Genomic DNA, 144179 nt, shown 5'->3' with positions numbered 1-144179 from the left:
TAGCAAGACTTTTAATGCTCCTTGGTTGGGGTCTGAGCAGATTATTTGTTGCGATTGCAAACGCAATAAAATGGTGGTCCGATAATCCAGGATTATGAGGAAAAACATTAAGATCCACAACATTTATTCCATGGGACAAAACTAGGTCCAGAGTATGACTGTGGCAGTGAGTAGGTCCAGAGACATGTTGGACAAAACCCACTGAGTCGATGATGGCTCCGAAAGCCTTTTGGAGTGGGTCTGTGGACTTTTCCATGTGAATGTTAAAGTCACCAAAAATTAGAATATTATCTGCTATGACTACAAGATCCGATCGGAATTCAGGGAACTCAGTGAGGAACACTGCATATGGCCCAGGAGGCCTGTAAACAGTAGCTATAAAAAGTGAGTGAGTAGGCTGCATAGATTTCATGACTAGAAGCTCAAAAGACGAAAACGTCATTGTTTTTTTTTTTGTAAATTGAAATTTGCTATCGTAAATGTTAGCAACACCTCCGCCTTTGCCAGATGCACGGGGGGTATGGTCACTAGTGTAACCAGGGGGTGAGGCCTCATTTAACACAGTAAATTCATCAGGCTTAAGCCATGTTTCAGTCAGGCCAATCACATCAAGATTATGATCAGTGATTAGTTCATTGACTATAACTGCCTTGGAAGTGAGGGATCTAACATTAAGTAACCCAATTTAGAGATGTGAGGTATCACAATCTCTTTCAATAATGGCAGGAATGGAGGAGGTCTTTATACTAGTGAGATTGCTAAAGCGAACACCGCCATTTTTAATTTTGCCCAACCTTGATCGAGGCACAGACACAGTCTCAATGGGGAAAGCTGAGCTGACTACGCTGACTGTGCTAGTGGCAGACTCCACTAAGCTGGCAGGCTGGCTAACAGCCTGTTGCCTGGCCTGCACCCTATTTCATTGTGGAGCTAGAGGAGTTAGAGCCCTGTCTATGTTCGTAGATAAGATGAGAGCACCCCTCCAGCTAGGATGGAGTCCGTCACTCCTCAACAGGCCAGGCTTGGTCCTGTTTGTGGGTGAGTCCCAGAAAGAGGGCCAATTATCTACAAATTCTATCTTTTGGGAGGGGCAGAAAACAGTTTTCAACCAGCGATTGAGTTGTGAGACTCTGCTGTAGAGCTCATCACTCCCCCTAACTGGGAGGGGGCCAGAGACAATTAATCGATGCCGACACATCTTTCTAGCTGATTTACACGCTGAAGCTATGTTGCGCTTGGTGACCTCTGACTGTTTCATCCTAACATCGTTGGTGCCGACGTGGATAACAATATCTCTATACTCTCTACACTCGCCAGTTTTAGCTTTAGCCAGCACCGTCTTTAGATTAGCCTTAACGTCGGTAGCCCTGCCCCCTAGTAAACAGTGTATGATCGCTGGATGATTAGTTTTAAGTCTAATACTGCAGGTAATGGAGTCGCCAATGACTAGGGTTTTCAATTTGTCAGAGCTAATGGTGGGAGCCGTCGACGTCTCAGACCCCACAACGGGAGGAGTAGAGACCATAGAAGTCTCGGCCTCCGACTCCGACTCGCTTAATGGGGAGAACCGGTTGAAAGTTTCTGTCGGCTGAATAAGCGACACCGGTTGAGCATTCCTACAGCGTTTCCCTCCAGAAGCCATGAGAAAGTTGTCCGGCTGCGGGGACCGTGCGAGGGGGTTTATACTAACGTTACTATCTGTACTTACTGGTGGCACAGACGCTGTTTCATCCTTTCCTACACTGAAATTGCCCTTGCCTAACGATTGCGTCTGAAGCTGGGCTTGCAGCACAGCTATCCTTGCCGTAAGGCGATCGTTCTCCTGTATATTATAAGTACAACGACTGCAATTAGAAGGCATCATGTTAATGTTACTTAGCTTCGGCTGTTTGAAGTCCTGACGAACCATGTCCAGATAAAACCTCCGGGGTGAAAAAGTTGAATGAAAAAAGTTGAGTGAGAGAAAAAGTAAAAATATACGGTAATGAAAAAGTAAAAACCGTCAGGTAGCAAAGTGAGATCGGCAACAAAACGCACAGCAGCGTAAACAAGTCTGCAAGTTGTGACCGGAAAAAGGAAACCGGAAACTTTCATCCTTGTTTCATCCTTTCATCCCTGTTCTTTCATCCTTCTGTAAACAAAGCTAACCGTTACACTGTCATGAAATATGATTATATATTGACTATGAAACAAATAGGACATGGCCTGCTTATGAGTTGCCATGAAAGAAAGTTAGATGAATTCAACTGAAAATGGCGAGAACAGGCGTTCGTAGCTAAATGCTTTTGGTTAGCTTGAGAATAATAATTGCATGATTTATCATTCTATTGAGGAACTCCCAGCGCTGCTTACCTGAGATGCCATCATCACACAGTCCTTCTTCGTAGGGGTCCGCTATGACTTCCTTTGTGTCGGAAAAAAGTTGCTTTCAGAACAATTATTTTTGATTGGAACTAAAAAGTTTTGCTCTCGACAAAAAGACAAATGTACCTCCATAGCATATAACAATTTGCCTGTGTATAACCACACCTTCATACAAACATTCATACAAATGTATGCAGAATTCTTGACGCATAACCGAAGATGCTGCCATATCCTGCCAGCACGCCCACAAGCGAGCCACTCAGGTGCAGAATGATGACACGTGGAAGAGGGAAAGGAACGAGATGGGAACAACAAGAATTTGTTGCAAGTTGGGGAGGGGGGCTAATAGCTGAACAATAGACTATTCAACCTTTACTAAAGAATAGTCTAATAACCGAGCTAGGTGTGAAAACTTCCCCTCCTATCACAGACCAGATTTGCCCTAACAACCAAAGGGTAGCTTACTACTCATTGTAATAAAGTAATGACTTTTCAAATAAGTTACCTTACACGTTATATTGGCTGACAATTTGTTAGCTACGCTGTCCTTACGAACCACATAGCATATCATTACAGCAGTATGTACCGGGATGTTAGCTAACTACCTAACGTTAGTAGTTATACATCAAACTTGCCAGTATATTAACTATAGGTTATCTAACTACCCAACGTTTAATGACTTGATTATTCCCGTCATTCTTAGCTTAGCAAAATGGTATAGTCGTTGTGCATTCTCAATGGACATTCCGGTGCTTTCCAGCAGCACAGTTAGTCACCAACTTTCTGGTTAACATGAAAACTGCTTTACCAGCTCTGCTAGGGCGAGTAAAATGGTCAGAGTAGTCTCATTTGTGTCTGGAAGTAGCTTGCCAGCTAGCCAACGTTAGCTTGGGTGCTTGACTGCCGTTGCAAGGCCAGAATGCTCAAATCAACCCTACTCCTTGGCCCAAACATCCAGTGTGAGCTCCAAGAGCGAAACGGTCAGAATTTACAAACTGACAACGTTCTGAATATATGAGCGTCACGTTGTACAGCGCCATATTTTCTTTTCCATCCTAACGGAAACCCAGAGGGTTTTTCATTTTTCATGGAATTGAAACACCATAATATTAATCAAATTAATTAAGAAAGTACCTGTCAAAAGTTTGGACACACCTACTCATTCCAGGATTTTTCTTTATTTTTACTATTTTCTACATTGTAGAATAATAGTGAAGACATCACAACTATGAAATCACACCGGTCTCCCGCGTGCCCTGCATTCTGTAGTACAGACATGGCCTGCTCTCCCTTATGTAAGTAATTAGGCACTTTCCCATGTTTCCTGCAGTATGTATTGTAGACTGCACAGTAGCCTAATAAACAAAATCACATTTCATTAATAAAATAATTATAAGAAATACTCTTTCAAAATGCAGATGTTGATTTAGTTATGGATCCATAACGAATTACTATGGGAATAAATATCACTAATTTCCATAAATATTGGAACAAAGTTGTCTAATGAAGGCAACTAATTTAGAATCCTCCAATCCTGTAAACTGCTCCCGACTGTCTCGTTGTACAGCGCCATTTTTTCCATTCCATCCTAACGGAAACTGAGGGTTTCGTTTTTCTCTGAATAGAAACACCATAATATTAATCAAATTAATTAAGACAAATTTCTTAAAATCAATCCCATATGCTATGTTATTAGAAAAAAGGTTTTAAATTATCTGGTAATGCCAATTCAGAATAGTATCAAATGCTTCTCAACAATGCCCTCTGATGGTCAAACTAGCTCTAACTTGCATTAGCATAAATGGCTGACTTTGGCAGCAGCTAATGGGGATCCATAATAAATACAAATAGGCAAGACTAGCAACCTTAGGCTTGAAATGCCAGCAACAAATGCTGACACTACACATCCAAGTATAACTGATCAAACTATGAAAGACAGGCATTGTAATTTTGAATTCCATAATTGTGAGTGTGAAAGAGGTGAGAATTATTGTTGTCTATCAACAATGACAAGCCACCAGGATCTGACAACTGCGAATAATAGCGGATGATATTGCCACTCCTATTTGCCATATCTTCAATATAAGCCTACTAGAAAGTGTGTGCCCTTAGGACTGGAGGGAAGCAAAAGTAATTCCGCTACCCAAAAACAGTAAAGCCCTCTTTACTGACTCAAATAGTCGACCAATCAGCCTGTTACCAACCCTTAGTAAACTTTTAGAAAAAATTGTGTTTGACCGGATACAGTGCTATACAACAGACTTTCAACACACTTATAGGGAAGGACATTCAACAAGGATGGCACTTACACAAATTACTGATTGGCTGAGAGAAATTGTGGGAGCTGTTTTGTTAAACTTCAGTGCGGCTTTCGACATTATCGATCATAGTCTGTTGCTAGAAAAACGTATGTGTTATGGCTTTACATCCCATGTATATTGGAGATAAGAGTTACCTGTCTAACAGAACACAGAGGGCGTTCTTTAATGGAAGCCTCTCCAACATAATCTAGGTAGAATCAGGAATTCCCCAGGGCAGTTGTCTATGCCTTTTATTTTTCTCAGTCATTACTAATTTTACCAATTACTTTACAATTTTTTCCCCACAATCTTGTTCTCCAGAGTGCCGCAGCGGTCTAAGAAACTAAATCTCAGTGTTAGAGGTGTCACTGCAGACCCTGGTTTGATTCCAGGCTGTATCACAACCGGCCGTGATTGGGAGTCCCATAGAGCGGCGCACAATTGGCCTAGCGTCATCCGGGTTAAGGTTTGGCCTGGGTAGGCCATCATTGTAAATAAGGATTTGTTCTTCACTGACTTGCCTAGTTAAATAAAGGTTAAATAAAATAAATAATGTGTAAGCGTGTATCTGTGCGTCTCTTCACAGTCCCCTCTGTTCCATAGTGTATTTTTATCTGCTTTTGAAATCTGATTCTGCTTGATGTGAAATAGAGTTCCATGTAGTTTTATAAAATGTAATGTAGTATGAAATGTAATGTAATATCATGTAATATTTTAAATTGTATATAGCTGCCTTAATGTTGCTGGACCCCAGGAAGAGTGGGGGATCCTTAATAAATACAAATACTATCTCTGGGGTGCCAATCATTTTGTAAATTCCATTTGTCTTTCATTTCTAAAAATGTTTTTGGAAACTTAAGTTTACAAAAATAAAATTGGTTCTGATATGTCGAAAATCTAATCAGGTGTGGAGACAGTTTTTTTTTTAATTTCTACTTTTTTATTTACGAAAAGTACACAGGTGTCAATATATTTGGCCGCAACTTTACCTGTTGAGACTAAGGGTGCAGGCCACAGCAAGCGAGAACTGAAATAGTAGCGCCTAAATAATTGTTGAGCATGTCAAAAATGTAAGTGATTTTTGCATTAGCATGACCATGTAAAGCGATCTTACTCACACACAGATCAACCTGTGTGTGAGAAATAATGATGATAAGATTGGCCTTACATGGGGTAGGGGAGAAGGGTGTGTATTGTACACTGTACATCAAGTAATAGTGGAGGCAATTTCAAGTTGACTAATTGCAGACAAACCTTATAGCTTGGAGAAAAAAAATATTGGGTGTGTGCGTTTGTGGGACGGTGTCATCTATTGTTGCACTTTGTATTGCTACCCTCTCACAAGGACAAGCCCTTTGAAATCTACACCTGTACAAAAACGCTTCCTTTATAGGAGTGCCTGAATCTGTATAGGCTAGAACTCAGTAGTCCCCCTTGTCATGAGGCATCTCATAAGAGCACATAGACATCTTGGTGTATTTTCTCTCCAGTAGTATTTGAGGGGGGTTGTGTGTTGCGTGAATGTTAGTATATAAGCACCAGCCCCTTTCCATAAACCTATGTTGTTCTCCCTCTCCAGACCCCGGGATGCAGGAGAGCTCCGTCCCACTTTAGTTACACTCCTGAATAATGCAGTTGTCTGCCCACTTCCTGTTGACAGAACTGCAGATAAGGTCCCTTTCCTGTGGTGAAATATTTAAAGGGTGCTTGTTTTGACCTGGAGCATCACCCCAAATGCACTCCCAAGGATGCCCTGTCAGTCACACCTACTGTTTGGAGTTTTTCATGTTTTTGAGACACAAAACAAAGGGGGAGGCTTACTCGGTCGAGTAAGTTGTTGGCTTGGGTTCTAACTATGTTGTCTCTGTCCGGTGAGGTGAAACGGGGTGGAGTTGTTTGGTTTGAGGGGAGAAACTCCTCCTCCTTTACACCTCCCCCTCTTACCCACTCCACCTGTCCCCCCCCCCCCCCCCCTCCATTTCTGGCCTGTCACCACACTGCCGCCTGGTTAACCCTGGAGTAGTGAGGATCAGAACCAGCGGGGCAGTAAGCCTCTTAAGGGGCTCATTGCCTGCTTGTCAGTCAGTGTCCAAATAAAGAAAGGCTTTATGGGATTTAGAGGGGAAGCACTTGTTCACTCCTTGACCTCCCGCTGTGACTAGGAGATCTGTGGCAAGTGTGGGAATTGTCATTTTATGGTCTACCCTGTTGGCCTTTGGGGAACAGAGAGAACATTGAGGGTGGAGTTTGGCTCCAGGGGGTGGAGTTGGCTCGATGTGCTAATCAGAATACCTCCCCCAGTCATGGTGACTTGGACTGGAGCCTCATGGAAAGGATACTTAGGGTTCCAACTTGGCCAAACTCAATTTGAGGGTGTTATGAAGTTATTGTTGACCTGTCAGTGATTAGATTAGTTTGGGTATTCAGAACCCCCCCCCCCCACAAATAGCATTAATGCCCAAGTGTTGGCAACCGGATACATGTTTATACACTTCTTGTCTTACCCAAAATAGTTGTGTTGTCCAAGAATCACAATGTAATTTTACATGGTAATTCATTAAATAAAGTTGAATACAGGTCTGTTAATCCTCTTTTAGCGTTGTCGATTCCCAAACAAAGAATGGTGCCACACCCCTCTACCTGGCCTGCCAGGAGGGTCACCTGGAGGTCGTCCAATACCTGGTGAAGGACTGCGGGGCGGAGCCAAGCATCAGAGCCAATGACGGGATGACACCTCTGCATGCTGCCGCCCAAATGGGCCATAACACTGTCATTGTCTGGCTGGTAGGTCATTGTCCTGATTCATACTGTCTGCTTTTGTCATTTCTTCTACTGTATTTGTTGTACTATTGTATTGTGTATTTGGGTCCTAGACAAGCACTAAATAAATCCACTGTGGGTGTACATAGGGCTGCTGCGGTGACCGTATTACCGCCACAACGGCAGTCATGAGTCACGACCACAGTCAAAATCCACGTGACCGTTGAGTCATGGTAATCTCCTTTTATGCACTCTGAACATACGCTGGTAGTCCCAAACTTTCTAAATACCATCAGGTCCTAATGGCCTGGTACTCAGGGCTCTACTGTCCCTCCATCAGGTCCTAATGGCCTGGTACTCAGGATTCTATTGTCCCTCCATCAGGTCCTAATGGCCTGGTACACAGGGCTCTATTGTCCCTCCATCAGGTCCTAATGGCCTGGTATTCGGGCTCTATTGTCCCTTTATCAGGTCCTAATGGCCTGGTACTCAGGGCTCTATTGTTCCTCTAACCACTGACATCAATGCAAATGCAATAGAAAATTACATCAAACACATCAAAACAGTATGTGCTTTTAAAACTCACCTCACTGTGATGATCAATTTGAAGATGTTCAACAACAGGTTGAAACTGAGTGGTTAACATTGTGGATGTTGTTTCAAAGCTTAACACAAAGAAATGGACAGCGCCTTCTAAAGTGGTGATTAATTCAAAACACCCTTATGCATGTTAGAGCTAATGCCTACACACAGGCCTATGTATGAGCTGAAGAAGGTGAATTAAAATAATAATTGTGCAGTTCTACAATACATATCCTATTCATGGCAGAAAAACATTACATTATATTTTAAGATATCTTTGGTACATAATTGGTCTAGCCTATATTCTAAAATGAACACATTTTAGTAATCACATTAGAGTGTGGACTGTGTTATTATGCATACTGGATGGACTGGTTACATTATGCTATGCTCCAAACTTTCTATTCATGAGTCTGGGAGAGATCCTATAGATAGTCCTATACTGGATGGACTGCTTACATTATGCTATGCTCCAAACTTTCTATTCATGAGTCTGGGAGAGGTCCTATAGATAGTCCTATACTGGATGGACTGGTTACATTATGCTCTGCTCCAAACTTTCTATTCATGAGTCTGGGAGAGGTCCTATAGATAGTCCTATACTGGATGGACTGGTTACATTATGCTCTGCTCCAAACTTTCTATTCATGAGTCTACTTCGGTTGTTTCACTCCATGCATCAAGCACTGTTTGAGGAGCATGCAGCCTCTGCCGACGTGACAGGTGATATTCCTCCCAAACTCATGGTCGTGAGGTATGATGTAGATCTCTCCTATAGGCCTAGGCAATGCTGTTGGTTCGTTGATTGTGCAGGGTGGCTTACAGAGTTAGCCTACCATTATAGTGAATGTGATTTTAAAAAACCTAGTAAAAGGGCTTTTTTTATATTTTCATAATTTATAGGCCGACACGTTTACCTTTTAGCTACATCATACCTCACGACCATGAGTTTGGGAGGAATATCACCTGTCACGTCGGCAGAGGCTGCATGCTCCTCAAACAGTGCTTGATGCATGGAGTGAAACAACCGAAGTAGACTATCCAACATGATCGAAAAATGAATTGGTAGGAAAGCGGCCTCCATTCGCTATTGACTGCATACAGATGACATGTCCTTTTGCCCCTGACCCTTTGATAATGGGCCATTCTAAATCGCAACTCATTTTATATATTAGTAAAGACAACATTTAAATTGAGAATAGTCTGATGGGTGAAGGTATGATCACTTGATGAAAGAGCATGTGCAGCCTGAGGAAAGCATTTTCTGCAACTTTCTCAAATCATCAATAGCTTATATTTGCATCATGCAGCCCATAAGTCTTTTGATTTCTAAGGCATTTTAAGGTTTGTATCATTCACAATTAAAGTTTCCAAATAGGATCTATATGTTAGATTTAGAGTTGTTTTAAATTATCACTTTTACGCTCAACATAGCCACTTCATATGCGCACTCACTCCAGAACGGGAAAAAATGTCCTTTTCTATTTTATTCAGTTCAATTATATTATTTTTACTATAAAATAATGGCACAGGACTGGTTGCATATCTTGTCTGCTAATTGAATAAGCCTACAGCCTATGGCCCATAGCCAGATAACATAGAGTTGGCCTGCTCATATTCTGTTCTTCAGAAATACATTTATGTCATGTTTCTTTAGACCTGCCTAAAATAATGGGTTTATTGTAATGGTGTATGAAATAGATTTTTTTATACTTTTTATTTTTTTAATGTAGATGTTACAAAGGCACATCAGCGGCTTGTATGAGTGGAGGCTTGGAGATGCTAAACATGTTTATGTTAATTAAGTGTCAATTACCGTGAGATTAGCAGTTTTTTGCATGACAATAACCAGCTGACAAATTGTCATGACGCCACAGACCTACATGTACTTTAGTATCCATTTAACCATAAAGTGCTTCAGAAAGTATTCAGACCCCTTGACTTTTTACACATTACATAACAGCCTATTGTCTACTTATTAGTCAAATTAAAGAGATACAGTGCCTTCAGAAAGTATTCAGACCCCTTGACTTTTTACACATTTTGTTACGTTACAGCCTTATTCTAAAATGGATTAAATTGTTTTTTTCCCCCTCAGCAACCTACACACAATACCCCATAATGACATCACAATACCCCATAATGACAGCACAATATCCCATAATGACAGAGCAGCTCCCAGATCACTGCACCTGTACATAGCCCATCTATAATATAGCCCAAAATACTACCTCTTCCCCTACTGTATTTATTTATTTTATTTATTTTGCTCCTTTGCACCATATTATTTATATTTTAACTTTGAACTTTCTTCAAATAACAAATCTACCATTCCAGTGTTTTACTTGCTATACTTTATTTACTTTGCCACCATGGCCTTTTTTGCCTTTACCTCCCTTATCTCATATCATTTGCTCACATTGTATATAGTCTTATTTTTTTCTACTGTATCATTGATTGTATGTTGTTTTACTCCATGTGTAACTCTGTGTTTTTGTATGTTGTCGAACTGCTTTGCTTTATCTTGTCCAGGTCGCAATTGTAAATGAGAACTTGTTCTCAACTTGCCTACCTGGTTAAATAAAGGTGAAATAAAAAAATTAAATAAAAAAATGACAAGGCAAAAACACTTTTTTAGAAATTGTTTCTAATTAAAAAATAAATAACATAAAAACTGATCACATTTACATAAGTATTCAGACCCTTTACTCAGTACTTTGTTGAAGCACATTTGGCAGCAATTACAGCCTCGAGTCTTCTTGGGTAGGATGCTACAAGCTTGGCATACTTGTATTTGGTGAGTTCCTTAACCTCTCTGGGGTAGGGGATAGTATTTTCAATTCCGGATGAAAAGCGTGCCCAAAGTAAACTGCCTGCTACTCAGGCCCAGAAGCTAGGGTATGCATATAATTGGTAGTATTGGATAGAAAACACTTTAAAATAATATCTGTGAGTATAACAGAACTGATATGGCAGGCGAAAACCTGAGAAAAAATCCATCCAGGAAGTGGAATTATTTTCATCTGGCTGTACTTCAAAATCAATGCCTATAGAGATTCCAATGGGTTAGGAATCAGATTGCAGTACCTATGGCTTCCACTAGATGTCAACAGTCTTTAGACATGATTTCAGGCTTTTATCTTGAAAAACGACGATTAAAAAGCCATTTTAGTCAGAGGACCACGGAAGTATACAGTGCTGGTTTCGCTCGATCTCACGAGCGCGCCGCTCGTTGTTTTTCCTTTCTATTGAAGACGCTTTTGTCCGGTTGAAATATTATTGATTATTTAGAGAAAAGACATACTGAGGATTGATTATAAACATCGTTTGACATGTTTTGACGAACTCTACCTGTACTTTTCGGATTTTTCGTCTGCCTATTGTGACTGCCTCTGAGCCTGTGGATTACTGAACAAAACGCGCCAACAAAACTGAGGTTTTTGGATATAAAGAGGGACTTTATCGAACAAAACAAACATTTATTGAGTAAATGGGAGTCTCCTGAGTGCAACTATATGAAGATCATCAAAGGTAAGTGATTAATTTTATCGCTATTTCTGACTTGTGTAACTCCTGTGCTTGGCTGGTAACTGTTTGTAATGATTTGTCTGCTGGGCGCTGTTCTCAGATAATCGCATGGTATGCTTTCGCCGTAAAGCCTTTTTGAAATCTGACACAGATTTCTGGATTAACAAGAAGTTCATCTTTAAGCCGATGTAAACACTTGTACACTGCGTGCACAATTATTAGGCAAGTGAGTATTCTGATCTTATCATTGTTTCTATCCACATTTTCGAACTCCAAACCATATAAACTTGAATGCTTATTGGATTTAATCATTTTCAGGTTATATATATTTGTGTAATGAGGGAGGGTGTGGCAAAAGTGAATAACACCTTATATCATAATTATTAGGCAGCCTCATTACCTCAGGTAAAATGGGCCAAAAAATAAATTTAACTGACACTAAAAAAACAAAAATGTAAAATGCCTTTCAGACGGATGCGACACTCTTTAAATAGCTAAACTATTGAGGTGTGCCCACCGGACATTCAAACGTTTTCTTGCAAATAGTCAACTGGGGCGCAAAAAACGCATGGGGAAGAAAAGGCGCAAATTAACTGCAAAAGACTTGAGAAGAATTAAATGTCAAACTACCAGGAACCCATTATCCTCCAGTGCCAACGTATTAGAGAACTGCAACCTACCTGGAGTGTTCAGAAAGTACAAGGTGTCAAGTGCTCAGAGACATGGCCAAGGTCAAGAAGACTGAAACAAGACCACCACTGAATAAGATTAACAAGTTGAAGCGTCAAGATTGGGCAAAGAAATACCTGAAGACAGATTTTTCAAAGGTTTTATGGACAGATGAAATGAAAGTGACTCTTGATGGACCAAATGGATGGGCCCGTGGCTGGATCAGTAATGGACACAGGGCACCACTTTGAGTCAGGTGCCAGCAAGGTGAAGGAGGGGTACTGGTATGGGCTGCTATCATTGAGGATGAGGTAGTTGGACCTTTTCGGGTTGAAGATGGACTGAAACTCAACTCTCAAACCTACTGCCAGTTTCTGGAAGATTCTTTCGTCAAACAGTGGTACAGGAAGAAGTCCTCAGCATTCTAGAAGGCCATGATCTTTATGCAGGACAATGCTCCATCACATGCATCCAAGTACTCCACTGCTTGGCTAGCCAGCAAGGGCCTCAAAGATGCCTGTATAATGACCTGGCCCCCTTCCTCACCTGACTTAAATCCTATTGAGAATTTGTGGGCCCTTCTCAAACGTGAGATTTACAGTGATGGAAGACAATACACTTTTTTGAACAGCATTTGGGAGGCTGTGGTTGCTGCTTCAGTGAAAATTGATCGTGAACAGATCAAGAAACTGACAGACTCCATGGATGGAAGGCTCATGGCAGTTATTGAAAATAAGGGTGGCTATATTGGTCCCTGAATATTTTTGAAAGGCCAAAAATGTTATATAATTGTCATTTTGTGTTACTTATCTGTTACACTTACTCTAAAAATAGAGAATTAACAAGTGAGTTGAGAGAAATTATTTTTGTAATTTAGTTGCCTAATAATTGTGCACACTAATAGTTGCCTAATAATTGTGCACACTTATATATTTCCCTGAGAAAGACTTTCACTTTTCCTTTGGTAAACATTCAGGTTTGAGGTTCAATAACATTTTGGATTGACTGAGAGCATTGTGTTTGTTCAACAATAAAATGAATCCCGAGGAATACAATTGACCTAATAATTGTGCACGCAGTGTACATTTTATGAATGTTTATTATGAGTATTTCTGTTTTTGAATTTGGCGCTCTGCAATTTCACTGGATGTTGGCCAGTTGGGACGCTAGCCCCGCGCCCAGGAAAGAATTGCACTCGGCTTTCATTTTGACTCAAAGTGATCTCGACTAACAAAAGGTTGGTGACCATTCAGAAAGTATTCAGACCCCTCAACTTTTTCCACATTTTGTTACATTACAGCCTTATTCTAAAAATGATAAAATATTTCTCATCAATCTACACACAACACCCCATAATGACAAAGCAAAAACAGGTTTGTATACATTTTTGCAAATGTATATAAAGAAACAGAAATACCTTATTTACATAAGTATGCAGACCATTTGCTATGAGACTCGAAATTGAGCTCAGGTGCATCCTGTTTCCATTGATCATCCTTGAGATGTTTCTACAACTAGATTGTAGTCCACCTGTGGTAAATTCAATTGATTGAACATGATTTGGAAAGGCACACACCTGTATATACAGTTGAAGTCGGAAGTTTGCATGCACTTAGGTTGGAGTCATTAAAACTAGTTTTTCAACCACTCCACAGGTTTCTTGTTAACAAACTATAGTTTTGGCAAGTCGGTTATGACAAGTCGGTGCATGACACAAGTAATTTTTCCAACAATTGTTTACAGATTATTTCACTTATAATTCACTGTATCACAATTCCAGTGAGTCACAAGTTTACATACACTAAGTTGACTGTGCTTTTAAACAGCTTGGAAAATTGAAGAAAATTCCAGAACATCCACAGCTTAAGAAGCTTCTGATAGGCTAATTGACATCATTTGAGTCAATTGGAGGTGTACCTGTGGATGTATTTCAAGGCCTACCTTCAAACTCAGTGCCTCTTTGCTTGACATCATGGGAAAATCAAAAGAAATCAGCCAAGACCTCCAAAAAGAAATTGTAGACCTCCACAAGTCTGATTCATCCTTGGGAGCAATTTCCAAACGCCTGAAGGTACCACATTCATCTGTACAAACAATAGTACACAAGTATAAACACTATGGGACAACGCAGCCGTCATACCGCTCAGGATGGAGATGCGTTCTGTCTCCTAGAGATTAACGTTAGCATCGACTAGCCCCTGCGATATGCAACTACACAGGCAGTTAGGAAAGCAAAGGCTAGCTTTTTCAAACAGATTTTTGCATCCTGCAGCACAAACTCCAAAATGTTCTGGGACACTAAAGTCCATGGAGAATAAGAGCACTTCCTCCCAGCTGCCCACTGCACTGAGGCTAGGAAACACTGTCACCACCGATAAATCCACAATAATTGAGAATTTCAATAAGCATTTTTCTACAGCTGGCCATGCTTTCCAAATGGCCACCCCTACCCTGGTCAACAGCCCTGCACACCCCACAGCAACTTGCCCAAGCCTCCCAGACAATCTGGAGCCTCTCTTTATAAAATGATCAGCTGAAATTGTTGCAACCCCTATTACTAGCATGTTCAACCTCTCTTTCGTATCGTCTGAGATCCCCAAAGTTTGGAAAGCTGCCTCAGACATCCTCCTCTTCAAAGGGGTAGACACACTCTTGACCCAAACTGCTACAGACCAATATCTATCCTACCCTGCCTTTCTAAGGTCTTCGAAAGCCAAGTTAACAAACAGATCGCGGACCATTTCGAATCCAACCGTACCTTCTCCACTATGCAATCTGGTTTCCGAGCTGGTCATGGGTGCACCTCAGCCATGCTCAAGGTCCTAAACGATATCATAACCGCCATCGATGAGAGACAATACTGTGCAGCTGTATTCAGCGACCTGGCCAAGGCTTTCGACTCTGTCAATCACCACATTCTTATCGGCAGACTTAACAGCCTTGGTTTCTCAAATGATTGCCTCGCCTGGTTCACCAACTGCTTCTCAGACAGATTTCAGTGTGTCAAATCGGAGGGCCTGTTGTCCGGACCTCTGGCAGTCTCTATGGGGGTGCCACAGGGTTCAATTCTCGGGCCAACTCTTTTCTCTGTATACATCAATGATGTCGCTCTTGCTGCTGTTGAGTCTCTGATCCACCTCTACGCAGACGACACCATTCTGTATACTTCTGGCACTTCTTTGGACACTGTGTTAACTAACCTCCAGACAAGCTTCAATGCCATACAACTCTCCTTCCATGGCCTCCAACTGCTCTTAAATGCAAGTAAAACTAAATGTCTGCTCTTCAAACGATCGCTGCCCGAACCTGCCCGCCCGTCCAGCATCACTACTCCGGACGGTTATGACTTAGAATATGTGGACAACTTCAAATACCTAGGTGTCTGGTTAGACTGTAAACTCTCCTTCCAGACTCACATTAAGCATCTCCAATCCAAAATTAAGTCTAGAATCGGTTTCCTATTTTGCAACAAAGCATCCTTCACTCTACTGCCAAACATACCCTTGTAAAACTGACAGTCCTGCCGATCCTTGACTTGGCGATAGCAGCACCATAGCAGCACACACCCGTAGCACGTGCTCCAGCAGGAATATTTCACAGGTCACCCCCAAAGCCAATTCCTCCTTTGGCTGCCTTTCCTTCCAGTTCTCTGCTGCCAATGACTGGAACGAATTGCAAAAATCACTGAAGCTGGAGACTCATATCTCCCTCACTAACTTTAAGTACCAGCTGTCAGAGCAGCTCACAGATCACTGCACCTGTACATAGCCCATCTGTAAATAGCCAATCCAACAACCTCATCCCATTTATCTTCTGTACATCTATCACTCCAGTGTTTAATTGCTAAATTGTAATTATTTCGCCACTATGGCCTATTTATTGCCTTACCTCCCTTATCTTACCTAATTTGCACGCACTGTATATAAACTTTTTTTTCTATTGTGTTATTGACTGTACGTTTGTTTACCCCATGTGTAACTCTGTAATGTTGTTTGTGTCGCACTGCTTTGCTTTAACTTGGCCAGGTCACAGTTGTAAATGAGAACTTGTTCTCAACTAGCCTACCTGGTTAAATAAAGGTGAAATATATATTTTTAATTAAAATGTACTTTGGTGCAAATGTGCAAATCAATCCGAAGCATGGAGGCCTACAAACCTGACTCAGTTACACCAGCTCTGTCAGGAGGAATGGCCAAAATTCACCTAACAGCCTGTGGAAGGCTACCCAAAACGTTTGACCCAAGTTAAACAATTTAAAGGCAATGCTACCAAATACTAATTGAGTGTATGTAAACTTCACCACTGGGAATGTGATGAAAGAAATAAAACCTGAAATAAATCTCTACTATTATTCTGATATTTCACATTCTTAAAATAAAGTGGTGATCCCAACTGACCTAAGACAGGGAATTTTTACTAGGATTAAATGTCAGGAATTGTTAAAAACTGAGTTTAAATGTATTTGGCTAAGGTGTATGTAAACTTCTGACTCCAACTGTATAAAGGTCCCACAGTTAACAGTGCATGTCAGAGGAAAAACCAAGCCATGAGGTTGAAGGAATTGTCCGTAGAGTTCCGAGACAGGATTGTGTCTAAGCACAGATCTGGGGAAGGGCACCAGCACATTTCTGCATTGTTGAAGGTCCCCAAGAACACAGTGGCCTCCATCATTCTTAGATGGAAGAAGTTTAGAACCACCCAGACTCTTCCTAGAGCTGTCCGCCCAGTCAAACTGAGCAATGGGGTGAGAAGGGCCTTTGTCACAGATCCAGTTCCTCTGTGGAGATTGGAGAACCTTCCTGAAGGACAAAGATCTCTGCAGCACTCCACCAATCAGGCCTTTATGGTAGTGTGGCCAGACGAAAGGCACTCCTCAGTAAAAAAGCAGAAGACAGCCAGCTTGGAGTTTGACCATGAGAAACAAGACTCTCTGGTTTGACAAAACCAAGATCATGCTGTTGGGATGTTTTTCAGCAGCAAGGACTGGGAGACTAGTCAAGATCGAGGCAAAGATCAATGGAGCAAAGTACAGAGTTCCTTGATGAAAACCTGCTCCAGAGCGCTCAGGACCTCAGACTGGGGTGAAGGTTCACCTTCCAATGACCCTAAGAACACAGCCAAGACAACACAGGAGTGGCTTTGGGACAAGTCTCTGAATGTCCTTGAGTAGCCCAGCCAGAGCCCAGACTTGAACCCGATCGAACATCTCTGGAGAGACCTGAAAATAGCTGTGCAGCAACGCTCCCCATCCAACCTGACAGAGCTTGAGAGGATCTGCAGAGAAGAATTTAACATCTCTAGGCTAGAAGTTCCCCCTACAATGTATTGTGTTATCAAGTTTCATTTAAGACCCAGATGCAGACAGTGTCGAAGAAACAACAGTTTATTACTAATACAGCACAGGGCAAATGTACATTTCCAATGAAGTTTAACTTCCTAAATCGATAGGCTATTGACTGGAATCAAAAAAAATCACGCATTTGCCTATTTTCATATAACAAGTGGTCAGGTTTGATCCATGTAGGCCAACCCCTTTATTATAAATAACGTGGAGTCCCTTATATTTGAAAACTCAAGTCTCAAGCCAGGCTATATGATAACACTGGTAGTAGGGCAAGCCTATTACTTGCGAGGCACATCAGAGCATAAATTGAAATAATTTTAGATTTTATTTCACTGGACTGATGGTCAGTCTCAGCAGAGGGGGGGAAAGCGTGCGAGTCGAAGGGGGGAAAGGGGTTTCATGAGTTCCAAAAGGATGGAATAAAAACAGCATTGTAGTGCTGATAAATAAATTCTTGAACTCATAAAAACAGCACCCCTTTGCTGTATTCTTTGACAATCTCTCTCTAGGCTTGGTTTTGAAATCTTAAAGTAGCCTGCTCTACAGTCAGTATCAACTTTTATGTGGGCTCGTGGAACCTGCTGTAGACAAGGCGATCTAAGCTATCCGATTGGCCAGTGTTATGCCTACAGGTGCGCCTGATTTAGCTCTCTGGGCCCGCCAGGTAGGTGGGCCCAAATAAAATGGTTCAAAATGGGAACACTTTGCTACTTGGCATGCAGGGCAGCTGAATCAAGTGCACCTATCCCTTTATTTGCGAATAGGCTACTAAAAATATGTATACTAGCCAGCCTGATTGGCTGGGCTGCAGACCCTCTTGTGCATTTCATTTTAAGCTGTTGCACAAAAACAGTTACTTCTGTGTCATTCACAGAAATGCCATAATGGGTGGCTGTATCGCTATCATTTGACCAAACGATTCCGATTGGAGCAGGGAGGCAGCTGCTGCCTTCTTCATTATCCTGTATGAATCGTTCTGAAAACGATTGAGTTCCATAAGTTGTCTGTCCAATATCTCGTTCCATAATGCCTGTAAATCTGAGTTGCTCCTAACAGGCTGCTTTCCCCACTGTAGATGTAACATGCATGTCCTTAAACCTTGCTGTCAATTTTCTGTTTTGGGAACTGGTAGCTAACATCCCAGTTGTGGATTTCAGTTTTTACCATCAAATCATCTGTAAGCTTAATGATTTTATCAAAATCACTGTTAGAATTGTCTCTGAATGTACTCAAACTGTCTTTTTAAAGCCCTAGGTTAGATAGATTCAATCAGTTTGATATAGAGGAGGAAAATCGTAGTGAAATCACTGATATCAAATAACTACCAAACGCTCCAACATCCTACTTTTTTTAGCACATTTTATTTTTTTAATTGGGGATGGGGGGGTTACCGGTACAATATTTTCAGTTCATTATTTCACACATTGTACCTATGGGCTGCAACTCCAAATTATATATATTTTTTACATTACAGAAGCTACAAATTATGTATCATATTTTACATACAGGAAAAGAAAAAACAAAAAAGAAGTGGGCCTCCATCCTACCATCCAATTCCTCCAGCCCCACCCCCAATGTTTTCCACCCCTCCCCCCACCCCCCTTAGCAATTAGAGTTGCTTGTCAGTCACTCCCCCCTCCTCCCCCAGAAGACCAAATGATGAAACCCTCCCCATACCTTTATTTAACTAGGCAAGTCACCCCTTCCCGGTGGGTCTGAAATCAAATAGTGAAAAATACAAATGGGTATTTACAGGTGTCCTTCCTAAGTCAGTTGCCAAAGAGGAAGGAAATTGCTCGGGGATGTCACCTTTTTGTTAACTTTTTGTCTTGAATACAAAGCGTTGGGTTTGGGGCAAATCCAACAACACTGAGTTGAGTCTCACTCTTCATATTTCAAGCATAGGCATGGCTGCATCATGTTATGGGTATGCTTGTAATCGTTAAGGACTGGGTGGTTTTTCAGGATAAAAAATATATGCCTTGCATTTTAGTTATTCATTAGCAGCTCACCACCAGTTACATACATACATACATACATACATACATACATACATACATACATACATACATACATACATAACAATAACACATTTGATTTACATAATCCCCTTCCATCTAAGTGCTTAAAGAGCTTTAGTCTACAGAACAACACCCATCCACTACCAATGGTTGATAGAGAATGCTTAATGTTAGGGTTAATGGATACCAATTTGTTGGTGGGAAGTTGGACTTCTGTAAACTAAGGGGAGCCAACTAGCAAAGTGTTACCAAACCAAATGGCAGCTGGCGCTACATACTGTTCAACCTCTACTATTGTCCGTTGCAGATGAGCTTCACAGAGATCAGCCTGTCAGACCGGGACGGTGACGGTGCCACGGCCATGCACTTCGCTGCCAGCCGTGGCCATGCCAAGGTGCTCAGCTGGTTGCTACTGCACGGTGGCGAGATCATCACCGATAGCTGGGGTGGAACGCCGCTACACGATGCCGCCGAGAACGGGGAGCTGGAGGTGTGTGTGTTGGGGGGGGGGGGGGGGGGGGGCGTACATAGGGATGGATCTGTAGGAGAACACATGACAATGGTTCAATGGGTTTAGACACTGTATAGGGCTGTGTGTGAGGCTAGTCAAGACAGCTGGGAATTACGAACAGGTAACTTCATACAAATCCAGAAATAGCCAAGGGGGCCCATTACACCATGCATTTGAGAGAGAGTGGAAAGTTGATATTGTCTCCCTAAGGTTAGACGCGCAGTTCTTTTTTTTAATGAGCTGACATTCGTCTGTGTTGCTGTCTTTGTCACTGTCTCTCTCTTCCGCTATCTGTCTCTTGCAGTTGTTTCTGACTCTCTCCTTCTCCCCCTCTCTCTCCATCTCATTGACGATGTTAGTATGCTCGCCTACTGTTTTTATGTTGTCTGTATGTTTGCTATGAGTATGAGCCGCATGCCTATATTTGTATTCTATTTCTATTCATTAAGGATCCCCATTAGCTGCTGCCAAGGCAGCAGTTACTCTTCATGGGGTCCAGCAACATTAAGGCAGTTCTATACAATTTAAAATATTACATTACATTTCAAAACACTTTTTACAACACATTATGTGTGTGCCCTCAGGCCACTACTCTACTACCACATATCTACAATACAAAATCCATGTGTACGTGTGTGTAGATTGCGTGTCTTATCATGTGTATGTGAAGCGTGTGTGTCTCTTCACAGTCCCTGCTGTTCTATAAGATGTATTTTTATACTGCTGTTAACTGATATGGAATAGAGTTCCATGTAAACATGGCTCTACGTAATACTGTGCGCCTGTCAATACTTTTCTGCTTGATAACCAGCGCACTTCTGTATGTTGTAAAAGCGTTACATCGTCGCTGCCCATATCATTGCATAATTCAGAAAATACACGAGAGTTCAGGGGCCTTGCTTTCACAAAGTTAACCATTTTCACTGTAGTGTCCAAAACGTCTTTCAAGCTGTCAGGCATTCCCTTGGTAGCAAGAGCCTCTCGGTGGATGCTGCAGTGGACCCAAGTGGCGTCAGGAGCAACTGCTTGGATGCGCGTTACCACTCCACTCTGTCTCCCTGTCATGGCTTTTGTGCAATTAGTACAGATACCAACACATCTTGACCACCAAAGTCCATATGATGTCACAAAGCTGTCCAGTACTTTACAAATATCCTCTCCTGGTTTCCAGAAGAGGATGTCTTCCTTTATTGACCCCCCCATAAATGTAATGGACATATACCAGGAGCTGTGCCAGGCTAGCCACGTCTGTTGACTCATCCAGCTGGCTTGTATGCAAAGCAGTAATTGTTTCAAAACATCTGCCATGTCACTAATGCGTTGTGAACAGTGTTGTATGATGAAGATATTGTCTGTATAGTTTTTTTTTTGCCTTTTCCCCCAGTGTTGTCCCAGCCATATCTGCGGCAGCAGGAAGAATTAAGTCCTCCACAATAGAATGGGGCTTGCCTGTCCTAGCCACTCGGTAGTTTACCATATAAGACGCTTCTAGCCCCTTCTTATTAATGGTATCTGTTGCTTTTATACATGTCTTACTACTCAAAAGTAATCTTAATTATCTCTCAAAAAACTCCCGTGGCTTATTTTTCAAATTGGCATGTTTTGTTTCTAAGTATCTGTGCAAGAGTTTCATCAAGTTGTGAGATAGTACTTTTGCACATATAACACACTGTGGCTGAGGAAAGGCACTACTCCCAATATAACTAAACCCCTAATCAATGTAGTTATCATCATATGTGCGCCTCTTCGATGGTCCAACATCCCTGTCTGTTGTTCAGTGCTTTCCTGGGTAAGGGGGCAGTAGCTCTTCGGCTGCATTAGATTCACAACTGTCAGTGTCCATGCTAGCTGGGTTAACAACAAATGTAGAATTACTGATGCTAGCATTGGATGCGCTTGTGGAAGCAACTTGTGTCGTTGACAGGTGCAGGTGTAGTACTGCTGGTAGTAGCAGTACTACCAGTAGAGCTGCTATGTGTCTCTATGCCTTACTTTGTTTAACCATTAATTAATTTTCGAGCAAACAGAATGAGCAGCAGCTACGTTTGGCTACATACGGACCATTAGAAGAATTCCCACGAGACAGTAATAGTTAATGTGATTGGATGTTAATTATTTGACTAGGCTACCAGTATTTGACATTGTTGTTATTTTGCTGAACACTAGATGGTTTAATTTTATTTTTGGCAGTGAAATGAGGCTACTCAGGTGAGAAAAAAAACTCACCCAAATGTATAGCCCCGTTGTAAAATATAAATGGACTGTTTGAAAATGTGAAAAAAACCTACAAATCGAAATTTTATTTGGAGTACCCCCAACGGCATTGCGCGTATCCCAGTTTGGGAACACCTGCGTTAGGAGATAAAGCAGATTCTTCATTTCACCTGTCACAAACCGGATCCTTGTGAGTCGCTCACTGTTGCAGCACTCCAGGACATCTAGTTACAGTATGGAATTCACAACTAAAGGTTTGCCAGCCAGATATCTTATGACTATTAAGTTAACGGTCTAAAATGTGCTAAATGCTCTGCAGTTGTGCATTTGGTTTGCAAATTTAGTAGCTAATTATCTAGCTAAGTGGTTAGCTTCTTGCAAAATCAAGCTTCTCTAGGTGACAGCAGAGAATCCCCTCCTGGATCAAGAACCTTGCTGTCAAACATTTATTTTGTGTGAGTAGCATTTTTTTTAGTTACTTGTATAACTTTGAGCTGGGATGTCTGTCCTGCAAGTAGTTTGTCAGAGACTGTATAAAATGTTTGCAATGTGTTTGTCAGCATTTAGCTAGCATTCACTGTGGGATTTTACATGTACTTGTTAGCATTGCTAACCTTCGGATTCAGTGCCGGTATTACCAAATATCCTTGGTTAGCAAAATGTCGGAATGAAGGTTTGACAATCTGGATAACGGCCAAACCAACCGATGACATTTGGCTTCCTCCTAAAAAGAACGGACAAAGTTTTTTAGTTTTTTCGCTCTCTCTCCCTCCCCTCTCTCTTTCTCTCTCCCAGTGCTGTCAGATCCTGGTGGTGAATGGGGTGGACCTGGGCATACGGGACCAGGACGGCTTCTCGTCGGCCGACCTGGCAGAGTACAATGGGCACGTCCAGTGTGCCAAGTACCTGTGCACTGTTGAGAACATGGTGAGACACAGGATGCATTTGACAGGACACACTGTAGTGAAATTGTTTCAACGGAAAATGAAATGTAGTCCGTTTTCTTCCACTGGTACATAATGAATACAACCCAGGTGAAATTTGTAGGTAGACATCATTCAGGGGGATATCTAGATGAGAGGAAGATTAAGTCTATTCCAGCCAGGGCACTAAAATTCACTTTTTTCATTGGTAGCACTGTTGGCCGAACTTCAAAAAGTAAGGAGCACCAGTCAAAATGTAGAATATTTTTTTTTACTGCAAATGACTGTCCTATCATTCTTAATTGTCATCAGCTGTTACCTTGATGTAGACCTCACTAGAGTGTGCAAGACATTAGAATAAAAACAACTTTTTAATCATTGTATTCAAAAGTGCAACATCAAACAATTTTATATAGGTGAATGAAATAACCATTGTATTTAAAAGTACAACTGCAAACTGTTTGCACAGGATACCTAATTTCCATATGTTGGGTTGATTTGTAATCCAAAATTCTTCTGCATGAGTAACATGGGTCTGAATTTGGTAAAAGCCATCTCTTCTTTGGCATTGCAGTAAGTGGTGTTCAATTTAATCTGTAGCTGAGTTAGCTGCCTGTTGACCGGCTTGTTCCCTGTCAAATACGGCTGCCTGGTAGTAGACGTAGTGATGTTGTTCCTGCCCCCTTCCCCCAATGCACTTGTCCCAGAAATTGATGTGCTTTTGGCTTAAGTTATGTTTTAGCAATGACTTGTGTTTTAGGTTGCTGGACCCAGAAGCAAAATAAGTTTTCCCTGCTGCTTTTACGCCACACTTACGACAGAACTTTGTGTTCTTAGTTTTATCCCTCCTTAGCCACTTGAATTCGCGAAGTCACCCCTCTCGAAACATGTAGATCTTTGAAGTTTTCTGAGGTGGATTGGTAGCAGCATATCCGACATTGTCCATCTTCTGGTTGTGGTTGATCATTTCATCATTTGTTTTTTGCTAAGGAAAGCTTCAAATCTGCCGCATTTCGTTGTTGCTCTTGCTAGCTAGCTTGCTAGCTAATGCCATTACTTAGCTGACAGAAAGGGGTTGCACAATTCTGAGGGAAGGTTTGCGCGAAAAGGGATTGGTTGTGTGCCTGGCATGTGATTTGATTTGATTAGCTACATTGAAATATTTGTAGCATTATGATTGGTTATGATTTGTACACAATGTATCAGCCTGTCTTGTTTAAGCAGTGAAGAGAAGAGTTTTGCGGTGTAATATTGTTATGCAATGACAAAAATAAATTATTGGATAATGTTTTCCTCGCACAGTGCTCCCAAAATAAAAGATATTGGTCGCACAGCAACATTTTTAGTCACACTGGGGAGCCCTGATTCCAGCTTGAATGTAAAGATAATATGTGGTCTGTGTCAGTCTTCCACTTTTATATATTTTTTTTTTCACAGAAGTTCCCCTTTAATTGCTTAACTCAACGCTTGATCAACAGCCTCCTCTTCCAGCCGGCAGTGAATGTATTTTCCTAGGAGTGAGAGACTCTTAAATGGTGAGAGACCCCTTAACCCTTAAATGGTTAAGGGGCGGGACATGTTTCCCACATACTTTAGGGAGTCCCGGTGGAAGTGTTGTTATTTCTCATGCCACCCCGTGGAGTTTTGCCCAGGAGGGCCAGGCAGAGGAGAGGGTAAATGGCAGTAATTGTCATTAGTGGAGCGACAGGTGTCAGTTGGGACACATACTGGGTCCCGTGGCTACATTCTAAGTTGTGTGGCTCATGCCAGCTGGGAGTAGGCATGCATATTATTGTCTGTAATTTGTTATTGTGGTGTTTTGACTACTGCCCTGGGACCTGTTCAGGAGGGTGCAATGTTACAAGATGTTAGACCCCATACAGACACAGGTTGTACAACGCATTTGACACAATGGTTGTGATACGTCTGATACTGATATTGAAGAGTGTTTGTCTGCACAAAAATGTTTACACAACCATCATGCGGTGTCTCCATAGGGTTGTGTAATTACTTTTGTGAAGACAAACTCTCTGTTGCATAACAACCTTTGTGCATTGTAGATACAGTGGTTCCTCCTTTAAAAGTTGCGAGCTTACACCACGAGACTTTGAGGTACCCAGTGTCATGGCGTAATTGCACCAGACAACCACAAGGGGGAGTTAGAGCACTCATTATGCATTTGGGTCCCAAGGTTTTTATATGACCAATCATATTGAGTGGTTCCAATGACGAATTTGACGCGAGCCACCCGTCCCTGGGTGAAGATGGCTGACAAAACATTACAGTGGAACCTAATGTAAGTAGTTATAATGTCATAACGAGAATGATGACGCGTGGACGAGGGAAAAGAACGAGATTGGAACAACAAGAATTTGTTACAAGTTGGGGAGGGGGGCTAATAGCTGAACAATAGACTATTCAACCTTTACTAAAGAATTGTCTAATAGCCGAGCTAGGTGTGAAAAAAACCCCTCCTATCACAGACCAGATTTGTCCTAACGACCAAGGGGTAGCTTGCTACACAATGTAATGACTTTTCAAATAAGTTACCTTACACGTTATGTTGGCTGACAATTTGTTAGCTACGCTGTCCTTACGAACCACATAGCATATCATTACAGCAGTATGTACCGGTATGTTAGCTAGCTACCTAACGTTAGTAGTTATACATCAATCTTGCCATTAACTATAGGCTATCTAACTACCCAACGTTTATTGACTTGATTATTCCCGTCATTCTTAGCTTAGCTAAATGGTGTAGTCGTGTGCTTTCCCAATGGACATTCTGGTGCTTTCGTAAATTCGCTCTCTAGCTATCTACACCGATTTCAGAGTGCACTCGTCTGAGTGTACCAGAGCACAGAATAATTAATTTACAAGCGCTCAACACAGGTTGAATATGGCCGGGGTCAGTAAACGTCGGCAAAAAGCGTAATTAAATTGTTTCCAGCAGCACAGTCACCAACGGTTAACAGGAAAACTGCCTTACCAGCTCTGCTAGGGCGAGTAAAATGGTCAGAGTGGTCTCATTTGTGTCTGGAAGTAGCTAGCCAACGTTAGCTTGGGTGCTTGACTGCCGTTGTAAGGCCAGAAAGCTCAAATCAACCCTACTCCTCGGCCCGAACGTCTAGTGTGCGCTCTGAGAGCAAAACTGTCTGAATTTACAAACTGACAATCTGATAATGCTCTGAATTTATGAGCGTCACGTTGTGCAGCGCCATATTTTCTGTTCCATCCTAACAGAAACCCAGAGGGCTTTTCAATTATCATGGAATTGAAACACCATAATATTAATCAAATTAATTAAGTAAGTACCAGTCAAAAGTTTGGACACACCTACTAATTTCAGGATCACAACTATGAAATAACACCGGTCTCCCGTGTGCCCTGCATTCTGTAGTACAGACATGGCCTGCTCTCCCTTATGTAAGGAATTAGGCACTTTACCATGTTTACTACAGTATGAATTGTAGACTGAACAGTAGCCTAATAAACATATAAACCCTGAGGGTTTCGTTTTTCGTTTTTCTCTGAATAGAAACACCATAATATTAATCAAATTAATTAAGCCAAATTTCTTAAAATCAATTATCAGTTTTTACAAAAAAGGTTTTAAATGCTCTGGTAATGCCAATACGGAATACTATCAAATGCTTCTCAAAGATGCCCTCTGGTGGTCAAACTAGCAATAACTTGCAGTAACAGAAAAAAAGTCTGAGAATTAAATGACGTGCCACAGAATGCCGCAGTATGACACAACTTTTAAAGGAGGAACCACTGTACAGTAAGTTGTACAACTTGCGTATGTAGAGCAAGATAGAAATGTTTCATGTGTAAGAGAGATATGATTGTCCGTTGTGTAGAATAGGAAGTCTGTTTGTTACAGTTTGTTACATTTCGATATATAACATTCGAAATGTTTGACGTCAATGAACATACCCCAAGACAAGCAAGCACACTCATTTTCTTCAGGAAATGTACATTTTCAGTCCCACTCCCAGGCTAAGCTAGGTTGCTCTCCCCCAGGTTCCTGGTTGACCTTGTTTTGTTAACCCCTCGTTGTGGTTGTCTTATCCAGAGTGTGGCGCACCGCGTGCTTTCCAGGGACCCATCGGCCGACCTGGAGTACAGCAAGCAGCCCGACTTGGGCCTGTCGTCCCCCAACAACACGATGCCCCCGGCGGGGTCGTGGCAGGCCCAGCAACCGGCCCACTTCGACATGGCCTCGCCCTCCAGCACCCTGTCCAACTATGACTCAGCCAGCTCCAGCCAGTGTAGCACAGGAGAAAAGCGGAGCGGCTCACCCCCTTCATCACGAGTCCCCGCCGGTCAGTCACACACAAGCTTTCACACACACACGTGCACCCCACCGCAGCTTTCACACACATGCACCCCACACTCGTGCACACACACTATTTTAATTAACTTCCTGAACTGGCTGGATTGAACTATAGGACAATTGAACTAAGGACAATAGTTAAAGATTACACAGGGGAAAAATAGTCATGTTCATGCTATGGTGAGGCAATCGGTGCCAGGATCAATGAATACACTATTTGTATGATTTTCCTAGCCTAGTATGAAAAACAGTTTGCGCTTTAGCCAATTTTAGAGTGTGTGTGTGACCCCAAACATGACATGACATCTTTGATTTGGTAATGTGTACACTATTATCATAACAATTGTGGGAACTACCACCACTCATCTGACTGGAACAAATCCTATGTAACAATTTGCATTCCTTTGTATGATGGCACAGCAGCGCTCCATACTAGTGCTTCCCTCTAGTGGCAGGTAGGATAAATAATCTGTCTGTGAATCAACCACTGCATGCTCTCCAAACCAAGTGTCTCCAAATGCAATCCTGGAGAGCTACTGGGTGTGCAGGCTTTTGTTCCACACCTGCACTATTATTTGAAAAAGGTAATGGATTTTATAGTGCTTTTCCAGGTGCGCAAAGCACTTTACATAATTATGTGGATGAAACAAAATCATCCAACAGCTATAATGTGCAATACCCATCCTGGGTGTTTCTATGTCCTAAGAAATAGAATTCCTAGAACAGCCGTTAGTCCTCCCATCACCCACCCATTGACTTGAATGTTGATGTCTGTTCAAGGAATTCTAGCTATTTCTATAGCCACCTCATCCATCTGACCCTTGACCCATTGTGTCCTTGTCGCAGGCGGAGGCCCAGCGGAGTCGGCCATAAATGACATGCAGACTTACACGGACATGTTCAACCCTGACGTGGAGGCTGGAGCTCCCAAGAGCAAGGAGCTCGCCGCCACCTCTCAGCCGCCTCCCCCACCCCTGCTGGCCTTGCCAACGCCCCCTCCCCCTGACTCCCCCTCCCAACCGCTCCTGCCTCCCCCCGGATACCCTCTGCCACAGCCCCCAGCGGACTCAGCCGATATCTATCTGAAGGTGAAGAGCAACCTGAGGCACGTGAAGGAGGTGAGCTTTCGCTCTTCCTTTACTGGTGAAAAGCAGAAGGGCACAACTCAGGTTCCTCAAGGTACACAGTCCTGTTTTTGGTAACCAATCCCTTGTGTAGAGATTAAAACACACACGCGCACACACTGTCAAGCTCTCACTTGCACACACACAAGGCTTCATGCTGTCTCACACACTAACCCTAATCTCTCTCTCTCACACACACACACACACACACACACACACACACACACACACACACACACACACACACCCTATTAAATCACTTGTACATGCAGTCCTATTAATTAAGAAGCCTTTTTGAAGACTTCTTTGTCCGTTCTGAAAACATGCCGTAACCAGGAATTAAGGAGATCAATTTCCTCTCAACCTAACCATTCGATGCCATTGAGCCCCCAGTCTAAAAATGGCTGTCCAGGCCTCCCGAGTGGCGCAGTGGTCCAAGGCAGTGCTAGCTGTGCCACTAGAGATTCTGGGTTTGAGTCCAGGCTCTGTCGCAGCCGGCTGCGACCGGGAGACCCATGGGGCGGCGCACAATTGGCCCAGCGTCGTCCGGGTTAGGGGAGGGTTTGGCCGGCAGGGATGTCCTTGTCCCATTGCGCACTAGCGACTCCTGTGGCGGGCCCAGGTGCAGTGCACGCTGACACTGTCTCCAGGTGTATAGTTTTCTCCGACACATTGGTGCGGCTGGCTTCCGGGTTAAGTGGGCATCGTGTCAAGAAGCAGTGTGGCTTGGTTGGGTTGTGTTTCGGAGGACACACGGCTCTCGATCTTCGCCTTTCCCGAGTCCGTACAGGAGTTGCAGCGATGAGACAAGACTGTAACTACCAATTGGATACCACGAAAAAGGGGTAAAAATATAAATAAATAACTTTTTTTTTTATTCTCTGGGTGCTGGTGACAAATTGCCAAGTCCTCACAGAGGGTTGCCTTTTGATGCCACACTAAGATAATATCCTAGCACAGTGCAGTAAGCTGATCAAACAGACCCCACCATTAGCCCGCCATGAGAACAAAAAGCTGAAACAGCTGAAGATCAGATACAATTCAGCTACAATTCAGATACAGATCTAGGACCAGCTTACCCCACTCCATATTAGGAGATGGAACACTCAGAGCCTTCAGTTGAAAAAGGCAATTGTGAATGCAGGTTTTCATGGCTGTACAAAGGAAATTGTGTATGCATGGCTGTACAAAATCAGTTCATCTCTTGTATCTGCTTGATCACAGGTCTTAACAAATCACATAAGTTAGTGGTTAACTGGATTTTTACATGACTACCCCATCTCTGTATCCCACACATACAATTATCTCTAAGGTCCCTCAATCGAGTAGTGAAATTCAAGCACAGATTCAACCGCAAAGAACAGGGAGGTTTTTTGCCTCGCGAAGTAGGGCACCGATTGGTAGAAGTGTAAACATTTTAAAAGAAGATACTGAATATCCCTTTGAGCATGGTGTAGTTATTAATTAGGCTTTGGATAGCTTATCAATACACCGTCACTACAAAGATACAGGCGTCCTTCCTAACTCAGTTGCCGGAGAGGAAGGAAACTGCTCAGGGATTTCACCATGACGCCAATGGTGATTTTAAAGAGTTTAATGGTTGTAATATGAGAACTGAAGATGGGTCAACAACATTGTAGTTACTCCACAATACTAACCTAAATGACAGTGAAAAGAAGGAAGACTGTACAGAATAAAAATATTCTAAAACATGCATCCTGTTTGCAACAAGCCACTAAAGTAATACTGCAAAAAATGTGGCAAAGAAATTAACTTTTTGTCCTGAATACAAAGCATTAGCTTTGGGGCAAATCTAACACTACATATCACTGAGTACCACTCTTCAAATTTTAAACCATGGTGGTGGCTGCATCATGTTATGGGTATGCTTGTCTTCAGCAAGGACTAGGGAGTTTTTTGGGATAAAAATAAACAGAATATGGCTGAATAATATAAGCACAGGCAAAATCCTAGAGGAACCCTTGGTTCAGTCTGCTTTCCAACAGACACTGGGAGACGAATTCACCTTTCAGCAGTACAATAACCTAAAACACAAGGCCAAATCTACAATGGAGTTGCTTACCAAGACAACATGTAATGTTCCTGAGTGGCCTAGTTAAAGTTGACTTATATCGTCTAGAAAATCTATGGCAAGACTTGGAAATGGCTGTCTCGTGATAGGTTTGGATGTGTGTGAAGCACACACTTCTCCAGCATGCCAGTGGCCATTGAAGGTGAGCATTTTCCCACTGAAGTTGGTTATGACACCGAACTTCAGTCGGGTCAAGACCCTGGTGAGGACAATGAGCACGCAGATGAGTTTCCCTGAGACTGTTTCTGACAGATTGTTCAGAAATTCGTTGGTTGTGCAAACCCACAGTTTAATCAGCTGTCCGAGTGGCAGGTCTCAGACGATCCCGCAGGTGAAGAAGCTGGATGTGGAGGTCCTGGGCTGGCGTGGTTACACGTGGTCTGCTGTGGTGAGGCCAGTTGGACATACTGCCAAATTCTCAATAACGACGTTAGAGCCGTTTTATGGTAGAGAAATTAACAAAATTATCTGGCAACAGCTTTGGTGGACATTCCTGCAGACAGCATGCCAATTGCACACTCCCTCAACTTGAGACATCTGTGGCATTGTGTTGTGTGACAACGGCATATTTTAGTGGCCTTTTATTGTCCCCAGCACAAGGTGCACCTGTGTAATGATCATGCTGTTTAATCCGCTTCTTGATATGCCACACCTGTCAGATGGATGTATTATCTTGACAAAGTAGAAATGCTCACTAACAGGGATGTAAACAAATTTGTGGCCAAAGTTTGAGAAAATAAGCTTTTTGTGAGTATGGAACATTTCTTGGAACCTTTTATTTTAGCTCATGAAACATGGGACCAACACTTTACATGTTGCATATATATTTTTGTTCAGTATAAAAAATATACTTGCTCATATCTTTAATATTACAATGTATGATGGGACACTTAAATGCTCATTGCTTCTGCAACCATGAGAAGCCAACCGTAGATCTAATCTAGTAGTTGCCCATGCAAACTGGATGTATGCCACATCATGACCACGCTGACCACAGTAAAGTAAAAACAAAAGACTGAAACAGCTAAATGAACACAGATAACTGTGTCTGTCCGTGTGGTGGGAGGGGTTGGGGGTGGTTATGGTCTTGTCCTGGAGGCAGAACTGAGCAATTTCCCCTTTAGATAGACCAGCTGCAAAGTCCAAATTGGCTATGTTGTAAAAATGTCTAAACAAAAATGAGCTTTTTGGTCTTAGGCTTTGTTGGGGTTAGGCATTAGGGTTTGCAGTGTGGTTAGTGTTATGTTTAAAATCAGGTTTTATGACTTTGTGGCTGTGCCAGCTAGTGACCACTCTGCTGAGCTGCCTCCAGAACAAGATTCATGACCAAAAATGCATTACCCACTGTGTGTATGCACGGGCACACACACACTTCACAAAGTGCTGCTTGGGGACCTTGTCTTTGACAGCAGACGTGAGCCAACAATACAAATACACCCATGAAGCCACAAAGGACAAGAGAAAAGAAAAAACAGGACAATACAAAGGGGAAGAGAGAGGTCAATGACGTTGGAGATATCGGTCAATTATTTCTGCCGGTCTTAGATTTGACAATTTATTGATCTGTTCAATGTCTCTCTAGCTTTTGCCACGGTTCCTTTTGAAAACTAAATGAATGCATTGAAAATGTAAATGGCGACAGCATTTGTGATGCTCTTGTTTTGGTGAGTTTTGACAGGAAAAGTGGGTGTCTGAATTGAGGAAGTTGACCCCATGGCTTCTACAGTGATATACTCAACAGCCATTTTTTTTATATGTATTTATTTCACCTTTATTTAACCAGGTAGGCCAGTTGAGAACAAGTTCTCATTTGCAACTGCGACCTGGCCAAGATAAAGCAAAGCAGTTCGACACATACAACAACACAGAGTTACACATAAACAAACGTACAGTCAATAACACAATAGAAAAATCTATGTACACTGTGTGCAAATGTAGAAGAGTAGGGAGGTAAGGCAGTAAATAGGCCATAGAGGTGAAATAATGACAATTTAGCATTAACACTGAAGTGATAGATGTGCAGATGATGATGTGCATATCACTTAGTAATATAGCATAATCCTGTATCTGGTTGGTTATACTCTGTACACTTGTAAAACACTATATAATTGTCTATAGTGATAAGTACAGAGCCCATAAGAAGAAATAGTTTTTACCTCAAACTTCTGCTTGGGTGCCGTGTGTTGTTTTGTACAGTGCAACATTTTTTTCCCATGTTTTTGTGAGCATAACTTCAGCAATCACCCTTAGGCTGTTCACCCACACTGAGTAAGCCTGGCCAAAAGTGGCAATACTTAACTGAGTTGAGGAGATGGAAAGAAAAGTCAGACGCATCCAAGCTTTTGCTAGAGTCAAACTTGCAATGTATATAGTTTTAATGCAATACTTTGCATTAGGTAAATACTCTACCTTTCAAAAAGACATAGGTGGAAAAGCACTACATTTTTACTTCCCGAACTGATTGAATGGAAAGTAATTGTCCCCAACCCTGGACTACCATAATATCATGAAAAGGCCTAGCTATCTTTGAAACATGGGTCCTTTCAGATAAACTGTTGTCAGGTGTCTGAGCTTTCTTCTCAACAGGTGGCCTAGAGAGCGAGGAATGGGAAAGTGAGCAGCCCGGAGATGCAGTAGAGGGCCATGTTACTGATCTCTGACCCCTCCTGTGAGGTCACGAGGGAGGGGGGGGCTCTCTTACTTCGAACAGGAACTGTGAATTCTTATTTTCTTTGATCCCAAAGGCTTTTGTGCAATATTAATGGTGATGCTTTAACCCAGAGGCAAAGAAGAAAATACTTTTTGTTCCTGGTGCTGTTAAAGCTGCTTCTGCTCTAAATCCTCCAGAGGTGACAAAATATCTTACATGTTTTACCCTCAAATGTCGACAAAACACAAATGTCCTTTTTGTGTAGATAGGTTTAATGTTAGGCGATGAAGACTTATTTTTATTTTGTGAATATTCTGTGGGCTACGCTTTGCAACTGTTTGCCTAAACATATATCATATAGAACAAAAGACGATCTGATCACTTAAAAAATCTTACTCCTACTTTTGAACTACAGTAGCTTTTATAGCTCAGTCATCCTTCCACACAGCTACTAAACCCCACATTTGGCCACACTGTCGGTATTTCAAAAGACCCAAATGGCAAGCCAAAAAAACAACACGCAAACCCTAACATATTTATTTACTCACTGCTCATTGGCCCCTCCCTTGTTTCTACCCAGCAACTGACTCCAGAAGAGAACCACGATAGGCTGCACCGGGTGGACTCCAACAGAAAGTCTCGAAACTTCAACAAGCAGCACAGCATGGGGGACTACTACAAAGCCCTGGGTAGCGACACGGTCGACGACCGTGGGATCCGAACCATGGTGCCTAACAAGGAGGTAAACAGGACCAGACAACCAGGCTTCTCCAACTTCAGTCTTTCAGAGGAAACTGGATGTGCAGGCTTTTGTTCCAGGCCAGCACTATAGACCTGATTCAACTAATCGTGGTCCATACCTAAGACCGTGATTAGTTGATCAACAGGTGTGATAGTACTGGGCTGGAACACAAGCCTCTCCAGGACCGTAGTGTATTCACTGTAGAAGAGGGAGACATTTGTTTTTGGGGGGGGGGGGGGGGTTCATGGGCTATTCCTCTCAACTTTTTAAATATATTGTCTGGATGTTCTGTGACATACACAAGACCAGTTCTGTAATAGTCAAGTCAGCGGCACAGCATCATGATGGCTACCGTACCGTGCCCCCCTACAGTCAACTGGCTGGCACCAACAGGACTGGCTCCCCAGTGACTGCCCTCTAGTCTAGCAGAAGTCTGTCCCTCCCAGGCCTTAATCATCACCTCAACCCAGGGCTTGCTGGCCCACCTCTCTGTGGCGAGGCAGGGTCTCCCTTGTAGAAAACATTAAGATCACATCTCTGTTGTATAAAGATTAACACAAAGAGAAAATAGACTACTGTCCTTAAGGGTTGCAGTATTGCTATGCTTTGAATTAGGTATATGACTTTTTTGCTCGATACCAATATCTAATATTTTCCTTGCCAAAAAAAACCCGATACCGATATTTTACATTTTTGCGGCCTTTTAAGTATTCTTGTACAGTTCTTTAAAAAAATTTTTTTTACCCCTTTTTCGCCCCAATTTCGTGGATCCAATTGGTAGTTACAGTCTTGTCTCATCGCTGACAACTCCTGTACAGACTCAGGAGTGGTGAAGGTCGAGAGCCGTGTATCCTCCGAAACACAACCCAACCACTGCCTCTTGACACAATGCCCACTTAACCCGGAAGCCAGCCACACCAATGTGTCGGAGGAAACACCATACACCTGGCAACGGTGTCAGCGTGCACTGCGCCCGCCCACCACAGGAGTCGCTAGTGCGCAATGGGACAAGGACAACCCTGCCGGCCAAACCCTCCCTAACCCGGATGACGCTGGCCCAATTGTGCGCCGCCCCATGGATCTCCCGGTCCCGGCCGGCTGCGACAGAGCCTGGACTCGAACCCAGAATCTCTAGTGGTACAGCTAGCACTGCACCACTCAGGAGGCCACAGTTAAATAGTTAACACACACACACACACACGGACACAGCGGTCTAAAGCACTGCATCTCAGTGCAAGAGGCATCACTACAGTCCCTGGTTCGAATCCAGGCTGTATCACATCCGGCCGTGATTGGGAGTCCCTTAGGGCAGCGCACAATTGGCCCAGCGTCGTACTGGTTTGGCCGGGGTAGGCCGTCATTGTAAATAAGAATTTGTTCATAACTGACTTGCCTAGTTAAATAAAGGTTACACACACCACACTGACCAAAAAGTTCTTATGTTGGCGTTTACGTATCTCCCCATTACCAGTAAATCATAATCAAAACCTATTTCTTTCACTTACTTGCTGTGCTGTTTCATTAATTTGTTCAGTCATTTCATTCTCAACCAGGATTTCATCACACATGTCAAGTAGTCAAGTTTCAGCTCTGTCTGTCCGTGGCCTCTCTTCCTCGGTGCGCACTGTCACCGTGTCCGTTTCCAGCTTGTCCTGCCGTCTATGTAACACTTCACGTAAAACCTGTTTCTTGTCTGCATCAAATTAGCGGTCCTTGTACCTAGCATCGAGCATGGTGGCGACAGTAAAGAGGCTCAGAGAGAATACCACCGAATCGCTTGTTCACATCCTCGGGTACTTTTGTAGGTTTTACCCCCACGGCCTGTTGGCAGTGTTGTTGAGCAGGCGTTTCAATGTCATGACAGAGGGTACCACGTCTGCTGCAGACGCAGTTGATGAGCTTATTTCTCCAGTCAGTTGTTCGAAAGGAGCTAGGAGTGTGTTCATGTTTCAAACATGTTCTCAAATGCCATTGAAATGGCAGCAGCGGTATGAGAACCAGCACATTCTTGAGCATGCAATACGATCTTCCTCAGTAGGGAATCCTTGTCGACCCACTGTGCTGTCAGACTCAGCATGCTGATGGGGCTGATATCGCTGGTCCAAATGTCATCGTGACGCCCATTGCAAGTAGCGTAATGAATTCCATTATCGTGGCGTTAATGGATTTCGCCTTTGACTTTTCTCGCTGAAATTGTCTTCAATTTTATTATGACATGCTCACCGATATATCGTGCATCCCTAGTTTGAATTGTTCCCTGGCATTTAATGGATGCCTTCATGTCATTGATAGGCCAGGGGTATAATTTAGTCTCTGATTTGAAAAGGCAAGGAGGAAAAGCACTGTACGCTTTGGCCATCAAGGACTGGAGTTGTGCACCTGGGGCTATGTGTGACTACGTAGGGCGAGACGGAGTTAGGTGTATTTTGTCTGTGGCCAACTTGTTGCGTTAGCCTTGGGTCACCACCATAGAAATATAATTGTTATAGAAAGTAATGTTATTTCTATGGTCACCACAGACAGCAGTGTTTGCCTGTGTCTCACTCTGTGTACCCCTGTTTGCCATCCGTTGACAACTTACTAACTGCTGCACTCTCATTTCCATCACCGCCCGAGTCTACGTCCTGTTGTGCAAAGTCACCTGCAGAACACAGACCCCCAAAAACTGAGTAGAATTCCATATCTTACAAAGTGAAGCTAACCAGGACTGACTGCGCTGACTGCACTACCAGGGAAATTAAATGCTTTAAATGCAGACTTGAATTTGTATAAACCAGTGCTTTATCTTTTTAAAGGTAATGTCTTGTTTCAGGTCTAATCTATGTTGGCTTTATGGTTTTGTTGTACTCACTAAACCTAAAGAATATTGTCTCAAATAAAATAAAATAAGCTAAATGTCAATTTTTGTGGTCAACACAGAAGAAACAATTGAGCGGACAAATATTTCCACAGACACGGATCAATCAGGTCTTGCACGCACAGTCAACAGGCCCCCCAGGGAGCGGCCCAAAATCTCCTGGGTATCAGTTTGGTGTTTCTACACTGAGCCAATTAGGACCTCCGTGGGGCGTCCCCGAGGACCAGACAGATGGCGCCCCACATCGCCCCCGGCTAATCATTATCGCCAGCTGGGGCCCGGCACGTGCTGGAGAGGGACCCCCTCGAGACCCCCCCTCTGGACGACCTCATCTCCTCATTATAGGGGAAGAGGGGCATAATGACAGGCACGCGTGTAAAAAGAGGAGGAGGAAAGGGGTTAAATGTCACGGTCCATTAACTCTGTAACAGCTGTGTTGGTGTCACTGTCAGCCTGTAGTGGGGGGTGGTGCGCAGGGGTGGGGGGCTGTTACTCTATTACTCACAGCAACAGATGCCCCCCACGCCCCAGAAGGACACTAGATTAACTCCATTATTATTCCCACTGGGTGTAATGTCTTTATGTGTAGATTTAAGACCGCAAATGTTTAATTGAGCCGTCATTTCAGAGTCAACTACAGTACCATACATCTGTCACAGTATTACTCCCCCTCTCTCCTCCCACTACAACAATGTTATTGGCCCAGCACAGCCCAGCTACTGTAGACTGTCTTGGCAGGTATTTCTGCGAAGACAGGAGTGATATGGTTCATTGGCTCCTACCATTATTACAACTTCCTCTTAGCTGTCAATGAATGAGATAACAGTAAGATCTGGATGGGTGATGTTTTGGTTGTGGCAAAATGGGGAGATGCTACCAAAAAACATAGATTCACAATTTGATCTGCATTTCTTCTTTTCACAATGTCCATGGCAAGAGATTGATTTGGGTTCAAAGGTAACTGTACCGTGTATGCAATTCAATGAAAAATGTGCTTTCGATCAAGTGCTGTACATAGTATTTGAAATCTCTGCATTTTATCTCTGTCAAAATGGGGCCCTTTATATTTAAGATGGACAGGCAACCCTTATCATTTTCCTCATGTTATATGTTTTGGCTGGTGGGATATGAACTAACCATTTTCCATTCTTTATGATCCAATCAGGGTTCTCTGTTATTGGAGGAGTCAGCCGACAGCCCCGCCCCCAGCCCACAGAACGGCACCACCGAAGAGTTGCCCCTCCCTCCTCCCCTGCCCCCCCTCCCCATCAGCAATCCCACCCCGGCACCCCCTCCTCCCCCGCCATTGCCCTCAGAAATGCCCACCTGCCAGTACAGCCCTTCCTCAAGCACCAACCAGCGACGCCCGTCCTCTTCAGGAAGTGAGTCATCACTCCTGCTATCTTTCGCTTTCTCTTTTTCTTAATTTTTCTTTCCTCGCTTTCACTTTCTCTCTATTTTCACTACCACTTCCTTCCTTTCTGGCATGGTGCTTCTCTCCTCTTGTAACTAAAGTCCATTCTGAACATGTTTTTTCTTCTTGTTACATTTGCTAGTTTCACAGATGGCAAAACCAGTGTGAAGTGTCAATAGACTCCTTCTCCACTCCCCCTGATAGTGCAATAATTCCTGGAAAGCTGAGTTGCGGCAGGCGCAAAACTGGAACAATGTTATCTCATTCTGTAGCCCGAGAGATGAGTCTGGATTTACCGTCCCAGATAACTGATTACAAATGTATGCCTTCACTCAGGGCTATCGTTACCCTGAGAACCGGTTTAGTGTTCAGCAGTTTCCTTAATCCCCCCCCCCCCCCCCTCGTGACTGACTGGCACTACCTGACATGGTTGCTCTTTACCCTGTCTGCTCCTGTTTTCTAGTTACACAAATCGTGGTTGTTTTCCATGGTTGGGGGAATTGTGTTGAATTGTTCCATTCCAGAGCATTGGGGCGCTGCGTCAGCACCATGTCAGCCTCTCTATAGTCGAAACCATAGAGGGAGAACTTTCTCATATTTGATTTGTCCTGTTGAATTTGACACTCATCTGTCTCCTATTAAGGTCTTCTACTAACAAGCTCTCTTCTTCCTCCTTCAATTGTGTCAATGGTCCTATCCCTCTCTCCTCTCCCCCCCTCCGGAACACATGCTGTCTGTCTGCATGTGTCTACCCCTTCTCGCTCTTCTCCTCTTCTCTCTCTCCACTGCTGCCTATCTAAAGGTGCGGAGTTTTTGTCCCCCTCTCCTCAGCCTGAAGGCGGCCCACTTAGGGTGATAAAGAGTAAGTACTAGTAACTTCAATTGAACTTTATTTATCCCCTCATGGGCAATTAAGGTGCGTCTCAAATCAACATCCTTGTCCTCCCTCTGGGCAGAAGACCTCTCTTTTAACCCATACAAACCATTTCCTTTATTTTCTTCCTCTCCTTTCTTTCACATCCACCTGCCATGGTGCTTGTCTTACCGTCTGCCTGCTGGAGACTGGTTGTCATTGACGACACAGTCGATTAGGCAGAAAACTACAAAACAAATAAGTGGTCAGAGGCTGTATCCTGGTTGGTTGATGCATGTAATAAATGGGCAATACATGGGTTATAAAGAGGTAATAAGAGTGAATTAAAGCTGTAATTATAGATGGGTGTGGAACAAAGAGCCCAGAAAGCTTATTCAAATTAGGTGTGTGCAAAGTTTAGAGCGTCACAGAAAGACATACAAATAGAGCAGACATGATTCTGGTCAATAACATGGCAGAGAAGCATTGAACATACCCTTTCTGCACAACACATTTCTATCTGAATCTTCCAAAATAAGTAGTCCCAATAAGACCAGCAAGACACATTTCCTCCTGACAAGAGGGAGTTAAAGGGGAATTTCACCCTGGGGAAATCTGGACTTGTTTTCATAATGTCTGAGGCATTTCTAGGACCGTGAGATGTTTCACATATAATTGCCCAGGAGAAAGGCAGGTCAGGGCTTCCCCCACAGAATGATGCACCCTTTGACGGCTTGCGGTGTATTGATGTAGTCCAGCTCTGTGGCATTTGGCGAAGGCTGTTATACTGTTTGTGGGTTCAGATATAGTTGTCCTTGTTCGATAGAGACATTGAATGTCTTTCAGCGATGTTCCTGTCAGCAGATTCATTGTTAAATATACGAGCAGACATTTATTTTTTTCAGTCTCTGAAAGACTACAACTTGTGTTGGGTGGTGCTTCATGCTCTGGCCACTGTCCCTCTCCCAAGATGGGCTTTTTCGAAGAAGAGGCGGACACTTAACAACAATCCTTTGGGCAAAACTGAAAGAACTGACCTGACGCAATTGCTTCAAGTGATTCCTCTCATCAACACGAATTCGACGATGGAGCCTCAGTTAGCTCCATGGTGACATTCAACCATACATGTTCCAACCAGAATATAGCAAAGATGATTTGAAACAAAGGGTTGGATTTAGCAAACTTTAGAAGCTCAACTATGGCCGATGCCAGCACCATGAGGGCAGATGACAAAATACGATTTCTAGCTAAGTAAAATATTTTTCCTGCAAGCCACCTAGCTAGCTATCTAGCTAACTTTAGTTTATTTACTGAAGCCCATATTGTGTATTGCTGGCTAACTTACTACTGTGTTATTGTGGAAGGGAAATCAAATTATTTTTCTGTTTGCTAACTTCGCTAGCTAGGTAGCTAGCTAACTAAGTTAGCTAAACAACTACCGGTAGCCATAGAATGTAACCTATTCTCTTTTTAGTCATAAATATTGCTAGCTACTAAATAGCAAACTACAACGTTACAACCAGCCATCTAAAGCTTGGTTTACTAGCAAACATTAGCACAGTATTTTTTTTTTTACGTGTTATTTATTACATTGTTTAGGTAATCAGGTAATCTTAGGTTTTATTACATACAGTCGGGAGGAACTATTGGATATAAGAGCAACGTCAACTCACCAACATTACGACCAGGAATACGACTTTCCCAAAGCGGATCCTCTGTTTTGCCCACCACCCAGGACAATGGATCGGATCCCAGCCGGCGAGCCAAAACAACGGCGCCGCAGAAGAAGGGGCAGACGGACCGGTCTTCTGTTCAGGCTCCGGAGACGGGCACATCGCGCACCGCTCCCGAGCATACTGCTCACCAATGTCCAGTCTCTTGACAACAAGGTAGATGAAATCTGAGCAAGGGTAGCATTCCAGAGAGACATAAGAGACTGTAACGTTCTTTGCTTCACGGTAACATGGCTCACTCGAGACACGCTATCGGAGTCGGTACAGCCACCTGGTTTCTTCACGCATCGCACCGACAGAAACAAGCATCTCTCTGGTAAGAAGAAGGGCGGGGGTGTATGCCTTATGATTAACGAGACGTGGTGTGATCATAACAACATACAGGAACTCAAGTCCATCTGTTCACCTGACTTAGAATTCCTCATAATCAAATGTCAACCGCATTATCTACCAAGAGAATTCTCTTTGATTATAATCACAGTCGTGTATATTCCCCCCCAAAGCAGACACGTCGATGGCCCTGAACGAACTTCATTTGACTCTATGTAAAATGGAAACCACATATCCCGAGGCTGCATTCATTGTAGCTGGGGATTTTAACAAGGCTAATATGAAAACAAGACTCCCTAAATTCTATCAGCATATCGATTGCGCACCCCCGTCGTGGACCAGGATGTCTTGCTCCTAGACAGACTAAACAATTTCTTTGCTCACTTTGAGGACAATACAGTGCCACTGACACGGCCCGCTACCAAAACCTGCGGACTCTCCTTCACTGCAGCCGACGTAAGTAAAACATTTAAACGTGTTAACCCTCGCAAGGCTGCAGGCCCAGACGGCATCCCCAGCCGTGTCCTCAGAGCATGCGCAGACCAACTGGCTGTGTTTACGGACATATTCAATCAATCCTTATCCCAGTCTGCTGTTCCCACATGCTTCAAGAGGGCCACCATTGTTCCTGTTCCCAAGAAAGCTAACTTCCGTCATCATGAAGTGCTTTGGAGAGACTAGTCGAGGACCATATCACCTCCACCCTACCTGACACCCTAGACCCACTCCAATTTGCTTACCGCCCCGATAGGTCCACAGACGACGCAATCGCAACCACACTGCACACTGCCCTAACCCATCTGTACAAGAGAAATACCTATGTGAGAATGCTGTTCATCGACTACAGCTCAGCATTTAACACCATAGTACCCTCCAAACTTGTCATCAAGCTCGAGACCCTGGGTCTCAACCCCGCCCTGTGCAACTGGGTACTGGACTTCCTGACGGGCCGCCCCCAAGTGGTGAGGGTAGGTAACATCTCCACCCCGCTGATCCTCAACACTGGGGCCCCACAAGGGTGCGTTCTCAGCCCTCTCCTGTACTCCTTGTTCACCCACGACTGCGTGGCCATGTACGCCTCCAACGCAATCATCAAGTTTGCAGACGACTACAGTGGTAGGCTTGATTACCAACAACGACGAGACGGCCTACAGGGAGGAGCTGAGGGCCCTCGGAGTGTGGTGTCAGGAAAATTAGCAGAGTGCTCCTAATCTCAGCTTGTTACTGTATAAAAGACACCTGTCCACAGAGGCAATCAATCAAATCAGATTCCAAACTCTCCACCATGGCCAAGACCAAAGAGCTCTCCAAGGATGTCAGGGACAAGATTGTAGACCTACACAATGCTGGAATGGGCTACAAGACCATCGCCAAGCAGCTTGGTGAGAAGGTGACAACAGTTGGTGCGATTATTCGCAAATGGAAGAAACACAAAAGAACTGTCAATCTCCCTCAGCCTGGGGCTCCATGCAAGATCTCAAATCGTGGAGTTGCAATGATCATGAGAATGGTGAGGAATCAGCCCAGAACTACAGGGTAGCTCTCCGTGAACAGGATTCTCCAACCCTGTTCTACATGGTTTTATCATCTTGAACCACACTGGCTGCGTTTACACAGGCAGCCCAGTTCTGATATTTTTTTCAACTAATTGGTCTTAATCACATCAGATCTTTTTTCAGAACTGATATGATTGGTCAAAAGACCAATTAGTGAAAAAAAAGATCAGAATTGGGCTGCCTGTGTAAATGCAACCATAGTCCTTTATCCGGCTTCGGTACATTGGCAATTGTGTTTGGCATGGTGGGCTGAGGAAGCGGAGACTCTTTGTTCTTATGGCAATGGGCTTGTCCTGTCTGTGGTGAACAGCCAACTGGATAAGACTCTGTTGAAAGTGGTTTAGGGCTTCTTAACCACCAACAGTTTGGTCCTCTTGTAGAACATTTGCTGGTACTGGTTGTGGTGGTTTTAGCATTTTACACTTTTTTGTGGAAGGGCAACACGCCTTTGTTGGTAAATATCAATCAAATGGGACTGGCTAGCGTATTGTTAAGGGACAATGAGAGGACAGTGGGAGCTGCTTTTGAGAGGAAAGATCAGTCAACAAAGTGAATGGGCTAAAGAAGGTGTGAAAAGTCTAAGAAAGGCTGTTCTTAAACAGTATGAATTGTTGTGTAAAAAACACCAATCTCAACGTCAACAGTGAAGAGGCGACTCCGGGATGCTGGCCTTCTAGATAGAGTTGCAAAGAAGAAGCCATATCTCAGACTGGCCAATAAAAAGAAAAGATTAAGTTGGGCAAAATAACAGACACTGGACAGAAGAACTGCCTAGAAGACCAGCATTCCGAAGTCGCCTCTTCACTGTTGACGTTGAGACTGGTGTTTTGCGGGTACTATTTAATGAAGCTGCCAGCTGAGGATTTGTGAGGCGTCTGTTTCTCAAACTAGACAGTTATGTACTTGTCCTCTTGCTCAGTTGTGCACCGGGGCCTCCCACTCCTCTTTCTATTCTGGTTAGAGTCTGTTTGCGCTATTCTGTGAATGGAGTAGTACACAGCGTTGTACGAGATCTTCAGTTTCTTAGCAATTTCTCACATGGAATAACCTTAATTTCTCAGAACAAGAATGGATTGATGCGTTTCAGAAGAAAGTTCTTTGTTTCTGGCCATTTTGAGCCTGTAATCGAACCCACAAATGCTGGTGCTCCAGATACTCAACTAGTCTCAAGAAGACCAGTTTTATTGCTTCTTTAATCAGGACAGCAGTTTTGAGCAGTGCTAACATAATTGCAAAAGGGTTTTCCAATTATCAATTAGCCTTATAAAATGATAAACTTGGATTAGCTAACACAACGTGCCATTGGAACACAGGAGTGATGGTTGCTGATAATGAGCCTCTGGACGCCTATGTAGATATTCCATAAAAAATCTGCCATTTCCAACTACAATAGTCATTTACAACATTAACAATGTCTACACTGTATTTCTGATCAATTTGGTGTTATTTTAATGGACAAAAAACGTGTTTTTCTTTCAACATCAAGGACAGTTCAAACTTTTGAACGGTAGTGTACATATTTTTATTTATTTCACCTTTATTTAACCAGGTAACCTAGTTGAGAACAAGTTCTCATTTACAACTGCGACCTGGCCAAGATAAAGCAAAGCAGTGTGACACAAACAACACAGAGTTACACATGGAATAAACAAGTGTACAGTCAATAACACAATAGAAAAAAAGAAAGTCTATATACAGTGTGTGCAAATGTCGTGAGGAGGTAGGCAATAAATAGGCCATAGTAGCGAAGTAATTACAATTTATCAGATTAACACTGGAGTGATAAATGAGCAGATGATGATGTGCAAGTAGAAATACTGGTGTGCAAGAGCAGAAAAGTAAATAAAAACATTATGGGGATGAGGTAGTTAGATTGGGTGGGCTATTTACAGATGGACTATGTACAGCTGCAGCGATCGGTTAGCTGCTCAGATAGCTTCTCAGATAGCTGATGTTTAAAGTTAGTGAGGGAAATATAAGTCTCCAGCTTCAGCGATTTTTGCAATTCATTACAGTCACTTGCAGCAGAGAACTGTAAGGAAAGGTGGCCAAAGGAAGTGTTGGCTTAGGGGATGAACAGTGAGATATACCTGCTGGAGCGCGTGCTACGGGTGGGTGTTGCTATCGTGACCAGTGAGCTGAGATAAGGCGGAGCTTTACCTAGCATAGACTTATAGATGACCTGGAGCCAGTGGGTTTGGCGACGAATATGTAGCGAGGATCCAGCCGACTAGAGCATACAGGTCGCAGTGGTGGGTGGTATAAGGGGCTTTGGTAACAAAACAGATGGCACTGTGATAGACTGCATCCAGTTTGATGAGTAGAGTGTTGGAAGCTATTTTGTAGATGACATCGCCGAAGTCGAGGATCGGTAGGATAGTCAGTTTTACTAGGGTAAGTTTGGCGGCGTGAGTGAAGGAGGCTTTGTTGCAAAATAGAAAGCCGATTCTAGATTTAATTTTGTTTTGGAAATGTTTAATGAGTCTGAAAGGAGAGTTTACAGTCTAGCCAGACACCTAGGTTTTTGTAGTTGTCCACATATTCTAGGTCAGAGCCGTCCAGGGTAGTGATGCTAGTCAGGCGGGCGGGTGCGGGCAGCGAACGGTTGAAAAGCATGCATTTGGTTTTACTAGCGTTTAAGAGCAGTTGGAGGCCACGGAAGGAGTGTTGTATGGCATTGAAGCTCGTTTGGAGGTTAGTTAACAGTGTCCAAAGAAGGGCCAGATGTATACAGAATGGTGTCATCTGCAATGAGGTGGATCAGGGAATCACCCGCAGCAAGAGTGACATCGTTGATATATACAGAGAAAAGAGTCGGCCCGAGAATTGAACCCTTTGGTACCCCCATAGAGACTGCCAGAGGTCCGGACAACAGGCCCTCCGATTTGACACACTGAACTCTGTCTGCGAAGTAGTTGGTGAACCAGGCGAGGCAGTCATTTGAGAAACCAAGGCTATTGAGTCTGCCGATAAGAATACGGTGATTGACAGAGTCGAAAGCCTTGGCCAGGTCGATGAATGAGATGAGTAATGCCAAATATGTAAACATTATTAAAGTGACTAGTGTTTCATTCCTTAAAGTGGCCAGTGATTCCTTGTCTATGCCTATAGGCAGCAGCCTCTAATGTGCTAGTGATGGCTGTTTAACAGTCTGATGGCCTTGCGATAAAAGTTATTTTTCAGTCTCTCGGTCTCAGCTTTGATGCAGCTGTACTGACCTCGCCTTCTGGATGATAGCGGGGTGAACAGGCAGTGGCCCGGGTGGTTGATGTCCTTGATGATCTTTTTGGCCTTTCTGTGACATCGGGTGCTGTAGGTGTCCTGGAGGGTGTGTAGTTTGTCCCCGGTAATGTATTGGGCAGACCGCATTTCCCTCTGGAGAGCCTTGCGGTTGTGGGCGGTGCAGTTGCCGTACCAGGCAGTGAAACAGCCCGACAGGATGTTTTCAATTGTGTATCTGTAAAAATGTGTGAAGATTTTAGGTGACAAGTCAAATTTCTTTAGCCTCCAGAGGTTAAATTTGGCTCTGTTGCGCCTTCTTCACCATACTGTCTGTGTGGGTGGTCCATTTCATTTTGTCAGTGATGTGTACGCCAAGGAACTTGAAGCTTTCCACCTTCTCCACTGCGGTCCCGTCGATGTAGATAGGGGAGTGCACCCTCTGCTGTTTCCTGAAGTCCACGATCATCTCCTTTGTTTTGTTGGCATTGAGTGAGAGGTTGTTTTCCAGGCACCACACTCCTAGAGCCCTCACCTCCTCCCTGTAGGCTGTCTCGTCATTGTTGGTAATCAAGCCTACTTCTGTTGTCGTCTGCAAACTTGATGATTGACTTGGAGGCGTGCTGGGCCACGCAGTCGTGGGTGAACAGGGAGTGTAGGAGGGGGCTGAGCACGTACCCTTGTGGGGCCCCAGTGTTGAGGATCAGCGGAGTGGAGGTGATGTTTCCTACCTTCACCACCTGAGGGTGGCCCGTCAGGAAGTAATATAGTAATGACTATATGCTGTGGCAGAGCCAGGATGAAATTCCCCTTTAATGTGGGGTGGGGGGGGGGGGGGGTCAAAGGGACTAAAGACTATTAAATCATCACCCCCAAATGAAATCTGCAGCAATAACCCTTAGAAATTAACCCTAAACCTGGTGCCATTGGTCCCCATTGCCGTCCCATTCTGATCCTATTGCTGTTACATTGTGGTCCCATTAGCGTTCCATTGTGGACGGCTATTTACTGAGTAGTGCACCTGTCAGTAGCTTTCACCTACTTATTGCCTTTCTGGCAAACGTCCTATGTCCACACCCTCAGCCTAAACACAACCATGCACACATAGTGTTCGCACACACACACCAATCCACACCCGTCGTCTTTGCCTCTAGAGAAAATACCACACCACGCAAACCTAAGCCTGTCTGCATTTGTGGACTCTGAACTGCTAAAGTTTAGCTTGTGCTCCTCAATGAAGATTTACTAGGGCCAATTAGACGAAAGTAGGCCCACTGGAGAGTAATACCATCAGTTGTCAGGGGTTTCTATTTTATGAATATTTTGTGTATGGTCTTTGTGAGGATTTATATCTAAATATATGTATGAAACATAGTTAATCAGTCCAATTTAAAGGAATTCGGTGAATGTGACGTGTACCTTTTAGTTTTTGAATGGATGATGGTCCGGGATGGTGTCTAAGAGCTGAAAGGTGCCTGCTTCTTGATCTCGCCTTATATCAATGGTCAGGCTGGCTCTGTGCGCGTGTGCCGGGGTGGGCGGTTGGTCAGGTTGCTCATTAGCTTGACTGGCTAAGATCGCTCTCTCCCTCCCACTAATCCACCCTCAGAGCCTCTGTGAGCATAGGGTGGTGCTGGACGAGGCAGGGTAAGGCAAACGGGAGAAGGGGAAGGGGGGGGGGGTGAGGCTGGACCTTAAATCCAGGCCCAGTTTGGCAAGCCGCTCGCTGTCAGCGCCAATTACCGCTGATTCCTTTATATTTCTCCCCAACTCTGATGGGTCCTTTATAGATGGCTGCTCTCTTTTCTCTGAGGATAGAGATGGAGAGAGCGCAGGAGGGAGAGAGAGCGAGGGGGAGGAGAGGGAGTAAGAAGGGGTGGGTGGTTGCTCAGTCAGCCTGTTGCCGTTGCCTCCTGTTTCTGTTGCTTCGCAGCAAGTCGGGTTTTTGCCTCAGTCGGGCAGGAACGAATGAATGATCTAAAGTGAACTGGGTCGTCAAATTCAAAGGAGTTCCATACATGAATTCAGGTATCTATCCTACTCTTTTATTTATTTGTGTCAAGACTTATGCTTTGTCTGTCATTGGGATGTTAAAGATTTTACCTTTTGGTATGATGAGTCTGTAGTTATTTGCTAGTGTTAATTTTATCATATAGTTAAGTGTTTTACCTGCTGATTGAGCTGTCAGTCTGAGGCATTTAGCAGGTGATTTTGTTGTGAGGGTTCAGGCAGCCCTGTTGAATGTACCTTTTAATTGTTAATGTTATTTGAATACGTTTGTGGTATCTGATCAAATTGAGTTGTTTGCGCTTCATTTCTTTACATTGACTTTACGAAGTGTATTTTCCATTTTTATAAATCACTTTAGCTGTTCAATATGGCAGGCATTGCATAAGTATGTTTCTCAGGTAACATAACAATTGTTTAATAACTGTTATTGCGGTAATAGTCACCATTGTCACTTGATGCATTATGACAGTTCAGACAAATCACCTGTTGGCATCGCAGGTTGTGTAGCCTATTCATTACTTTACCAGATGGAAACCCCCTATTGTTTCTCTACTGTCCTTTACACCGTTACAATTTCCGAACAAAGTGCTTTTGTTCCCCGGATTTAACAATAAAGACCGCAATTAATAGCAGACCCTATTTTAGGGCACAATTCTGTTGTAAAGGGATTAGGGCTCGTGGCAGCCTTTTGTTTTAACTAAGATTCTAGTTTTAAGTCTGAAACTTAGTTTTACACAATGAGCTGTTATGGACACTGTGCCGGAGCATCCCTAACCTGTCCATTTTGATTGTGTTTCGAATCGGTCATGTGAAATAATTTGTTGCCCCTTTCTCTCAATAGCAGCAAATTGGCAGTGTGTCAATATATCGCTCCATTGGTTCTAGAGTGGTGCAAAGTCCTGTTTTTTTCCTTGATGCTGCACTCACAGATTATTTGCAGATTTGCTGAAATATATAATTCGCTGCACATGACCCCTCTGCCCAAAATTGTTTGGTTTTCGTTTCCAGACCATATGATGAATGGTGATTAGTTAAATGGAAAGTGGAGGCCCCATTATAGTCCTTTCACGAGAGTGTCATTTTACTACAAGTGCAGCCAGGCAGGTACTCTAAAAAGAAGACAATAAAAACAGCATCAAAAGACTCCTCTCTGCACTCGTCTCCCCTTTTGCGTTTCACACATGCCTTAGGTCAGTATTGTCTGCCACCGACTGACAAAGAGAGAAAATATTCAACAGCCAGATGTCTACCGGTGCCCAGTGTCCCTCGCCACCCAGGCTCTCTTGCTCAGCTCAATTATACTGTAGTTTAAAAAGTATATTAAGTAGGAAAAGGCTTTCCTCAGGGTCCTTAACTGAGAGTATTCTGAACATTAGACCTATCAGGAAGTTGGTGTTCCTATCTGTACCAGTGTAAGAGCAGTGGGGTTCTAAGAATTGCAAAGAGCCTGCGGTATTAGTGGAATGAGAGTAGTCTTCAATCTACTATATGTAAATAAACCTTAACCCAACAGTAATTGTAATTTATATACTTAAAAAGGTATGATCATTATTTTGCCACAGGCAAGATTGAAACCCTGGTATATAGGAGTGGAAGCCATTGTCGTTACCATTAAACCACAGAGACTTGATTGTTGACAGTCTAAAATGGTGGATTTAGACAGCAACAGGCGAAATGGTGTGTTTTTACATTGTCCCACAGTGAAAACGTAGTTGATTATTCCTGGCTTGCTAGTTACCTTGCTAGCTACATTTCCAGATTAGATTGAAGGATGGCATGCTAGCAAGTTAGTCTATATTTGTTAATAAGACAGTGCTAGCTAGCTAGAGAAATAAGAAAGTCTTTGTGTGGTCAGTAGCCTAGTTAGGGTCAGTAGTTGTGTGGTTGTGGTCAGTAGTTATGGTCAGTAGTTGTGTGGTTGTGGTCAGTACTTGTGTGGTTGTGTTGCAGGTTCTTTGGGCCCTATAGTATGGATTTGTTCAGTGGTTGTGGTCAGTACTTGTGTGGTTGTGTTGCAGGTTCTTTGGGCCCTATAGTATGGACTTGTTCAGTAGTTGTGGTCAGTACTTGTGTGGTTGTGTTGCAGGTTCTTTGGGCCCTATAGTATGGATTTGTTCAGTGGTTGTGGTCAGTACTTGTGTGGTTGTGTTGCAGGTTCTTTGGGCCCTATAGTATGGACTTGTTCAGTGGTTGTGGTCAGTACTTGTGTGGTTGTGTTGCAGGTTCTTTGGGCCCTATAGTATGGACTTGTTCAGTAGTTGTGGTCAGTAGTTGTGTGGTTGTGTTGCAGGTTCTTTGGGCCCTATAGTATGGAATTGTTCAGTAGTTGTGGTCAGTAGTTGTGTGGTTGTGTTGCAGGTCCTTTGGGCCCTATAGTATGGACTTGTTCAGTAGTTGTGGTCAGTAGATGTGGAAGTCATTAACATTAAGTCATGGAGATTTGAATGTTGGCAGTCTAAAATGGCGGATTTAGACAGCACCAAGCGAAATGGTGTGTTTTTACTTTGTCCCACAGTTAAAATGTAGTTGGTGTATTCCTGTCAGTAATAACAATAATTATATTGATAACTAGAAAAGGAAGTCTCAGCTGCCTGAAAGTATTATAATTATTAATGTTAGTGGAAGAAGTTTACAGGTGAAAAGTCTCTGTGCCCTTGAGCAAGGGACTTAATCATCCTCAATTGCTTTTCTAAGTCACTCTGGTTGAAACACCATGTTAACAAATGGGAGTTATTGGAGTTAAAAAGTTGGAGTGTTTAATTTAAAGTTGGTTTGGAGTGTGTATCTTAGAAGGTGTACAGCAGTGTTCCAAAATGTGCAGATTTTGTTCACAATAGACCTCCATGTTAAAATTTGCATTTTGCAATACATTTTTTTGTGTGCTTTTTACCCTTTTTTTTCTCCACAATTTCTTGATATCCAATTGGTAGTTAGTCTTGTGCCATTGCTGCAACTCCCGTACGGACTCGGGAAAGGCAAAGGTTGAGAGCCATGCATCTTTCAAAACACGACCCTGCCAAGCCGCACAGCTTTTTGACATACTGCTCACTACCCGGAAGCCAGCCGCACCAATGTGTCAGAGGAAACAACTGGCGACACGAGTCGGCGTGTATGCACCCAGCCCGCCACAATGAGTCACTAGAGCGCATTGGGACAGTCATTTTTGTAATTTCTTAGAATTACTCTTGCTGAATAATATTTTTTGCAATGGATTAGGAAGTGCACTATTTTTTGTCTACCTTTTCTATAGCCAATTGGTGGTGACTGAGCCTGTATTTGGTCAGGATCTGTCTCTGTTTTGTATCTCTGACAGAGTAGAGAGATTCTGCCAATTTGTATGATCTATTTAGAGCCAAATAGCACATTTGTGTTTTTGTTTCATTTTCCCAATTTGTCAAATAGGAGGTTTTAATTTCTGTAACAATCTAATTAGATGTTCCTGTGAATTGAAAGGATGTTTTGGGGCTTCATTTTAAATAGTGCCAAAATGTTAGTGTCCTTTTCTTTATATTATCAATTAGAGCAAATATTCCGTGTTCCGCTCTGCACACATTATTTGGGACTTTCTTTCTCTATTGTTTTCTTTCCCTCCCAATGCTTATAATCATAATTGCAAGTTGGACCCTAAACCTCACTTCAATATAGTGAAATTGGTAAAATGACACAATTGAGTATTTTGCACCAGATTTAGATTGGATATTTATTTTGGAGAATTGTATTTTTATGGAGTAAAATGTTTTGACAGACCAAAGCCACCACAGGCACAGATCTTTAGTCCCTGGTAGTTGTACCATTGGGCATGTTCAATTATGTTTTTTCCTATGAAGGAGTGTCTGGTTGCTGGCCTAGTGGTCCTCTGTAGCTCAGGTGGTAGAGCATGGCGCTTGCTACGCCAGCATAGTGGATTCGATTCCTGGGACCACCCTTACATAAAATGTATGCACGCATGACTAAGTCGCTTTGGCTAAAAGCGTCTGTTAAATGGCATATATTGCTGTTTATTGCCCAGTTGATGCAGTATTCCCATAGAATGTCTAGTTGCTCCTGTAGACCTTGCTCTGTTGGTGACAGCAGGACAACGTCATCTGTGTAGAGCAAGTATCTGACATCCTCGTCTTTGAAGGTGAGTCCAGGGGCTGCAGATCAGTCCAACAAGGCTAGTTTGTTGATGTAGATGTTGAACAGGGTTGGACTGCACCGTTGTCTCACCCACACCCCTGGCCGCTCTTGTGCAAAAAACTCTGTTCTCTTATAGTGTAGTTTAATGCAACATTTGTTATTCACATAAATGGATTTAATGATGTCGTATAGTCTACCCCCAATGATGCTTTTTAGGGTTTTGTAATATAATCCATCATGCCAAATGGAATCAAAAGCATTCTTAATATCAACAAAACATGCAAATACTTTCCCTCTGTTGTTCTGATGAACATGCTGGTTTATTAGCGTGTGTATGTGGAATGTTCTGTGTTTGGGTAGAAAGACAACACATTTTTTGCTTAGAGCGTTCTGTTTTGTGAGGAGGGTCTGAAGTCGGTCATTGAGAATACAGTATAACAATTTTTCCCATGTTACTCGCGACACATTCACCTATAATTTTTAGGGTCTGATTTGTCACCTTTTTTGTATATTGGGGTTATGAGCGCCTGGTTCCAAGTATTAGGGAAGCATCCACTTGATAAGAGGGTCTTCACACTTCACAGAAATACCCTCTGCTACACATATACTGCAATATAAACTTGTCACATCTCGACCGCTACCTCCGACACTCGCCCGACAGACAGTTGCCCGCCTCTAATCTGGGCAGTGTAAACAGAATTATTAATTCAGTCGCAATTTGCTTTTACCTCATATGACTTCCATGATATTGATAAAAGGAAGCCTGGTTTGTTCTAGGGTAACTTTAATATGGTAGCTAGTGTAAGCCTAAGAGCGCCTTTCAGCTAAACCAGGGCTCTCCAACCCTGTTCGTGGAGAGCTACCCTCCTGTAGTTTTTCACTCCAACTCCAGTTGTAACTAACCTGTTTCAGTTTATCAGCTAGCTAATTATTACAATCAGGTGCGCTAGATTAGGGTTGGAGCAAACAATGCAGACAGAAATAAAATAATATAATAGATAACACAAGGAATAAATACACAATGATAATGTGGCTATATACACCGGGGAACCAGTACCGAGTCCATGTGCAGGGGTATGAGGTAATTGAGATAGATATGTACAGATAGGTAGGGGTAAGGTGATGATAATGAGAAAAAGCCGCAGCGTATGTGACGAGTCAGAAGGGTTAGTGCAGATAGTCCAGGTAGCTATTTGGTTAACTATTTAGCAGTCTTGTGGCTTGGTGGTAGAAGCTGTTCAGCATCCTATTGGTACCAGACTTGGTGCGTAGGTACCGCTTGCCGTGCGGTAGCAGAGAGAACAGTTTATGAATTGGGTGGCTGGAGCCTTTGACAATTTTTAGGGCCTTCTTCTGACACTGCCTGGTATAGAGGTCCTGGATAGCAGGGAGGTTGGCCGCAGTGATGTACTGGGCCATACGCAGTACCATCTGTAGCACCTTGCGATTGGATGCCAAGCAGTTGCCATACCAAGCGGTGACGCAGCCTGATACCAATGGTGCAGCTGTAGACAATTTTTAGGATCTGAGGGCCCATACTAAATCTTTTCAGCCTCCTGAGGGGGAAGAGGCGTTGTCTTGCCTTCTTCACGATTGTGTTGGTCTATGTGGACCATGTTAATTCCTTAGTGATGTGGACACAGAGAAACTTGATGCTCTCGACCCGTTCCACTACAGCCCTGTTGATGTGGATGGGGGTGTACTCAGCCTTCCATATCCTGCAGTCCATGATCAGCTCCTTTGTCTTGCTGACATTGAGGGAAAGATTGTTGTCCTGGCATCACACTGCCAGGTCACTGACCTCTCTATAGGCTGTCTCATCAGTGATCAGGCCTTCCACCATCGTGACATCAGCAAACTTAATGATGATGTTGGAGTCGTGCGAGGCCACGCAGTCATGGGTGAACAGGGAGTACAGGTGGGGACTAAGCCCACACCCCTGAGGGTCTCCCATGTTGAGGATCAGTGTGGCCACCTGGAGGAGGCCATCAGGAAGTCCAGGATCCAGTTACAGAGGCATGTGTTCAGTCCCAGGGTCCTGAGCTTAGTGATGAGCTTGGAGGGCACTATGGTGTTGAGTACTGAGCTGTAGTGAATGAACAACATTCTCACATACAGTGCCTTCAGAAAGTATTCACACCCTTTGACTTTTTCACATTTTGTTGTTACAGCCTGAATTGGGGCGGCAGGTAGCCTAGTGGTTAGACCGTTGGGCCAGTAACCGAAAGGTTGCTAGATCGAATCCCCGAGCTGACAAGGTAAAAATCTGCCCCTGTCGTTCTGCCCCTGAACAAGGAGGTTAGGCCGTCATCGTAAATAAGAATTTGTTCTTAACTGACTTGCCTAGTAAAATAAAGTTAAAATAAAATGTATTAAATTGCGATTTAAAAAAATGTTGTCACTGGTCTACACACAATACCACAATGTCAGTGTAATTTTTACAAATTAATATAAAACAATAGGCTAGCTAACATTAGGCTCTAACTAGAAAAGCAAACGGCTCTGGGAAACCTATAATAACATCAGCTAGGGAGCCAGCCAGCTAATGTTAGCTAACAGTACACTAGCTTGAAATGAAACCACTTTTTTTGTCAAATTTAGAAACGTGTAATATCTGAAAATGTAGCTAGACTATCTTACCTGTTTACATCAACATGCATCATGGACGCGTCGCCCTGTCAGGAATCCCATTCCACAGTTGCCCTTCATTTTTGAAGATGTAATCCAGAGACAGGTGTTTTCTCCATCTCTTTAGCTATCATACTCTAATTCCACTGATTTCAAAAAACGCGATCCTCCAGAAAGTGGAGAGCAACACTTATGCAGCTCCACTACACAATATTTTTTTTTATAAAGCCACGTTTAACAGGATTACCAACAGACCGACGAGCTCAAATAGACAGACACCTTCAATATGGCTGACCAATCTGAACTTCTCTCTTGGTATGTCCAGCCCACTCATTATCTCAGCCAATCATGGCTAGTGGGAAGATTCGCCCCTTTTTCTGTGGCTTAACCAACAAGGCTCGTAATGTAACAATTGTATTCGTATTTACAGATGGCATACAAGTTTGTTATTAAGCCACATGAAAGTTCACATGTTCGAGAAGGTATTTCTGCCAAAAAACGAATTTTGCAAAAAAAAATGTTTACGTTCAAACGTCTCTTTTGTGAAGTCGTGACTTGTGACATATGCCTAGTTTCCTGAATCGGGTCACAAATGTGGAAAACATTTGGTGTTCCAGGGTGTCTGGGATGATGGTGTTGTGAGCCATGTAATCCATCTGGCCCCGCCTTGTGAATGTTAACCTGTTTAAAGGTTTTACTCAAATCGGCCATTTAACCTCTTGGGGCTAGGTGGGACGCTAGCGTGCCACCTGTGGTGCACTCCATCAACAGCAGGTGCATTTCAAGAGCGGCAAATTTGAATCCAAATAAATGTCAAAATTCAAATTTTTCAAAAATACAACTATGTTACACCATTTGAAAGATAAACATCTCCTTAATCTAACCACGTTTTACGATTTCAAAAAGGTTTTACGGCGAAAGCATAAATTTAGAGTATGTTAGGACAGTACATTTACAAGAGTTGTGTGTAATGTTTTGTCAAGTCAAAGACAGGGTCACCAAAACCATAAAACCAGCTAAAATGATACACTAACCTTTTACAATCTCCATCAGATGACACTCCTAGGACATTATGTTAGACAATGCATGCATTTTTAGTTCTATCAAGTTCATATTTATATACAAAAACAGCGTTTTACTATGGCATTGATGTTGAGGAAATCGTTTCCCTCCAATAACCGGCAGTCAAGTCAGCGTCACAAATTAAATAATTAAAATTAGAAAACATTGGTAAAATATTATATTGTCATTTAAAGAATTATAGATTTACATCTTTTGAACGCAATCAACTTGCCAGATTTAAAAATAACCTTACTGGGAAATCACACTTTGCAATAATCTGAGCACTGTGCCCAGAAAAATACGCGTTGCGATACAGACTAGACGTCATGTTGGGGAGATCTAAAATCGAAAATACTATGTAAATAATCCATTACCTTTGATTCTCTTCATCAGATGTCACTTCCAGGTATCACAGGTCCATAACGAATGTAGTTTTGTTCAAAAAAGCTCATCATTTATGTCCAAAAATCTCCGTCTCGTTAGCACATGATGTAAGCCAGCCGGACTTCTCGTCATGAACGAGGGGAAAAAATATATTTCCGTTCGTTCAAACATGTCAAACGTTGTATAGCATAAATCATTAGGGCCTTTTTTAACCAGAACATGAATAATATTCAAGGTGGACGAATGCATAGCCTTTTATAACGTATTGGAACGAGGGTACCCAACATGAAGTAGCGCGCCAGGTGTCTAATGGGACATCACCGTTCCATGGCTCTTGTTCGGTCAGATCTCCCTCCAGAAGACTCAAAACACTTTGTAAAGGCTGGTGACATCTAGTGGAAGCAATAGGAAGTGCCAAAATATTCCTAAACCCCTGTGTTTTTCAATGGGATAGCTTTAAAGTCAATACAACACATCAGGTATCCACTTCCTGTCAGAAAATGTCTCAGGGTTTTGCCTGCCAAATGAGTTCTGTTATACTCACAGACACCATTCAAACAGTTTTGGAAACTTTAGAGTGTTTTCTATCCATATATAATAAGTATATGCATATTCTAGTTACTGGGTAGGATTAGTAACCAGATTAAATCGGGTACATTTTTTTTATCCAGACGTGCAAATGCTGCCCCCTAGACCCAACAGGTTAAGAGCGAGATTACAGATGTCCAGAACAGCTGGTGCTCTCATGCATTGTTCAGTGTTGCTTGTCTTGAAGCAAGCATAGAAGGCATGAAGGCTTTTGGGTTTCCCTTTGTAACCTGTGATAGTTTGCAAGCCCTGCCACATCCGACGAGCGTCAGAGCCTGCGTAATAGGAGTCGATCTTAGATGTTTGATGACTTGACGTAGGTTGTTTCCTTATAAGAGTCCCAATTGGTGTCCCGCTCCGTGAAAGACGCTGCCTTAGCCTTTAGATCAGTGCGGATGCTGCCTGTAATCCACATCTTCTGGTTGGGATATGTACGTACTATCACTGTGGGGATGACTTTGTTGATGCTCTTATTAATGAAGCCAGTGCTCAAACCGAGGTTAGTGATTGCTGTTCTGATTTCGAGAAGCTGTTTTCCGTCATAGGAAATGATGCCAGAGACATTATGTACAAAAATAGTTAAGATCAAGATTAAAAAAAAAAATCACACAAGATAGTAGAATTGGTCAGAAGCCCATAAAACTTCTGCTATCCACTTCAGCACCGACCTTAAAAACTCTGAGACGTCTCCCACACTACCCCCTCTGAGTGTTAGTGTAAAGGAAAAGGCTCTCCCACACCACATGTCCCTGCAAAAACAACCTTAATTACCTTAATACCAGTAGACAGCATTTTTGCTCTGTTAGCCAAAATGAAAGGCTTTTAAAATATCCACACATTTGTGAATCATTACATTAATCACGTGTGTAACGCTATGTACAATATGGTTTCAATGAGAAGCTCCTGTATAGTTTGAATTGCTATCCTTATTTTGTTTGTCTATGTTATTTACGGTATGCTAATAGCTGCACTCACATGAAGCAAGGATGTGGCTTTGGCCACACAACTTCCAAGGCTAGTGTAAACAGAAAAGTAGAACATTTGATGTTGAAGAGAATTAGAGCTCACTAGACATATTTTACTCATGTAAATCCACCCTAAGGCTTTGTAATTTATTTGAAAATTCAGCTTGTTTTATTTATTTTATTTCACCTTTATTTAACCAGGTAGGTAAGTTGAGAACAAGTTCTCATTTACAACTGCGACCTGGCCAAGATAAAGCAAAGCAGTTCAACACATAACAACACAGAGTTACACATAGAGTAAAACAAACATACAGTCAATAATACAGTAGAAAAATAAGTCAAAATACAATGTGAGCAAATGAGGTGTGAGATAAGGGAGGTAAAGGCAATAAATAGGCCATGGTGGCGAAGTAAGTACAATATAGCAATTAAAACATTGGAATAGTAGATTTGACAGTAGATGAGTGTGCAAAGTAGAAATACTGGGGTGCAAAGGAGCTAAATAAATAAATACCGCAGGGGAAGAGGTAGTTGTTTGGGCTATTTATAGATGGGCTGTGTACAGGTGCAGTGATCTGTGAGCTACTCTGACAGCTGGTGAGGGAGATAAGTGTTTCCAGTTTCAGATATTTTTGTAGTTCGTTCCAGTCATTGGCAGCAGAGAACTGGAAGGAGAGGCAGCCAAAGGAGGAATTGGCTTTTGGGGTGACAAGTGAGATATACCTGCTGGAGCTCGTGCTACGGGTGGGTGCAGCTATGGTGACCAGCGAGCAGAGATAAGGCGGGACTTTACATAGCAGGGTCTTGTAGATGACCTGGAGCCAGTGGGTTTGGCGATGAGTATGAAGCGAGGGCCAGCCAACGAGAGCGTACAGGTCGCAGTGGTGGGTAGTATATGGGGCTTTGGTGACAAAACGGATGGCACTGTGATAGACTGCATCCAATTTGTTGAGTAGGGTGTTGGCGGCTATTTTGTAAATGACATCGTCAAAGTCGAGGATCGGTAAGATGGTCAGTTTTACGAGGGTATGTTTGGCAGCATGAGTGAAGGATGCTTTGTTGCGAAATAGGAAGCCAATTCTAGATTTAACTTTGGATTGGAAATGTTTTATGTGAGTCTGGAAGGAGAGTTTACAGTCTAGCCAGACACCTAGGTATTTGTAGTTGTCCACATATTCTAAGTTAGAACCGTCCAGAGTAGTGATGCTGGACGGGCGGGCAGGTGCAGGCAGCGATCGGTTGAAGAGCATGCATTTAGTTTTACTTGTATTTAAGAGCAGTTGTAGGCCACGGAAGGAGAGTTGTATGGCATTGAAGCTCGTCTGGAGGGTTGTTAATAACAGTTATCCAAAGATGGGCCAGAAGTATACAGAATGGTGTCGTCTGCGTAGAGGTGGATCAGAGACTCAACAGCAGCAAGAGCGACATCATTGATATATACAGAGAAGAGAGTCGGTAATAATGTGTAATTTGATAGTCAATTGAATGTTTTTAATTGTGTGTTCTAGGGAGTTGAGTTTTACTTGGATATTTCTTTGGTTTAAATAAGGTCTTCAGATGTTATTATTCCATAGAGACTTGATCTTTCCAAATGTTGCCATTTTGAATGGCTAGATCATTCTTCTGTTCTCCATTCAGACCATTCCATTTCTCCCAGAACTGGTTTCCATCAGAGTTTCAGTGTTTTCAAAATGTTTCCATTTCTTTCATATTAGGTTATGTTTGTATTCTTTCAATGTGTCTCACAATTATTCTTGCCCAACATCTGTATCTTGTGGTTGGTAATGTTTTGTCTTGGATAATTATCTAACATTTTTTCTTTGAGCTTACAATTACCATCCAACCAATTCTCTTTTTGAGGTTTCCAATTAGAATTGTTTATTTGTCTATTGCATAAATGTGCTTTTGTGGCTGCTTTATGATAAATCTAATGAATGTATTTCTCGCTCGCTCTCTCTCACACTTTTCCCTCCGTTCTTTTGTCCTCCCCAGGCAACAAATCCTTCAACATGATGTCCCCCACCGGAGACAACACGGAGCTGCTGGCTGAAATAAAAGCGGGGAAGAACCTGAAGCCCACCCTACACAGTAAAGGCTACACAACAGTCTTCTCCAACAGCGGCCTGCCGGGCAATAATGTATGTGGCTTCTACACTGTCATAACGTGACTATTATTAAATGTGAAGACTGTTATCCTCTTCAGCGTCTGATCCCGTTAGCGGGATCAAAATCCAGCGAAAAATCATATCGCCAATTAGCATTAAAAAAAAGTCATAATTTAAAAAAATACACCTCTCCTGAATCGACCCACGTCGTCCGATTTCAAAAAGGTTTTACAGGAAAAGCATATCATTAGATTATATTAGATGAGTCCATCGTAAAAAGCAGCTTCATAGCCATTTTCCGACCAACCACTTGCATCACATATAATCAAAAAACAGCTAAATGCAGCACTAACCTTTTACAAACTTCATCAGATGGCACCCCTAGGACATCATGTTATACAATGCATGCATTCTTTTGTTCAATAAAGGTCATATTTATATATAAAAACAGCATTTTACATCTCTGTCTGATGTTGACTACATCATTTCCCCTCAAAAGCGTCCCGGTAAACAATGCTACAATTCCCTAAATTACTATACTATAACGATTTTTTTAAATGTATATTGTCAATCTAACATTTATAGATGAATATCTCTTGAGAACACCTGTCATACCAGATTTTAAATTAACTTTACTGGGTAATCACACTTTGCAATAAAAGGAGATGCGATACTCAGAAAATGAGCTAATATACAGAGCTCGGCGCCATCTTGGACGCAATAGCATGAACCATCTCATCTTGTATAATATTGTCAATAATCGCCTACCTTTAGTTGTCTTCATCAGAAAGCATCCCAGGTCCACAACAGATGTATTTTCGGTCAAAAAGTCCATACTTCACGTTCCATTAGCCTGATGTTGGTAGCGCGTCCTATGGCTCTCTCGAAGCGCAGCTCTGAAGTTCAGAATAAATGCAATGCTCGCGCATGTAGGTTCGTTCAAACATGTCAAACGTTGTATAAAATAAATCTTCAGGGCCTCTAACACCAAGAGAGCCAATAAGATTCGGTCTCGGGGTTTTGACTGCCATTTGAGTTCTGTTATACTCACAGACACCATTCAAACAGTTTTAGAAACTTTAGAGTGTTTTCTATCCATATATAATAAGTATATGCATGCCCTATCGTCTGAGTTTGATTAGTAGGCCGTTGAAAATGGGAACGATTTTTTTTCAAAATGCGCTGTGGCGCCCCCTATCCTACGGTATCCTCAAGAGGTTAAATTATCAATTCTCTGTGTAATTATTCCGTGAGTTGTTTAATCATGGAATAGTTATTAACTAGGAAGTCGGGGCACCACGGGAAAATGTTTAAAGATTTTCATATCTATCGATTAGTCACTTATTAATGTATTATTACCTCAGTCATATTCTGAATGTCGCAAACCCTTGGGTGTCTGCACGAACCCTAGCATAAATCAGCGATATACAAATTGGCTTAATTATTTATTTACTAACTAAATAAACACACACACAATAGGTCACACGTTGTTTACTAACATGATACAAAGAAAAGTCCCTAGGAGAGGAAACCGATATGACAGCTTGGTAGACAAAGGAAAGGGGTGGGGACAGCTCAAGAGCGGGAAACTCAGTGGACCCACGAACATACAGTTGATAACTACACTCGCTAATACTTTGAACATGCACAGCCACTCATTCGAAAATAAATGGCAATTTACATATTTACGAGTGTATGCCTTTGTTGTCCCTCTCTTTAATCGCCGGTCCATCTGCTGGATAGTCAGTAGATAGAAAGTCTCTGGTTTGTCCATCAGAGATCAGTCTTTCGTAGTTGTAGCTTGTTATAATGGATACGTCAGGCGTACCATTCGGTCGTTCGATCGGTTGCGTTTACCTGACTAAAGTACTTAAACAGCTGCAGACTGAATAATTGGTCTTTAGTTTGTAGATTTCAGCATGGGGATGATCCCCTTGTTCTCTGGTCTTGTCCTTAGGTAGAGTTGTAGTTTAAACATTTACGTCATTTAGCAGACGCTCTTATCCAGAGCGACTTACAGTATGATCAGTCAGTGGGCACGCCCCTGTGAGCACAGACATTATACCCAAACGTCATGGAACGCCCCTTTCCACAGAGTTAATAAAAGGACTTGTGACAAACCATTTTGCAACATCCGGCTCATGCCTTAGTCTGCTTGGTCAATAGAGTGGTAGCCATTTCAACGCGGGGACCCCGTCCCTGGCGTTCTCTTGACTAAATGTACATTTTTGTCACAAGTCCTTTTATTAACTCTGTGGAAAGGGGCGTTCCATGACGTTTGGGTATAATGTCTGTGCTCACAGGGGCGTGCCCACTGACTGATCATATGTTACTATGAAAAACAACTCTCATTTAGAAGACTAAGATCACATTGTTATCTTTCCAGAAGTATTCTTATGCTTAATCATTTATTTTATACAACATTCAGATGCAAACCCCATAATTGAGAAGTGTATACAAACAAAGATACATTAATGTGGGTCTCCTGTCTTTTATGAGGTCAACAAATGAAACAAATTCAACATGGTCATTCTTTGCTTCCCCACCGAACAGTTCCACATTCTCAAAAATAGAAGTTTTGATGGGAACAGCTTCTCTGTTCCACTGTGAAATCCTCTCTCCCCATACTGCATATCCAAAGGGGGAGAGGGTCTCTTCAAAGAATTTACGACCTGTCGTTAAGTCATAAAACTGTGGAGAGAGAGAGGGAGGGGGGAACCTATGATCCTCCCCCAAGGGCAGTCATGACAACACCAACATTGGATAGATAAATAGATATGGTCATTGTAGCAGACACTTTTATCCACACACCACAGCGACTTACAGAATATGCTAATCATATTGTATGGGTCAAATCCTAACTCCAATTTAAGTCAAATTTTCACTTTGTCTCCTATTGACACCAAAGCATGACTAAGTGAAAATTTGACTTAGTGGCGAATCATAACTTCCACTGGAGTACATATTCAAGGAAAACTGGTGCTGTTATAAGCTCCAGCAGGCTTCAACCAACAGCTCCAGCCATCAGAGCCATACACACTTTGAAAAAAAGGGTTCTTCTGCTATCACCATAGTAGAACCATTTTTGGTTCCAGGTAGGACCCTGGTTCAATGTAAAAAGGATTCTACCTGGAACCAAAAAGGGTCCTTCAAAGGGTTCTTCAAAGAGTTTGCCTATGGGGACATCTAAAGAACCCTTTTAGGTTGTAGATGGTACCCTGTTTTGGTTGGTGATATAGAGAAGTGTTTTTAATATATATATATGTTGCTGAGGATACTGTAGTATTAGCAAAGCAGTTTGACTCATTCAGTAATATGTGTTGGAGGTAATATGGGATTACTGGTCCTTCTTAAAGAGACATTACAACAACATTCTATAATTTGGTCTGTTGACCATAAGACATTTTCAAACAAACTGTGCCATCCTACTGTATCTACTTTCCAAAGCAGGAGTTAGCAGATGTAGAACAGTGGTACACACCCCCTTTGACATTGCCAAATAGTTCTCCTCTTACTACTGACTGTGGGAATCCATGGCAGAGGACAAGAGCCAAACCACAGAAATATTCATATCAGTGACATTTCACCTCCTAGACAGTAGTAGAAGTAGTCAGACCTGAGTATGAGGAGAGACTAACTTTTTGTATACATTTGTAGACTACCAACAAATAGTAATTGTTTGCAGGTAGCTGAGGGAAAGGGTTGTCATTATAACCAGGATGTACAGTGCCTTGCAAAAGTATTCATCCCCCTTGGCGTTTTTTCCTATTTTGTTGCATTACAACCTGTAATCTGAATGGATTTTTATCTGGATTTCATGTAATGGACATACACAAAATAGTCCAAATATGTGAAGTGAAATGAAAAAAATAACTTATTTCAATAAATTCTAAAAAATATATAACGGAAAAGTGGTGCGTGCATATGTATTCACCCCCTTTGCTATGAAGCCCCTAAATAAGATCTGGTGGAACCAATTACCTTCAGAAGTCACATAATTAGTTAGATTGCACACAGGTGGACTTTATTTAAGTGTCACATGATCTCAGTATATATACACCTGTTCTGAAAGGTCCCAGAGTCTGCAACACCATTAAGCAAGGGGCACCACCAAGCAAGTGGCACCATGAAGACCAAGGAGCTCTCCAGACAGGTCAGGGACAAAGTTCTGGAGAAGTACAGATCAGGGTTGGGTTATAAAGAAATATCCAAAACTTTGAACATCCCACTGAGCACCATTAAATCCATTATTAAAAAATGGAAAGAATATGGCACCACAACAAAACTGCCAACTGAGGGCCACCCACCAAAACTCACACACCTGGCAAGGAGGGCATTAATAGCCGGCAGGGTAGCCTAGTGGTTAGAGCGTTGGACTAGCAATCGAAAGTTGAATTGCAAGTTCAAATCACAGAGCTGACAAGGTACAAATCTGTCGTTCTGCCCCTGAACAAGGCAATTAACCCACTGTCATTGAAAATAAGAATTTGTTCTTAACTGACCTGCCTAGTTAAATAAAGGTTAAATAAAAATAATCAGAGGGGCAGCAAAGATGATGCTGAAGGAGCTGCAAAGCTCCACAGTGGAGATTGGAGTATATGTCCATAGGACCACTTTAAGCCGTACACTCCACAGAGCTGGGCTTTATGGAAGAGTGGTCAGAAAAAAGCCATTGCTTAAAGAAAAAAAATAAGCAAACACGTTTGGTGTTCGCCAAAAGTCATGTGGGAGACTCACTAAACATATGGAAGAAGGTACTCTGGTCAGATGAAACTAAAATTGAGCTTTTTGGCCATCAAGGAAAACGCTATATGTGGCACAAACCTAACCCCCCTCAGCACCCCGAGAACATCGTCCCCATGTGATCCCCACATGGTGGTGGCAGCATCATGCTGTGGAGATGTTTTTCATTGGCAGGGAATGGGAAACTGGTCAGAATTGAAGGAATGATGGATGGCGCAAAATACAGGGACATTTTTGAGGGAAATCTGTTTCATTCTTCCAGAGATTTGAGACTGGGACGGAGGTTCACCTTCCAGCAGGACAATGACCCTAAGCATACCGCTAAAGCAACACTCAAGTGGTTTAAGGGGAAACATTTAAATGTCTTGGAATGGCCTAGTGAAAGCCCAGACCTCAATCCAATTGAGAATCTGTGGTATGACTTAAAGATTGCTGTACACCAGCAGAACCCATCCAACTTGAAGGAGCTGGAGCAGTTTTGCCTTGAAGAATGGGAAAAAATCCCAGTGGTTAGATGTGCCAAGCTTATAGAGACAAACCCCAAGAGACTTGCAGCTGTAATTGCTGCAAAAGCTGGCTCTACAAAGTATTGACTTTAGTGGGGGGGGGGGGGGGGGGGGGGGTTGGTCTTATTTCTTGCTTGTTTCACAATAAAAAACATTTTGCATCTTCAAAGTGGTAGGCATGTTGTGTAAATAAAATGATACAACCCCCCCCCCCCCCCCCAAATATTTTAATTCCAGGTTGTAAGGCAACAAAATAGGAAAAATGCCAAGGTGGTGAATACTTTTGCAAGCCACTGTACAACTAAGACTAGAGGTTAGTGGTAGTCAATGACCACAAAGGTGCCTCATCTGAAACTGTGTCCAATTGTAAAGGCTGCTGTGTTGGCAAATATTTGTATCCCCTTCTGGGTTTCAATGAGAAACAATACCCCTATGATATCGTTCATTGCTTCTGTGGCGATGAGTTTTATATTGCTATTACGTAATGTCAGTCAGTGGCCTTTGATAAGCAGATATTATTCTGGAACAAAGGGTTTTTCAGGCATCAGAAGTATCCCAGATTGAGTGCTAACAGTGAACTTACCCGTGAAACCTCATTGAAGTGACTAGACACACTCTGCAACATGAGACCAGCTTTCATCCCACATGGTCAACATACACTGTATGTCAGGGATCATCAACTAGATTCAGCCCCGGGCTGATTTTTCTTCTTGAGGGGGTCATTATGTTCTCAATCTGGGAACACAATTACAAATAATTTGTAGACTGTAAATTCACCACAAGAAACCCAAACAGATATAATGTTGGAATATATATATTTTTTAAATAAAACCAAGCTTACATTTTGTATATGATCACGTGTCTATTATGTGGAAGAATACTCGGGAACAGATTTTCTTAAATTAAAATCACTTGGAGCTGATTTCCTGGTGTTTTTACAGTATTTTATGCCCAACAAAGAAAAACATTTAAAAGTACAAAAGCTTTGCACAACCATTTGCACTTATCACAATATGACCATTTAACAGTTGGTCAAATGGTGACTCACTGATGGCTGAACAAACATGTCACTCCATGGTGGTTTTTAATGCTTTTGACTGTTCACTCTGTCACCGTGGAGAACAAGTGAGGAGTGCTAACTTGGTGACTCAACCCATTGTTCTCCCCCTAGTATCAGAGCTGGCATGGCCTTCACCGCCACGCTTGGTTGCATTACACTGAATTAGCCCAAAGCGTCCACTCAGTGAACGCAATGAGTAAGCAATTCAATATGAGTGGTGCTTTGTGTGGGTGTTATTTGCTGTGTGACACACCGAAGCAACTCGGTAGGTTCTCCTTTTATTCTGTTGGCAGTCAGTCTTGTTTCAAACACATACGTACATAACCAAAAGTACATGGACACCTTCTCGTAAAACATCTCATTTGAAAATCATGGGCATTAATAAGGAGTTGGTCCATCCTTTGCTGCTATAACAGCCTCCACTCTGGGAAGGCTTTCAACTGGTGGAAAATTGCTGCAGAGACTTGCTTCCATTCAGCCACGAGCATTAGTGAGGTCGGGCACTGATGTTGGACAATTAGACCTGGCTCGCACTCGAACCATGAAAAACAGCCCCAGATCATTATTCCTCCTCCACCAAACTTTACAGTTGACACTATACATTTGGGACAGGTCGCGTTCTCCTGGCAGCCAGATAGTGAAGCATGATTCAGGCGTTTCCAGAGTCCAATGGCGGCGAGCTTTACACCACTCCAACTGACACTTGGCATTGTGATCTTAGGTTTGTGTGCGGCTGCTCGGTCATGGACACCCATTTCATAAAGCTTGAGATGGACAGTTATTGTGCTGAAGTTGCTTCCACAGGCAGTTTGGAACTCGGTAGTGAGTGTTGCAACCGAGGAAAGGCGAGTTTTACGCGCTACGTGCTTCAGCACTCGGCGGTCCCGTTCTGTGAGATTGTGTGGCCTACCACTTCACAGCTGAGCCGTTGTTGCGCCTAGAGGTTTCCACTTCATAATTACAGCACTTACCGTTGATTTGACAAACTGACTTGTTGGATGGCCTCCTATGAGAGTGCCATGTTGAAAGCCACTGAGCTCTTCAGTAAGGCCATTCTACTGTCAATGTTTGTCTGTGGAGATTGTATGGCTGTGTGCTCGATTTTATAATCCGTCCGCAACGAGTGTGGCTGAAATAGCTGAATCCACATACTTATGTATATATAGTGTGTCTTGGTTTCTGTCATTCCTCAATGTTGCACATCCTATGTAGTTCATGTATATCGCAACTGAGCCTATTTAGTTAAAGCCAAAGACATTCCTGTTTGACCTTAATGAACAATGAAGCTTTTGAACTTTATTCCCCTCTTTCTGCCACCCCCAGGGAGAAAGCCCCATGTCACCGCCCCAGACCCACACGGTCAGCCCGTCCTCAGCCAAGCCCACGTCTCCGCCCTCCGCCGCCAGCGCCACCTCCCCACCCACCGCCCCCAGCCCTGTGGGCACCAGCACGCCCCGGACCCTCTCCACCTCCAAGAGCAGCGAGCAGCACCTCAATGGGAACGGCAGCGGGGCAGCTAGCCTGATGGGACAGACCCGGAAGGGTAGCCTGGTGGACGTGGAGGCCCTGGTGCCCACACACGACGAGCAGGGCCGAGCCATCCCTGAATGGAAAAGGCAGGTGATGGTGCGCAAGCTCCAGGTGAAGATGCAGGAGGAGGATGAACACAAGCGCAAGGTAGGCGTGAACAGAGAAGGTGTGAGAGAAAGGAGTGTGAGTATGATGATAAACATTTACAATTTCAGCTCTTTTTTTTGTGCTGCTGTCACAGAACAGGCACTGAGGGGAAAACAAGGGTGAAATGGTTAAAAGGGTTGGGCTGAAATGTGGGTTGGTGGGTTTGTTTTGTGTTTAACCTCTATGGGCTACTCAACAGCCAGTGTAATCCCGTGGCGCGTTATTCAAATTCCTCAAAAATGCAAAAACTTCAATTTTTCAAACATATGACTATTTTACACCATTTTAAAGACAAGACTCTCGTTAATCTAACCACACTGTCCGATTTCAAAAAGGCTTTACAGCGAAAGCAAAACATTAGATTATGTCAGCAGAGTACCCAGCCAGAAATAATCAGATACCCATTTTTCAAGCTAGCATATAATGTCACATAAACCCAAACCACAGCTAAATGTAGCACTAACCTTTGATGATCTTCATCAGATGACAACCCTAGGACATTATGTTATACAATACATGCATGTTTTGTTCAATCAAGTTCATATTTATATCAAAAACCAGCTTTTTACATTAGCATGTGACTAGCATGTGACTAGCATTCCCACCGAACACTGCCGGTGAATTTACTAAATTACTCACGATAAACGTTCACAAAAAGCATAACAATTATTTTAAGAATTATAGATACAGAACTCCTCTATGCACTCGATATGTCCGATTTTAAAATACCTTTTCGGTGAAAGCACATTTTGCAATATTCTCAGTAGATAGCCCGGCGTCACACAGTCAAAGATTTTCAGCTGGCAGGCAGACACTGGAATACGTTTCTGAGTGACATAGTGAGGGCTTTGCATAGGTGCTTTGTTGCGTTTTTTGTTAGATTGGGGAAAAAATGCCAGAAACGTAAAATAATGTTATTAATCGGTTCCCAAGCTTTTTAAAAAACGGTTCTGTTCCGGAGCAATATAGATCACTTCCCGATTCTGTTCCTAGAAAATGTTTTGTTCTTTTCCGGGTTTTGGTTCTGTTCCCTGAAATAATTCCAACCCCTTAGCGATGGAGTGGTGCAGCTCTACGTCATTACATGCTAATTCATAGATGTGACGCAAGGCCTATTCACACTACAGCTCAATGTCCATCCATACACCATTTTATCTACTTCATTGAAGATGCTTCTGTCGTTTTCCTTATATGCTCTGACTAACCTGTTAACCTTTCCTACAGAAACCCAATAGGGATTTATAAAACATTATTCACACACAATTATATTAAGAACTTAAGTAGGAATAGCAGAGTAGATTTAATTTGCTTCAAAAATCAAAACAGAGAAACTTTATCATGACATAAACATTATATTTTGTAGGTCTGATTTGTAAACTGTTTATAACCATTAATTACATGGTTTGTTAACCTTTTAAATTAAGTAGATACATGTATAAGCCTGATGTTCTTGCCGTAATTGATTTATACATACACGTGTATTTACTAATATTGATAAATAGTAATTTATTAGCAGTTTATAAGCAGACCTCCAAAAAAGTGTATCCCATAAACCCATATACTCAACCACAGTTGTGTGCTGGTGATTTTGCCACCCTGCTTTCATAAAGGAGAAGGCTGTGCCCTGAATCTCAGCTAATCTAGGAGTTATGAAGCTTGTACTGAGGCAGTGCCATTGCACCACTAAATCCATGTAAATCATATGTGATGAAGTTTGACCATGCTCTGTGTGTGTACAGTACACCAGGAAGTGCAATCTGAAGGAACCTTCCCCTTCCCTCCTCTTTTATGTTATTCTTTGCTGTCCCTTGACCTCTGTTCTAGTTTGCGGCCAGTGTACATTGCCAGCCTCAGGAGTGGCACTACTCTCACGTCCACAATGCCATCCTGGACCTGTTGGAGAGCTGATGATGGAGGACAACCTCATCCGCATTGAGAAGCAAATTGAGAACCTGCAGGTCATGCACAAGATGACCGAGGGGGAGAAGGAGCTGGAAGAGCTGGAGCGAGAGCTTCAACACTCCTTCCCGTGTCTGCCGCCCTCAACCAGGAGCACTTCTCCGTCAACCCCTAAGTCCACAAGCAGGTGGAAGATCTACCAGCCTGGTGCAGCAAAATCTCAACGCTGCTCAAGAGCATGGCTATCCGCCTATCCACTCTCAGAGAAAAGACAATAGACCTCTTGGATTTTATATCTCCCAGATAAGCTCAGGAGGAAGTGAGCAATAATAGGATGGGCCAGAGGGTCCATTGCCGCTGGGGTCATTGGTCAATCCCAGTCGTTCTCCACCAGAGAGGAGGTGGAGAAGGAGATCAAGCAGTGTGATGTCTCTGTGAAAGAAATGAAGGCCAACTATGAGATTCAGAAACTGTCCTAGTTTGCCTACGACAAAACAAACCCGGGTATACATGCGCAAGAGGTCCCTCCCGGTGGTGAGCAAGTCCAGTTATCACCCCGAGCCCATTCAGAAGGACTGGATCCTGTGCTCCCACGACAAAGCCGTCCAGTCTCCTTCCTCCAGTCCAGGAATCTCTTCCTCTAGTGGAGGAACCTGTAATCACACCATCTCATGCTCCTCTTACATACCAGTCTTACAAAGTGATCCCTCAGTCAGATCAGTTCTACCAGGTTCTGTCTACAGACCTTATACTGACCAACGAGCAAATGATCCGGAGCCTGGAGGTGCAGACGGACATGAGCTACGTCCAGGAGTGCATAGAGATGAAGAATGAGCTTATCGTCTTCCTGTTGCTGGAACACTGGAGAAAGTACACCCTCTCAGAGTCCTACAGGCCAAAGTACACAGACGGGGAAGTCTAGGGGTGGGTCTGGATGACGATAACCGGTTTACCGCTGAGATGGACGGAGACATGCAGAGAGAGGATGACAAAACACTCCTCTTCATGAAGTCCAGATTGGCCACTGGAGGACAATCATGAGCCAGGTGCCCACACACCAGATCTGCCAGCTCAGCCAGTCCCAGATGATCTACTGGTCAGAGCACTTCCTTCCACACATGAAAAGAGCATCGGTCAGTTACGAAACCCTGACCCTAGACCTCTTTATGCTGGTTTACTTCCAGCTCCTAGAGATGACCATGTCACGCAGCGAGCGCAAGTTCCGACACCTGCTGTGCTACAAGATGTTCGACCACCTTGGACAGCTACAGCTGGGAGCTGAAATGCCAGTTCCACCGCGAGGTCCTGGAGATTGAGTGAGGGAAGCGGGACTGGGTGGACAGCTTCGAAGACATTAAGCAAAATACTGTTCATAAAGCTGTGCAAGACTCAGTAGTCCAGATCGTGACAGTTGAGACAACAATACAGAGTGTAGGGCAGGGTGTGACGCAGGACATTGCACCTGCTCCAGTTCAAGTCACCATAGTCACATTAATGTCTACCCAGAGAAGAGCCCAATGAGGACTCAAGTGAAACTGATCTATGAACTGAGAGTCACTTCCTGTTGAACGCGACACGAGGGAGAGCTCGGTTTGTTGTTTAGAAAGTGTATTGGAAAGTTGCTTAGTAGCTAGCTAACTTTTTAGTTTGGATCCCACGTTGCAGTTGGCATCAGTTGCTGTGACTGCTAGTCTCTGTCCAGTGGTCCCCCTCCCTTCTCCAGACAATCTCTGGTGATATGGAGAGGATCTGTGTCTGCAGCACGTATCTTACGAATCGTGTCCCCCAGTGCTCGGTTCTAGGCCCTCTCCTCGTCTCTATACACCAAGTCACTCGACACTGTCATATCCTCACACAGTCTCTCCTACCATTGCTATGCTGATGACACTCAACTACTAGCTCTTCCTCCAGGGTAAGGCCTGCCCGCTCAAAGACCTCTCCATCATGGTTGGCAACACCACGGTGTCCAAAGAACCTTGGCGTGACCCTGACAACACCCTGTTCTCTGCAAACATCAAAGCAGTGAGTCGCTCCTGCAGGTTCATGTTCTACAACATCTGTAGAGTACAACCCTACCTCACACAGGAAGCGACGCAGGTCCTAATCCAGGCATTTGTCATCTCTACTGCAACACTGTTGGCTGGACTCCCCACTTGTGCCATCAAAACCCTGCAACTTATTCAGAACGCTGCAGGACGCCTGGTGTTCAACCTAGCCACTTTCTCCCATGTCACCCCGCTCCTCCGCACACTCCATTGGTTTCCAGTCAAAGCTCTTCTCTGTCTTGGCACACCAATGGTGGAACCAGCTTCCCCCTGAAGCTAGGACAGCAGAGTCCCTGCTGCCCATCTTCCAAAAACATCTGAAACCCTACCTCTTCAAAGAGTATCTTAAATAATCACACAGCACCCCCCTCACACCCCCTTCTCACCCCGGCCGGGAACAGGCCTATTCGAGTCTAACAAATGGGCCTGTGCAGGATCCTGTGAAAGCTGAAAGTGTAGCACAGGAGAGTGTTCCCAAAGACACAGTTCAGCCTTCTGTGCAGGATTCGGCGCAGATCATTGGGCAGGATACTGTTCATGAAGCTGTGCAAGACTCAGTAGTCCAGGCTGTGAAAGCGGAGATCACAGTAGAGTGTAGGAAAGGGTGTGATGCAGGACATTGCTCCAGTTCAATTCAACATAGTCACACCAGTACATGAATTTTCACCCAGAGAAGAGCCCAATGAATACTCAATCAAACTGATCTATGAATTGAAAAAGTTAATCAATGAGGAGATCAACAGATACATTAAGCGCATCCATCAGAGTTGGATAAGCAAAAGATATGTGGAATACTCTTTACACAAAGGTATTAGGCTAAAAGCAGGCAGCAATGCCACGAAGGTTGTAGCTTTGAGGCCTCAGGTAACATGTGGTTTTAGTATGGAAAGGAGCATCCAGCATGTGATTGGATGTGCGGCTGTCAATGCACTTTATTATTTGCATATCAGTGGTCGACAAGACAATCTGATGTAATGATAGAAGAGGGAATGCTCTAAAATGTGCTGCCAGCAATGATTCCCTGAATTCTGAAAAAATATATACACTGCTCAAAAAAATAAAGGGAACACTTAAACAACACAATGTAACTCCAAGTCAATCACACTTCTGTGAAATCAAACTGTCCACTTAGGAAGCAACACTGATTGACAATAAATGTCACATGCTGTTGTGCAAATGGAATAGACAACAGGTGGAAATTATAGGCAATTAGCAAGACACCCCCAATAAAGGAGTGGTTCTGCAGGTGGGGACCACAGACCACTTCTCAGTTCCTATGCTTCCTGGCTGATGTTTTGGTCACTTTTGAATGCTGGCGGTGCTTTCACTCTAGTGGTAGCATGAGACGGAGTCTACAACCCACACAAGTGGCTCAGGTAGTGCAGCTCATCCAGGATGGCACATCGATGCGAGCTGTGGCAAGAAGGTTTGCTGTGTCTGTCAGCGTCGTGTCCAGAGCATGGAGGCGCTACCAGGAGACAGGCCAGTACATCAGGAGACGTGGAGGAGGTCGTAGAGGGCAACAACCCAGCAGCAGGACCGCTACCTCCGCCTTTGTGCAAGGAGGAGCAGGAGGAGCACTGCCAGAGCCCTGCAAAATGACCTCCAGCAGGCCACAAATGTGCATGTGTCTGCTCAAATGGTCAGAAACAGACTCCATGAGGGTGGTATGAGGGCCCGACGTCCACAGGTGGGGGTTGTGCTTACAGCCCAACACCGTGCAGGACGTTTGGCATTTGCCAGAGAACACCAAGATTGGCAAATTCGCCACTGGCACCCTGTGCTCTTCACAGATGAAAGCAGGTTCACACTGAGCACGTGACAGAGTCTGGAGACGCCGTGGAGAACGTTCTGCTGCCTGCAACATCCTCCAGCATGACCGGTTTGGCGGTGGGTCAGTCATGGTGTGGGGTGGCATTTCTTTGGGGGGCCGCACAGCCCTCCATGTGCTCGCCAGAGGTAGCCTGACTGCCATTAGGTACCGAGATGAGATCCTCAGACCCCCTGTGAGACCATATGCTGGTGTGGTTGGCCCTGGGTTCCTCCTAATGCAAGACAATGCTAGACCTCATGTGGCTGGAGTGTGTCAGCAGTTCCTGCAAGAGGAAGGCATTGATGCTATGGACTGGCCCGCCCGTTCCCCAGACCTGAATCCAATTGAGCACACCTGGGACATCATGTCTCGCTCCATCCACCAACGCCATGTTGCACCACAGACTGTCCAGGAGTTGGCGGATGCTTTAGTCCAGGTCTGGCAGGAGATCCCTCAGGAGACCATCCGCCACCTCATCAGGAGCATGCCCAGGTGTTGTAGGGAGGTCATACAGGCACGTGGAGGCCACACACACTACTGAGCCTCATTTTGACTTGTTTTAAGGACATTACATCAATGTTGGATCAGCCTGTAGTGTGGTTTTCCACTTTAATTTTGAGTGTGACTCCAAATCCAGACCTCCATGGGTTGATAAATTGGATTTCCATTGATTATTTTTGTGTGATTTTGCTGTCAGCACATTCAACTATGTAAAGAAAAAAGTATTTAATAAGATTATTTCTTTCATTCAGATCTAGGATGTGTTGTTTAAGTGTTCCCTTTATTTTTTTGAGCAGTATATATTCCTGCAGTTGCTACATGAATTGTTGGGCTGTTAAATAAATGTTATTTCCATTGATTCTTGAAGAATATAGCTTATAAATATTAAATATCAGAACCCAAAATGTCAGCTTGTTTTTACTCCAATGTTTGTAAACAAAGTAAATTCAAACAAACACGATACTGTGGCTTCATAACATGATGGTCAGTCCTTGCATCCATAGCTGTCGTCTATGAATTTGAGTGGTTATATTTCTCAAGCCCCATCCCTCAGCTGTTTACCAAAGCAAGTGGCCGGTTGACCGCTTTGTTTAACCTCTCTGTCCCAACCACGGTTCACACTATTCAACAGCCAGTGAAAAATCAGAGCACCAAATTCAAAACCACAAAATGTCATAGTTCTCAAACATAGGACAATTTTACACCATTTTATAGATACACTTCTCCTGTATCGAACCACGTTGTCCGATTTCAAAAAGGCTTTACAGCGAAAGCAAAACATTAGATTATGTTAGGAGAGTACATAGACACATAACCACACAGCCATTTTCCAAGCAACTAGATGCATCACAAATACCCAAAACACAGCTAAATGAAGCACTAACCTTTGACGATCTTCATCAGATGACACTCCTAGGACATCATGTTACACAATACATGCATTTTTTGTTCGATCAAGTTCATATTTATATCCATAAACCCCATTTTACATTGGCGCGTGACGTTCAGAAAATATTTTGCCTCCAATACAGCCGGTGAATCAGCACAACAATTTACAAAAATACTCGTCATAAACGTTGATAAAATATTAAACTGTCATTCAAAGAATTATAGATGAACATCTCCTTTATGCTAACGCTGTGACAGATTTCAAAAAAGCTTCAAGAAGAAAGCACACTTTGCAATAATCTGAGTACTGTGCTCAGAAAAATACACTAGGCTATATAGATAGCCGCCATCTTGGAGTCATCTAAAATCATACATTGCATTAGAAATATTCCCATACCTTTGATCATCTTCATCAGAAGGCACTTCCAGGAATCCCAGGTCTGCAATAAATGTTGCTTTGTTCGATAAAGTCCATAATTTATGCCCAAATAGCTCCTTGTTGTTAGCGCGTTCAGTTAGCTACTCCAAGTGTAGGAAGCGCGCGGAAAATGTCACGACGAAAAGTAAAAAAAGTTATATTTACGTTCGTTCAAACATGTCAAACATTGTAAAGCATCAATCTTTAGGGCCTTTATCACTTGGAACTTCAATAAAATTCCAACCGGACGATTCCATTGTCTTGAAAAACATTTTGGAACACAGCTACCTCTCACGTGAAAGCGCGCCAATGAACTGATGTCCTTCCCTGGGTCACCAACTTCCCCACCTTCTTGTTCGCTCTCTGTTCATCATAGACGCCTCAAACAACTTACATCTAGTGGATGCCTTAGGAAGTGAAAAATGAACCCTAAGTCACTGTGTGTTCAATTGGCAATGACTTGAAAGGACTACAAGCACTAGAATTCTCACTTCCTGGTTAGATTTTTCTTAGGTTTTTGCCTGCCATATGAGTTCTGTTATACTGACAGACATCATTCAAACAGTTTTAGAAACTTCAGAGTGTTTCCTATCCAAATCTACTAATAATATGCATATTCTAGTTCCTGGGCCTGAGTAGTAGGCCGTTTAATTTGGGTATGTTTTTCATCCGGCCGTGAAAATACTGCCCCCTACCCTAGAGAGGTTAAGTTTCTTATGTGTCATTGGTTTGATAAAGTAGTTATTTGAAATCCAAAGACCGACCCTAATGTTGGAGAATGTAGTGTAAGAGGTGGTTTGTCATAAAAAAATTATATAACATAATTTGATCAAACCGGAGTATTGCTGAAAATGTTTAAACTTTGAAAATGTCAAATACTGTAGAGAACAGTTGGGCGCTGACTAGGGCTGGGAACATACCAGTATCGCAATATTTTTTCCATGGCAAAAATGAAAATGTTAAGCAGACCAAAAGTCTTGGGTCCTTTAGAAACCTGTTCTGTGCTATAACTTGGAAAATAAATAAATGTGACTCTGGATGACAACAAAATGTTTGTTTCCAACATTAGGGCTGTTTTCCTGAAGTTAAAATCTGCTTTGTGTTTTGTTTCCTTGATACGATACTAACAAGTATCGCAATACTGATATCATCCTCGCACTACGCCTGACCCCCCAAGAAACTGCACCCTTACAATGTTACTCCAGCATGCCAATGACATTTATACTAGTGTATTTTTAGGCTGTTTCACCTTCGTATGAGTTAAACTTCTACATGAGATACACTGTGCTGTCATTAGTCAGAGATGCATACAGTACTTGACGTCATCATATAGGTTTGACAAATATTCCCCTGACACTCACAATGGACTATCAAACCAATTACTCCTTACATATACAATTCTTGACTATGAAGACGGCTTTATTATCAAGAATGATGGTCACTTTGGCGTCTACAAGTTGATAGCCAGATCAGAGCCATATATTCCTCGTCCTTAGTCTCACATGGTGCTGGCTGTTGCATGAGCTCTAAGATGAGGAAAGTAGGTCTCCAGTGTTCGTTTCAAGTGTTTAGGGTTACGCAATGGCTTACATGCTATCATTTTTACCCAGTCTGTGACCTTATCAGGATATAAACAATGCGCACCTTTCAGAACAGATTAGGAGCTTGTCGAATAATGATAGCGGGGTTTGTATTCAATGGAAATGAATTATGATTTTGTTACTTCCATTCAGCCACAAGAGCATTAGTGAGGTCAGGCACTGATGTTGGGCGATTAGGCCTAGCTCGCAGTTGGCGTTCCATTTCATCCCAAAGGTGTTAGATGGGGTTGAGGTCAGGGCTCTGTGCAGGCCAGTCAAGTTCTTCTACACCGATTTCAACAAACCATTTCTGTATGGACCTCGCTTTGTGCACGGGGGCATTGTCATGCTGAAACAGGAAAGGGCCTTTCACAAACTGTTGTCACAAAGTTGGAAGCACAGAATCATTTAAAATGTCATTGTATGCTGTAGCGTTGACATTTCCCTTCACTGGAACGAAGGGGCTTAGCCCGAATCAGGAAAAACTGCCCCTAGACATTTCTACTTCACAATAACAGCACTTATAGTTGACCGGGGCAGCTCTAGCAGTGCCAAAATTTTACGAAATGACTTGTTGGAAAGGTGGCATCCTATAACAGTGCCACGTTGAAAGTCACTGAGCTCTTCAGTAAGGCCATTCTACTACCCAATGTTTTTCTATGGAGATTGCATTGTTTGAACAATGTGTAAACATGTGGCACCCTCCTGAATTACCCCCAGATGTTGCCAATCTTGACATTGGATTGCTTTTGTCATTAGAGATCAACAGTGTTAACTTTTTGCCTGTAGCATAAAACTTGCTTTTCAAGAATCTCCTTTAGAGCCTGACGTGAGTTCAAGGGTTATTTTTCTTTTTAATTGTGCATCCATTTTTATAAAAGTGAAGCCGCTCCGAATACCCCAACCAAAAACAACAACCCTCTGTTCTCTTCACCGTCCCCATCCCTCCAACATACCCACCCACTTGCCAACACATCTACAGACCTGCCTACCCACCACACTTGCTTAACCTATTCACCTGATGTGAGTCCAAAACAACAATAACAAGCAAACATGACACAGAAGACCAACATTCAACAGGTACTGGTAGGGACAAGCGGACAGGACATTTGTCTTTGGGGGAAGTAACCACATTGTAGGAAAAGGTTGTTGTATGGGGTGAATCTTAATTGGCTATGTCAACCTGATTAGACACAGATACCATTGTTTTATAATAATTATAATAATAGCAAGTTGGGCGTTAGAGGAAACACTAAAGGTGGGGATCAGCTCATCGGGAGTTGAGTACTGGGGTGCAGTTTACGTTGAATGATTTTAATTTTGTCTTTGGTGGATGCTGTAATTTTTCCCTTTATGACGTGGCCATTGAAAAACAGAAAATTGGTTTCTGTTTTTCCAGTTGAGTAATAGTGTGTGTAGTGGTGTTTTTTTGCTGATTGTTAAGGCGATTAAAATGGACTGATGATGTTTGGGAGGTAGGTCAGATGATGAGACATCTCCAAGAAGGCAGAGGGATGGGGTGAGGGGAATGCTGTGACCCGAAAGGGTGTTATTTCTTTCCAGAACTGAAGGGTGGTTGGACAGAGCCAGGAAAGTAGTTCTCTGGAGTGTTGTGACTAGTGTGAACAGATGTCTGTGTCAATGCATCCAATTGTGTACATTTTGTGTTGGGGTTATGTGCTCTGTGCATTTTGTGTTGAGGGTTATGTGCTCTGTGAATTTTGTGTTGGGGTTATGTGCTCTGTGCATTTTGTGTTGAGGGCTATGTGCATGATCTTGTACTGTATAAGTTGTGTTTTAGGGTTGTTAGTCATAACTGAAGATGTTATTGCAGATTGGTTTCCAGAAATTCATATCGGTAGTGATTGCATTCTGTGACCGGTAGAGAGAGATTGGTATCTGGTGGCAGGTAGCCTAGCGGTTAAGAGCATTGGGCCAGGAACCGAAGAGTTGCTGGTTTAAATCTGAGTCGACTAGGTGAAAAATCTGTTGATATGCCCTTGAGCAAGGCACTTGACACTAATTGCTACTGTAAGTCGCTCTGGAGAGAGCATATACTAAATGATTAAAATGCAAAAATGTTTTTTATAGTAGTCTGTATAATATGGAGAATTGTTTATTTTGAATTGGCTATGCCTGCCAGCTGTTCTAGTAGTAGTGGTGGTGTTTGAAGGAAAGTTTTTAATAGATAGATTTTTTAAATTGGAGATCTTGTAGGAAGCTTTCACTAGAGGTTTTCATATTTCTGGATTAGTTCGGGGAGTGGTATTAGTGAGCCAGTTGCAAATATGTGTTGTAGATGGGTGATTTCTCAGTTTCCATGAGTTGAACATCAGCGGTTTCTTGTTGATTTGAAACCCTGGGTTGTTCCAGATTGGGGTGAATTAATTTAGTGCTGGGGTGTAATTTGTGATCTTATTGATTTTCCACCAAGCTGTCAGAGTTGTCGAGATGATAACCTGGTTTTTGAAGCAGTTTGGGTTCTTTATAGTCTGGTTGAGGAATGGTAGGTCACTTATAGAGTGATTTGCATTCTTTGTTCTATTTCTAGCCAGAGGTTTGTTGTTGATTGGGATACATTTATTTTACTATGTAGTGGAATTGGTTTGCCAGATGGTAAAGTTGAAAATGTGGTGCAGCTTGACCCCAAGATGTTTAGGTTTTTGTAATGTGGACAATTTGAGTCTTGTTTTTGTGTCTTTTTACATTAGAATGTATTAATCTTAGTCTAGTGTGTTTAACCAGTTAACTGTAGAAACTTAGAAATGTTGGATGTCAGTCTTGCCGCTACAATGGGTCTACCTGGAGGAGGAGACACTTGTGTAATTTAGCGACTGTATAGAAAGTTGGTATCTTAAGAAATGTCACATCCTTTTTTTTGGTGATTTGTCTTGATTCTGTGGATGAGATATTATGCTGGGATTCCAGGGTAGGGTCACAATTCAGTTTGCGATAGAAGTCACCTTTAGATAGTTGCCGGCAATATTCATTCACATAGTCACATTTTGTTTTGTATACAAATTCCTCCTTTGTCACATTTTTTTGTAATGATAATCGAAGGATCTGACTAAGTCCTTAAAAGCCATTCTCTCGTCTCTACTCGGGTTTCATAGGGTTTGTGTTTCTGTCTTTCAGTAGGTCACCTACATCATTTTCAACAATCCTTCAGAAGGTTTCTATGGATGCATTGCATTTGGGGGGAGGTATGAATGAACTTCTTGCTCTAAATGTAGTTCTCTCAGAGTTCTCAGGTCCCTCAGCTGGGTTAATGGCTCCATCTCCTCCTTGATTCACGGTAGGACAGGTAAGTATACTGATTAGCGTGGTAGACCTATGTTTACATCTCACTGAGGATAACATTTCAAGTGGAGTCATGTAAGTTTCACTCTTATCAAAGAACTCATGCAATCTCAGATTACGGAAAAACTTGAATAGATATATCTGGACTTCAAAGTCATTAATGTATTCAGTGGGTACAAATGATAACCCCTTGTTGAGAACACTGAGGTGAGCTGATGTCAGGGTCATAACCCCTTGTTGAGAACACTGAGGTGAGCTGATGTCAGGGTCATAACCCCTTGTTGAGAACACTGAGGTGAGCTGATGTCAGGGTCATAACCCCTTGTTGAGAACACTGAGGTGAGCTGACGTCAGGGTCATAACCCCTTGTTGAGAACACTGAGGTGAGCTGATGTCAGGGTCATAACCCCTTGTTGAGAACACGTCAGGGTCATAACCCCTTGTTGAGAACACTGAGGTGAGCTGACGTCAGGGTCATAACCCCTTGTTGAGAACACTGAGGTGAGCTGATGTCAGGGTCATAACCCCTTGTTGAGAACACTGAGGTGAGCTGACGTCAGGGTCATAACCCCTTGTTGAGAACACTGAGGTGAGCTGATGTCAGGGTCTTACTTGATAAGTTGAATACATTTAGTTCCTGTTGGACTGGGGGCCCGTCCTGGATCTCAATTGGTCGGTGTCGCTGGGTGGTAGTGGATTTCTCCTTCCACCGACGTATGGGTCGAACCCTCTTACGTGCTGGGGGTGTTGTCCTCGACATTGTCCCCAGTGTCCCCGCCCTCTGTTGTAGAAAAAACGCTCACCGTTGGTAGAGGAGCCAGAGTTAGCGCTGTCTGTGGATAGTTTGTCTGCAAAGGGACGAGAAAGCCATGAGAAAACTAGTTTAGATCAGTCATGGAAATAAGTGCCGAAAACAAATTGGCTTCCTATTTAAAAAGATGGAGAACAGACTATGAAGGAAAAATACTGGAGTTTTGGTGCAGATACAGCCAACTACTGCATAAATAATAATGTGATATTGTCAAAACGATACTATACAATATATCGTCCAAAATAATATTTTTTTCCCAGATCACTACTGTTCATGATTGGCGCTCTACTGTTTTGTAAAAGGTCAAAGGTCATGCAAGGCTCCCCATACCCAATTAGCCCTTTAATTCAAGCTACAGCATAATTTGATCCATGCAGTAAGACTAAATCGAGTAGGAGTATAGTACACTTTTCTTTTCTTTTTTTTGTTGCTTTGTTGCACTACTAAAGTACCACACCACAAAAAGCCAGTCAGTCGATGTGGGTATTTTAACATTCGTCAACCAACATTCCTCTACTGCAACAGACACCCATGACAGCAAAGATACATTTTGTCATAGCGTTTTCTCTTCTTCCCTCATGTCCAGATTACATTTTTCCCCCCTGGACTATTAACCCTCTTACTGTCATCTGCTGTCATGCTAGCGAATGTGGAACGGTGACTTATACTGAAGACATAAGGAGATTACTCTTACAGTGGACGACTTCCGATCTACTTTCAGCCAGTTGGTTCGAGCTGGGATCCGCTCTCATACAGGTTGGAGGCAAGATTGTAGACTGGATACATGGTTGAGACTGAGGGTACTATCTAGATATTCGGAAACCCAATAGACAGTTATCTGAGGCAATTTATCAATGAAAACACCGGCCACCCAGACAAATATTAATTATTAATTTAGAGAGAATGATTGTCAACTTAAATGAATGAGATGGAGGAGATAACCAAATGTCAAATTACATAAAAATAACCCTGTCCAGTCCAGTGGTTTTAACTTCTGTAAAAAATATCATGAAAAAAGGATTTGGATTAGATAACAATTCAAGTAGCTAAGTCAGGGGTTCCCAAACCTTTTTGGCCCGAGACACCATCTTAATATCAAAGTTTTTGTGACCCCACCATGTTAAAAAAAAGTGTGGCTGCAACCCTTATAATTTAGTGTGTTCTCACAACCCAGGTTGAATTCATAGTCTCCGGCAGTGTTCGGAACTGCCGATCTGCGGTCAATAAGATGAACTCAGCCTATAAGCGCCCCTTAGTCAAATCAAATCTTACCGTGATTTGATTTGGATCTCTTTTAGTCCCCATTTGGACTAATCTTCCAAGAGTCCTTAAACATTAAAATAAAAAAAACAACAATTCAACACATTTTCACATATAACACACTATTACAAACATACATAATATACTAACATAATGACCCAATAAATACTCAATCTAAAAAATATTGATTCTTCATCTACTGTAGTCCCACAACATTTCTATATATTATATTTAAATTGTTTTAAAATAATGTTTAAATGTATATTTTGAAAGGTTTCTGGTTTGCACAGTTAATTTATTCAATTTCTTTATTGCTCTAAATTGAAATGTATTTTTTTGCCTATTTCTCTTTTCTGTCTGGATAACGTATAGATGGTGGACAATCTACTCCTAGTATTTACGGAATGTCTGTCTCTTACCAACTGAATACCATTGTGAATAGAACTTGGCCGTTTTAAATTATGTATATTATGAAATAAAATAAGCATGTTTTTTTCAATTATCTTGTCGATTGATGACCAACCAAGAACATTGCGCATGACTGCAACAGAAGAACCATATCTCCACCTTAAAACAATCCTTGCTGCTTTGTTCTGTGCAATCTGCAGCCTCCTAACTTCACTTGATGATGCATTTCCCCAGACCACAGAACAGTAGTTCACCTGACTCTCAATTAATGCTTGTGTTATTTGCTGAATAATTGTTTCTGGTAAATATTTAGCTATCCTTCTGATTATGCATGCTGTTTCAATATTTTTTTTTACATAGATTAGTTATTTGAGACGACCATGATAAGCAGTTGTCAACTGCACTCCCAATAGTTTGGTTTCTGGCACTTCAATTAGTACTCCTCCCATACTTAATTGTATCCCATGCTGTTTTGGCCTTTTCCTAGTGGAACAGACATAACTCTGGTTTTCTTGGTGTTTAAAACAAGTTTGTTTTGGCAAACCCACTCCCTGATATTCTCCAAATCTCCTTGTAAAGCTTGCTGTACCTGTTGAACCGATTGTCTTGCTGCATAAATTGTAGTATCATCTGCAAATATAGTAGCTTGAGTTTCAGCTAAGGCATAGGGAAGGTCGTTGGTATATATTAAATAAAGAAGTGACCCAAGGCAGCTGCCCTGCGGTATTCCACAGTTTAACACATGAGAGGAAGAAAATGAACCATTGATATAGGCGGACTGTACCCAATTCAATGCTACTTCCTTAAAACCATAATGCATTAATTTTGTCAAAATTATTTCATGATCCACTAAATCAAATGCTGCACTGAAATCTAAAAATAGTACACCCACAAACTTGCCATTATCCATAGCATTGAGCCACTGGTCAGTCATGTCAACCAATGCAGTGGTAGTGGAATGGTTTTTGCGATAAGCATGCTGATTGGCTGTAATCAGATCATTCTTTTCCATGTACTCCCATATTTGTCTACTCACAATACCCTCCAATATCTTACTGAGTGTAGGGAGTAGACTAATTGGTCGAAATGCTTAAAAAAAGTTTGCTAAACTAAAGGAAAAATAGTAACACAATAAAATAACGAGGCTATGTACAGTACAAGGGGCACTGGTACCAAGTATGTGCAGGGGTACAGGTTAGTCCAGGTAGTGGAGGTAATATGTACATGTAGGTGGGGGTAAAGTGATATTACAAACAGAGTAGCAGTAGCGTGTGTAGTGGAGGTAATATGTACATGTAGGTAAAGTGACCATGCATAGATAATAACAGAGTAGCAGCAGCGTGTGTAGTGGAGGTAATATGTACATGTAGGTAAAGTGACCATGCATAGATAATAACAGAGTAGCAGCAGTGTGTGTAGTGGAGGTAATATGTACATGTAGGTGGGGGTAAAGTGACTATGCATAGATAATAACAGAGTAGCAGCAGCGTGTGTGAAGGAATGTGTGTGTGGTGTCAATATGTGTGTGTGTGTGTTGAAGTGTCAGTGTAGTATGTGGTTAGAGTCCAGCGAGTGTAGATCGAACCTATGAATCAAAATAGTCTGTGTAGCCATTTGATTAACAGCAGTCTTATGGTTTGAATACCATGCAGTCCACTCAAGCTTAACATTGTTGTCATCTATCACCCACCAGGTGCCCTTGGAGAGTTCCTCAATGAGCTTGACACCTTGATGAGCTCATTTGCTCACCACTCATCGTACTGGGCGACTTTAACCTCTCTAGGCTAGGCGGGACGAATTCGTCCCACCTACGTAACAGCCACTGCCAGCCTGTGGCGCGATTTTCAAAACCTTAAAAATCCTATTACTTCAATTTCTCAAACATATGACTATTTTACAGCCATTTAAAGATAAGACTCTCGTTAATCTAACCACACTGTCCGATTTCAAAAAGGCTTTACAACGAAAGCAAAACATTAGATTATGTCAGCAGAGTACCAAGCCAGAAATAATCAGACACCCATTTTTCAAGCCAGCATATAATGTCACCAAAACCCAGAAGACAGCTAAATGCAGCACTCACCTTTGATGATCTTCATCAGATGACAACCCTAGGACATTATGTTATACAATACATGCATGTTTTGTTCAATCAAGTTCATATTTATATCAAAAACCAGCTTTTTACATTAGCATGTGACGTTCAGAACTAGCATACCCCCCGCAAACTTCCGGGGAATTCGCTAACATTTTACTAAATTACTCACGATAAACGTTCACAAAAAGCATAACAATTATTTTAAGAATTATAGATACAGACCTCCTCTATGCACTCGATATGTCCGATTTTAAAATAGCTTTTTGGTGAAAGCACATTTTGCAATATTCTAAGTACATAGCCCAGGCATCACGGGCTCGCTATTTAGACACCCGGCAAGTTTAGCACTCACCATAATCATATTTACTATTATAAAAATGTCATTACCTTTTGTTGTCTTCGTCAGAATGCACACCCAGGACAGCTACTTCAATAACAAATGTTGGTTTGGTCCAAAATAATCCATCGTTATATCCGAATAGCGGCGTTTTGTTCGTGCGTTCCAGACACTATCCGAAATAGTAAAGAAGTGTCACGCGCTTGGCGCAATTCCTGACAATAAAATTCAAAGTATTCCATTACCGTACGTCGAAGCATGTCAACCGCTGTTTAAAATCAATTTTTACGTCATTTTTCTCGTAGAAAAGCGATAATATTCCGACAGGGAATCTCCTTTTCGGCAAACAGAGGAAAAAAATCCCAAAGGCGGGGGCGGTCGGGGTCACGCGCATAAGCTAGTGTCTCTTGATGGGCCACTTGAGAAAGGCGATAATGTGTTTCAGCCTGGGGCTGGAATGACGACATTCTGTTTTTTCCCGGGCTCTGAGAGCCTATGGAAGACGTGGGAAGTGTCACGTTAGAGCAGAGATCCTTAGTAAATGATAGAGATGGAAAACAAGTTCAACAAATGGTCAGACAGGCCACTTCCTGTAAAGGAATCTCTCAGGTTTTGACCTGCCATTTGAGTTCTGTTATACTCACAGACACCATTCAAACAGTTTTAGAAAATTTAGGGTGTTTTCTATCCATATGTAATAAGTATATGCATATTCTAGTTACTGAGTAGGAGTGGTAACCAGATTAAATCGGGTATGTTTTTTATCCAGCCGTGTCAATGCTGCCCCCTAGCCCTAACAGGTTAACCTCCTGACGCCTGACTTCAATTAATTTCTTTCCAGACTTTTCCTCTTTTGACCTCACCCTTTCCCAGTCACCTCCCACTAGGGCTGTCCCTGACAACAACAAAAAATCTTGGTCGACCGAAAGTCGTATGTTCTTTCGACCTATCGATTGCTAGTCATTTTTAAACGTGTATTTTTCCATATATAGACAACACCATATGTGTTTTAATGAAGTCAACTATATGCACTGAGCTTGTCTGATGCTATAAGCTTACAGTTTGATGCCTCAAGAGGGCGCCAGATCTAGATAACGAAAATATGAAAATAAATTACCTGACACAACTATTGTCCTCACTCCTGCTGGATTTCACAGATTCTGCAATTACTCTCCTGAAGTTGCCGGTAATAGGCTATACGAGGAGTGGGCAACCTGACTCATGTGGAATGCCAATTTATCTTACCATTTCTACCGATCTCCGTGCCAGTTATGGTTTTCATATGCACATTTTCGTGAAAGTGTAATTTATAATAACTTCTTGATGTCTAAAAATTCTATCCAAATCTGAATGAAAATTAAACAAACCTAAAAATGTAACTTCTATTGCCAACTAAACTCAGCAAAAAACGTCCTCTCACTGTCAACTGCGTTTATTTTCAGTAAATTTAACATGTGTAAATATTTGTATGATCATAAGATTCAACAACTGAGACAAACTAAACAAGGTCCACAGACATGTGACTAACAGAAATGGAATAATGTGTCCCTAAACAAAGGGGGGTCAAAATCAAAAGTAACAGTCAGTATCTGGTGTGACCACCAGCTGCATTAAGTACTGCAGTGCATCTCCTCCTCATGGACTGCACCAGATTTGTCAGTTCTTGCTGTGAGATGTTACCCCACTCTTCCACCAAAGCACCTGCAAGTTCCCAGACATTTCTGGGGGGAATGGCCCTAGCCCTCACCCTCCAATCCAACAGGTCCCAGACGTGCTCAATGGGATTGAGATCCAGGCTCTTCGCTGGCCATGGCAGAACACTGACATTCCTGTCTTGCAGGAAATCACGCACAGAACGAGCAGTATGGCTGGTGGCATTGTCATGCTGCAGGGTCATGTCAGGATGAGCCTGTAGGAAGGGTGCCACATGAGGGGGGAGGATTTCTTCCCTGTAACGCACAGCGTTGAGATTTCCTGCAATGACAACAAGCTCAGTCCGATGATGCGCTGACACACCGCCCCAGACCATGACGGACCCTCCACCTCCAAATCGATCCCGCTCCAGAGTACAGGCTTCAGTGTAACGCTCATTCCGTCGACGATAAACGCGAATCCGACCATCACCCCTGGTGAGACAAAACTGCGACTCGTAAGTGAAGAGCACTTTTTGCCAGTCCTGTCTGGTCCAGCGACACTGGGTTTGTGCCCATAGGCGACGTTGTTGCCGGTGATGTCTGGTGAGGACCTGCCTTACAACAGGCCTACAAGCCCTCAGTCCAGCCTCTCTCAGCCTATTGTGGACAGTCTGAGCACTGATGGAGGGATTGTGCGTTCCTGGTGTAACTCGGGCAGTTGTTGTTGCCATCCTGTACCTGTCCCGCAGGTGTGATGTTCAGATGTACTGATCCTGTGCAGGTGTTACACGTGGTCTGCCACTGCGAGGACGATCAGCTGTCCATCCTGTCTCCCTGTAGCGCCGTTTTAGGCGTCTCACAGGACGGACATTGCAATTTATTTCCCTGGCCACATCTGCAGTCCTCATGCCTCCTTGCAGCATGCCTAAGGCATGTTCACGCAGATGAGCAGGGACCCTGGGCATCTTTCTTTTGGTGTTTTTCAAAGTCAGCAGAAAGGCCTCTTTAGTGTCCTGAGTTTTCATAACTGTGACCTTAATTGCCTACCGTCTGTAAGCTGTTAGTGTCTTAACGACATTTCCACAGGTGCATGTTCATTAATTGTTTATGGTTCATTGAACAAGCATGGGAAACAGTGTTTAAACCCTTTACAATGAAGATCTGTGAAGTTATTTGGATTTTTACGAATTCTTTGAAAGACAGGGTCCTGAAAAAGGGATGTCTTTTTTTTGTTGAGTTTATGTAAAAATAGCCTATATAAAGCCCCCCAAAAAAACATTGCAGCCTGCAGGCTGAAAATATCTAGATAAAAATAAATATCCTATAAATCATATTGGCTACACATGGCCTGTCTGCAACGAACTTGAAATATTATAATCAACTATTAACCTGACTCCGGCCTGAAGCTTGCGCTAGCAAACTTGCAACATTGTATAAAATATTCTGCTCCAGTGAGCTCGGGACAGACACAACTGGAGGCTATTTACACAAGCGATGAGAATCAGTGGTTGACTTGGGCAGGAGCTCACCGGAGCAGAGTACCGGTACCTCAAATGTTCTACTGCTTCAGCTCCTGTTCCTCTTATAGAATACTATCTCAAAAGTATTGTGGAGGTCCTGCACCTATATATAAACAGTACCAGCACCCAAAATGAGTTCCGGAACCTATTTCAGTCCAGGTCAAGCACTGATAAGAAGCCTATTTTATGACGTATCCACTGTATCGGAGCATGACATTTTTCCCTTTCACGCTGAGTGGTTATTGAAAGTTTTTTTAAATACATTGAAGAACTATTATCATTCTCAATGGATGTAAAAACAGACCTTGTTTGCTTGCTGTTTGAGGTGAATAAAACATTTTGAGAAGCTCCACAGGGCATTAGTGGTGATGAGTTAAACCGATCAGAAATACTATCATGCCTACATTTGCGCACAGGCCAGGTAGCCTATAGGCCTACGTCTATGCGTGCGTGTTAACGGTGTTATAAAATGGGTATTATGCCACCTGGTGGTGGATTAGTGTGTTTACATTGTCTAATACACTCAGTGATAAAACTATGGGATTCTGGGTAATGCACTGCAGATGTATTGTGGGTGAGTTGAAAATTGAATGGTCCCTGGATAGAAATGTATAAAGTTGACATTACATCATAAAATCCACATTTTACATCGTAAATTAGCAATTTCTGTTATTAGTAACTAATGTTGTTGGTTTGGCGTCAAATAAGCCACTCTTTATATGTTATTTGCCATGTGGGTTTTATGCTAGCTAAAGTTCCCTCTGAAGTTGGTAGCTAACTGGAGAATGCATCTTTAGGGGTGCTGTTTATATCCCGTCTACTACTCACCACTCATCCATACTGTGTGTGGGCCATGATTGCAGGTATTTTGACATGTATAAATTTATGAGCACCAGCTAGCCTGATTTTGTTAGCTTAGGAAAATGTGGTACTTTATAGGTGTCTTATATTTCTTCGCCACAAGAGTGTGACATTGAGTCATTTCAGTTAAATTTGATATCTTTTGAAAACTAAAATGGATGATAGTTTATTCTGTTGTGAATGAGATTACATGGAAACAATATATCTATTATAGTAAATTAGGAATGATTAAATCCACTATACGATCACAATGACCATGAACGACATTTAAATTGTTCTTTTGTCAGTATATTATACAGCAGATTTATGGAGAGCTGCTGTGGGAGTGCTGTTATATCCCGTCTACTACTAATCATTCATCCATACTGTGTGTCCCATGATTGCAGCTTTAAAAATAAAATAACTATCCATCCATTACTCCTTCCTGTGTTGACTCACGGACTTGAGGGACGGGACCAAGAAGGTCACATGCGTCCTTACTCAACATTGACAGGGAGCGCTCCAAACAAAAGACAATGACTAAATTGACAGAACTCGTAAATGGAATTAAATCAACCAAGTGTAACAGGTTGTGCACTCTGCACACAGTGACAAAAGACTGGAGTAATAATGCATTAAAATAAATGACTAACCAAAGTAACAAACATTGTAGATTAGGAATTAACAGTACATGAATTACTGGTGATATGTAATGGTGAATTTATATATACTAAACAATCAAACGCAAATCATTCGCACAATGAAATTATGAAACAATGAATGTGCACAAATTGTCAGGAGAGAGCAGTGCATCTGGGTGAATGGTCAATCCGACGTTTTCGTTGTCCATGCAACATTTACGGTGATATGGCCTCAGCAGAAGTCAGGGCATTCATACTTCTTGCGCTTCGCGGAGCTGTTACCAAGGAAATGAGTTTGTGTTTATACAGGGTGTACCGCCCCCACCTACCGCCAACCAGTCATGTCAAGCTATGCAAACCCTTGGGAGGAAGCATGGCGATGCGGTACAGTTGTGTCCACACCCTCCATATGGAGCCTCCGACCACATTTTGGATTCAAGCATAAATTTACTTTTAGTCTAGGCCTCCACAATGGATTAGTTCACTGAGATGCGCACATATATAGACACACACACACACACATACACAGTACTTTGGACACACCTACTCATTCCAGGGTTTTTCTTTATTTCTACATTGTAGAATAATATTGAAGACTATGAATTAAGACATATGGAAATATATTTTAGATTCTTCAAAGTAGCCACCCTTTGCCTTGATGACAGCTTTGCACACTCTTGGCATTCTCTCAACCAGCTTCATGAGGAATGCTTTTCCAACAGTCTTGAAGGAGTTCCCAGAAATTCTGAGCACTTGTCTGCTTTTCCTTCACTCTGCGGTCCAACTCATCCCAAACCATCTCAATTGGGTTGATGTTGGTGTGATTGTGGAGGCCAGGTCACCTGATGCAGCACTCTCACTCTCCTTCTTGGTCAAATAGACTTTACACAGCCTGGATGTGTGTTGGGTCATTGTCCTGTTGAAAAACAAATGATAGTCCTAAGCGCAAACCAGATGGGATGACGTATCGCTGTAGAATGCTAAGTGTTCCTTGAATTCTAAATAAATCACTGACAGTGTCACCAGCAAAACACCATCACACCACCTCCTCCATGCTTCACGGTGGGTACCACACATGCAGAGATTATCCGTTCACCTACTCTGCGTCTCAAAGACACAGCAGTTAGAACCAAAAATCTCACATTTGGATTCATCTGACAAAAGGAGAGATTTCCACCTGTCTAATGTCCATTGCTCGTGTTTCTTGTTCCAAGCAAGTCCCTTCTTATTGGTGTCCTTTAGTAGTGTTTTTTATTTATTTTATCAATTCAACCATGAAGGCCTGATTGACGCAGTCACCTCTGAACAGTTGATGTTGAGATGTGTCTGTTACTTGAACTCTGAAGCATTTATCTGGGCTGCAATTTCTGAGGCTGGTAACTCTAATGAACCTATCCTCTGCAGCAGAGGTAACTCTGGGTCTTCCTTTCCTGTGGCGGTCCTCATGAGAGCCAGTTTCATCATAGCGCTTGATGTTTTTTGCGACTGCACTTGAAGAAACTTTCAAAGTTCTTGAAATGTTCTGGATTGACTGATCTTCATGTCTTAAAGTAATGATGGACTGTTGTGTCTCTTTACTTATTTGAGCTGTTCTTGCCATCTGGATCTGGTCTTATGTACCAACCTTTGAAATTGTGTTTTTTTACATTCGATAAAAGTAGAGACTCAGAGCTACGAAATGCACTGCATTTTTGAGAAACAATGGGAAAGAAATTCTGCTTTGAAAGTTGATAAACATGTAAACTCACTTTTGAGAAAATGGCCTTTAGTGAAGAGCTATTTTTTGTCTGCACCCATTCAGCATCGTTCACACCCTCTTAAGCTTTACCCTCACCCATCTCGTTTTGCTCTTGGAGAGTTTAGAGCGCATGCTTGACGCTCTGGCCAATGATTTGTTTACCCCTGGATAACATGAAAACAGCCTAACCTGCTCTACTGGCAACAATTTCAGTACGCTTTTTTGCCGACATTTACTGACACGGGCCATATTCAACAGGTGTTTTACACCATAGCTTAACACATGTAGCTAGCTAAGTAAACAACATGTAAGAGTTGGTGTTGTACACATCATGTGAAGTTAGCTAGCAAGCCAGCCAGCTAATGTTAGCTAGTTAAACAACAATGAACATAGTGCCAAATCATGTCGTTACTACCCTGCATGAATCTGCTAGGAGCTAACCAACCAGGTTCAATGTTAGCTAGCTAACATTAGGCTCTAACTAGCAAAGCAAACAGCTCTAGGATACGAATAATAACGTCATACACGTAACGTTAGCTAATGAGCCAGCCAGCTAACATTAGCTAGCTAAACAACAATGAACATAATGCCAAATCATGTTCTTACTACTCTGTGTGAATCTGCTGGGAGCTAACCAACCAGGTTCAACATTAACTGGCTAACAATTAAGATCTAACTAGCGAAGCAAGCAGTTCTGGGATACAAATAATACATGTAATGTTGGCTAGGGAGCCAGCCAGTAACGTTAGCTAGCTAGCTAACCATACACTTTAGCTTGAAATGAAACCCCTTTGTCAAAATTAGAAACGTGTAATATCTATCTTACCCATATACATCATGCATGATGGACACATCTCCCTGTCACAGATACCATGCCACGGTTGCCCTTAGTTTGAAGATGTAATCTGGAGACAGGTGTTTTCTCCATCTCTTTAGCTATCATACTCTAATTCCACTGATTTCAAAACTTGATCCTCCAGAAAGTGGAGAGCAACACTTATGCAGCTCCACTACACAATATATTTTTTTTAAAAGCCGCGTTCGACAGGATTACAAACAGACTGACGAGCTCAAATAGCCAGAAGCCTTCTATATGGCAGACCAATCTGAACTCTCTCGGCATGTCCAGCCCACTCATTATCTCAGCCAATCATGGCTAGTGGGAAGGTTGCTTCTTTCTCTGTGGCTAAACCAACTAGGCTTGTAATTTAACAATTGTATTTGTATTTACAGATGGTGTACATGTTTGTTATTATGAAAGTTCACATGTTCCAGAAGGAATTTCTTCCAAAAAATGCATTTTGATCAAATTTAAAAAATGGTAATGTTAAAATGGCTCTCCTGTGATGTCGTGACTTGCGACATACGCCTAGTTTCCTGAAACGGGTCACATATGGACTTGGTCTTTTACCAAATAGGGCCATCTTCTGTATACCACCCCTACGTTGTCACAACAAAACTGATTGGCTCAAACTCATTAAGAAGGAAAGAAATTCCACAAATTAACTTAACAAGGCACACCTGTTAATTGAAATGCATTCCAGGTGACTTCCTCATGAAGCTGGTTGAGAGAATGCCAAAAGTGTGCAAATCTGTCAAGACAAAGGGTTGCTCAAATATAAAACATATTTTGATTTGTTTAACACTTGTGGTTACTACATGATTCCATATGTGTTATTTCATAGTTTTGATGTCTTCACTATTATTATACAATGTAGAAAATAGTAAAAATAAAGAAAAACCCTGGAATGAGTAGGTGTGTCCAAACTTTTGATTGGTACTGTATATATTTTTGTTACTGCTCGACTAAAACAATGTCGGTTGTCGACTAATTGGGGTCAGCCCTACCTCCTACTCACAAGGCAGGCAGTACGCTTGATATATTCTTTACTAGAGGGTGTTCCTCTACTAATCTCACTGCAACCCCCCTCCAGGTCTCTGATCACTACTTTGCTTCCTTTCCTCTCCCTTTCCTCCAACCCTATCCACTCAGCCCCTACCCAGATGGTCATGCGCCGTCACAATCTTTGCTTTCTCTCCTCCAGTACTCTATCCTATCCCCTCTCCCGTCTGCTAAATCCTTCTGTCTCCTGACTCCGACTCTTCAACCGTACTCTCTTCACTTTCCGCATCCTTTGATTCTCACGGTCCGCTTTCATCCGCGACCTTCCCCTCCCACTCCGTGGCTGATCGACTGCGTGCTAACAGTAGGGCTGCGGGCAGCTGAGGAAAACTTAGATAGAAATAGAGGAAAACTTCACTTCTGGAGGGCCTATTATCCTTCCACTCCCTCTCCACCTTCTCTTCATCTGTATCTGCTGCTAAAGGCGCTTTCTATCACTCTAACCTCCATCCCTGGGAAACCATTCTCCACTTTCCCATAACTCATTAACCATCCACCACCTCCCTCTCTGTTGACGACTTTGTTAACCACTTTGGAAAAAAGGTTGACGACCTCATTCACTCTGCCTGCTGAGCCCACTGATCCAACTCAAACAGAACTACCCTACACCTCTTTCTCCCCCCTCTCTCCAGATGAAATCCTGGTACTAGTGATGTTCGGCCGCCCAACAACCTGCCAACTTGACCCTATCCCCTTCTCCAGACCATCTCTGGAGACCTCACTTCCCTCATCAACTGATCACTGACCACTGGCTGCGTCCCCTCTGACTTCAAGATGGCCAGTCGCTCCCCTCCTTAAGAAACCAATACTCGACTCCTCTGACGTTAAACTACAGACCCGGGTCCCTTTCTTTTGTTTCCAAAACACTTTAGCGTGTTGTCTCTGACCAACTCTCATTATCTCTCTAATAACGATATTCTTGACCCTAACCAGTCAGGCTTCAGGGAGGATCACTCAACTGAGACCGCTCTCCTCTGTGTCACAGATGCTCTGCCAAAGCTGACTCTCTCTCCTCTGTTCTCATCCTCCGACATCTTTCCGCTGCCTTCGACACCGTGAACAATTAGATCCTACTCTCCACCCTCGCAGGGTTGGGAGTCTCACGCTCTGCAAACTCCAGGATTGCACACTACCTGGCAGGTTGCTCCTAACAGGTGGTGTGGAGAGGATCTGTGTCTTCATCATGTGCTCTCACTACTGGTGTCCACCAGGGCTTGGTTCTAGGCCCTTTTCTCTTCACACCAAGTCACTCTCCTCTGTCATATCCTCACATGGTCTCTCGTATCATTACTATTTGGATGACACTCAACTATTCTTCTCCTTCCCCCCCTTCTGACACACAAGGTGGCAACATGCAACTCTGCGTGCCTGGCAGACATCTCGGCTTGGATATCGGCGCGCAACCTCGACCAAACAGCTGCTCTGCCTCCCGTGGAAGGCATGTCTGCTCCAAGACCTCTTCATCATGGTTGACAACTCCACGGTGGTCCCCTCCCAGATTGCAAAGAATCTTGTCGTGACCCTGGACAATACTTTGTTGTTATTTGCAAACATCAAAGCAGGGACTCGCTCCTGCAGGTTCATGCTCTACGACATCCGTAGAGTACGACTTTTCAATGCTAGCATGACTAGGTTTTCTCAATTTAACTCACCCAGTGCATCGTTTGGCCATGGTTTTCACTTTTGGGACCGTTCCATCAGTCCTAATGTACCAACCCGTATGGTAAAGAATTATGAAAATCTGATAAGAATCTTGTATGGCAGAAGATTATTTGTACAAAAATCGATTAAGTAATCTAAGTATCTGGTAAGTTTTTCCTTATGTCAGTGGCATATGTGTTAACTTATTTGCCATAAATGACATACATGATTGAATTTCCTACATAGATATGGTATGACATGGAGACAAAATATATCATCTATAAATATTACAGAAAAAGTATATGTTCTGACAATATAACCTATACAAAATAAATGCTTTCCTTTATAAGTTTCACATTCAATATATAGGGCCTCCCAAATGCCGCTGTGGTCTAAGGCACTGCATCGCAGTGCTACATGTGCCACTAAAGATCCTGGTTCCAGGCTCTGCCGCAGCCGGCCGCGACCAGGAGACCCATGGGGTTGCGCACAATTGGCCCAGCGTCTTCCGGTTTAGGGGAGGGTTTGGCTGGCAGGGATGTTCTTGTCCCATTGCGCACTAGCGACTCCTGTGGCGGGCTGGGCACAATGCATGTCGACACTATCGCCAGGCGTACGGTGTTTCCTCCAACACATTGGTGCGGCTGGATTCCGGGTTAAGTGGGCATTGTGTCAAGAAGCTGTGCAGCTTGTCTGGGTTGTGTTTCAGGGGCCGCACGGCTCTCAACCTTTGCCTCTCCCGAGTCCCATCGCTGCAACTCCTGTACGGACAAGACTGCTTTCCTTCCCTCTTCTTCACCTCCTGCTTTCCCCCTTCCTCTTGCTCCTCCTCTTCTCCTCCTCCTCCTCGCCTCCCCTCCTGCTTTCCTCTTCATCCCCCTGACCCTCCCCTCCTGCTTTTCCCCTTCCTGCTCCTTCTGCTTTTCCCCTTCCTTCACCTGCTCTTCCCTCTCCCTCCTTTTCCCCTTCCTCCTCCTGCTGCTCCGCCCTCTCCCCTGTTCTCCCTCCTTTTCCCCTTCCTCCTCCTGCTGCTCCGCCCTCTCCCCTGTTCTCCCTCCTTTCCCCCTTCCTCCTCCTGCTGCTCCGCCCTCTCCCCTGTTCTCCCCCGTTCTCCCTCCTTTCCCCCTTCCTCCTCCTGCTGCTCCGCCCTCTCACCTGTTCTCCCTCCTTCGGCATTCCTCACGGCGGACTTTGCTTCTTTTTTCAATAAGTGTGATGTTTTGTGTGTCAATGTCAGACAGTGTATGTCCCATGTATATGAGACCTTAGAAGGCTTAGCTTACATGTTTCGTATGTTTTTTTATACTAAATGTTACCCACCCATACAAGTCAGATATTACAAGAATATTTTATGAGTTTCTGCTGCCATATGTATTAATTACAAGTTCCAGGTAGAACATAGAATCATTTAACAGAATTCTTATATCTTTTCCATATGGGAATCCCGCCCACCTGGTGTGCTGGGTGAGCTAAATCGAGTCCATCTGCTATATCTTTACCAACCCAGAGATTCAAGGGGAGGAAAATTATATGTAGTGAATAGACTCAGCCAAATGATGGGGAAACAAAAATATACTGCTCAAAAAATAAAGGGAACACTTAAACAACACATCCTAGATCTGAATGAAAGAAATAATCTTATTAAATACTTTTTTCTTTACATAGTTGAATGTGCTGACAACAAAAATCACACAAAAATAATCAATGGAAATCCAATTTATCAACCCATGGAGGTCTGGATTTGGAGTCACACTCAAAATGAAAGTGGAAAAACACACTACAGGCTGATCCAACTTTGATGTAAAGTCCCTAAAACAAGTCAAAATGAGGCTCAGTAGTGTGTGTGGCCTCCATGTGCCTGTATGACCTCCCTACAACGCCTGGGCATGCTCCTGATGAGGTGGCGGATGGTCTCCTGAGGGATCTCCTCCCAGACCTGGACTAAAGCATCCGCCAACTCCTGGACAGTCTGTGGTGCAACGTGGCGTTGGTGGATGGAGCGAGACATGATGTCCCAGATGTGCTCAATTGGATTCAGGTCTGGGGAACGGGCGGGCCAGTCCATAGCATCAATGCCTTCCTCTTGCAGGAACTGCTGACACACTCCAGCCACATGAGGTCTAGCATTGTCTTGCATTAGGAGGAACACAGGGCCAACCGCACCAGCATATGGTCTCACAAGGGGTCTGAAGATCTCATCTCGGTACCTACTGGCAGTCAGGCTACCTCTGGCGAGCACATGGAGGGCTGTGCGGCCCCCCAAAGAAATGTCACCCTACACCATGACTGACCCACCGCCAAACCGGTCATGCTGGAGGATGTTGCAGGCAGGATGTACTGGCCTGTCTCCTGGTAGCGCCTCCATGCTCTGGACACTACGCTGACAGACACAACAAACCTTCTTGCCCCAGCTCGCATTGATGTGCTATCCTGGATGAGCTGCACTACCTGAGCCACTTGTGAGGGTTGTAGACTCCGTCTCATGCTACCACTAGAGTGAAAGCACCGCCAGCATTCAAAAGTGACCAAAACATCAGCCAGGAAGCATAGGAAATTAGAAGTGGTCTGTGGTCCCCACCTGCAGAACCACTCCTTTATTGGGGGTGTCTTGCTAATTGCCTATAATTTCCACCTGTTGTCTATTCCATTTGCACAACAGCATGTGAAATGTATTGTCAATCAGTGTTGCTTCCTAAGTGGACAGTTTGATTTCACAGAAGTGTGATTGACTTGGAGTTACATTGTGTTGTTTAAGTGTTCCCTTTATTTTTTTGAGCAGTGTATAATTACTTGACCCCCTGGAAAGAATTAACAAAAAAACTGAGCAAACTAAAATGCTATTTGGCCCTCAACAGAGAATACACATTGGCAGAACCACTGTGACTGACCCAAAATTAAAGAAAGCTTTGACTATGCATAGCCTTGCTATTCAGAAAGTTCGCCGTTGGCAGACCTGGCTCTCGAGCGGACAGGCTATGTGCACACTGCCCACAAAATGAGGTGGAAACTGGGCTGCACTTCCTAACCTCCTGCCAGATGTTTGACCCTATTAGAGACCCATATTTCCCTCAGTCTACCCAGATCCACAAAGAATTCGAAAACAAACCCAATTTTGATAACTCCCATATCTACTGGGTGAAATACCAGTGTGCCATCACAGCAGCAATATTTGTGACCTGTTGCCACAAGAAAAAGTCAACCAGTGAAGAACAAACACCATTGTAAATACAACCCATATTTACTTTTTTCCTTTAACTATTTGCACAACGTTACAACACTGTATATATACACATGACATTTGAAATGTCTTTATTCTTTTGGAACTGTGTGTAATATTTACTGTTCATTTCACTGGTTTTGGCAATGTAAACATGTTTTCCATGCCAATAAAGCCCATTGGAGGAGAAGGTCACAGGGGCGGGACCTCTGGCTTTCTCATCCAATGGGTTTGAGAAGGAGTCTTAAGAGAGCTGACACGAGAGATTCTCCCTCTGAGTGGATTTGATCAATTGGGTTTTTGTGTCACCTCTAATATAAATGTCCATATTTTATCACGACAAGAAAGGACACCATGTTCAAAGGACCATTTAACAATCCATATTTCAATTTCTTACCAAGTTCAGCTCACATATGTATACAATAAGACACAGTATTGGTCTTTGCCAATCAGTTCATAGTATTAGCTCAAGAGAACTGCCTCGCAACATGAAGACTTCAAGGAATTTCCATGCATTCCCTAAACAGCAACCGTTCTTATTACTCATCCAGGTATGTATGGATTCCTTCCGACGCCTTTTATATGATGCAATTAGCATACAACCATGTAAATCTAGAATGGATGCTCTGCTGTTGTATAGGTAGCATTAAACTGGCTTTGTCTCACTTTCCTTGCATGTCTATCAAATTACATCACATATTTTTACTCCCATTCTAGAGTTCCCAGGGGAACCATAAAAAATGCAATGTGTAGAGAGCTAAGCTGACACGGATACTGTTGGCTAGGGCCAGTGAAACGCTGTGGGGTGAGGGATGCGAGGGGGATAATGGATCTGTAGCCAGGTGAAGATGAGAAATCCAAAATGGCTCCCATCCTCTAATTAGGACCTGAAAGAGACGGGTTTCAGGCAGTGTGTGTGCACTGTCCACAATCTGTCTGCAATGAGCTGGGTTTCAGTCAATTAAAAATGGCTCTCCAAATCTCATTTTATTTGTCACATGCGCCGAATACAACAGGTATAGACCTTACTGTGTAATGCTTACTTACGAGATCTTAACCAACAATGCAGTTCAAGAAATGGAGTTAAAATATTTACTGAATAAACTGAAGTCAAAAATAAAAAGTAACACAATAAAATGACAATAACGAGGCTATATACAGGGGGTTCAGGTTAGTTGAGGTAAGGGTAAAGTGACTGCATAGATCATAAACAACAAGTAGCAGCAGTGTAAAAACAAAGGGGGGGGGGGGGGGGGTCAATATAAATAGTCTGGGTAGCCATTTGTTTAATTGTTCAGCAGTCTTATGGCTTGGGGATAGAATCTGTTAAGGAGTCTTTTGGACCTAGACTTGGCGCTCCGGTATCGCTTGCCGTGCGGTAGCAGAGAGAACAGTCTATGAATTGGGTGACTGGACTCTGACAATTTTATGGGCCTTCCTCTGACCCCGCCTGGTATATAGGTCCTGGATGGCAGGAAGCTTGGCCCCAGTGATGTACTGGGCCGTACGCACTACCCTCTGTAGCGCCTTACAGTCAGATGCTGAGTAGTTGCCATACCAGGTGGTGATGCAACCGGTCAGGATGCTCTCAATGGTGCAGCTGTAGAACTTTTTGAGGATCTGGGGACCCATGCCAAATCTTTTCAATCTCCCGATGGGGAAAAGTCGTACCCTCTTCACTACTGTCTTGGTGTGTTTGGACCATGATAGTTAGTTGGTGATGTGGACGCCAAAGATCTTGAAACTCTCAACCCGCTCCACTACAGGCCCGCCTTTTCCTTTAGTCCACGATCAGCTCCTTTGTCTTGTTTACATTGAGGGAGAGGTTGTTGTCCTGGCACCACACGGTCAGGTCTCTGACCTCTCCCCTATAGGCTGTCTCATCGTTGATCAGGCCTACCACTGTTGCGTCATCAGCAAACTTAATGGTGGTGTTGGCGTAAACAGGGAGTACAGGAGGAGACACACCCCTGAAGGGTCCCCGTGTTGAGGATCAGCGTGGAAGATGTGTTGTTGCCTACCCTTACCACCTGCGAGCTTCCCGTCAGGAAGTCTACGATCCAGTTGCAGAGGGAGGTGTTTAGTCCCAGGGTCTTTAGCTTAGTGATGAACTTTGTGGGCACTATGATGTTGAATGCTGCGCTGTAGTCAATGAACAGCATTCTCACATAGGTGTTCCTTTTGTCCAGGTGTGAAAGGGCTGTGTGGAGTGCGATTGAGATTGCATCATCTGTGGATCTGTTGGGGTGGAATGCAAATTGGAGTGGGTCTGGTGTTGATGTGACCCATGACCAGCCTTTCAAAGCACTTCATGGCTACCGAGGGTGGTAGTCATTTAGGCAGGTTACCTTTACTTTCTTGGGCCCAGAGTCAGCTGATAAGGTCTAGACCTGGGTTCAAATTTTATTAGAAATTTCTTTAGCTTGGCTGGAATGCCAGATGGGTGAGGTTTGCAGTTTTGTGACTAGTCTATTTGATACCTTGCGCCAGGCAAGCTCAACAAAGCAACAGATAATGTTTTTGAAATGTTTTTAAATGGTATTCGATGCCAGGACAGCTCTTTACAGTGTATGTTTCAGCCATAATATGTAAGCATTATAAAGGGTCCAAAATCAGGTGCTTCACCTTTGAGCAACATCATTGGAGAAACAACAAAGGATGGGAAAAGTCTCAGTTCCTTGGAGGCTAATGGGATGACTGTAGTAGTGGAGTTGGGCAGGGACAGTGTTAAGTGTGGGCCCCATTGTGACGGTGTTGGCTCTTGTGTGTTTGGTCCTCTGCAGGTGGATGAGGAGGTGGCGCGCCTGGTGTCCATGCCAGGATGGCGGAGGGACATCATCAAGAAAAAGCTTGATGAAGAGAAGTGAGTGAGAGGCGGTGCTACCCATCCCATTCCTCCAATCAGGAGCCTCCACTGTTACTCCATTATCTCTTCAATGGTCTCTGATTTGTCCTCCCTTCTGTCAATTTCTCCGGTTGTTTCTTTGCCTTGGTTAATGTTTTTTCTTTTTTTTCTGTCTTTTCCCTCAAGTTGTGTTGGGTGGGTTGATAAAAAAAATTGCAAGTCATGTAGATCCTGAAATATTTAGAGCATATACCTACTGTATAACCACAATACACATCCTGTAGTCGTTAAGTGATGTAACATTTTGAATGCCATGCATTAATACTGTATTTCCTTAAATTCCCTTTTGTGCCTAACTTCTCCGGGTCGGGCAGGGAGCAAAAAAGGTAAGAAAACATTCTATAAAATGTTCATTTATAATATGCCACAAACTATTATCATGATCTTGGTTTCCATCCAATTTGCAACAGATTTTAAATGCAAATATTATAAAATCCACATAAAAACAATGTGCATTTCCCCACCAAAGGGGTTTCCATCAAACTGAATTGTTGCGTACAAAAGGTTGTGTATTGGAGGAAAAAACTACAACTTTTGCAGTTAAATTCCAACGTACCGAATAGCAATGTTGTGTTATATAGAGAATGTGCCATCATGCACCATGTTGTTGGATCACAATACATTTCATCTGGATGTTCTGATGCCGTTTGGGCAATTTATAGTATTGCTTTTTTTGTGGAGTAATGCAACTGTTTTTCTGTGTGATTTTTAAGGTTTATTTGTGCTTCCCAGACGGTGTTTCAAATAAACCTACCATTAAAATTATAGACTGATAATTTCTTTGTCAGTGGGCAAACGTACAACATCAGCAGGGGATCAAATACTTTTTTCCCCTCACTGTATGTGTGTGTGTGTGTATATATACACACACACACACACACACACACACACACACACACACACACAGTGAGGGAAAAAAAGTATTTGATCCCCTGCTGATTTTGTACGTTTGCCCACTGACAAAGAAATTATCAGTCTATAATTTTAATGGTAGGTTTATTTGAACAGTGAGAGCCAGAATAACAACAAAAGAATCCAGAAAAATGCATGTCAAATGTTATAAAATGATTTGCATTTTAATGAGGGAAATAAGTATTTGACCCCTCTGCAAAACATGACTTAGTACTTGGTGGCAAAACCCTTGTTGGCAATCACAGAGGTCAGACGTTTCTTGTAGTTGGCCACCAGGTTTGCACACATCTCAGGAGGGATTTTGTCCCACTCCTCTTTGCAGATCTTCTCCAAGTCATTAAGGTTTCGAGGCTGACGTTTGGCAACTCGAACCTTCAGCTCCCTCCACAGATTTTCTATGGGATTAAGGTCTGGAGACTGGCTAGGCCACTCCAGGACCTTAATGTGTTTCTTCTTGAGCCACTCCTTTGTTGCCTTGGCCGTGTGTTTTGGGTCATTGTCATGCTGGAATACCCATCCACGACCCATTTTCAATGCCCTGGCTGAGGGAAGGAGGTTCTCACCCAAGATTTGACGGTACATGGCCCCGTCCATCGTCCCTTTGATGCGGTGAAGTTGTCCTGTCCCCTTAGCAGGAAAACACCCCCTAAGCATAATGTTTCCACCTCCATGTTTGACGGTGGGGATGGTGTTCTTGGGGTGATAGGCAGCATTCCTCCTCCTCCAAACACGGCGAGTTGAGTTGATGCCAAAGAGCTCCATTTTGGTCTCATCTGACCACAACACTTTCACCCAGCTGTCCTCTGAATCATTCAGATGTTCATTGGCAAACTTCAGACGGGCATGTATATGTGCTTTCTTGAGCAGGGGGACCTTGCGGGCGCTGCAGGATTTCAGTCCTTCACGACGTAGTGTGTTACCAATTGTTTTCTTGGTGACTATGGTCCCAGCTGCCTTGAGATCATTGACAAGATCCTCCCGTGTAGTTCTGGGCTGATTCCTCACCGTTCTCATGATCATTGCAACTCCATGAGGTGAGATCTTGCATGGAGCCCCAGGCCGAAGGAGATTGACAGTTCTTTTGTGTTTCTTCCATTTGCGAATAATCGCAACTGTTGTCACCTTCTCACCAAGCTGCTTGGCCATGGTCTTGTAGCCCATTCCAGCCTTGTGTAGGTCTACAATCTTGTCTCTGACATCCTTGGAGAGCTCTTTGGTCTTGGCCATGGTGGAGAGTTTGGAATCTGATTGATTGATTGCTTCTGTGGACAGGTGTCTTTTATACAGGTAACAAACTGAGATTAGGAGCACTCCCTTTTAAGAGTGTGCTCCTAATCTCAGCTCGTTACCTGTATAAAAGACACCTGGGAGCCAGAAATCTTTCTGATTGAGGGGGTCAAATACCTATTTCCCTCGTTAAAATGCAAATCAATTGATAAAATTTTTGACATGCGTTTTTCTGGATTTTTTTGCTGTTATGTCTCTCACTGTTCAAATAAACCTACCATTAAAATTATAGACTGATCATTTCTTTGTCGGTGGGCAAACGTACAAAATCAGCAGGGGATCAAATACTTTTTACCTCACTGTATACACACACACACACACACACACACACACACACACACCCCCTACATACGAGTCAAAAGTTTGGACACACAAACTCATTCAAGGGTTTGTCTTTATTTGTACTATTTTCTACATCTAAACTATGAAATAACAAATATGGAATCATGAAGTAACCAAATAAGCGTTAAACAAATCTAAATATATTTTAGATTCTTTAAAGTAGCCACCCTTTGCCTTGATAACAGCTTTGCTCATGCTTGGTATTCTCTCAACCAGCTTCATGAGGTAATCACCTGGAATGCATTTCAATTAACAGGTGTGCCTTGTTAAAAAGTTAATTTGTGGAATTTATTTCCTTCTTAATGCGTTTGAGCCCATCAGTTGTGTTGTGACAAGGTTAGGGGTGGCATACAGAAGATGGCCCTATTTGATAAAAGACCAAGTCCATATTATGGTAAGAACAGGTCAAATAAGCAAAGAGAAATGACAGTCCATCACTACTTTAAGACATGACAGTCAGTGAATATGGAACATTTCAAGAACTTCGAAAGTTTCTTCAATTGCAGTCACTTAGTACTTGATGGTTTATGATGAACCTGGCTTTCATGAGGACTGCCACAGGAAAGGAAGACCCAGAATTACCTCTGCTGCAGAGGATAAGGTCACAGAGTTAAAGCAACAGACACATCTCAACTGTTCAGAGGAGACTGCATGAGTCAGGCCTTCATGGTCGAATTGCTGTAAAGAAACCACTTCTAAAGGACACCAATAAGAAGAAGAAGAGACTTGCTTGGGCCAAGAAACACGAGCAATGGACATTAGACTGTTGGAAATCTGTCCTTTGGTCTGATGAGTCCAAATTTGAGATTTCTGGTTCCAACCACTGTGTCTTCGTGAGAAGCAGAGTAAGTGATCGAATGATCTCAGCATGTGTGGTTCCCACCGTGAAGCATGGAGGAGGTTGTGTGTTGGTGTGGTGATGCTTTGCTGGTGACACAGTCAGTGATTTATTTCAAATTCAAGGTACACTTAACCAGCATGGCTACCACAGCTTTCTACAAAGATACGCCATCGCATCTGGTTTGGGGTTAGTGGGACTATCATTTGTTTTTCAACAGGACAATGACCCAACACATCTCCAGGCTGTGTAAGGGCTATTTTACCAAGAAGGAGAGTGATGGAGTGCTGCATCAGATGACCTGGCCTCCACAATCACCCGACCTCAACCCAACTGAGATGGTTTGGGATGAGTTGGACCACAGAGTGAAGGAAAAGCATATGTGGGAACACCTTCAAGACTGTTGGAAAAGCATTCCAGCTGAAGCTGGTTGAGAGAATGCCAAGAATGTGCAAAGCTGTCATAAATATAACACTTTTTGGGTTACTACATGATTCCATGTGTTATTTCATAGTTTTGACATCTTCACTGTTATTCTACAATGTAAAAAATTGTAAAAATAACATCCCTGGAATGAGTAGGTGTCCAAAGTTTTGACTGGTACTGTATGTGTGTGAGAACAGTGCATTAGAAAATATTCAGACCGCTTGACTTTTTTTTTTTTTTTACATTACAGCCTTATTCTAAAATTGATAAAATTGTTTAATTCTCTCATCCATCTCTGCACAATACCACATGAGACATTTTTTGAAATTTCAGATTTTTTCAATTTTCCAATTTTTACTGAAATATCACATTTAGTATTCAGACCCTTTACTCAGTACTTTGTTGAAGCACCTTTGGCAGTGATTACAGCCTCGAATCCGCTTGGCTGTGACGCTACAAGCTTGGCACACCTGTATTTGGGGAATTTCTCTCATTCTTCTCTGCAGATCCTCTCAAACTCTGTCAGGTTGGATGGGGAGTGTCACTGCACAGCTATTTCCAGGTCTCTCTAGAGATGTTAGATCGGGTTCAAGTCCAGGCTCCGGCTGGTCCACTCAAGCACATTCAGAGACTTGTCCCAAAGACACTCCTGCGTTGTCTTGACTATGTGCTTAGGGTCATTGTCCTGTTGGAAGATCAATCTTCACACCAGTCTGAGGTCCCGAGTGGTTTGGAGCAGGTTTTCATCAAGGATCTCTCTGTACTTTGCTCCGTTCATATTTCCCTCGATCCTGACTAGTCTCCCAGTCCCTGCTGCTGAAAAACGCCACCACCATACTTCACCGTAGGGATGGTGCCAGGCTTCCTCCAGATGTGACACATTGCATTCAGGCCAAAGAGTTCAATCTTGGTTTCATCAGACCAACGAATCTTGTTTCTCATGGTCTGAGAGTCTTTAGGTGCCTTTTGGCAAACTTAAAGCGGGCTGTCGTGCCTTTTACTGAGTGGCTTCCGTCTGTCCACTCTACTATAAAAGCCTGATTTGGTGGATTGCTGCAGAGATGGTGGTCCTTCTGGAAGGTTCTCCCATCTCCACAGAAGAGCTCTGTCAGAGTGACCATCGGGTTCTTGGTCACCTCCCTGACCAAGGCCCTTCTCCCCCGTTTGTTCAGTTTGGCCAGGCGGCCAACTCTAGGAAGAGTCTTGGTGGTTCCAAACTTCTTCCATTTAAGAATGATGGAGGCAACTGTGTTCTTGGGGACCTTCAATGCTGCAGAAATGTTTTGGTACCCTTCCACAGATCTGTGACTCGACACAATCCTGTTTCGGAGCTCTACAGACAATTCCTTCAACCTCGTGGCTTGGTTTTTGCTCTGACATGCTCTGTCAACTGTGGAACCTTATATAGACAGGTGTGTGCCTTTCCAAATCATGTACAATCAATTGAATTTACCACAGGTGAATGCCAATCAAGTTGTAGAAACATCTCAAGGATGATCAATGGAAACAGGATGCACCTGAGATAAATTTCAAGTCTCAGAGCAAAGGGTCTGAATACTTATAAGTGTTTTTTTTATATATAAATTTGCAAAAATGTCTAAACCTGTTTTCGCTTTGTCATTATGCGGTATTGTGTGTAGATTGCTGAATTTTAATTTAATCAATTTTAGAAATACGGCTGTAACGAAAAAAAGTGGGAAAAGTGAAGGGGTCTGAATACTTTCCAAAGGCACCGTGTATGTGTATATATAATGTTTATTTATGTTGTATTATACAGAGCGCATTTGGAAAGGAGACCTAGGTTTCAATATGTCTTCCCTGGCAAAATAAAGGTTAAATAATAAAATACAAATGATTTAATCCGTAGCCCAATAAACTGCATGCTTTCCCAAGTTGTAGTGGGAGGACCACACAACATATCATTGCGTGACTCCATGTTTACTTCTATATGATTGTTATTATATCAATATTTGCGCATTTACACCACCATTTCTCACATAATACATTTTACCGATACAAAAAGATCCCACATTGTCTAGCATGTTTTCCATTATCCCTGTTGTGACATTCTTTATCCGACATGTACTTTACTCGCATAAAAAGGTTGCATGGAAACCTGGTTAGTAGTGATGCCATATAGCGTTTTGATTTTTGGTTTCACATGGACTGAATGAAGCAGTCAAACTCTCATATAATAAATATTCTTAAGACATCATATAAAATGGATCAACTAGAGGCAAGCATGGCATTATATTGACTTATCAGCTCTGAAATGTTGCTGCCTTTTTGATACAATAGGACGCAGTCATTAACAATCAGCGTTAGGTGACTAACTCATTGATCCTGCTCATTGTAACACGACATGTTTAAAACTGAGTTAAATCATCCATAAGGCAGAAGAAATGACACTGTAATGTATGTTTACCAGGTAGTAACCAGTTATAGGAGGTACCAAAAGTATTCATTATTACCTGACCAGGATCAAATACTTGAGCTTTGGTTTGCCTGGTACAATAGAACCAATAGATTAGTTCCAAAAGTTTAAACTCCCAGCTAATTCAAGCACATCTTAAATATTTACATTTGACTGTGGTGACCTAGCCTAAAATCCAGAATCTGTTTTGTGCTTACATTCCACTCTGTGTCATACCAGACAAGACAAGGAGAGGTGAGATAAACAGAGTGGTGCCCAGGGTAATTCTGACCTTTTTATTTACACAACAGGGCCAAACCGAGCGAGCTGTACTGGGCTATTCTGGTAACGCATGCACCATAGGCTGAAAATTACCATGTAAAAATAACATATCAGAGACAGCACAGTAGAGTTCGGGTTGGCCCAGAATCAGGCAATTGTTTCTTAATACCAGCTGAAACAGTCACACATTGAATCACACTGACACCGTGTATTCACCTTCCCTCTTATTGGTGCACTCAGAAAAGAGGAGGAGCTTGCAAACAAGGCAAAGGAGAGCGAGGAGAAGAACGAGCAGGAGCGACTACGGACCATGGGTTACAACGAGAACAAGTTGGCGCCATGGCAACGGCAGATCATCCTGAAGAAAGGAGACAAAGCGAAACAGTAGATAGCACCTCCCCGTCCAACCCTCTTCCCCTTTAATGTCAACCAACCCTCAACCCAACTACTACCAAAATCCCCTCCCATACCCAACCCTCTTCCCCTTTAATGTCAACCAACCCTCAACCCAACTACTACCAAAATCCCCTCCCATACCCAACCCTCATCGCACCCCACCCCAACCAGGTTTCCACTAGATAACACAGCCACAAAGTCAGATTCCAGAGCCACAAAGGCAAAATTAGCAAAAAAAAAATGCGTTTTGGCCTTAATTTAAGGTTATTAGGGTTAGGTTTAAAATAAACGTTTAATTAGAGAAATGGGCAGAGTTTAGCCATAATTATGACTTTGTGGCTGTGTTAACTAGTGACGACCCAGCAAACAGGACCATGCCACCTCCCAACTTGCTTTGCAGCTCTGCCATCCTGAAATGGTGTGGCCGCACCAAAGTCCCGTGGACAGAAACTGTACGTATCGCAACGTTAGCGGTGTCTGATTCAAAAGGACTACATGACCACATTGAATAGATGCTCCTACCCCTTTTTGTCCTGTCAAAACATTTGGCTAAAAACTACATATCCCAACTGTATGAAGACCCTTAGTCTTGAATCATATACACTAGCTTTACTTCACATTATTTAACATGACTCTGTAGGAATTTCCCACAATTCCATACACTCGAACAACCTTTCTCAGTGTTGATCTGTTGGTCTGTCTTGTTGGGCATTGTGGGGAAAGTGGTCATTGCTATAGGTTCAGCAGTTTTTCATAAATAGAAAAACTGTCCACGATCTGTTTTCTCTGCATTTGATTCACCCACACTTACATTGATAATTGAGCTCTAAAACTAGACTGCTGTATTCTACTGTAGGTTTGCTTTTAGGATGGAAAATGTCCTGGTTAACATAATAAGCAATGGCATTTTGATACTGTATAGATCATCTCCATGTATTGCACGAAGACCTATATAGAATCAGACCATTCTACTATGCTATTTTTCATTGAGCCCATCTGAACTTCCAGAGATATTATTGAACCAAATGGGAAATTGATAAAGTCCCTCCTGTACCTGTTATTTTTTCAGTTAATTAATATCATATGGCTAACTGCAACCATAACAGTAATTTAAAATGGGTTTATTAATATTGTTAGTTGTGGATAACGTAATTAAAGTAAAAAATAACACTGGACAAAAATATAAAAGCAACATGGAACAATTTCAACGATTTTACAGAGTTACAGTTAATTTAAGGAAATCAGTCAATTGAAATGAATTCATTAGGCCCTAATCTATGGATTTCACATGACTGGGAATAGATATGCTTCTGTTGGTCACAGATACCTTTTTTTTTTTTTTTAAGTAGTGGATCAGAAAAGCTGTCTATATCTGGTGTGACCACCATTTGCCTTAATGCATTGTGACATCTCCTTCACGCTGTTGATTGTGGCCTGTGGAATGTCCCACTCCTCTTCAATGGCTGTGCGAAGTTACTGGATATTGGCGGAAACAAACCGTCGTACACGTCAATCCAGAGCATCCCAAACTTGCTCAATGGGTGACATGTCGGGGGAGTATGCAGGCCATGGAAGAACTGGGACATTTTCAGCTTCCAGGAATTGTGTATAGATCCTTGCGACATGTGGCCGTGTATTATCATGCTGAAACATGAGGTGATGGTGGCAGATGAATGGCACGACAATGGGCCTCAGGATCTCGTCACGGTATCTCTGTGCATTGAAATTGCCATCGATAAAATGCAATTGTGTTCATTGTCCATAGCTTATGCCTGCCTATACCATAACCCCACCGCCACCATGGGGCGCTCTGTTCACAACGTTGACATCAGCAAAACGTTCACCCACACGACACCATATACACTGTGACGTCTTCCCGGTACAGTTGAAACCCGGATTAATCTGTGAAGAGCACACTTCTCCAGCGTGCCAGTGAAGGTGAGCATTTGCCCTCTGAAGTCGGTTTACAACGTCGAACTGCAGTCAGGTCAAGACCCTGGTGAGGCCTTCGAGCACGCAGATGAGTTTCCCCAAAACGCTTTCTGACAGTTTGTAGAAATTCTTTGATCTTGCAGGTAAAGCAGCCAGATGTGCAGGTCCTGGGCTGGCATGGTTACATGTGGTCTGTGGTTGTGAGGTCAGTTGGATGTACTGCCAAATTCTCTAAAACGATGTCGGAGGAGGCTTATGGTAGATCATTTAATGTATCTGGCTACAGCTATGGACATTCCTGCAGTCAGCATGCCAATTGCACACTCTGGTGTTGTGTGACAAAACAGCACATTTTAGAATGGCCTTTTTCCCCCAGCACAATGTGCACCTGTGTAATGATCATGCTGTTTAATCAGCTTCTTGATATGCCACACCTGTCAGGTGGATGGATTGTCTTGGCAAAGGAAAAATGCTCACTAACAGAGATGTAAATTGGTTAAATAAAAAAAAATGTTAAAACTTTATTTAACTAGGAAAACGAGTTAACTTTGTAAACACGTGTGCACAACATTTAAGAGAAACAAGCTTTTTGTGCGTATGGAAAATGTCTGGGATCTTTTATTTCAGCTCATGAAACATGGGACAAACACTACATGTTGCTTTTATATTTCTGTTCAGCTTGAGCATATAACCCTTTACTTTTCAATGAATGTCCTTATTGTGATCATGGTGAATTGTTTGTGTCTTGCATATTGTGTCTTATGGATGTCATAATTGACTGTGTTGTCCAACCAAAAGCACATCTCTTGTTATCCAAGAGGATTGAACACTCCACAACCATGCTAATTAAAAAACACAATAATATTTAGCAAATCCCTATGAGTTCAACAAGCAAACATGTTTTCTTTTATCGATGTATAAAATATTAGGAGCACAATCGTAACAGAAGTCTCATCAGCACACTGAATATTGCAAAAGTCCCACAAATACATCAGTGACTCCTGTGTCCTTTATCTGGCTTTCACCAGTAAACCTCGGAATGTAATATTTTATGAGCAGATCCTTTTACTAGAGGAGAGTTCTCTCTTTTTCGCTCTCTCTCACTTACTATATTTTCCTTCCACCTACTGGTTTTTATCTAGGTAAATGTTTTTCTGTCAGGGGACCAAACTATAGGTAACTCGGGCATGATCTTTTTTAGAAATGACCATTGACACATTGTTGGTTTCATAGGATGATGTGCACTAATGCTGTGTCTGGAGTTGTTGGACCTCAAATGTGCCAGACATGTCTTTCTGAATGTGTATATAAAACATACAGTATATGGGCATCCCCCAATGTCAGAAAATGTGCTACAGGTTCACTTCATATGTATTGGGTGTACATTTTTGCAAGTGTATCAAACATGTGTTACATACATAATATATTATGAAATGCATGGTCCTTGTTGAGAAACTATTTGTAAATATTCAATTAATTGGATGGCATATTGATGTGAAAATTTAAAACTATTAGAAGATTTTCTATACATGTAATACTGTATATAGTAACCCTAAATACTTTGTTTCATTGTTCCCATATTCCAGTTCTCAGCCTTGCTTACATAGATTGTTGGTTCATGAATTTAAAACTATATTTTCAGATTGTCAAATGGAATCTTTGACCTTTGTAAATTGATTTATCTACTACTGCCTTTGTATTTATTATGTATCCCCGGCAGCAGCTACTTATCGGGTCTTGCAAAATTAAGGCAGCTATACAATTTTAAAACCATTACAATGTAATGTGTTAAACAAATCAAAATATTTTATATTTCAGCTTCAAATAGCCACCCTTTGCCTTTATGACAGCTTTGCACACTTGGCATTCTCTCAACCAGCTTCATGGAGGTAGTCACCTGGAATGCATTTAAATTAACAGGTGTGCCTTCTTAAAAGTTAATTTGTGGAATTTGTTTCCTTCTGAATGCGTTGGAGCTAGCAACAGCTAGTTCCGTGTTATGGAACCTAAACCGTCTGCGTGCGTGCGCCATCATGCATAAATTAATTTTGTCCCCCCACACCAAACGTGATCATGACACGCAGGTTAAAATATCAAAACAAACTCTGAACCAATTCTATTAATTTGGGGACAGGTTCGAAAAGCATTAAACATTTATGGCAATTTAGCTAGTTAGCTTGCACTTGCTAGCTAATTCGCCCTATTTAGCTAGCTTGCTGTTGCTAGCTAATTTGTCCTGGGATATAAACATTGAGTTATTTTACCTGAAATGCACAAGATCCTTTACTCCGCCAATTAATCCATACATAAAACGGTCAACCGAATCATTTCTAGTCATCTCTCTTCCTTCCAGGCTTTTTCTTCTCTTGACTTTATATTGCGATGGGCAACTTTCATAAATTAGGTGCATTACCGCCACTGACCTCGTTCATCTTTCAGTCACCTACGTGGGTATAACCAATGAGGAGATGGCACGTGGGTGCCTGCTTCTATAAACCAATGAGGAGATGGGAGAGGCAGGACTTGCAGAGCGATCTGTGTCAGAAATAGAACTGATTTCTATTTTAACCCTTGGCAACGCAGACGCTTGTGAGCAGTGTGGGTGCAATGATTGAATAACAGATTTCTAAATTTATTTTGCAACGCTCGTGCACGCGAATGGTGTAGTGTGGGTGCAATATTTGAATAACAGATTTCTACATTTATTTTGCTCGCGAGCGGTGTGGTCAGCCTGTGAGCCTAAAATTTCTCTGAAATTCTGCTGGACAATTGCCGAACAACTGGACGTTATGTCACACTAAGTTGTTTGCAAGAGGATCTCTTCGAGTTGGACAGGTACAGTAGTTTTATGAATAGTTTTTAATTACGTTTTAAGAGGGAATAACACAGCAGTCGTCAACCGTGGGGCGCTACACTCACGTCCCTTTCTACTCGATTTAATGGTGGAGTTTTCAGCATGGGTATACGCAATTGTTTTGTTTAGAGGCGGCACCACTGGTTCAAAAGTGGTGTTGCAAAATTCATACATGTATTTCCTGGGGCCTCCTTTATAAACCTTGAATACATTTCACAATTTCTGCCTGTGCCATTTCTGAAAGTCTGCCCACGCCATACAAGTGCACGTTTCCTGTTATAAAAATCAGACCTTGTCATGAAACTGCCTGAAGGAGCTTTAGAACGTCTTCCATTCACTTTTCATGGTGACAATAACGCCCTTATTTGCTATCTAATGTGGAACTATTGGCATTAGGCCAAGGCATGCAGAAGACCAATTGTTGTTTAATATTTAGTTTATCAATAGATTATTGGGTTTCTATACCCTGGTTTGGTATAGGCTCAGATTAAATATGCAATTATGTCACGCTCCTATCTCACACCAATACTGTCAAACATTTCACATAAACTACCGGTCTATTTTGTTGGCAGGATGTTTAAATCTTTAGCAGTAATTTATGCTGTATCTGGAAAAGGACAATAGCTGCAGGAAGTACGGGGTGCTGCAACAGCCTCTGATAAATCAGAATAAGCTTTTTTTAAGGTTGTTCATCCATATATTTATTTACAAAGCTAGGAGACTGAATTTCAATATCCACCCTCCAGGAAGACAATCTGTTCCTGTATTCATTGAGTATTTGTGCCGCCATAGAAACGGCCCCTCAACACATATTGATCTCCAATATAGGTAATGAAAGGCAAGGATCTGGTATCATGTACCACCTCACGAAGCCAAATATGGAAGAGATACAACCAAGAGCAGCACAGTCTAAACTAGCAACGATCACAGCAATTTAACATTCTTATTTCATCAAGTACAAGTATATTAAGGTTATAATATTGTGGAGAACAATCTAATGAATAATTCTATCAGTGGAGGCTCTTCAGAGGAGGACCATCAGTGAATTTCTGAAAAAATCTAAATAGTGAAACATTAAAGGTATCCTTTTTAGATAAAACTATGTTAAATATATTCACGTCACCAATTAATGTATTAAAATACACAGTTTTGCAGTGAAGGTCTACAGTAACCTCAACAGCACTCGATAAGGTAGCTTCCGTCCTCCTCTGGGTACATTGACTTCAATACAAAACCTAGGAGGCTCATGGTTCTCACCCCCTTCCATAGACTTACACAGTAATTATGACAACTTACGGAGGACATCCTCCAACCGATCAGAACTCTTGCAGCATGAACTGACATGCTCATAAAAAAATGTATTGTCCTCCCTCATCTTAAACGGCACCAACCGCCACTGAATTCGATGTAATTTATGACATAGGGCAAAGAGAAGTTGACAAATTTTACCCTCTTGAATTGTTCCGTATTCACTACATTGTACAGCAAAATATCACAAAATTAGTGCACTGGGCCTTTATTACTCCTGTATGAAAAGGACTGTCAGTTATTGTATGGCTCCTTCGGGAATATGAACTAGAGGTCGACCGATTAATTAGGGCCGATTTCATGTTTTCATAATCGGTAATTGCCATTTTGGACACCGATTATGGCCGATTACATTGCGCTCCATGAGGAGACTGCGTGGCTGACTACCTGTTATGCAAGTGCAGCAAGAAGCCACGGTAAGGTGCTAGCTAGCATTAAACTTATAAAAAAACAATCTTAACATAATCACTAGTTAACTACACATGGTTGATGATATTACTAGTTTATCTAGCTTGTCCTGCGTTGCATATAATCGATGCAGTGCCTGTTAATTTATCATTGAATCACCGCCTACTTCACCAAATGGGTGATTTAACAAGCGCATTCGCGAAAAAAAGCAATGTGTACCTAACCATAAACATCAATGCCTTTCTTAAAATCAATACACAAGTATATATTTTTAAACCTGCATATTTAGTTAATATTGCCTGCTGAATTTCTTTTAACTAGGGAAATTGTGTCACTTCTCTTGCGTTCAGTGTAAGCAGAGTCGGGGTCGCCTGGCTCGTTGCGAACTGTGTGAAGACCATTTCTTCCAAATAAAGACCGTAATTCATTTGCCAGAATTGTACATAAATATGACATAACATTGAAGGTTGTGCAATGTAACAGCAATATTTAGACTTAGGGATGCGACCCGTTAGATAAAATACACAACGGTTCCGTATTTCACTGAAAGAATAAACGTTTTGTTTTCGAAATGACAGTTTCCGGATTTGGCCATATTAATGACCTAAGGCTCGTATTTCTGTGTGTTATTATATTATAATTAAGTCTATGATTTGATAGAGCAGTCTGACTGAGCGATGGTAGGCAGCAGCAGGCTCGTAAGCATTCATTCAAGCAGCACTTTCGTGCATTTGCCAGCAGCTCTTCGCTGTGCTTCAAGCATTGTGCTGTTTATGACTTCAAGCCTATCAACTCCCGAGATTAGGCTGGCAATACTAAAGTACCTATTAGAATACATCCAATAGTCAAAGGTATATGAAATACAAATACTCCTATAATAACTACAACCTAAAACTTCTTACCTGGGAATATCGAAGACTCATGTTAAAAGGAACCACCAGCTTTCATACGTTCTGAGCAAGGAACTGAAATAGCTTTTTTACATTGCACATACTGCACTTTTACTTTCTTCTCGCATTATTTAAACCAAATTGAACATGTTTCATTATTTATTTAAGACTAAATTGATTTTATTCATGTATTAAATTAAAATAAGTATTCATTCAGTATTGTTGTAATTGTCATTATTACAAATATATTTATATAAAATCGTCCCATTAATCGGTATCGGCTTTTTTTGGTCCTCCAATAATCGGTATCGGCGTTGAAAAATCATGATCGGTCGACCTCTAATATGAACCCATCACGGACAGAAAAGGTGAGGAATTTGTTATGCAAAATAGGAAAAAGATTCCTATGTGTAATTATTTTAGATTAAAAAAATAAAACAGATTTTCTCTGTTCTCGCTAACAGCGAATGGGTGCATTCTTGTTCATATGTTTCCAGTTTTTTTAATGTTCCACGGTAACATGTATTTACATAACTTGATGAAACGTTGAAACTAAGTTGCAATATGTTGTAGATATTAGCAAAGTTTTACTAAGTTGTCCGAGGTCAAATGAGCTTTGCAAATGTTTTCATGCTAATCGCGAGCTAGTGCGGCTAAGGCTAGGTAGCATTGAAATTATAGCTAGCCAGCCAGCCTGGCTGAAGTTTTAAACCTTCAGTTGTTGTTTTGCCTAAAAATACAAAAACATGTTTGACGTCAGTACTCCTCGATAATTAGTAACCTTTATGTAACTATCAGGCCTGTAAAAATATTACAAGACGGCGCCGTTCACTGTGGCTATGGCCGGGGTGGGTGGCTAAGGAACGTTATCAAGTGAACTAGTAACTCATTTAGCAATCCAGCCATTTACATACCAGCATTCATTACAACAATATATATATATATATATATTCTACATATACTAGCTAAATATAAAATACTCCCTTGGCCTAATCAGATTTACAATATTAGCGACACATAGGCCTAAGTTACTTGCACTGCTGTCTCAGTGTCTGAGCCTCCAACATAGCTGCATAGCCAAACACAGATCCGTCCTCTGTGTTAGCTAGCAGATCAACTTAATGATTAAGAAATAATAGTATTTAAAAAGAGTCAACCTTGTTAACGTGGACCGAAGGGCATCAAGTCCAGGATTATCGGCGAGCAGAAGCCGAATGCAGCCATTTAGGGTCTGTTTGCAGCGGATATGGAAGTTCCTTCTCGCCATCTTCAATTGTAATGTTGTTGCATCAAACTGACTGTACACCGATTTAATGAAAGGAGGAGCTAGGGAAATTGGCTGGTAAAATTAGCATATTAAAGAACAGCTGTGGGCGTTAATTGATGTGTGCAGGACCGCTTACAGTCGTTTATTTAGCACATGTTGAACACGCTTATTTGACGCGTGTAGGCTCTGATTTAGCGCATGAAGATGTTAATTTAACGCCTGCACCTGTTTACTTTACACACGTAGCATTAAAAAGATAGCGTTTTGACCACGTGCTTTAAGACCCAAACGACGTTCCATAGGGCAGACACCAGGTAGCTACATCGAGTAACGATGTATTAATCTCCATGTCTGTTGACACAAATTCCGTACATGTCTGTGTGTTGCAGCTCGAGAATCGGGATGTTAGATTTACTCAGTGGATTTATTTTTATTAAAATGTAAAAATAAAAATGAATCAGGCCCTATTCATTGCTGCGTATTTTTAACTCGGATCTCGTATCTGCGTACATGGACAGAGAATTTCGTAGTTGGTATGCAAAATGCGTGCATGTTGGAAGGTCTGGGATTATTAGATGCAATCTATCTTGATTGCAGTGAAATATGATATTGTCCATCTTTTGGCTATTTAGATAACATAAGCAGTATATCTCAGTTTCCAAGCTTTTCTGAACTGCAGCACACCTGGATCTGATAAGCATTTTATTTCATAGTAAAATATTTCAGACAGCATGTGAACAAAATTGATGGTTCTGATTACAGGACGCCAAGGTTATATTTTTCCATATTCTGTTGGTTAGTTGTTCAGATTCTCTTAGATAGCCATTACTAGCTCAGAATGAGCATTCCAAAAGTTGTGTATATATAGTTGAGATCAGTTCTTTCTGGAACCCAGATCATTTATTTATAAATCCCATCATTGGATGTTTAAACATTTGACACACCTATATTACATTTGTCATTTAGCAGATGCTCTTATCCAGAGTGACAGTGCATTCATATTAAAATAGCAAGGTGAGACAACCACATCACAGTTGTAGTAAGTCCATTTTTTTCTTCAATAAAATAGTCAAGTGTTAGTAGGAAAAGACAAGTGCAAGCTTTTGTTTTCTTGCACGTTTTGTTCCTCAAATTGAAACACAGGGCATACATGCATCTGCTATTCGGCTCACTTACACTTCTCTATTCCATTTTAATTATATGGTAATAACGTATTAATAAGCGGGCCTTTCAGGCCTGCCGCAGTATGAGGCCGCCAAAGGCTACATGTCCAAGGAGCCAGACGAGCTAGGCCTGCAGCAAGCAGAGGTAGTCATCCTCTTGCAGATAGATGGTAAGTCTGGACAGTCTAAATAGAAACAAGCAGACCTGGTCAAAACATTAACTCAAAGGAAAACAGGTATAATGAATCAAGACTTGTTCATAAGTATCAACTGCATATGCTAGGATCATCACATTAAGCCATCAAAGGCACTATAAAGTGTTAACATATCCTGTGGTAGACTGATGCCATGGAGAGAGGATGAGGGACGGAGAAAGAGGCTGCCACCTGCACCCCCATGGAGAGAGGATGAGAGACGGAGAAAGAGGCTGCCACCAGCGCCCCCATGGAGAGAGGATGAGGGACGGAGAAAGAGGCTGCCACCTGCGCCCCCATGGAGAGAGGATGAGGGACGGAGAAAGAGGCTGGTTCCCTGCCAACAGCGCCGCCATGGAGAACAATGAAGCGTCTACGCAAGGAGACCAATGTTTAAACAACTTTCTGCCAGCCAACCAAGATAACCTGCCTCCATATCAGTCACAGATGACTTGCTTTGGGGTCAGAGGAAGTTACTGGTTTGTTGCCCTGTACATTTGAAATAAGCAACATTGATCTACTGGTGATTAGTGGAAAATAGTGTTGTATGAATTTAATTGTACAGCTATGTACTTGTCATAGCTAGTTATTCTTTTTTTTTTTTTATTAACTAGGCAAGTCAGTGAAGTCCTGGCCCGGGTATCCTGGAAGGATACTGACCTCAGTCCGTCAGTAGAGGAAGCCTGGTTGCGCTTTAAAAGTGCTTTCCTCACCATCTTAAACAAGCATGCAGATATAGCCCTTGGTTCACCCCAGACTTGACTGCCCTTGACCAGCACAAAAACATCCTGTGGCGTTCTGCATTCGCATTGAATAGCCCCCGCGATATGCAACTTTTCAGGGAAGTCAGGAACCAGTATACAGTCAGTTAGGAATGCTAAGGCTATCTTTTTCAAACAGAAATTTGCATCCTGTCACACTAATTCCAAAATGTTCTGGGACACCGTCTAGTCCATGAAGAATAAGAGCACCTCCTCCCAGCTGCCCACTGCACTGAGGCTCGGAAACACTGTCACCACCGATAAATCTATGATAATCGATTATTTCAATAAGCATCTCTCTACGGCTGGCCATGCTTTCCACCTGGCTACCCCTACCCCGGCCAACAGTTCTGCACCCCCTGCAGCAACTTGCCCAAGCCCCCCCTCTTCTCCTTCACCAAAATCCAGACAGCTGATGTTCTGAAAGAGCTGCAAAATTTGTATCTGGACATGAGTGCATCTCAGCCACGCTCAAGGTCCTAAACGATATCATAACCGCCATCGATAAAAGACAGTACTGTGCAGCCGTCTTCATCGACCTGGCCAAGGCTTTCGACTCTGTCAATCACCGCATTCTTATCTGCAGACTCAATAGCCATGGCTTCTCAAATGACTGCCTCGCCTGGTTCACCAACTACTTCTCAGACAGAGTTCAGTGTGTCAAATCGGAGGGCCTATTGTCCGGACCTCTGGCAGTCTCTATGGGGATGCCACAGGGTTCAATTCTCGGGCCGACTCTTTTCTCTGTATACATCAATGATGTCGCTGTTGCTGCTGGTGATTCTCTGATCCACCTCTACGCAGACACCATTCTGTATACATCTGGGCCTTCTTTGGACACTATGTTACCAAACCTCCAGACGAGTTTCAATGCCATACAACACTCCTTCCATGGCCTCAAACTGCTTTTAAATGCTAGTAAAACTAAATGCATGCTCTTCAACCGATTGATGCCTGCACCCGCTCGCCCGACCAGCATCACTACTCTGGGCGGTTCTGACTTAGATCATGTGGACAACTACAAATACCTAGGTGTCTGGTTAGACTGTAAACTCTCCTTCCAGACTCACATTAAGCATCTCCAATCCAAAATTAAATCTAGAATCGGCTTCCTATTTCGCAACAAAGCATCCTTCACTCATGCTGCCAAACATACCCTCGTTAAAACTGACTATGCTCCTGATCCTTGACGATGTAATTTACAAAATAGCCTCCAACACGCTGCTCAGCAAATTGGATGCAGTCTATCACAGTGCCATCCGTTGTCACCAAAGCCCCATATACTACCCACCACTGTGACCTGTACGCTCTCGTTGGCTGGCCCTCACTACACATCCGTCGCCAAACCCACTGTCTCCAGGTCATCTATAAGTCTTCGCTAGGTAAAGCCCCGCCTTATCTCAGCTCACTGGTCACCATAGCAACACCCACCCGTAGCACGCGCTCCAGCAGGTATATTTCACTGGTCATCCCCAAAGCCAACATGTCCTTTGGCCGCCTTTCTTTCCAGTTCTCTGCTGCCAATGACTGGAACAAATTGCAAAAATCCCTGAAGCTAGAGACTTATCTCCCTCACTAACTTTAAACATCAGCTGTCAGAGCAGTTTACCAATCACTGTACCTGTACACAGCCAATCTGTAAATAGCACACCCAACTACCTCATCCCCATATGATCTTTTCTCTTTTTCACCCCAGTATCTCTACATCTCATCACTCCAGTATTAATGCTAAATTGTAATTATTTCACCTTTATGGCGTATTTACTGCCTTACCTCCCTAATGTTCTACATTTGCACTCACTGTACATAGATTATTCTATACGTTTGTTTATGTTTAACTGTTGTTTTTGTCACATCGCTTTTCTTTTTCTTGGCCAGGTCACAGTTGTACATAAGAACTTGTTCTCAACTGGCCTACCTGGTTAAATAAAAGGTGAAATAAAAAAATAAATTACATTCTTACTTATAATGACAGCCTATCGGGGAACAGTGGGTTAACTGCCTTGTTCAGGGGCAGAACGACAGATTTTTTTTTACCTTGTCAGCTCGGGATTTGATCCAGCAACCTTTCGGTTACTGGCCCAGCGCTGTAACCACTAGGCTACCTGCCGCCCTAATGTTGATATTATTAGAATTTCTATAGCACACTTTGATGTCAGTTATGCCTTCCCCATCGACACTTATGTTATGGGCCAATTTAATCATTAGAGTGACAAATTAGAGGTCGACCGATTATGATTTTTTTCAACGCCAATACCGATTATTGGAGGACCAAAAACCGCTGATACCGATTAGTCTTACATTTTTTTTATTTTTTATTTGTAATAATGACAATTACACAACAATACTGAATGAACACTTATTTTAAAACCTCTTACATGTAGGCGTTCCGCCAGCGGAACCCCTAGCCAACAGCCAATGGGATCGCATGGCGCGAAATACAAATACCTCAAAAATCCAATAACTTCAATTTTTCAAACATACGACTATTTTACACCATTTGAAAGATAACCCTCTCCTGAATCCAACCACGTTGTCCGATTTCAAAAAGGCTTTACAGCGAAAGCAAAACATTCGATTATGTTAGGAGTACATAGACAAATAATCACACAGCCATTTTTCAAGCAAGCATGTGTCAATAAAACCCAAAACACAGCTAAATGCAGCACTAACCTTTGATGATCATCAGATGACACTCCAAGGACATTATGTTATACAATACATGTATGTTTTGTTCAATCAAGTTCATATTTATATCCAAAAACAGCTTTTTACATTGGCGCGTGATGTTCAGAAAATGTATTCCCACCAAAAACTTCTGGTGAATTTACAAAAATACTCAAACGTTGACAAAAAAAAAATTATTTTAAGAATTATAGATACAGAACTCTATGCAATCGCTGTGTCAGATTTTAAAATAGCTTTTCGGCGAAAGCACATTTTTCAATATTCTGAGTACATAGCTCACCATCACGGCGAGCTATTCAGACACCCGCCAAGTTCGGGGAAAACTAAACTCAGAATTAGTATTAGAAATATTGTATTACCTTTGCTGATCTTCGTCAGAATGCACTCCCAGGACTGCTACTTGCACAAGAAATGTAGTTTTTGTTCGAAATAATCCGTAGTCATGTGCAAATACCTCCGTTTTGTTCGTGCGTTCAGGTCACTATCCAAAAGGCTAACGCGCGAGCGCATTGAGACACAAAAAGTCAAAATGTTCCATTACCGTACTCAGAAGCATGTCAAACTCTGTTTAAAATCAATTATATTTTTTCCGTAAAATAGCGATAATATTGCAACCGGACAATAGTGTATTCATTCAAGGAGTAAAATAAAAAACAGCGTGCTCGTGGGAACGCGCATATCCAATCTCTTTGTCCCCAGGCAGTCCACTCAGAAACTGAGCTACTATACTCTGCCCAGCGACAGGGGAATGCTCAAAACACTTTCTGAAGGCTTTTGACAGCCAATGGAAGCCTTAGAAAGTGCAACATGACAGCACAGATACTGTAGTTTTGAAAGGGACTAGAAAGAACTACATTTCTCAGATCCTTCACTTCCTGGTTGAATTTTTCTCAGGTTTTTGCCTGCCATATGAGTTCTGTTATACTCAGACACCATTCAAACAGTTTTAGAAACGTCAGAGTGTTTTCTATCCAAACCTACTAATAATATGCATATTCTCTGGGCAAGAGTAGTAACCAGTTTAATTTGGGTACGTTTTTCATCCAGCTGTGAAAATACTGCCGCCTATCCATATCAGGTTAACTTAATATAATACATCAATAAAATCAATTTAGCCTCAAATAAATGAAACATGTTCAATTTGGGTTAAATACTGCAAAAACAAAGTGTTGGAGAAGAAAGTAAAAGTGCAATATGTGCCATGTAAGAAAGCTAACGTTTAAGTGCCTTGCTCAGAACATATGAAAGCTGGTGGTTTCTTTTAACGAGTCTTCAATATTCCCAGGTAAGAAGTTTTAGGTTGTAGTTATAGGACTCTCTATACGATTTGTATTTCATATACCTTTGACTATTGGATGTTCTCATAGGCACTTTAGTATTGCCAGTGTAACAGTATAGCTGCCGTCCCTCTCCTCGCTCCTACCTGGGCTCGAACCAGGAACATATCGACAACAGCCACCCTCGAAGCTGCGTTACCCATGCAGAGCAAGGGGAACAACTACTCCCAAGTCTCAGAGCGAGTGACGTTTGAAATGCTATTAGCGCGTACCCGCTAACTAGCTAGCCATTTCACATCGGTTACACCAGCCTAATCTTGGGCGTTGACAGGCTTGAAGTCATAAACAGCGCAATGCTTGAAGCATTGCGAAGAGCTGCTGGCAAAACGCACGAAAGTGCTTTTTGAATGAATGCTTGCGAGCCTGCTGGTGCCTACCACCGCTCAGTCAGACTGCTCTATCAAATCATAGACTTTATTATAATAAACACACAGAAATACGAGCCTTAGGTCATTAATATGGTCAAATCCGGAATCTATCATCTCGAAAACAAAACATTTTTTTCTTTCAGTGAAATATAGAACCGTTCCGTATTTTATCTAACAGGTGGCATCCAAGTCTAAATATTCCTGTTACATTGCACAACCTTCAATGTTATGTCATAATTACGTAAAATTCAGGCAAATTAGTTCGCAACGAGCCAGGTGGCCCAAACTGTTGCATATACCCTGACTCGGCGTGCAATGAATGCAAGAGAAGTGACAATTTCACCTGAATAATATTGCCTGCTAACCTGGATTTCTTTTAGCTAAATATGCAGGTTTAAAAATATATACTTGTGTATTGATTTTAAGAAAGACATTGATGTTTATGGTTTGGTACACGTTGGAGCAATGAGTCCTTTTTCGCAAATGCGCACCGCATCAATTATATGCAACACAGGACAGGCTAGATAAACTAGTAATATCAACCATGTGTAGTTAACTAGTGATTATGATTGATTGATTTTAAGTTAAGTTTAATGCTAGCTAGCAACTTACCTTGGCTTCTTACTGCATTCGCGTAACAGGCAGGCTCCTCGTGGAGTGCAATGTAAAGCAGGTGGTTAGAGTGTAGGACTAGTTAACCGTAAGGTTGCAAGATTGAATCCCCGAGTTGGCAAGGTAAAAATCTGTCGTTCTGCCCCTGAACAAGGCAGTTAACCCACCGTTTCTAGGCCGTCATTGAAAATAAGAATGTGTTCTTAACTGACTTGCCTAGTTAAAAGGTATGTGTGTGTGTGTGTGTATATATATATATATATAATAAAAATAAATCGGCGTCCAAAAATACCAATTACCGAGTGTTATGAAAACTTGAAATCGGCCATTCCGATTAATCGGGCGACCTCTATGACAATTAAATGAATATTCAAACGTAAACATTTTCTTAACTACAATTTTATACCCAACCGATAAGTCCCTCTGTCAATCAGTGAAGGAATGGTATTTCTGTAGTTATTTTAACAGTTTATTGCCATGTATCTGGAAAGAAGAGACCATTAGTGGTGTCTTGGGGTAAAAGAATACATCAGCCAATTTATGTCAGTATCATGGTGATTGCATTTAGTCAGGCAAAACAAAAAAACTTGAGTCGCCAGTTCTTCTTTGACTTTTATTTGAGCTTGCATTTTGTTAAAATTCATGTTTGAATACATAAAAAGTTTTTAAAAATGTCAAACTGACCAGATATCAAATTACTTTTCTTTTAAAAACCATTGTGTAAAAACTGAGGACCGATTTAGAAAAAAAACGTCTTCCGTTTCCAAAACTTTTTTTATAGCTGTCACGTAAAAATAATGGAACAAAACAGGTCTGCATAGATTCTGCAGGCAAATCGGTGGTAATCTGGTCAAATGCATGGTACAAGCTTAAGACGATCGTCAAGTCAAATCTGTTTCTTATTGCTCAGATCTTTGATGTTTCTTCTTGATGACATTACTGTAGAGAGGAAAAGAGATTGTTAGAGAAGATACATTGACTGGTCAAATCCCGTTACTGTATCAGTCAACTCAGACTGTGCAGCAGCATCAAGACAGACAGGAGGACCAACAGACATGGCACAGACAATGGCAGGAGGCCTGCAGTCAGTCAGGCAGCCAGTTTGCTTGATCAAATCCATGACATCACCATGGCCCCTGCCTTGGGTGATGAGCGCAGCATCAATGGAAAGTGCAGACTGATGCTGGCTTTAGAACTCAAGAGTGAACTGCCCGAGACCATACACCAAGGCCTACTGCCATCTGATGGACTTTTCCCACTGATATGTTGTAAATTGGCGATCTCAAACTGGGGGCATACGGGCCAGATGCATCCTGCTAGCAGATTTAATGCGGCCCGTGGTCGAAGATGTAGATTGTATGTCGAGAAGTGCTGTGAATGACTACAGCTAATCAACTGATCATACAATGCATACTGATGACTCAACCAAACCCTATTTAACCAGATTTCTGGGATAAGTTATCATTTGGCCAAGTTCCAAGTTGTATTTGAGAATAATATTTTTTACATTAACCATGAATAAGCCAGCACAGTCCACTATGAACAAAAACTAAGCTTGACTCTATGGAAATTCAATCCAGCATGTTTTCTAACAAGGAAACAAATAATTGTTTACCCATATCCCAGAAATCAGGTATGCAGATTTGATTAGAGCACCAAGTAGCAATATTTGTGTGTGTTGGGGACTCACCCGGACGGTGGTAGAGATGGTATGCCGGTAGTTTCTACTCAGCCCCGCCCTGCTCGGCTGCGGGAGCGGATGTTTTCTCAAGGGATGGTTCGCCATCGGCCTTGGCCTCCTTGCCATCCTGGGGCTTGCCACCGGTCTGTGGGCGTCTGCGGCGGTAGTTGAAGTTTCGGCGGTAGCGGCGCTGGCGGGGCTCCTGGTTCTCGCCGTCACCACCCTGGTTCTCCTTGTTTTCCCCCTCGCCATCCCGTACCGGTCTGGGACGGGGTGGACCACCACCTCTGCTGTAGGGTGGGACACACACTTTAACACCTGACTAACCTTAAAACAGCCCCTAGCACCCATACAACTTCAAATTATGATTGTGAATTCCACTTTAAAAAATCTTACTGAAATCCCAACTCAGAAACATTGAGTCAAATTTCAGATGATTACCTAAATTGAAATGGAATTGACCCAAACCCTGGGGCTTGCAGATTTGATGGCATTGGAGGTGTCCAAAAGCAATTATGGGGATTTGATCCACCCAGCCTTCTAATGGGCTTAGGGGTGGTTGTGCATTACATGGCCCAAGCATATTTTGCACTGTGTGTGTAATATGAGCCACGTACAGTATGCAATGTGCTGCCTTGTCCTTATATTTCATGAATGGGCTTCTGTCAATTCTGCCATATACTCAAACAAGCTAAGAATTGACCATGGCCTAAAAGTGCCACCATGTGTTTGAGCTTATAAAACAAGTGGTGGAGCTCACTCCTGTCATGTGTATGAACCTGTGTCTGTGCCCTCTACTTCTGATCAAGTACCAATTTAAATACCACGCCCCCATACAAGCTCATTGGTGCATACCGGAAGAGAGTAAAAGCAGTGCCATAACAACGACCACAGGTTTGACGGGCCATAACACAGCCAAAATGGGAACAGGAATAACCTGAGAAAGTAATGGACCATATACAGGGTGGTTGAGGGGGAATGAGAGTAGACATTAACCTCTTGGGGCTAGGTGGGACGCTAGCGTGCCACCTGTGGTGCACTCCATCAACAGCAGGTGCATTTCAAGAGCGGCAAATTTGAATCCAAATAAATGTCAAAATTCAAATTTTTCAAAAATACAACTATGTTACACCATTTGAAAGATAAACATCTCCTTAATCTAACCACGTTTTACGATTTCAAAAAGGTTTTACGGCGAAAGCATAAATTTAGAGTATGTTAGGACAGTACATTTACAAGAGTTGTGTGTAATGTTTTGTCAAGTCAAAGACAGGGTCACCAAAACCATAAAACCAGCTAAAATGATACACTAACCTTTTACAATCTCCATCAGATGACACTCCTAGGACATTATGTTAGACAATGCATGCATTTTTAGTTCTATCAAGTTCATATTTATATACAAAAACAGCGTTTTACTATGGCATTGATGTTGAGGAAATCGTTTCCCTCCAATAACCGGCAGTCAAGTCAGCGTCACAAATTAAATAATTAAAATTAGAAAACATTGGTAAAATATTATATTGTCATTTAAAGAATTATAGATTTACATCTTTTGAACGCAATCAACTTGCCAGATTTAAAAATAACCTTACTGGGAAATCACACTTTGCAATAATCTGAGCACTGTGCCCAGAAAAATACGCGTTGCGATACAGACTAGACGTCATGTTGGGGAGATCTAAAATCGAAAATACTATGTAAATAATCCATTACCTTTGATTCTCTTCATCAGATGTCACTTCCAGGTATCACAGGTCCATAACGAATGTAGTTTTGTTCAAAAAAGCTCATCATTTATGTCCAAAAATCTCCGTCTCGTTAGCACATGATGTAAGCCAGCCGGACTTCTCGTCATGAACGAGGGGAAAAAATATATTTCCGTTCGTTCAAACATGTCAAACGTTGTATAGCATAAATCATTAGGGCCTTTTTTAACCAGAACATGAATAATATTCAAGGTGGACGAATGCATAGCCTTTTATAACGTATTGGAACGAGGGTACCCAACATGAAGTAGCGCGCCAGGTGTCTAATGGGACATCACCGTTCCATGGCTCTTGTTCGGTCAGATCTCCCTCCAGAAGACTCAAAACACTTTGTAAAGGCTGGTGACATCTAGTGGAAGCAATAGGAAGTGCCAAAATATTCCTAAACCCCTGTGTTTTTCAATGGGAGAGGTTTAAAGTCAATACAACACATCAGGTATCCACTTCCTGTCAGAAAATGTCTCAGGGTTTTGCCTGCCAAATGAGTTCTGTTATACTCACAGACACCATTCAAACAGTTTTGGAAACTTTAGAGTGTTTTCTATCCATATATAATAAGTATATGCATATTCTAGTTACTGGGTAGGATTAGTAACCAGATTAAATCGGGTACATTTTTTTTATCCAGACGTGCAAATGCTGCCCCCTAGACCCAACAGGTTAACTATGTATAAGCTGAGATCAGAAGTATTTATGCTCTCGCCATTATTATTGTCAGAGAAGAGACATTAGAAACTCATCACTTCAACAGCATTGATAGTCATATAGATTGTTTAGTTCAGGAATTATTCAAGATAATAGTCCATAGATAGTTTGGCCAAATCACCATGTTCATACATTTCATAATACTTCCACTAATAAAAACAAATCAGGACTAAAGAGACATGAAGCCGTTGTTATTGCTGAAGGAGTACCCATAGAGTACATTTAAATGCAAAGTCAAATAAAATTTCGGAAGCAGTTGCCATTCAATGTTAGGCTGCAATAAGGGGAACATGCAGTCAGTAAACTGCCCCATGGTAATGTCGCAGATAAATAGATTCCGAATCACGTACCTTTGTGACAAATTCACCTAACCTTTAGTTGACAGACAAATTAGATATGGCTTTCTGCTGTTATATAACCCCCTTTTGCAGCCTTGTGTCAATGAACTCAACACGCAAACCTTGGTCTGAACCTTGGTCGGAAGCCTCTGTAGTAGTTCTGCCTCATTGGTTTGTTGCCCTGGTCTGGACCTCCCTGGTTCTCGTCACCTTCGCCACCCTAAAAACAAACAAGAGTTAGTCACACCCATACAATCACTGACTCAATACCCTAGATCCAGGTCTGAAACTCACCTTTTGCATAGAACGAGTCTTGAAAAACAGGAAAAGATATACTCTGATGAAGGTCAACTGACCGAAAGTTTAGTTACTATTAAAAAAAAAAATATATATATAAAATAAAATCTTAAAATGCGCAGCTGTGCAGATACTTTTTCCTGTTTTGCATTTTACCTTCAGTAATTACCAGCCACTGATTCACTGAGGAAATCAGTGACCGGGTTCTTCAAAATCAGTATTTGTCTGTTTGCAGCCAACTTCAGGTGCTGTCAGTATATTATATGAACCTAAGTATATTCCACTAGCGCCGACTACTCATTTTTCAGCCGGACACTTTTTCCACTTAAATTAACAAGGCTACTAATTAGCTAGTCATAAAATAATTCTGCTGAGCCCCCTTCTGTTAGAATGAACAGTATTCATCTTCTAGCGATCTATTGATAGGACAGTCACAAAGTCAGCGATGACAGGGAAACAGTGCTGGTTTGACAGTCTGCTGTCCGTCCCACCTCTCATTACCTGGGTGTGTTGTGTGCGCTGTGGTTGCAGCCACATTTCTTTACACGGAGAGTGAGAGCATGAATTTGCACATCCCATATGTGGTAAGTCGAAATCCAATTAGCCTATTGTTTTCTGGCACATTCATATCCTTTCGCATGCAGGGTCCGACATTAAAGCTGGCCCGCTGGCCCGGGAAGAGTAAAAACATGTGCCGACCCAGTGGATCTTGTCGGTAAATTTTCAGCGCATTTTTGCATTCCAGTTCAACATTTACCTGCAAAAATGGCTCAACTCTGGGGGACAAGCCACTCCGGACCCCAGACCAGGAGAGCCTAGTTGGCTGGCTACGCCATGTGATTGTGGAAAACATTGCTATAAATAGATTGCAGCACTGCGCGATCAGCAGTAGGTGTAACATCTTGGATTTGTGTGAAATTTTGATTAATAGACCTATTTTGGTCAACCCGAGGTTCGATTTTGGTCTGTTGACCAGTGGTTTGGAGCCAACTTTAAGTACTGTCAATATTTAGACCTCTATGTAGACCTATTTTGGTCAACCTGTATTGGTCTGTTGACCAATACACGTGAGGTTTTGATTTGTCCGGCCATAACCAATTGTGGCACGCATGTTTGACGAGAGTGTGTATGACATCACTGGAACGGGGCCGGACTGCTTCAGGAGTGCCTGTAACAGCGTACCTCAGTCATCTCTCCGCGAGGTGCGTTGGTGTACGGGGGCCGACGGCCGTAGCGTCTACGTACAAAGTATGGGGGGTAGCGCCGTCTCCCAGGGAAGGAGGGCCTGCGCTGCTGGGTCTGCATCTCTCCCTCTGGGGCGCTCTCGGCGCCCTCACGGCTCTTGCGGGGGGGCCGCTCTCCTTCGCCCTCACCATCGCTCTGGTAGTTGTCTGGGTATTCACCGTCACGGGCTGGGCCCCTCCTGCGGGGGTACCGCCTATAGCGGTTCCGGTCAGCGGCATACTTGCTCCCCTGGACTGGGACACCCGCTGGGCCGGTGACATTGGCTGCCTCTGCTCCCTGGGAAGAGATACATACACACATACATAACACTGCTCGGACCACAGGGGTGTACACTACCCTTCTGGAGTATGAAGTTGTTTTAGCTGTGTATCATTGCATGATATTGTGTTGACTGGTCAAATCCAAAATTTGGGCACATTAGAGTCCCTGATAATCATAACTTGTGAAGTTAAAGTCTAGATGCGATTGCCTTAAATATTCCTAATCATATTTAACAAGTCATATGAAATAATTTGTGAGACTGCAAGAGTGGTGCCAATTGATATGACAGCTAATAACAAAGCTCTCTGTTGTGTAAATAAAATGTGTAACTACCTTCTCCCCTTCAACCACATCAAACTCCACAATTTCTCCATCTCCAACACTGCGAAGGTATTTCCTTGGGTTGTTTTTCTTTATGGCCGTCTTAAAAAATATATATATTGTTTTAGTGTATAAAACATTTCATTACAAACTTGTCTTTGTGGTGCCAACTACAATCCAATTCTGATAACTGGAAAAGGTTCTATGTTTGGCAATAAATTACTCAACCATTGGAGAATTTGGGAAGTTTTTTACCTGGTGGACAAAGACGTCTTCTTTCGTGTCATTCCTTGTGGGTGAAGGGAGAGAAAGGTGTAGTTAAATATAGGACAATAAAACCCATTGGATTGAAAACGTCTATTGTAACATTGAGGCTAACAGATTTTAACAGAACTGGCTTATTTATGCATTCATTGAGTCTTTACACAACAAGAGCATGCCGTGGACAGCCAAATACACTTCCCAGCTTTGTAAGCAAATCCAAGCCGTATTAGGATTCGGAATGTTCCCGCACAAACACCCTCATCATATTAGTGTCTTTAGGAGACGCCCGGGAGAGTGGGGCAACTTGCCTGTTGATGAAACCGTAGCCATTTCTGACGTTGAACCACTTGACTGTACCCAAGACCTTAGTTGCTGAAAAGGAAAAATATGTACACACAATTTAGGTGTGATTCACTTGTTTTTATCCCCTATATTTTTTGGCATTCAAATGAGTAAGTTGGCACCCAAAAATAATTTACTCATTTGCACATTAGCAGTTTCTCCTCATTTAAATATTGCACATCAAAGGGGGGGAAATTGTGAGGCACACTTCAAGTTGGCACTCTAATGGCAAGACTGATAAAGACAAGGACCAGAGAAGATACTAGGGAAGCAAGCTATAATTAACCCCCAACTGTTGGGCTTTTTATAGCTTCTGATGCTAAACCCTTGGTGTTCGCTTCCACCTGCCACGGCATGGTCCAATGCATATCACCATTACAGTGGCACAACTTTCACCGGGGACAGGGTGGTCATGACCCCCATTCTGAAATTACATTTTGTCCCTCCCAGTTTTATCATTGCAGTGTGATACAAAAAACGACAGAAGTGTACTTTAGGACCATGTGGACACCTCAGAGCGATCGAGTAGGCTGTTGGGAGGTTAGCCGGCTGGATTTAGGACCTGTCCGAGCGGGCTAACAGGCTGTTTGAAGGCAAAGCTTCAGAAAAGACTGTTCAAGTCTTTGGTGCAGGCCAGCCAGAGGCAGCCAATGTATGTGTTGCACTCTTTCGCCAAATTGTAAAAGCAGAGCAGAAACTGGCTACGCTTTAGTTGACTGCTGTAGCTGGCAAGGTAACGGCTGTTTAACTAAACTGGGGGGGGGGTTGTTATTCCCAGTGCTGAGCTGGTAGTGTAACAGATGTAACATTAGCGAATGTTTCATCTCGACTAAGGTTAATGAATTAGCTAGCTAGTAGCTACCACAACCAGCTCTAGCTAATTGCCAATGCATATCGATATCCAACAGGTTTTTGTATGAAAATGTTTTGTAGCCTTTGCTTTGTCCCGTTTCAACAGAACTAAATGAACTTGGCTAGCTTTCGCCAGTTGATGTACCATTCCAGTTGGCTAGCGTTAGCTATTTGTTTTGCTTCAATCACACCAGACCTGAATCAAACAATGAAATCAGCGGCCAAACGATTGAAGGTCAATGGTCGGACGTTTTCAGTGCAATGTGAATTATAATTAGAGTCGGTATAGCATTGTAACGTGAAACATCGGTCAGTTTCCCTAACTAATTCCCTACTTTTCACAATGACAGTAATAAACAGCTCTACAGGCTTTACTGTCATCATACAGTCAGTGCACAACATTATGCTCATCAAGTCTTAACAGGATCAGATGGTGACAGGTGTCCCAGCAGGTTCAGACAGCCAGGGAAGACCAGTCTACGGAGCTCAGGTGAATCTTGCAGTATATTCATATCGGTGAATGATACAAAGTTCTATCTTGAGTTGATGGGTAGACCTACGGTAGCTACAGGACAGCAGTTTAAAGAAACAGTCTGGGATCTGGGAATAACAGTCATTTCAATTATTGAACCATTGATTCTATTCTTGGTTAATATAATGTATAAATGGACACCAAGGTAATTCTTTGTCATCCCTCATCTTAGGAGAATCAGATGGTGACAGGGTTTCAGCAGGGTCAAGCATCCAGGAAAGACCAGTCTGACAGAGCGGAGGTAAGTTTTTGCAGATAAAACACTATTCTCTCTGTGCAGTAAGCACTGGACAAGCCAGATGCTTCAAAGATTGAAACTATTTTAAGGCAGTCTGACAAACCTCACGTTGATTTAGGCTCTTCCCGATGCCACAAAACATGCAAAACAAAATGTGAGGAAAACCTGGTAGACGCTGATGATGAATGGATACAAATGTTTGAATGCCAAGTCATGCTCGTATAATCTCAGACAAATTGCTGCCGTGTAAAACCACCCATAGAAACTAATATATGCCAGCAAAACAATAACATGGAATCAAAAGTAATTCCTCTGCTGGAGGTAAATTAACATAAAGGGTACATTTGCATATGTTATGGTCTTGTGAAGGCTGGCTGAATTATGGCAAAGATTATGTTCTTTTATCTCAGCATGGCTACAGATTCTCCATTCTCCCTGTTTTGGTTTGCTTGGAAATGTTGATACTGGAGACTTATCACATGAAACTATAACCATTGGTTATCCTTCCACAATGTCAAAGGATGGAGGAAATGTCAATTTAGGTATCACTATATTTGATTACAAGATTAAGGATATATTGGGCAACTTTCATAAAGTCTGGATGCCTTACATGGAATACAGTACGACAAAAGAAGTATATTGAAAACATGCCCACATCAGGGGAGATATCTATTTAAGCAATCTTTAGCTGCTGGGCTGCTCAGTCCTGGCTCTGGGGGGCTGCTGTCCTGTGGGTTGTCACTCTGGCCTTGGCCTAACCCACCTGAAATCAATAATAAAATGTTTCACTAAGATCCTAAAGCAAAGTGGGGGGAGCTGCAGGGTGGTTGACCTCTAGGGACAGGACGACCCAGCTCTACAGTGTGCAAGTAAAAATGCCTCTACAGTGTACTATTAGAGATTCATTATTGATTCATTGTGTTGTTTGTGTAAATGTGTTCTTTTTAGTTTTTATTACTTGTTTCCAAACATTACTCTTAGAATACATTTGTATTTTTTATTTTAAAAATGGGAAGGAAATTGATAGAGTTGAGTTATTGACTAGACTGGTGGGGGTCAGGCGTGCAGGTGGCTGGCTAAAACCAAAGTTGCACCCCTACATCATTAGTTCCAAAAACGCCCATGCTACGTGTTAGCTGGACTGCTAATTATTTTCCGCGCATCATTAATGAATACTAGGTAACTAGCTAGACAACCATTTACCCAGTTCAACAGAGCAAGGCTTGAATCTTCGCACGTGGCGTCGCGCCCCATGATGATGGCTTGCTATTTTGCTAGCTAACGTTAGCATATTATAATTTGGTCTCAACCATGTGGTTGGACATGAGCCAGGATGTCGTTCATAACGTCAAATTAATACTCATGTGCACCGAGTTAGAAATATAGTGTTGGGTACGGTTTCATGCTTAATAAAAGTACAATTGTCAGCTAAAGCGGGACAAAAGAAATTCGTAGAATCCGAATATCAAGGCGGACATTTTGGGGGCCCCTATAGCTATCAACTCACCCGAACGGAAAGCTAGCTAGCTGACTAGCTTGGCCATCTGCAATTTTAATTTTTAATAATCATTTGGGGGCTATGTTTTTTCATCGTACACTTGGTTATATAGTTATCTAACGTTAGCAATGTATTAGCGAGGTTGTTAGCATGATCGCTAGCAAGCAAGTTAATTAGTATGTGCATAGATGCGAACAAAGGGATACGAATGCAATCGAGCCTCTGCAGTGCAGTCAATCATGGGCCTCAATGAATTGTTTGTTACAAGTCCCCATTATAACTTTAGAAAATAAAATGCAAGCAAAACTGTCGTATACACTACCAATGTATTGGAAACAGTGTTCTTTACGGTCAATCTAACTAACGTTGGTTACAGTTACAACATGTGACAAACCAGAGGCCAAACCACATGCATTACAGTATTAGCTAGCCAACGTTACCTGTAAACTTGTCTCACAGGTCAGGTGTGTGGTCAGACGGATTGATGCGTTACCCGTTAGGCTAGGTAGAAAACAGTTGTAGACCAACTGACATTTTGAATTGGCACATTGGCCAATGTACCGTTACAGTTGAGACTAACTATCAACGATATAACGTTAAACGATTTCAAACTAGCAAACTAAATAAAGAAACTGAACACTACTTAGCGGTTGTTATCTAACTAGTTAGCCAATAACAATATCTAGATTTAGACAGCTAGTTAGGTAACTAACGTTAACCGTTTTAATAATCAGCTGACGTTGTGAACTAACGTCAGTTAGCCAACGGACATAGTTTTTAGTTAAGCGAATTGTAGGCAAGTTAGTAAGCTTTTTGGGAGTAACGTTACCGTGCCAATAAACCCACATTTGCATTTAATGGTTCACCTGGCCAGCTTGCTTACCGATGACCTTCTTATCCCCCGCGGAAACGGCTGCTTCCGCCGGGCTGGATGGGCTCTCCGCGTCGACGACAGCAGGCTCCGGCGGTTGTGTCTCGGCCTCGCTGCTCATGTTTTCTGGTTGGTTATGGCTTTTGCCGGCGGTGGCTCTCTAGTGTGTTTCCCGGTTCTAGATGGTAACCTGGGCCGGCGGTGGTGGGGGCTGCTGCCTTCGGGCTCTCAACTTTCCTCTCTCCGCTCCCGTTGCCGATCGAACTGGGAGGAATGAGAAAAGACGCGAAGGAATATCCCTAGCCATAGTCCCTCCCACGCTGTAATATAATTGGTCAATTCTTTCTTCTCTATAAACGTAACGAATCATTTTCGTTACTATTGGTTATATTGGTTGCCAGTTATTCAACAACAAAAATATTCCGTGAATATTGGTAGAAGAGAAATGTCGAAAACCAACACCGGCTACACGATCACGACACATTGTAGCTAGCTAACCCATTTTGTTACATTGTACAGTACGCCTAGATTATGGAGGAACAAAACTGCCGTAATTAGAATTAAATGAATAAATGCATTCATACAAATAGATACATACATTAATACATCCATATAAATGTATACATAAATAGATAAACGGATGAATGATTGCATACAAATATATCAATATTTAAATAATTAATCCCACTTATTTTATTCATTTATATAATTTCTCTATTTCTGTATTTCTTCCTCCAATATGATAATGAGGGGGTGTCAAGCAAAGGTATGTGGGTGGTGTCTAACACACCATTGGTTGATCAATGCCACAGAGCGATGATCGATTGCATTTGCCTGGGCTGCGTTCTGTATTTAATTTATTTCACCTTTATTTAACCAGGTAGGCAAGTTGAGAACAAGTTCTCATTTACAACTGCGACCTGGCCAACTGTATGACAAAGTGTCCAAAGCTTAAAGGTCATGTTTCACAATAATATATAATAAATTAACATTTTGTTGCTTTGTCGCACGTGCACAATAAAAACTCCCAGAAATAACACACGGTACATTTTCCTTGCTTGACGGAGAAACAGGTGAACAGTTTTGGAACACTGAGCCAATAACTGTACCAGGTCTGTGTTACGCGTGGGTTGCCTTTCACAATAAGGCACCGGACTACGCCGTATAGTTTTCAACCTAGAAGCAGACCAAGAGACGAGAGTAGGCAAGTAGTCTACCGGGATGGGCGAGAGGAATGTCCAGTTGTCCATAAAAGCATGGTAATCTAACTCAGTTTTACACTTCGCTAGCTAGCTAGATAATGAACTAAACTGCAGTCAAGTAAGGAGGAGCATGCTGTCACGATGGAATAAATCACCTATGTGAAGCTAGCCACAATAGTGTACTTTACTGTTTGCCTTAGCAATTGTTAGTGAGATGAGACATGGTGTCATAAAATAAATAATATCTTAGCAAGTTATAAATTCACATGTATGCCATGTACTGTAATTTGTAATAGCTGTTATCACACAATGGCATGCATAATTTTAATTAGATCTATTGTCATTTACAGACAGGAATGTGAAAATTGACATACTGATACATGATTCCTAAATACATGTGCCATTTTCTTGTTAATCTCTGCAGGTTTGTCATCTGATTTCTTTGAGCCTGGTGGAGAAGGATGCAACCATACTACAAGGCAGGACATTTCGCTGCATCCAAGTTGAGGATTGCTACCAGCGGGAATATGGAGCACTCTGTCAGTAAGTCATGATATTTTTGTTTTACATTGCATGGTACTAGGCAGGAGGCCCTGGGCCAGTCAGGGTTAGGGTTCTCTCTCTTTCTAGCACTCACTACCTCTATCCATCTCTCTCCAGCTGCTACAGAGACAGACTGGGCCAAGGACCTCCAGAGCCTTCTGACCCACTACCTCTATCCATCTCTCTCCAGCTGCTACAGAGACAGAATGGGCCAAGGACCTCCAGAGCCTTCTGACCAATTACCTGCGTTCTCTTCAGACTACAGAGAAGTAAGCTACACTCATAGTGTACCTAATGTATCATGTAAACCTCCTTCACTGTGGCAGTCCGCCAGTGTGATGACATAGTATATTATCTAGAGCCACTTGTTGGATTGGATTTACTGAACTCACACCATAAATCATGCTCTCTCCTCCCTGTAAATGTCTCCCACACTTTTATCAAAACTAATGTGTCCATCCCCTTATCCCCAGGTGAGTCTGTTGGACTATGGAACTTAAGAGCAGCACATCAAAAAACCTGCCACCCTGTTGTCAGGTATATGCAGACAGTTCCCTGAAGAAGGATGCCACTATCAAGGCTTAAAGGCCACATTTTGGGGATGACCAAATGCAATATAGTTTTGTATAAACTAATTTTATTAGATTACAAAGCAACTTTTTCATAGCATGTTTGTCACTAACTTTTACTTATTTCTGTGGTAACTTAAACTCAACACTTGGAGCTTATGATTCAAAAGGTCTAAAGTATATGAACGTCTCATGTAAAGGGTGAATACATTTTATTAATGTATATCACACAGGTCTCAACAAAAAAAAATATATCTCAGACAAGATTGAAGAATGGAACAAGTAAAGTGAATATAAGTCAGTAATTGTGTCCGTAGCAGTTTTTATGAATTTGAGTGGTTACATACAATACATGTTGACTGAATGGCTTTACTTCCAGGTAAGGCCCTTGCTTCTGGTACCACTGAAGGCCACAGTCATCAGGCAGGCAGCTTGAAGAAATGTCACCATCCAGGCCCATGTCATAGCATGCAGTTGTCTGATTGGGAGATGACATGCATTATGTACTTTTCATCACCAAAGCCGTGTTAGCATTTACTGCACGTTGCTGAACAATTCAACCCTTTTGTTAGTGTCATTGATATATTGAAATTCGCATACAATATTCAGTTCATAAGCACTGACTAATACCTCTATGGCAGGGGTAGGCAACCCTGGATCTGGAGTGGTGCAGCCACTTCCTGTTTTGATTTAACCAACCTGGAAGACTAGGTGTGTTGATTTTAGGCAATCACTCAACTGATCAATTAGTACAGTTGGTCAGGGCTGCGTTCACTACATAAAAACGTAATAGAACATTAAATGGAACTGAAACGGTGCTGTATTGAACAACTAGTTGAGAAACGGGGAGGGGTTTGGTTGTGGGTTCAAAAGGTACCTTAAATACGTAACTTATTGCTTCAAGCCACACCCACCAAACGGAGGAAATTAATATCTGTTCAATACCATTCAATAATATTTTGGGAACAGGGTTGCCTACCCCTGCTCTAGGGACCTGTGGTGTAAGGACTGCTGTGCAACAGCGTTCTTCCAGGGACCATATTCACAAAGCATCTCAGTGAAGGCATAATGTATCCTAATATCAGGGGAATATGGGCCCTGGCCTATCAGCATGCTAGCCTGTCAGCAATGCCCCTCCACTTGAAATGCAACAAAAACATAAGTAAGAATTAGCTTAGTAACTTAGTTAATGAAACACTAATGTAAATGTGCACAAGCCCCCTAATCAGCGAAATTATATGGAAAATTTGGGACATTTTCTTGCCAACTTTCAGTTACAAAAGCATGAATAAACCCGGCAAGGGAACAAAGTAGTTTGACAAAAACTGTTCAAATTGCCAGTAACTACTAGTAGCTACCAATTATATAGCCAGTTATTTTCTAGAAACGTAACTAGAGTCCATTTAGCTAGCTAAAGTGAACTTTGTTGGTGGGGGTTAGCTAAGGTAAACTCTGTTGGTGGTGGTAAAACAACGTTAGCTAGTTTGCCCCCAGCTGTTTCAAGATAGCTGGCTAGTTAATGGCATTTTTTTTCCACACGGAAAGCAGGTAATCTGGAGAACTGTAATGTTCAGCATCGGCCAGCACTGTATGTGAAGCGAACCACTAAAATTAGCCACAATAGTGACATTTGCGGTTCGCCTTCAAAATAAAGGTCTCGCACTGAAACGGACAGTGGAATCATGACATCTTTGCACTAGATAATGGTTAATAATTTTGGAATGTTATATACATTCAACAAAATACAATTATTTGAATAAAAGGACAAATCAGTTGAAATCGCACTGTGGATGTGTTAGACTTCATAATTGCATTGATGGCATACTTATATCTCACTTATATCTCGCCTTACCTATGGATTGTGGATCAATTAAATGGGGTATTGGCCTTTGCAGTGACACCCACAGAACACAGCTGTGAAGAGTTTACACATTAGCGTCTTAGCTTTTATTGCATGACTTTGACTCACCTCACTATTCAGACTTGTGCATATTGAACATTCATATTGCAATGTACAGCCTAACCCCATATCATTGACCCAAGATCCATAGGTATCAGCCTACTCGGAGACCTACTCGGTGACACCCACAAAACACAATTGTGAAGTGTACATAAATATTACCATTGTAGCTCATTTTGCAGGACTTTGACTGTGGGAAATCACCTCCCCAGTCGGTCTATTGTGAATATTGGACATTCATACTGCAATGTGCAGCACAGTGGAGGTCGATGCCGTTTAAGATGAGGGAGGACGAGAAAATGTTTTGTGAGCGTTGCCTTATTTCTATTACAGCATATTTGATGACTCATTCATATTCCATTCATCCAGCTCAATGTAACATCGATAGGTTTTGCTACCACATGATACTTGAATTTTCCCGATACCAATCATGAGTTTTCTACAACCTAGCCAGTGGTGATTTTAGCAAAAAACATATATTTTTTTAGATGCATGCCAGCAAAGCCACAACACTAAACAATGATGTCGATTAAGGCAGCCCCGCGCACCTCTCTGATTCAGAGGGGTTGGGTTAAATGCGGAAGACACATTTCAGTTGAAGGCATTCAGTTGTACAACTGCCTAGATATCCCCCTTTCCCTTACATTAACAGCACTATAACGGTGACAAACGGTGCCCACAAAAGGGCCTACATAAAGCTGTCCCAACAGCAGAGTCCCAACCACAGTCCCAACACTGCTACACCTGGCTATCAGCGGAGCCTTGTCTGGCAGCAAAACAGTTCATTCAGCGCTTACAATATTCAATGATGATATTTCTCTAAAACAGGCTATAGGCTACATGTGCACCACCAAGTCAGAACAGTAGGCTAAGTTATGAGAGAAAGGGGGACCAAATTATTACGGTGAGGATTACTTTCTTAGCTGCAGTATACAGTGCCTTCAGAAAGTATTCAGACCCCTTGACTTTTTCCACATTTTGTAACATAATAGCCTTATTCTAAAATTGATTTTTTTTTTAAACCCTCAGCAATCTACACATAATAAATACCCCATAATGAGAAAGAAAAAACAGTTTTTTTGATTTTCTTTGCCAAATGTATAAAAAAAAGAATAACACCGTATTTACATACATTACCAGTCGAACATTTGGACACACCTACTCATTCCAGGGTTTTTCTTTATTTTTACTATTTTCTACATTGAAGACATCAAAACTATGAAATAACACATGGAATCATGTAGTGACCAAAAAAGTGTTAAACAAATCAAAATATATTTTATATGAGATTCTTCAAAGTTTTTATTTTTTATTTATTTCACCTTTATTTATCCAGGTAGGCAAGTTGAGAACAAGTTCTCATTTACAATTGCAACCCGGCCAAGATAAAGCAAAGCAGTTCGACACATACAACAACGCAGAGTTACACATGGAGTAAAACAAACATACAGTCAATAATACAGTAGAAAAATAAGTCTATATACAATGTGAGCAAATGAGGTGAGATAAGGGAGGTAAAGGCAAAAAAGGCCATGGTGGCAAAGTAAATACAATATAGCAAGTAAAACACTGGAATGGTAGATTTGCAGTGGAAGAAAGTGCAAAGTAGAAATAGAAATAATGGGGTGCAAAGGAGCAAAATAAATAAATACAGTAGGGGAAGCGGTAGTTGTATGGGCTAAATTATAGATGGGCTATGTATAGGTGAAGTGATCTGTGAGCTGCTCTGACAGCTGGTGCTTAAAGCTAGTGAGGGAGATAAGTGTTTCCAGTTTCAGATTTTTGTAGTTCGTTCCAGTCATTGGCAGCAGAGAACTGGAAGGAGACATGGCCAAAGGAGGAATTGGCTTTGGGGGTGACCAGAGAGATATACCTGCTGGAGCGCGTGCTACAGGTGGGTGCTGCTATGGTGACCAGTGAGCGGAGATAAGGGGGGACTTTACCTAGCAGGGTCTTGTAGATGACCTGGAGCCAGTGGGTTTGGCGACGAGTATGAAGCGAGGGCCAGCCAACGAGAGCGTACAGGTCGCAGTGGTGGGTAGTATATGGGGCTTTGGTGACAAAACGGATGGCACTGTGATAGACTGCATCCAGTTTATTGAGTAGGGTATTGGAGGCTATTTTGTAAATGACATCGCCGAAGTCGAGGATCAGTAGTATGGTCAGTTTTACGAGGGTATGTTTGGAGGTTAGTTAACACAGTGTCCAAAGGAGGGACAGAAGTATACAGAATGGTGTTGTCTGCATAGAGGTGGATCAGAGAATCACCAGCAGCAAGAGCGACATCATTGATGTATACAGAGAAAAGAGTCGGCCCAAGGTTGAACCCTGTGGCACCCCCATAGAGACTGCCAGAGGTCCGGACAACAGGCCCTCCAGTTTGACACACTGAACTCTGTCTGAGAAGTAGTTGGTGAACCAGGCGAGTCAGTCATTTGAGAAACCAAGGCTGTTGAATCTGCCGATAAGAATGTGGTGATTGACAGAGTTGAAAGCCTTGGCAAGGTCGATGAATACAGCTGCACAGTATTGTCTCTTATCGATGGCGGTTATGATATCGTTTAGGACCATGAGCGTGGCTGCGGTGCACCCATGACCAGCTTGGAAAGGTACGGTGGGATTCGAAATGGTCGGTAATATGTTTGTTAACTTGGCTTTTGAAGACCTTAGAAAGGCAGGGTAGGATATATATAGGTGTGTAGCAGTTTAGGTCTAGAGTGTCTCCCCCTTTGAAGAGGGGGATGACTGCGGCAGGAGTGACCAGGAGTGGTTTACCAGGCACAAAGCCTGCCGAGTGTCCCAAGTAGCTGACACCATGATACTGAATAAATGGGAGAACATCAAAAAATCCCTGCACTTCAGTAACAATGAAGAGAGACAGGAGGAAAATGATGATCCACTCCACAAGATCCGACCACTGGTCACTCATCTAACCTCAAAACTGACGTCAATCCCAATGGGTGAGAAGCTGGCTGTTGATGAGCAGATGGCCCCATTCAATAGAAGAAATAGCAATACCTGCCATCAAAACCAAGATACTTGTCTTGGCAGGCTCTGATGGTGTCCCGCACAACTTAGAAATCTACACAGGGAGAGTTGTACAACCCCCTGAGCTAGCAGATGTGGGAGCAAGTGGCAACGTTGTCCTCCGCCTGGCCCAGCCTATGCCAAAGTGGAAAGAGTCTGGAGCCCAAGAAAGGTGGTCCCAGTTCCACAATTGCTGAGTATGAGGAGAAGACGAGAAAAGGACCCACTGCTTCAATTCCAGTCCATGATGTGCGCCTGGAACTACAACCCACTGGATGATTATGGCTAAAACAAAGAGGAGTTGCAAGGTACCAGGGTGCACAGGTACACCAAAAGCCAAGTGCCGGAAATGTGATGTCCACCTCTTTTCACATCCACCAGCAACTGCTTCCTGAGGTTCCACATAATAGGAAATCAGAGTGTGCTTTGTCAAAAAGAGAAACACTGATTCAAACAATAACCCACACAAACACACATTGACACACTGAAATACACACTCGCACATATAAACACACAGGCTAACCCCTCCACACACACACACACACACACGCACACGCACACACACACACACACACACACACACACACACACACACACACACACACTGTCACGTCCTGGCCAGTATAAGGGTTAATTGTTATTGTAGTTTGGTCAGGACGTGGCAGAGGGTATTTGTTTTATGTGGTTCAGGGTGGTGTTTTTGTAGTAAGGGCATTTGATTTAGTATTCCGGGGTTTTTGGGGCACTGTTTGAGATTAATGTATTCTATGTTTAGTCTAGGTAGTCTGTTTCTATGTTGAGTTAATTGGGGTGGACTTCCAATTGAAGGCAGCTGTGTGGTGTTGCCTTCGATTGGAAGTCCTATATTAGTTGGGTGTGTTTGTCTGTGTGTTTGTGGGAGATTGTTTCTTGTTTAGCGTGAGTGAGCCTAACAGGACTGTCTAGTAATCGTGAGTTCGTTTTGTTATTTTGTATGTTCAATTTTGAGTTTATTAAATGTTCAAAATGAACTATCTCAACTCTGCTGCATATTGGTCCTCATTTTCCGACGATGATTTCGCCATATCGTCTGACAACGAAGAAATCCCTGACAGAATCTCCCACCAACAAAGGACCAAGCAGCAGAGGAAAAGGGATTTCGAGTTGGACTGGCGGGAGAGATGGACCTGGGAGGAAGTTCTGGACGGGGCTGGACCTTGGCACCAGGCTGGGGAGTACCGTCGCCCACGGGAAGAAATTGAGGCAGCCAAGGCAGAGAGGCGGAGGTACGAGGCCTTGGACGCGCTGAGGGAGAAGCAAGAGAGGCACCCCGAATAAAAAAATTGGGGGGGCACAAGGGTAGTTTGGCTAGGCCTAGGAAGAGCCGGAAGCCAGCTACCCGTGGTTATATGGAGGAGCGTATGAGGTGGAGGGCGCCATGTTTCGCTGAAGAGCGCACTCTCACCCATACGTACGCACAGTCCGGTGCGCGTTATTCCAGCCCCTCGCAGGTGCCGTGCTAGAGCGGGCATCCAGCCTGGTAGGAGGATGCCTGCGCAGCGCATCTGGTCGCCGGTACGCCTCCGAGGACCAGGCTACCCAACTCCCGCTCTACGCACGGCTACCATCAGGCCCCTG

The 144179-nt window shown here is 42.5% G+C and overlaps 2 protein-coding genes and 1 long non-coding RNA gene across 8 annotated transcripts; 2 read left to right on the top strand and 1 right to left on the bottom strand.

Moving 5' to 3' along the window:
* The first annotated feature begins 47789 nt into the window (after positions 1 to 47789).
* LOC106566959 (espin) lies at positions 47790 to 111885 on the top strand. 2 transcript variants are annotated; one of them, XR_014380098.1, is made up of 5 exons: positions 47790 to 48153; positions 59874 to 60019; positions 67619 to 67972; positions 101248 to 101695; positions 108110 to 111885. XR_014380098.1 is itself a non-coding variant. In XM_082960170.1 (4 exons), exons 1-4 carry the CDS (start codon positions 48144 to 48146, stop codon positions 101329 to 101331), a joined length of 594 nt encoding a protein of 197 aa, XP_082816296.1. In that variant the 5' UTR covers positions 47790 to 48143; the 3' UTR covers positions 101332 to 102136. The 2 variants fall into 2 exon arrangements, 1 of the variants encoding a protein (XP_082816296.1); XM_082960170.1 differs by lacking the exon at positions 108110 to 111885 and having other exon boundaries at positions 101248 to 102136.
* Positions 111886 to 124646: 12761 nt separating this feature from the next.
* On the bottom strand, positions 124647 to 135564 carry LOC100194660 (Y-box binding protein-2). 4 transcript variants are annotated; one of them, XM_014135540.3, is made up of 8 exons: positions 135274 to 135564; positions 131237 to 131300; positions 130920 to 130953; positions 130677 to 130766; positions 130020 to 130358; positions 128663 to 128760; positions 125738 to 126018; positions 124647 to 124986 (listed from the first exon to the last, which is right to left on the bottom strand). In XM_014135540.3, exons 1-7 carry the CDS (start codon positions 135380 to 135382, stop codon positions 125772 to 125774), a joined length of 981 nt encoding a protein of 326 aa, XP_013991015.1. In that variant the 5' UTR covers positions 135383 to 135564; the 3' UTR covers positions 124647 to 124986; positions 125738 to 125771.
* Positions 133701 to 137876, top strand: LOC145860042 (uncharacterized). 2 transcript variants are annotated; one of them, XR_014380100.1, is made up of 4 exons: positions 133701 to 133761; positions 136888 to 137006; positions 137124 to 137275; positions 137480 to 137876. It is a non-coding gene; the product is annotated as an uncharacterized LOC145860042 (long non-coding RNA). The 2 variants fall into 2 exon arrangements; XR_014380099.1 differs by lacking the exon at positions 133701 to 133761 and adding an exon at positions 136262 to 136520.
* Positions 137877 to 144179: the final 6303 nt, after the last annotated feature.

Source organism: Salmo salar, chromosome 13, assembly GCF_965601325.2.
Source record: "Salmo salar chromosome 13, fSalSal1, whole genome shotgun sequence".
Classification (NCBI taxonomy): domain Eukaryota; kingdom Metazoa; phylum Chordata; class Actinopteri; order Salmoniformes; family Salmonidae; genus Salmo; species Salmo salar.
Note: the sequence above shows the minus strand (reverse complement) of the source record. Positions and strands in the feature narration are given on the sequence as shown.

Excerpts from the sequence above, each read along its gene's own strand:
- LOC100194660 (XM_014135540.3), bottom strand. The coding sequence starts at position 135,382 with ATGAGCAGCGAGGCCGAGACACAACCGCCGGAGCCTGCTGTCGTCGAC. Across the intron at positions 131,301-135,273 it reads GGGGGATAAGAAGGTCATCG|CAACTAAGGTCTTGGGTACA; the intron begins GTAAGCAAGCTG and ends TTTCCTTTTCAG. Across the intron at positions 130,767-130,919 it reads AAGACGTCTTTGTCCACCAG|ACGGCCATAAAGAAAAACAA; the intron begins GTAAAAAACTTC and ends ATATTTTTTAAG.
- LOC106566959 (XM_082960170.1), top strand. Across the intron at positions 60,020-67,618 it reads GCGGCCTGCCGGGCAATAAT|GGAGAAAGCCCCATGTCACC; the intron begins GTATGTGGCTTC and ends TGCCACCCCCAG. Across the intron at positions 67,973-101,247 it reads AGGATGAACACAAGCGCAAG|GTGGATGAGGAGGTGGCGCG; the intron begins GTAGGCGTGAAC and ends GGTCCTCTGCAG.